The sequence below is a fragment of the Centruroides vittatus genome, unplaced genomic scaffold (assembly GCF_030686945.1).
Source record: "Centruroides vittatus isolate TY-2023 unplaced genomic scaffold, ASM3068694v2 contig_166, whole genome shotgun sequence".
In the NCBI taxonomy this organism is placed as follows: domain Eukaryota; kingdom Metazoa; phylum Arthropoda; class Arachnida; order Scorpiones; family Buthidae; genus Centruroides; species Centruroides vittatus.
The window spans coordinates 1354754-1473578 of NW_027121006.1; the positions used below are offsets into that span (position 1 = coordinate 1354754).

The following is a 118825-nucleotide window of genomic DNA, read 5'->3' on the forward strand; positions in this document are numbered from 1 at the left end:
AAAGAGAAGACCAAAAATTACAAATGGCAATACATTGCTTTTTTTTAAAAAAGACCTACAAATATACCTCTCTAATGACACATCTCAGCCCGTATTTAACTTTAGTAAGTGTACATTTTTGTTGATGTTCTCTCCAAGGTGACCAGTAATGTTGTGGTCTAAACTCTGTTAAATTTTATTTCATTGTAATCTTCAATTGTCTACCTGTTTCTCCTATAGAAATTCCTTTATTGATATTACAGTTACGCGTTCATTCATACAATACACCAGCTTAATTCATTTTTTCTTCTTTATTTTGTTAATCCCTTTTCCTAGTGTAAATTTTATTCGTTGGTTAATACGGGTAGTAGGGAAACACCTGTCAATTACATAAGATATTTCTATAACTTCCAAAATTAGAAAAAGTATTTTTCTATATTTTTATGCTGTTGGATGCACCTAGCATATGGCAAGGTTTTCATTTTACTTTTGTAAATTTCCTCCTTTTTTTTTTATCTCCAACGCAGTGGATGGAGAGTGAACCGTTTTATTGACTCTTTCCATTTTACAACCGCTTCATCGGTCTGCGCCATAATCGCTAATATTGTGTTCTTGTGTCCTCTGTCAACGTTGTATCTATGCCCTCGCAGACAGGTTTCTTCTAGTCACGCTCACATATTCTTTTTCGATTCCTAACTGTTGATTGTCAAATGGTATTTTATATATCCCAGCTGTCTCTTTTTTACGCTGTCTTTATCGCTTCTTAAGCTATAGATATTGGGTGTTCTTCTATAGGCCATTCTTCGAGTTTTTATAAGAAACTAACTCATTCCCTACACCTCTTAAATGCCTATTTTTTGTATGTATTTGTTAATTCTTTCTGAGTTAGTATATATATTTCTTTTCGTTTTTTCTGTAATCTTTGATCAACCCTTTATCAACCAAGATGATACGTAGAGATATGCATGCGTGGGTTTTAATATTTTCTTGTTTAAATCCGGTATCAATGCCCAAAAAATGGCAATGAGTATAGATTTTCTGTTCTAGTTTTAGTTTTAAACCATGACAATTATTATTGATTCTAAGTAAAATATCTTAAATTCGTCAGTTTTTTTTAAAATTATAAATACATCAACGACATATTGATTTTAGATTATAATGTCCTCGAAGAGAGGTTCGACTGAAATCGTCGTGTTGTTCAGGTCACGTAGCCCTACTTCGCCCAGGAGTCCTGCCTGACAGAGGTCTTTCCATTGGGACACATTTCTTTTTTATGTCACCTCGTTGACATCCTAAGACTTTCAAAATTTATTTTTGGCTATTTACATATATAAATCATTTCAATATTGTAATACTGAATATTTTAAAATAAACCTTATATAATTTTTATAATTTACTTGGCTATTTATTAATAGAATTTTCATGCAAAATAAATTAACATTATTAAACAGTTTTACTTACATTTAGCATTAGGACGTTATTCAAGAATGAAAAATTACAACACGACGATTCCAGTCGAACCTCTCTTTATCGAAACAGTTTTAACTGTTGACGTTCTGAGAAAATTCTTTCGCACTTACTGGCATTATTCCATTTACATCTGCATCTTCTATGTACTGGCCATCGTGATCCTTCAGCATCACATGAAAGATCGACCTCCTTATAATCTCAACCGCGCATTCACCATATGGAATAGCATTTTGGCTCTCTACAATATCTGCAGCTGCATAATTTTGTTGAAATAAAGATCAATGGTTTAAAAGCATTTCCGAACTTAAGCAACTCCGATTTTGTTCGAACAATATAAACACTTTACATTTTACGAAATAGTTTGTAAGAAGAGTATTGTTGAAAATTCACCGCCGATTCTGTTTTGGGGAACACTGTTTGTGTTTCGAAGGTTTGGGGATTGGGAGATACAATTATGATAATACTTCATAAAAGAAAATTGATGTTTCTTCACTGTTATCATCATCTCACTATGCTGATTATGTCGTGCTACGCTGCTTACAAAGAAGCGAGCTATACAGTGGTAGTTTTCTACAGTAGTATTTTCGTACATTCTTTGACGTATACCTATTTCACAGTAAACCGCATGGGGATTAAGATTTCTTCAATAATTGCCATGTGTATTACGGGGATTCAAGTTGCGCAAATGTTGTTTATGTTTTTGCTTTCGTGTTGGATTTATTGGTTGCTGGTAAATGAACATCCGTGCGACACTCCTTTTGAGATTTTAAAATACTGCTTTGTTGTAGCTGTGTCATACGTGTATCTGTTCACCCAATTGTTTTATAAATCCTATGTTTGCAGACCTAAGATATACGATAAAAGAGATTATAGAGAATAGTTCGTTGTTTTATGCTACAAAGTTCAATTATTATAAAAGTTATTAATATTATATGTTAATAAATAATAATTATACTTCTAAAGCATACGTCGTAATATCGTAAAAACTGAAAATTTAACAAACGAAGATTACAATCGTTTAAATCGAATATTTTGTAATTCTTAATGATTAATATTTACGTCTTATCAATTATTAAACTGTTTTTTATTCACTTTTTTTACACTTTAACTTTAATGTATTTAATTTCTATGTGTCTGAGTTATTTCACAAAAGGGAGTGGGAATATTACGGCATATAAATACATTTAGAATTGCAACAGTTAAATAAATAAAATTGTTTGTCTGTGTTTTCTATTCAAAGTTCGTTTGTTTACAGATAAATAAATTATAAGTTAAAATTTCAATTTTTTACATCAAACAGTTATTAGTAACATCGCAGGAGCGAATTGAAATGATTAGATAGAATTTTTTATTTAATAATTTCAATTCCTTTGTTATGTTATTTTTCTAACGTTTTATTTATAACTGTTTAGCCGATGCAATAGTAGACTTTCTCAGTTAATTGAAATAATCTAGAAAGAATAACAATACTGAGCGTTTCGGATCCAATTCTGGTCACAAAATACTTAAACACATATTAGAAAGTGTTCAAGCGTTAATAATCACGAACTTACATTTCGATAAAATCAAACAACGTTGCTTACATTTTTACAAGCCAAACAAAACAATAGCAGATGACTATCTTTTACAACACTACCGATTTACAGTTTACAACAATTCGCAGTTTTTCCATCAGTATTTTTTGTTCTTTGCAAAATTGCCACCTTCAGTAATTTGATTGAATAGAAGACGTCGCATTTTATTTCATGTATCAAAAATACATTGTATTTGCGACATTTTTCTATTAATTTGTAATAATCTTAATAAGTATATAGTTAAGTGGAAATCTCTGGAAGAGGCAGTTCTGTAAAGAATAAAAAATACTGATGGAAAATCTGTGAATTGGTTGAATATATTCTGGATAAGATCTTCAAAAAATGCGCTGTATAAATTGTTTTATTGAAAAAATCGATGAAAAAATATTTAAAACTACTGATTCATTACCAAAACGGAATGGCCCAAGTAGTTTCGGAAAAACAGTATTATCATCTTTAAATGCGAAAACTAGGCTTATTACTAACGAAAAATATAAAGATATGGTGGATTTATTAATCCATGTACCATTTATTCATCGTGAATACTTTAAGAATCTGCACCATCTAAACTAAGAAATATAATTATGTGCATGCGAATCATTACCGAATATTTCTCTTATGTTATTCAGTTTTTCCTATAAAATCGAATTTACTTTTTGTTTTATTGTAGCTTTTCGAAAGAAGTATGAAGTGTTGAAATAAAATAAATCAGTAAATAAAATATTCAATTTTTTGTTATTATAATTATATTCCTATTGAAAGAAAATCAACGGCTTATATATAGGCCAGGGGTGGGCCAGCAAAAGTTCAGTGGGAGACGAAATATAGGTTTGCAAAATGCATGGTAGCCGCAATTCTGTACTGTCGTGGCGGATAGTATAGAAAGGCGCGCGATTTTATTATATAATATAAAACAAATATTGTATTTTATTAATAAATATATTTTCACAAAGTTATGAAAGTAAAATTGAAAAAATAATAATAAAAACAGAAATTAACACTTTCAGCAAGAGTCACGTGTAACTCAAAAAGAGCCGCATTCGCTCATGTCTGATATATACAGTGAATGACGAAATATTATTACTTTATATCTGAAAATTTGCATTGATATATTTACCAAAATGATTTGTTTTCCTCTACTACCAACTGTATCATACAACACAGGATAACCGATAACAAGGATTGCTCCTAAGAGCGAAAGAATATTATTTGTATAGCATAACATACGTCTGTATGAAAATATACAACCATATAAAATAAAAAACAACTTACATTCTTTATAAATTATCAGTTTTCTAAATGTTTTATTTTCATCCACTTCTATCAGAGAATCTATTATTTAATTTTTCTACAGATTTTCAGTGTCTTTGTAGTCACTTGGAAAAATATACGCAAAGTTGTATTTATAAACAATCACAAAGAGTATTAAAAGAGAGATTATAGGCTAAAGTTGTTTTACGTGTATAATACAAACATGAATCGGGAAGGCGCACATACACTAATAACAACGTTTCCACCTATTTTTTTTATAGTATTTCTTCCTTCGGTCGGTCTATTATAATAATTAGATACCTGCAAACATTTGTATTTATAAAAAATTAACTCTTATAGGCGTTGTAGAAGCTAGCGTGCAACAATTTCTGCATGCAAAATTATGAAGAGTTTCGTATGACTTTTTACGGTTATTAGTTTCATATTAAATCTTTCAATAAACAACTCGTAAACAAATACAGTTTAAAGGCGTTCACAGTATTACATAAACATATGTATATGGTCCAGGTAAAACGGCTCCGACGAGTGGAAACCCGAATCACTTTGTCCCTACTTGTTAGGCCATTTCGATTATATGTAAGATTATATTATTTATGCCAAATGCAAATTCACATAAAAATTGTGTAAAATATAATGAAAATATCAACAAATAGTTGTAGAAAGTAGCAAATGATTATATAGAATAATTTAAGAAAACGTGCATCATAACGATCGTGACAAAATTGTCGCATGAACTCGATAAAAATACTCTTCGTGCTTTAGCACTGGCAAAATCATTTATTATTTTATTGTCATCAATTTGATCGCAATTATCACTCTGGATTGCGATCGAGGCAAGTCCGAAGAGACACTCCTGTGACAAGGTTGATCTGAGATACGTTTTTATTATTTTTAACCTCGGAAAAAAATCGCTTTTCGCTCGCAACTGTTACCGGTTGCGTTAATAGTTGTTGACCATCTTCTGTTCCAGGAGAAGGTCAACTATTACTTTTGCACCTTTTACTTTACTTGATACCCTTCCGCAAAAGTCTAATCTTTCTGTTTGATTCATCAGTATGGAGGCATTCGAGTAGGAAAATTACATAATACAATACCTGTGCGCTCAAAATATGTTTTGAGAGGTTTTTCAAGGATCCGAGTTTAAATATTTGGTCCATTCTTTGATTGGCAGATTACCGTCTGATACTTGGCTGTGAATGGTACAGTTTCTGAGAGATGACATTAGAAAGAAATATGAAATGAGATTTTGAATTGGTCAATCAAATTGTGTCATTTGTTACCATCCGATTATCGCGACAGACGCGACAATGGTCGATTCAAATAATCGAATTCTTTATATGGTTTTCGTTTTAATATTTGTTATATTATAGTATTTGATTTATATAACTACGAGGGTTATCTTACGCAAGGGATTATAACAGCGAGTGACCAATCTAACGCGTATTAAATTATTTTATTTTTCTACTGTTCATAAGTTAAAATATTAAAAAACTTCATAAAAATGTTCAGGGCAAAGTAAGAAATCTTTTCAAAAAATACTTTATTATTTAAAAGAAAGTAAAAGTTTTAAAGTAAAGGCTCAACTTAAATTAGATATTATTCTATTACCCTTGAGTTACATCTCTGTATAAACTTACAAAGAACCCGATACCGCGAACTGAGGTGGATGAAAGGGTTCGTGGATGACGATACATTCAGACAGAGACATCTTTCTATATTTTCTGTTTTATTCATACATAATTATGTCTAATCACACTTCTCCCACTTCAGATTGTCGTCAAAGAGAATGTTCGTCACGAGTTACATTAGTCATACCTTATCTTGTCAGTGTTTTTTTTGTTCTTTTTTTCACAAAATCTCCGAGTGAAAAACCTTCAAAAATGATACAGTAAGAGATTCAGACCTAGTGCTGAGCCTAAAAGTTATACTTTTTAATTTGTAATTTATTTGCCTAATCAATAATGATCTCTCTTTCGCAGAGAGTCTATTGTTTCAAGATCCAGCAGATTTTATTAACTAGCGAATTATCGTCATTAATAACGCTTTCGACTCGCATTTTATTTGGTGAGTTTTATAGAAATTAATTTTAACAATTATTTTTCATTTTTTAATACGTAATAAGTCTTTAACATCGATAATTATCTTTTTATTATTTAAAATTTCTTGGCATTATAAATACCAGAAGCGAAATTGAAGCACCAACGTCTAAAGTCGATATTTTACTACTCCACTACAAAAACAATGATGTTAGAATCTTTTACGTTGTAAAATAAAATGTTTTTATTTCTTCATATTGAATTTTCCAATATTGTGGTATTTAAAGTGTAACAAATTTGAGCGCACGAGGAAATTGTCCGCGATATTAACAATTATAAACAAAATGCTGCGACTAAAGCTACCCTGTTTCATATCAGTTGTCTTTATATCCATATGAGGTAACGTCTGAAGCTTATTCGCTTGTAAAGACATAGTATGCAGTGGCGTGCCGTCATTGGAAGCGATGGAAGCGCCGATTCCACCTTCCAATGACCTTCCCTTGTATTTTATAAAATATAAATTTTCATATTTTAACGTACTTTGAATTAATTAAAATGAATATTTTATTATAACTGCATTATGTATCTTTTACAAATTTCTATACTACATGTGAAAAAAAAAAACGATAAGATTGCTATTGTATATTCGAATAATTCGGTGGCGGAAGGAATGTCGAAACCGGGTCAGTTTCTAATCAGCCAGATTATTTAGGCATTAGCACATGCGGTTTACAGAGCACCAACCTCACCCGGTTTAGCTGGTAGAAGCGACACACGCGTACGGAGTCCAACTTTATAACCCGGACCGGTTCTGAGCTGTTAGCCGCCTGCCTGTCAACTTCCAAGCAGCCAGATTATAGGCATTGGCGCATGCGCTTTACAGAGCACCAACGTCACGGTTTAGCTGGTAGAAGCGACACACGCATAAAGCATCCAACTTTATATCCCGGAGCGGTTGTGGGCTGTTAGCCGCCCGCTAGATATTCGGCCACCCTCGCCCGATTATGTGAATCACGAGCAGACTAGATCAACGGCGGGACAACCCGCGGGCCAGCTACGGCTGGCGAAAAGTTTCTATCCGGCCCGCGAGATCTTTAATAGATTATTAAATTGGAAAAATAACTAATTAATAGTTATTTTTCCAATTCTTTGTAATTTTCGAAAACGATAAAAAAAATAAATGTAGTAATTAACTTTTTATTTATTTATTTCATATTTGCAGACTAAAAAAATTACGAGTCACAAGAAGGCGTCAATTAACTACTACGGCTCGCGGAAAAAACGTAAAATTTATTTTGGCCCACGTTATAAAAAAGGTTGCCCACCCTAGACTAGATTTATAACAACCCAACCGATAGGAGTTTACTGGCACGTTTTTATGATAGTTCTGTATAGTTGACAGGAGTTTAAAAAAACTCCATTAAAATATTTGATATATTTATTCTGCGTTTATTCCGCTCTCCCATCTTATATTACTTACGGATTTCAATGTTAAACCGATGATATTACGATTTAGTATGTCCCATCTGTAAGGGGATGCAGAAAAAACGTGTACAATTCTAGTACAGTGTTAAAAATTAACTGTTACTTTGGCAGCATCATTTACAACCAAATTTAATGAATGAGACGTACAGTACATACAATGGTACAAAAAAAAGCTCTAGAATTTATTTTCCTTAAATTTACGATTTATATATCCGTTGTCATAAAAATTTGTCTTTCCACTGTTTTCCCAAGACTACAGATATTCAGGTACAAAGTAACTGGTTTCGACTTATTTCTACTTAAGAAGTGACTAAATAATTAAGAAATTAGGGAATGGGGACATAAATAAAATCCTGTTGAAAGAGCCAGAATTTTACTTCAACAAAAGCTTAACAGAACCAATCACTCGCTCAGTACAGTGGGAAACTGATTTCCGTGTACACCTGGTATTAAAACGAATTAGTTAGAAAACGAATGACTATTAAGTTTAACATAGTTAGATTTTTACAGCTACGGTGAGAAACGTTTAAAATTTACAACAGCCCTGTGGCGTCCTTTGAGATATACTAGTGATGCGACAAAAGAGGCATTTGACATTGACCGGTATCGGCACCCTCGGGATTTGGCACGCACACACTCACTACACACTTACCTGGACCGTCACTAGTTCCATCCATTAGCTACTCGTATCAAGATATTTGACTAAGTGGATTGTTTTAAGATTTAAAAAGTAAAGAATATTTTATGTTATTTTTATGTACGTTTCTTTACAAAGCTATATTTTAATTATAATTTTCTTTAAAAGTATATTAATACAATCGAACAATACATTGTACCAGGTATGTATATCCATCGCACATTTTATTTCACCGAGTAAGTTTTTATAATTTATTTTTAATTTTAGCCCTTATATCGTGGCTAGCGATTCGGAATGTAATTGTGATATTAAAAATACATTTAGAGAAGTCTACAGTTTTTACTGGCTTATCGAACAAATGAATACGAATGGACCCTAGACCAGTGATTCTTAACAGGGGGCCGCGGCCCCTGGGGGTCCGTAAGAAGTTTGCCGGGGGCCGCCAAATTATGCAAAATTTCCTTCGGAATATAATAAAAAGAAAATTGATGTATAATCCGAATATCGTATTGAAAAGTGAAATAAGAAAGATAAAGTTTTCCTATTTAGTTTTTATTTATTTATTTTGTATTTCTTCCTACATACAACTTTGTTAGTACAGAAGAAATAAATGTAAATATGCTACTTACACCGCAGTATTTACTTCTTTTATTCCAAAGCAATTTTAAGAAACTATTAATGCTTGGAATTTTAAAAATAATTAGGAAAAATAGTAGGCTTTGAAAATTTAAATATTTTTGCAAAAGTTATGCAAAATCCTTACCACAAGTGGGCGTTTTAGTTTTAGTTTAGTTTTAGCATCGACATTGGATCGATTTATCGACATGTTTCTTATTTTATTTTCTGTTAAAAATTAATGAGTTTTCATGTTTAATTGTGAAGTTTGAATGTTATTTAAATAGATAATGAAATAATAAAATTATGATTTACATTTATTATATAAAAAATAAAGCAATAATAAAAAAATCAATTTATTATAGATAAATTATCAAATTATCAAATATAAATTATTATTAAAAAATGGGGGTCACAAAAAAATTATGAAATATTTGGTGGGCGGCGAGTATAAAAAGGTTAAGAACCACTGCCCTAGATCATCACTGACGCGCAATTAACTGATTGCCCCTGGAAGTCGGCTTCTTGCAGAAACACAGCTTCCGGGTCATCAAATGTCACGGCACGCCACTGATAGTATGTAATCACCAACGAAAATATGGGAAAATGAATGTGAAGAAATAAAAGTGTTATTTAACGACGTAAAAGAGGTAAATCTACAGAGGCTCGTTTTCGCTAAACAGGTTGGTTTGCTTTGATGGCTCGATAGGATAAGGCAACGCGACACATGAGCGATTTGCCAAGGGATGCATTTTATCATTCCCATTTTACAACCGCTTTTTCAGTCTGCGCCATAATCGCTAATATTGTGTTGTTGCTCCCTTTGTCAACGTTGTATCCATGTTCTCGCAGACGTACTGTACAGCCAGGTTTCTTCTAGTCACACTCACATAATCTTTTTCGATTCCTAACTGTTGATTTTCAAATGGTATTTTATATACCCTTGCTTTCACTTCCTTTTTACGCTGTCTTTATCGCTCCGTAGCAAATTATAGATATCGGATGCTCTTTTATAGACATTTCGAATTTTTATAAGAAAATTGGCACACAATATCTATACCTTGCTACGGAAAGATAAAGACCGTAAAAAAGGAAGAGAAAGTTGGAGTATATAAAATACCATATATTCCAGTCTGCAGGAACATAGATACAACGATGACAAAGGGCGCAACAACACAATATTAGCGATTACGGCGCAGACTGAAAAAGCGGTTGTAAAATGGGAAGAGGCGAAAGCCATTAAAACGGTGCTCACTACATCCATTGCGTTGGAGATGAAAAGGTGGAATCGTTTATTAAAAGTAAAATGAAGAACCCTTGTTCCTATAATGTACCGCTAAGCATTTTATATATTTCGGACTGAATAAAAAAAATGCGTATCATGAAAAAGTACAAATAAGAGTAATGTACAAATGCAGATTTCTGTATTAACAATATTTCGTCTAAACAACTTACTTAGTTTAATTGCATGCCCGACGTGTAGTACGATCACATTAGTAAAACGATCATAATAAAGTGATCGCAATTTATTAATGTAAATAAATGTCATATTATGTAAAAAATCAATAAATTATATTTTAAACAGAAAATAATCCAATTGTAGTATTAGGAAATAACACCCTAAAGGCACAGTCTATTTACTAGTCATAAATAATAATATGGCCAAATTGCGTGCTACCGAACCAAGTTGAAATATAAAATTCTCAGAAATGTGTTTAGCATTCGATATTTATCGCTTTGTGCGTGTCCAGATTTACAATTAGTAAATATAACGTTGGACGATTCCCAATAGCATTTTGTTTTTACATTAAGACTTGTTTGAAGTTTAAAATTTCCAGTGTTCGAAAAGACTCGTTTCTCGTTTAATTATTTACGGGGCTTATTTTTGAACGAAACCAAAATTCGTCGTCTTTCCGCTTGGCAGCTAATTTTGAACTTTACTCGTAATAAATATTAAAATTGACGGAATAACGCTGTTCCAGTTATAAAAAATAAATTCATTCCGAAAACCAGATGATAAATTCGAAAATGCTTTTAAACCATAATTCTTATTTTCAATAATTGACAAATGCTAAAATAAATGATTATATTAAATAGAGAATTTCCGAATTATATTACTAATTTTGCTATTCAGTACCTTAAAAACCCTTAAAACATTAAGTTCCTTATTACATTAGGATGAATTTATCAGGTGACCTCTTCTTATTGTTATTTTAAAAAATCAAGAAATTAGAAATTTATGTATATTGTTTGTACTATTAATATAATTATTTTCTACAAGAAATTTATAATAATAAACTTGATAGGAAACGTTGGGCTGTAATTAAATCATAGAAATATCCAACTTTTTTAATTAATGACTTTTAACTTGTTTGGCATTCTCTTTCGAAAATTAGAAAACCAGTTTCTGTTTACAATTACTTTTTATGCAGTATCTTTTTACTTTTACACTGTCTGATTTTTGAATCATTAATTATAATGATATTTAATTTTAATTTAATAGTAATAAGAATTTTTATTTCTAACAACGTTGGATATTATAGAATTAGTAAAATAAATAGTTTAAGTAAATATATTTAAATAAATACTTCACTTATTTTCCGGATCTCAATTGCCCTTTATTACACTACACCAACTTTTAATAATTATACGACAATTACCGATGACGTAATAAATGATAATATTACTTATTAGTATTTATCGTTGTGAATTATTTTTTGAATATATCGATTTATAACAGATAATTTCTTTTGTATATTTACAGTTAAATGAAATCAATTGCAATAAGCTAAAAGTCATGGTTTTCGATGAAATATTTTATTCTATTAATTCAAATTTATATATAATGAGAAACTATTAATTTGCGTGATGACAAGGACACGTTCTAATAACCGTTTTTGAAATATTCTCTCTTCAAATATGTCGACGTCTTTATATAAATGCGTTTAATCGGTGTGAACACTTGCGCGATCTTTTGAATAAATATTCATTTCAAAATTTAATCCTATCTTATTATGACGCAACAAATGGATTTTATGCATAAATATAAACTGGCCAGTGAAGTGGTGAGATCTTTATTTATTCCTTTTCTTCCATGATGAGAAAAAATATAATTTCGCATGAGGCAACGGAAAAATTTGATTCATCTTATTGTCTACAGATGTCATTAGAACAAAAATATGAAGAACTTTACTTTTTTAACGTAACATTTTTCCCTAAACAAAATACAAATGTATCGACACTTACAATGTACAGCATTCGTAGTGTTGGAATTACACCAATAACAGGATCTTGAGAAGTCGATAAATGTATTGTTTGCAATTAAGGAGTATTGGCTAAGTCTGAGTTGGAGTAAAGTACGTTTAATATTTAAAGTTGTATCAATTGTGATTATGTTCGATTGTGTAGGAAGACTTAGAATATGCAAATAATAGGGTTTGGGAAGTCTCGACATTCTCAAAGTCCCGGGACACGAGACAACTCACAATCAAAATCCCGGGGCGTCCCGGGACTTGGAGACTTCTCAGAATAAAATTAGAATCGAGTTCATTTTTGGCGAGATGTATCAATAAAAAAGCAATTTTAGTGAAAAATCAACATTTATTGAACATAAAATCAAATCCTAACATTTATAACGTTAATTAAAGTCTAAACAGTTCGTATGTTTAATTCTTATAATCATAGATTCATTTTTGACAGTAAAATCTTATAATTATAAAACCAACTTAGTAATCGTACTAATCATTAATAATCATCACCTAGTCTCTATTCATTAGTTATATAAATAATATAATAAATTAGCAATTAGACTTCTTTTGTGATTTAATGAAATAGGCATTTAAAAAAATCAGAGCATTTACAGCATTGTCTGACAATCTGTTTCTGATTTTTGTAATAATACCTCCGCACAAGGAGAACACTCGTTTTCAACAGATGTTGGTTTTATTGTGTTTAAAGCTTTATAAATTAGTTCCAAACTTTCAGTACGTTTTCCGGTTGCTTCAAATAACTGAAACTCCTTTTTTAATGTTGCTCTTGATCTTTTTGCAAGAATTTCGGGTACATTTTCTTCGATTTTTTTGATTGCCTGTTCCATTTGATATCGAAACGACTCATCGGGTTCGTTGTGTACTGTAGAGCTACTGGTATTGGGTTCGGCGTCCATTATTTCCAAATCTGGCGTTTGGATACGAGGGATATTTTCAAAAAGTTTGCAATACAGATCTTCCGCAAAAGCAATAAGTGCAGTTTTATTCAAATTCGAAGTAAAAAAAATCCGTATTTTGCGACTGACGCGATGCAACAGCGCACAGCACTTCACCTCATAAAGTGAAATTGACGACTGACTGACTGAGCTGACATTGCTGACACAGACAGTCACAAATGTCACGATCTCATAAACAAACGTCACAAAATAATAATATGGCGGCGAACGTATTTATTGTGTACTCACTCAGTACGTTACGTAGGAGTATCAAGTAATTACTCCTTAAGCTAACAGATGGCCTTACAATAACAGAGCGCGGAAAGCTAATAAACTTTATTATGACCTTTTAAAAATAAAATTATTACAATACAGTTTCGACAAGCGTGTCTCGAGTCTTAACCCGAAAGTCGCGGGACCCGAGACAATTAAATTTAGAAAAAGTCCCGGGACTTCGAGACACGAGACGTCCCGGGACCCAAACCCTAGCAAATACCAAGGGCGATATGTTGAATTAAGTATAGCATTTTGGTCACTAATCATCGAATGCGAAAACACTCAGTCCATCATCATAGTATAGGCATTTTTCCAACTGTCAATCGAGTTGTCAAATAAAGAAATAGATACTGTACTCCAAACGACTGTAAAACCTTATTAAATTTATAGCACCGTGTTGTTTTGTTGACATTATCGTTTTTCACTCGAGTATTCGTAATGCGAAATAAAAATGTAATATTATCATCTTTTGAGTTTAATAAACGGTAGTAAAATTTAATTAGTCTTTTCACAAAGAAGGGGAAAAGCTGACATCCGTTAGTTTCTCAGCGTATAGCATATCCTGCAACGTACTGTTCCAGGATATGCTATACGTTCGAGTTTAAATAGTTTACGTAAATATATAATATGGAATTTTTCGGAGTCTTAGAATAGATCAACGGCCGAAATCGGACCGGAATATCAAAATAGCTGGCATTACAGTATTATTAACTTAAACATTCTGATATAAAGTTCGTGATTTTTAAACTACCACTTAAACAGAGAGTATTGTTAATTAGTGGATTGATTCTTATATTCAGGTATTTCAAATGCATCTGGAATTTACCGTTCCAGTTGAAAATCGTACTTAAGTATTTTATATTACTGACCAATTCTAAAGGTTGATTATTTATGTAGAAAGGTTTTTTTGGTTTGACAGTTTAATGTTGTTTCTGAAAATAATTATTTTTGATTTAGCAATTTTAATCGATAATAATATGGAGTTCAAATGGTCGTTAATTTTATTAAGCTTAGGTTGTAGAGTAACTTTGGTTGGGGCCAACATAACCAGATTGTCGGCGTACAAGATGTAACGAAATGTTCTTCCGTATATATAAATGCCTTCAGAATCATATAAAAACAGCTTATCAATATCATTAATTTAAAAGTTAAACAAATAACGAGACAATGGCTCACCTTGTAAAATTCCTCGATTTATAGTAATTTCAAGAAATTGTTGATCACCGTATACAACATTGATTTTATACGAGGAAAAAAGATTCGTAATAGTAGTTGCAAATTTCTTACTAGCCACTAATACTTTTAATTTGTTAACCAAAGAGGGCGCGTGTACAGAATCAAAGGCCTTAGTAATATCGATGAATGCTGCAAAAATTTTTCTTCGTTTTTTTCTTAAGTATATTTGAATTGATGAAGTTAACAAGAATACAGCCGATTCGGTTCCTTTAGATTTGACAGAAGCAAATTGAAAATTCGAATTTAGTTTTCGGTTTATAGTCCATTTTTGAAAACCTGTCGCTAATGTGGACGTGAAACATTTTCTTATTGTTGATAAGAGTACGGCGGGTCGATAATTCTCTGGTGCTAATCTATTTCCGGTTTCTTTTTGTTTTTTTTTTTCTTTTTTTGTAAATCGTGAGTAGCTTGACGGAATTTCATGATGTTAGGTAATTTAAAGAGTCGTATTTATCATAGGCAAGGAGTGGATCAAAAAAATCATTTGTTAGTTCTTATTTGGTAATTATTTGATAGATTTTCAATGATGGGAAATGTATTGAAGTAGTGAGACCATATTGAGATGTCTAAATCTGTTTTTGAAGCAATTCGCAAGTTTTTGAATTGATGACCAGAAAAGTTGATTATTTTTGTTTGCCGGCATTCGCTGTTGTAGGCTTTTGAAATAATTTGACTTTTTTACTTTTAATGATTGAAATATGATGTTTTTAGTTGTTTATAATGGTTAAAAGATTCGTCTTAATAACTTATTTTAAATTGTTTTAGAGCTTTATTCTTCTGAGTTTTAAGTTTATAGCAATCCAAATAAAACCATGGCTTCTTAAATTTATGTGATATATTATACTTTGAATTACATGTTTGTATAAATTCTTTTATTACTAGTTCAAATCAAAAATATTTTTCTATTTCCTCCGGTGGACCGTAGTTTAATATATGTTTAATTCTTATACTAATCAAAAGTCGACATTGTTGATAGTTATAATTAATTATTGGATGCGATATTGATTCAATCTCATATAGTTGATTTTTTGCTATTTGAATAGACATTCTTATGGGAAAATGGTCAGAGAGATCGTTATTTAATATCTGAATATGCGTACATAGATCTATATTAGTTCTGAACATATTATTAAATCTGTTGTTGAACAACCAGAGTTGGTCAAACAAGTAAATTCAGACTGGCAATCATTTTTAATTCTACCATTCAGTATATATAGTTGTAGTTGATCCATATATTCAAGTAATTGAAGTCTTATTTTGTTATATTTTTTATCTTTTGATTTACGAGTGTTTTGAATCAATAGAGTCCTTTGTATTCCATATCCATTTTTTGAGCGCTTCTCGCATTTTAATCTCCCATAATTATAACATAAAAGGTAATGGTTTTCCATTTTTCTATCAGTTTAAAGACGACATTTAAAATCCGAAGCTGATCTGGAGGGATATAAACTAGTATAATGGCTATTAGTCTATTTACCAAAAACTATAAATCTGTATTGGTAATTTGAATTAAGACTGCTACACAATTATCGATTTTCTATAACGTCTTAAATACGCCTATATTTTTCTTGATGAATAAGCTTAACCACAATATGGACGACCGAGGCTGACAGGTTTATGCGGCACGGTTGATGTAACAATAAATTCCTTGTAATTTTTTTTAATCCTTTATTTGGCGAAGTCAACCATTGTATCGGTATTATTTAATAAATATTTAAATTCAATATTATCAATTTTTTTCAATAAACCATTACAGTTCCAATTGATTATGTTTAAGTAAGATTTTTCTTGATTTTGTTGTAATCGGCTTCATGATTAAGTTCGGAGATTGATAATTATCAGAATTGTTTAAGTCGTATATTATAAAAGATCGTCTGCATAAACCAATTGATTTATTAAGAAACTGTAAGTTACTTTTTTTCTGTTGGATTTTTTTTTAACTCCTTCCGCCCCGTGGGCACTAAGAGGGCCTCTTTTAGTAGGCCCATTATGGGTTCGGCCAGGCCCACAATGGGGCGACCGGGTGGTGAGGGACGGGGCCCGACATATCCGAACTGACCACCCCCCGAAAAATTCCTGGGGATTTTTCGACCCGTTCGGATTCGATCCCGGGTCCCCCAGAGCGGTAGGCTGCCACCTTGACCGCTCGGCCATCCGGCCGCTTTTCTGTTGGATTAGAAGTAAATCATCTCGTAGTTTAACCCGTATATTTCGTTTTTATTAGATCGATATATTAAGGTAATAAAGCTTTTCTTCTATTACGACAATTAACAACCAAATCTACTGACATGTTTAAATTTTGCCATGGTCCCAATGATTTATTTTGTTTTTGCTTACTGAAAGTTATCATGATTTTATTTTTTAATTAATCAGAATTTAAGGTTAATGTTATCTATGGTTCGAAAATGGCGGCTCGTCTCCGATTCCAGCAAATAGAAGAAACGAAACAGTGGGGACGCACGTTCTAACTTAACATATTCTAACAAATTACCATAATTATCGCCAACAAAATTATTACAATAGGTTAAATTAGGTTTAGAACGTGCGTCCCCACTGTTCCCTTTCTTCTATTTGCTGGAATCCGAGACGAGCCGCCATTTTGGAACCATAGGTAACATTAACCGATTTTAAAGTGAAATATTTGATATTAGTATCAGAAAGTACTCAGCAAACTAATAAACAGATAAAAAACACCTTTTCTGTTGCCGAGAAATACATTTAATTCAAAAAACAAACGTTTTCAGCCTAATTTATACGCCATTTTCAGGTCGAAAACGAAATTGAAACGAAAACAATCCATGAATAAAATACATAAAATTTAAATTTAAAAATTTTTTACATGGAAACAAAAAACGAACGGAACAATATATAAAAAATATGTACATATACAAATTAAGATTAAAATAAAAATAATAAAAATAACATAAAACTTCTAACAAAATTATTAATTATCTGTGGTTTGAGTTCCGAGCAAATTTTTTAACCATGTACTTCCACGCTGAGGGTAGACTTTCGGCATCCCTCGCATTCAAACAGCCTTCTTTCAGCCTACTCGTATATATCTCAATCTTCTCCGTGGTCATTGCCAATGTTAGAGAAGACAAAGGTTTGTTAATGGCTGCCTCGTCTTACTTCACTACAGAGCCTTGTGCCTTCGCCATTTGGGACAAAACCGTTGCATTAGACTCCTTTCTAATGTTATATCTATGTTCCTTGTGCCTTAGCCCAAAACTCCTGGTGGTGACGCCGATATAGTCTTTTTCGATATCCAGTTGCAAGTCTTCATAGGAAATTCTATACACTCCTGCTTTCTCTTCTCCATTTATACTATCCTTATCATTTCTCAAGATCTTGTACAAATTTGGGGCCCTTCTTCGAACCATTCTTGATTCCTTTTGGTCAGCAACCTCATTCGTAAGACTACTCATACTTTCATTGTAAGTAAACTTCATGATTCCAGTGGGAACACTCTTACAGGTTTTCTTTTTTTGATGCTAGGTTTATACTTCTTAACCATTCCTACAATTGTGTTTTTTCGGTAACCCAGTGTCTGGGCCACCTGCAATACTCTACCTATATCCTTAGCTCTGTCTTGGACTCTGTCACAATATAGATAGGCCCTTCTTATCAAAGCTCGGTATGCCGCCATCTTAAAGCGATACGGATCCTTGGACTAGGTGGGTATATACAATGGGCTGTGGGATGGTTTAACATAAACGCTGGTGGATAAATGTCCTTTTCTGAACCGGATACTAAAGTCCAAAAAATGTACATCCAAAGAACTCTTCTGCTCTAACCTCAATTTAAGACCATCGCCGTTGTCATTGAGCCTACCCATAAAATCATTTATCCTGCTATTATTTTTCCATTAAGATAAAGATATCATCTACATATCTGCTAAAATATACGACATCTTCCTTGAAACTATGAAGAACGCTTCTTTCTAACCTCCTAACCACCAACCCACACAGCATCCGAGTGCGGGCTTTTTGCAGGAACCCCTCTTTTCTGTCTGAATGTCTGTCCGCTAAAAATGAAGCAAGTCTCATTACATACTAGGTTAGCCAGTTCCTTCACATCGTTGGTGTAACGAACCAACTGCGAGTTCTTGATGTACATGTAACCTAAAAGCGCCTCCACTCACGATACAATCTTTACTGAAGGATACACGCTCTCGTAATCGAATACGGTTGCCACCTCATCTTCCATTAATAATATACTTTGTAATTCCTTGATTACACTCAGAGAATCCTGTGCCACTAGTATATCAGTATCTAGCTGTGAGGATAAACATTCGTGTAACCTAAATTTATCTTTGTATACTAAGTACATTTATCAATTAACAGGACTTAATATACTGGAAAATTATGAAAATATTTGGAAAATTATATGGAAATTATATGGAAAATTATTTGGAAAATTATACTGGAAATTTATATGAAAAATATTATTTCTGATCAGTAAGACTAAATATCTGCATCCATAATTTTCCAGTATAATAAGACCTGTTAATTGATAAATGTACTGTACTTAGTATACAAAGATAAATTTAAGCTATAATAAAGGACACAAAAGCATAATAATTCGTGTAACCTCTTTTCTAAAATAAATGTGGGTCCCCTGCATTTCTCCACTATTGATATTAATTTTTATTTCTTCACCGGTCTTGTGTATCTTGGCAAAAGCAAACAATCTTGGAGTTCCGGGCCTTGGTTCCGGCATTTCTTCAGAAAAGGCAAAACGGTAGAAAGCCTAGAGCCCTCCAGCTTCCTGACCCTTCTATCTAAACTTCCAATTATCTTGTTGTTGACCTCACATTTTGTTTATTTGATGTAACCATGCAATGCTTTGTTATAAGTATGCCTTTTCATGATCACTAACTGCTTACTTTTGTCCGATCTTGTCGTCACCAGATCATTTAGCCTTAACCACTCTTTAGTGAGCCGGATGTCTCTACTTCTAATATCTCCTATCCTGCATCTCGGCCGGTTGTTAATGATCGCTTTCCATCTAAAGTAATCTTTTTCAAAGGCATCCAGCCCAACAATCCCTCTCTCAATCTCCTGTATGAAGGTTTCCCAACTCCCTGCATCAGCGGGGACGAAGTTCGGGCCTTTCTCCAGAACCTCCCTGATCTTTGCCGCTAATTCTATTTGGTCCCATATGTGGAAAGCAATAAGGCTCGTCTTAATTTTTCTTCTTGTTTGTTTATGTATAATCCATTTCAATTTCTTCACATACTTTTTAGTTGAATTCGTATGAACCGCATCCATTAGTTCAACCAACGTTTTATTAATATCAATCAGCTTCTCGGGATCCTCACTGGTTAGAAAATTTCCTAGGAACTCAAACCACTGAGAATTACTAATTTTATTAGAAGTTTTATGTTATTTTAATTATTTTTATTTTAATCTTAAACTATATATGTATATATATTTTTATAGGCTGAAATAAATTAGGCATAAATTAGGCTGATAACGTTTGAATTAGGAATATTGTGAATTGATTTTCTGTCTTAATCCATTTTGCATGAAATATTTAGTGAATGATACAAAAAATGCAATATATCCTCTTTATTCCTGTTACTAAATATTTTAAATAATCGTATATTATTAAATTATTATTATTTAATTTATTATGCAGTGCATCAATCTTAAATTGAAGCAGCTCATTCTCATTTCTTAATTTTGTAAGTTCAGATTCGAGTTTATCATTTCTATTTCTAATAGTATGGATTTGACCAGTAAAGTCGCTAATTTCATTACGAATAGTAGTAATTTCTTTGCAGATTAGAAAAAATTGGCTTTCTATTTTATCATTACTAAAAGTAATAAGATCGACTATCTTCGTCCAGAGGAGTGTAGTTTTGGTGTCGGATAATTTCATATTTGAAGTTGCGGATGAAGGATTTAAAGTAGGGTTTTCACTTACCGAAGTAGCCGATTTCATTCTTCGTGGTTGAGTATATTCAATAAACAAGTTGTTTTAACCTTCAGCTGATTTTGTATTGACTGAAGATTGCGTAGTTCGGTTTATTGGAGGTCTATCTCTTTTCGTTAGAGTTTTTTGAAGAGGACCTCGGTTCGGCTCAAGTCCAGACGTTAGTAGTAATAATTGAAAGTAGCCGATTTCATTCTTCGCGGTTTTTGTGTTAAACACTGTAGAAACAAAAACAGGAAAAACGCGACGGGCAAAATAATTCTCCCACGAAACAAGATGTAATCGAAAACTCGCCAGACACCAAGACGAACGGAGCGCCCCCTTATAATTCTTTAAATAATTAATCATACATTGTTGTACCCAGCAATGCGAAGCAATAGATCGTCAGATGCTAAAACACTCCGAAATTTCCTTTTATTTTTCGATCTCATACAGCTAATCTCCGTAAAGTGACAATATTCATTATTAATAAAAAAAATACTGCATATTTTTTATCGATCACTGAATATATCCTCAATTTTTCTCCTCTTATTTTGCAAGTGAATTAATCTTTTTTAATCGTATTCTTTTAATACCAGATCTGTCTTTAATTTCTGCTCCAAAATCTCTAAAACGAGATTTTGTAGATTCTTTAATGATTTTCTAGCAATTTCAAGTGACTCGACATTTCTTGCAAAATTTAAACCTTAAGATCGAGATACTTTCCTACTTTACTAAGCATAGGAATAGATTTACGAAAACTTCGTGTCTTCTCTGTATTTGCAGTCCTGCAAAATAATTCCCTCTTTCAAATTGCAGTGCGAAATGTAAATCAGGACTCCGTATTATTCCACCCGCTTTGACTGTAATAATAACTTATACAATCTTTAAGAACGAGATTCATTCTGTACTTCTCAAAAGACAAACTATCAGTAATAAACAAAATATAGCAATATTTATATCTGTATAATTAATAAATCAAAATTACCGAAATATATTCTGTTCATAATGATAGATTTCTATTATTGCGAATGTGGTAAGCGCGTACATTTACGTGTACGCTATATGTTGATTATTTGTTTGTTTGGATTTTAAATTAATATATAATTAGTTAATATTTTAAAACATGTATTTTAATAAAAATAACATTTTAAATGTAGCATTTTATTTTTTAGTATACATTGCGAGTTGTTTATTGATATAATAAATAAGTACGCTCTTTAATTATGTCTACAGTCTGTTTTTCATAATCGTTGTTCATTGTCATAAATATACGGTACTAATTGATAACCACCATCTCTTTGTAGAAATCTCAAGTAAAAATGAGCATACTTCGGATTCAATCCTTCGCAATAACACGCAAAGGCAAAGCAATAACCGTAACCTGCAAAATGAAGTTTGCAAACATCTATACAATATTTGTTCACTCCAAGTATTGTGCATTTATAAGTGCTACAGTCTGCTTCTAGAGGGTATGCGCCTTTGACTTCAGCATTCGTGCATTTCGTCTCTATAAAATTTTAAAAGAACATATATATTATATTTCACGAACCTCAAAAGTCAAATTATTCATTCTTCTTGTCGAGAATAAACATTTCATAAAATAAATATAAATACATTAACCTTAATACAAAATTCTTTTGTAATGATAAGTTACAATACAACAATTAAAAAGTAATAATCACAATTAAGGACATACGAGGAATTACATACCTACCAAGTACTATGGTAAGTAAAGCCAATGTGATAACTGTCGATGTTTTCATTTTCAGTTTACGACAGCTAAAAAATAATTTATTTAATACATAATTATTTAAATTCACTTTTAAAAACATGATAGAAACGATAAAAGACCCACCTTCTCACAATGTTTTTAAAATGGTACTATATTACATTTGCATCCACGATTTAAATACATTTGCAAACAGTAGCAAAGTTCGTTAGAAAATACGATTTAGTAAATAAAAGAAAAACAAAATGATGTAAACATTTCTTTTTATCGAGAAATGAAATAAATAAATAAATATTATTAAATAATATTTTTGAAATATGAGTAAATGTGTTTTTCGTACGAATTGCGTATTTAAATAATACACAATTCGTACAATTTATATAATTGTATTTATTGAATTAAACATTCAATAAATACAATTATATAAATTTATATTCACGATTTACAGAAAATATATACATGTGTGGATAGAAGAAGTCATCTTTAGTTTTTACATGAATTTTTAGCTTTTTCAATTATGTATAACAGAGGTAAAGTATGACGATGGCTCAAAAATATCTCACTAAGTGTTTTACATTTTTAGACTTAGGGGACGTGGATACGTCGATAAACTTTGTGTGTATGTGAGGGGCACAGTTTTACTCACATTCTTTCAAGATTAAAAATTCCTGTGCTTTTTGTCGAAAATATCTGAAATTTTGCAGAAAGGTTGGAACCTTACAGGGATTGATGTTTTTAAATTTTGATAATTAAAGATCGAAGGAGGAAATAAGTGGAATCGCGTGCATCTCCGGTAGGATCAGATTTAATGATGATTTTATTCGTTAGTAGCATTTACAGTTTTAAAACTTATCCCCACCCCAAAATTAAACCTTTGCCGTTCTATCATAGTTAAAAATATAAAAATGTTTTCACCTTACATAGAAGATTTTCTATTTCAAATAGAGGAGAGAATATTATAATTTTATGAGTATTTTATATTAGACAAATATTTCTATCGAAAAACTTTGTGTGTTGAAGTTATGAATTTTTAATACGTCTTTATTGATTTAGAGTGAAAAAATTTTTCATATAACACTGTTATAGGAATGGTGAACAATTTATGATATTTCTTGTTTAGATTTTAAGGTGACTTTACAAAATACCTGTCTTGTGATTGCAGATTTTACGTTTAGCTCTCAGCAAAACAGCCATAAAAATTTAATTTTACGAATACCTTCGATTCTGGAATGTTGTGCTTTTGTTTTCGTCACAATGTTAGCGTGTGACGCATTCTATTTTTTTCATTATTTGGGTTTCGTTTCTATATACCGGACAGGTTCTTAAACTGTTTTGACTGTCGATTCTCGAAGAATTTTCCGATGGTTTATTGATCCCCCTGTTGTCACTCACAAACATAATATCAAATAGATAAATTTGCTGAGCCCGTTGTTTTCTCAAGAAATATCTTGTGTCTTCATACAACAATGCAAATATAAGAGACATTTAGGAAATGTCTACTTACGCTGTAAAATTTACAACAAATTCGAACTATTTACGCGTAACTGAAAAACCCCGGGCTTCAGTCCTTTTTAAAAACAGTGGTATTTTTATAATTTTGTAAAAATAAACTTTAGCACACTTGAAAATATTAGAAAGAAAGGAAGAAAATAACAGATCCTAATAAAGATGGCAGTTTTTAAAAAAATACTCCTTCAACGTAAGAAGAAGAGGAGGAAAATCCAGATTGGTTGTCAACAATCACATCATCTGATTTTCCCACTTTTGGGCATTAAGATTCAATGAAGAACAGACGAAAATATAGAAAAAGACCACCAAGAGGTCAATTAAGTCCACTAGTTCTGTTCAAAAAATAGAGTAACGGACCTTTTCATTTAGTTCGACTAGTTCCAATCCAGTCCCGTCCCTCCTCAATCATTCCACTTGGCATGGTACACACGAAACTTATCCACGTTTCCAGGTCCCCTGCGTCTAAAAATGTAAAAGCCTTAGTGGGATGTGAGATCGGGGGGTGCCGAATAAGTCGAAACCCCACTCGATTGACACCAATATGTGAAACGGGGAGGTAGGAGAAAGTCGTACTTTCCTTTCCGGTAACGCACTTGTCAAGGATGGCGGTTACGTGGCTAGCGTTACGCGTTACGCGAGTGAATAGGAGGTGAGATGGATGGGGTCGACGATAAGGCGAAAGCGATATTCGAGACAAAGAGGAGACCATCTATATATATAAAAATGAATGTATGTCTGTGTGTGTGTGTGTGTGTGTGTGTGTTTGTCCTTCATGCATTACCATACCATTTATCCGATTGCCATGAAACTTTGGGAAGTTGTTTAATACACTCCCACAAAGGTTTCTGGCATATGTGAAGACCACCATTTCCCCCCCTTCAAAAATATATTTATATATGGATTAAGGCTTTTATGTCCAACAGATGGCGCTAACTTCCGACGACCTAAGTTTGCTTCTCTGTGAGGCATTGTTTTTCTGTGAGAACGGACTAAACCAGATCATTTTCTATCTATCTATATAAATAAAATATAACGTTCGTTTGTTCCTACCGATTCCTTTGAAATTTTGACACTACGTTGCATTCGAATACGCACGTGTTTTTATATAATACACATGTCGAAATTCCCCCACTGGGGGGAGAGGGACAGGATTAACGCTTACTGTGAAGAACTCGGCTTCTATTTATACTATTTTGCATGCGTTTTTTGCGTTTTTAATTGCGTTTTAATAGGTTACGTCAACAGAATATATACTAAAAAGAGATTTTTCGATATTTCCTTGCGGGGGAGAGGGACAGGATTAAGGCTTACTGTGAAGAACTCAACTTTTATTATACTATTTTAGACGTGTGTTTGATTGCGTTTTAATAGGGTACGTCAACAGAATATACACTAAAAAGGTATTTTTCGATATTCCCTTGCGAAGGAGAGGGACAGAATTAAGGCTTACTGTGAAGAACTCGGCTTTTATTATACTATTTTACATGCGGTTTTTTGCGTTTTTAATTGCGTTTTAATAAGTGACGTCAACAGAATATACACTAAAAAAGGGATTTTTCGATATTCCCCAGCGGGGAAAGGGACAGAATTAAGGCTTACCGTGAAGAACTCGGCTTCTATTTATACTATTTTACATGCGGTTTTTTGCGTTTTTAATTGCGTTTTAATAGGTGACGTCAACAGAATATACACTAAAAAGGGATTTTTCGATATTCCCCAGCGGGGAAAGGGACAGGATTAAGGCTTACTGTGAAGAACTCGGCTTCTATTTATACTATTTTACATGCGGTTTTTTGCGTTTTTAATTGCGTTTTAATAGGTGACGTCAACAGAATATACACTAAAAAGGGATTTTTCGATATTCCCCAGCGGGGAGAGGGACAGGATTAAGGCTTACTGTGAAGAACTCGGCTTCTATTTATACTATTTTACATGCGGTTTTTTGCGTTTTTAATTGCGTTTTAATAGGTGACGTCAACAGAATATACACTAAAAAGGGATTTTTCGATATTCCCCAGCGGGGAGAGGGACAGGATTAAGGCTTACCGTGAAGAACTCGGCTTCTATTTATACTATTTTACATGCGGTTTTTTTGCGTTTTTAATTGCGTTTTAATAGGTGACGTCAACAGAATATACACTAAAAAGGGATTTTTCGATATTCCCCAGCGGGGAAAGGGACAGAATTAAGGCTTACTGTGAAGAACTCGGCTTCTATTTATACTATTTTACATGCGGTTTTTTGCGTTTTTAATTGCGTTTTAATAGGTGACGTCAACAGAATATACACTAAAAAGGGATTTTTCGATATTCCCCAGCGAGGAAAGAGGACAGGATTAAGGCTTACTGTGAAAAACTCGGCTTCTATTTATACTATTTTACATGCGGTTTTTTGCGTTTTTAATTGCGTTTTAATAGGTGACGTCAACAGAATATACACTAAAAAAGGATTTTTCGATATTCCCCAGCGGGGAAAGAGACGGATTAAGGCTTACTGTGAAGAACTCGGCTTCTATTTATACTATTTTACATGCGGTTTTTTGCGTTTTTATTTGCGTTTTAATAGGTGACGTCAACAGAATATACACTAAAAAGGGATTTTTCGATATTCCCCAGCGGGGAAAGGGACAGGATTAAGGCTTACTGTGAAGAACTCGGCTTCTATTTATACTATTTTACATGCGGTTTTTTGCGTTTTTAATTGCGTTTTAATAGGTGACGTCAACAGAATATACACTAAAAAGAGATTTTTCGATATTCCCCAGCGGGGAAAGAGACAGGATTAAGGCTTACTGTGAAGAACTCGGCTTCTATTTATACTATTTTACATGCGGTTTTTTGCGTTTTTAATTGCGTTTTAATAGGTGACGTCAACAGAATATACACTAAAAAGGGATTTTTCGATATTCCCCAGCGGGGAAAGAGACAGATTAAGGCTTACTGTGAAGAACTCGGCTTCTATTTATACTATTTTACATGCGGTTTTTTGCGTTTTTAATTGCGTTTTAATAGGTGACGTCAACAGAATATACACTAAAAAGAGATTTTTCGATATTCCCCAGCGGGGAAAGGGACAGCATTAAGGCTTACTGTGAAGAACTCGACTTTTATTATACTATTTTAGACGTGTGTTTTGATTGCGTTTTAATAGGGTACGTCAACAGAATATACACTAAAAAGGTATTTTTCGATATTCCCTTGCGAAGGAGAGGGACAGAATTAAGGCTTACTGTGAAGAACTCGGCTTTTATTATACTATTTTACATGCGGTTTTTTGCGTTTTTAATTGCGTTTTAATAAGTGACGTCAACAGAATATACACTAAAAAAGGGATTTTTCGATATTCCCCAGCGGGGAAAGGGACAGAATTAAGGCTTACTGTGAAGAACTCGGCTTCTATTTATACTATTTTACATGCGGTTTTTTGCGTTTTTAATTGCGTTTTAATAGGTGACGTCAACAGAATATACACTAAAAAGGGATTTTTCGATATTCCCCAGCGGGGAAAGGGACAGGATTAAGGCTTACTGTGAAGAACTCGGCTTCTATTTATACTATTTTACATGCGGTTTTTTGCGTTTTTAATTGCGTTTTAATAGGTGACGTCAACAGAATATACACTAAAAAGAGATTTTTCGATATTCCCCAGCGGGGAAAGAGACAGGATTAAGGCTTACTGTGAAGAACTCGGCTTCTATTTATACTATTTTACATGCGGTTTTTTGCGTTTTTAATTGCGTTTTAATAGGTGACGTCAACAGAATATACACTAAAAAGGGATTTTTCGATATTTCCCAGCGGGGAAAGAGACAGGATTAAGGCTTACTGTGAAGAACTCGGCTTCTATTTATACTATTTTACATGCGGTTTTTTGCGTTTTTAATTGCGTTTTAATAGGTGACGTCAACAGAATATACACTAAAAAGGGATTTTTCGATATTCCCCAGCGGGGAAAGAGACAGGATTAAGGCTTACTGTGAAGAACTCGGCTTCTATTTATACTATTTTACATGCGGTTTTTTGCGTTTTTAATTGCGTTTTAATAGGTGACGTCAACAGAATATACACTAAAAAGAGATTTTTCGATATTTTCCAGCGGGGAGAAGGACAGGATTAAGGCTTACCGTGAAGAACTCGGCTTCTATTTATACTATTTTACATGCGGTTTTTTGCGTTTTTAATTGCGTTTTAATAGGTGACGTCAACAGAATATACACTAAAAAGGGATTTTTCGATATTCGCCAGCGGGGAAAGGGACAGAATTAAGGCTTACCGTGAAGAACTCGGCTTCTATTTATACTATTTTACATGCGGTTTTTTGCGTTTTTAATTGCGTTTTAATAGGTGACGTCAACAGAATATACACTAAAAAGGGATTTTTCGATATTCGCCAGCGGGGAAAGGGACAGAATTAAGGCTTACCGTGAAGAACTCGGCTTCTATTTATACTATTTTACATGCGGTTTTTTGAGTTTTTAATTGCGTTTTAATAGGTGACGTCAACAGAATATACACTAAAAAGGGATTTTTCGATATTCGCCAGCGGGGAAAGGGACAGAATTAAGGCTTACCGTGAAGAACTCCGCTTCTATTTATACTATTTTACATGCGGTTTTTTGAGTTTTTAATTGCGTTTTAATAGGTGACGTCAACAGAATATACACTAAAAAGGGATTTTTCGATATTCGCCAGCGGGGAAAGGGACAGAATTAAGGCTTACCGTGAAGAACTCTGCTTCTATTTATACTATTTTACATGCGGTTTTTTGCGTTTTTAATTGCGTTTTAATAGGTGACGTCAACAGAATATACACTAAAAAGGGATTTTTCGATATTCGCCAGCGGGAAAAGGGACAGGATTAAGGCTTACCGTGAAGAACTCGGCTTCTATTTATACTATTTTACATGCGGTTTTTTGCGTTTTTAATTGCGTTTTAATAGGTGACGTCAACAGAATATACACTAAAAAGGGATTTTTTGAAATTTCCCCCATGGGGGAAGTGTTACACATTTATAATAGATACATTTTGAGCCACAACAACGCGTGGCCGGGTCAGCTAGTTTAACAATAAAACAAGATTTATTAAATTTAACAAAGGACACCAATACAAAGTCTGACTAACTTCCCTATGTCGCGTAGGGGTCGAGAGAGAGCTTACAGGTTCGGTTCATACCTCATTTTAGTTCCTGACGGTTAGCACTTGATATCCTCGATGTGGAGATTAGTATCCGAAATAGGCACAGTTTTATAATGTCGCGACTGAGCGCGGAGACGTTCGGACAGTAGGTCCGAGTCGGCGACGACGAGCGACGGTGTTTGTCCGGCAGATGATAAGAGACTCCCCCGAGGGGGTGGAAGAAGTGGCATTTATAGTTTTTGCCTCAGAAATTAGGTCAGGTGATCGTAGGTGGATGACGATTTGTGTCATAGGTGTTCCCGGGATTCAAAATATATGACGAGTTCGAACGTTAAGTATAAACTAAGGCTGCAAGATGATCTGGATCTAGTTAAGAACAAAGGATTGTTGACAGTTATACGGCCGGGGACGCATATTTGCTCGTCTGGGACCGTTTCTAGACAGGATGTGTATATTAGGGGAAAATTCCTAAAACGAATTATTACAAGTTAAATTCTGAAGGAAATCCAGATCTCACAGGGACATTTTTGACCGATCTCCATGCTTTTCCACTGTTATACGTAATAACCGGAAAAGTTAATAATTCATGTAAAATGTAAAGATAATTTCTTCCATTCACAGATGTATATATTTTTCTGTAAATCGTGAATATAAATTCACATAACTGTATTTGCTGAATTAAATAATACTTAATTCGTGCGAGAAACACATTTACTGATATTTCAAAAATATTATTTAATAATATTCACTTATTTCAGTTCTCGATAAACAGGAAATGCTTACATCATTTTGTTTTGTCTTTTATTAACTAAATCGTATTTTCTAACGAACTTTGCTACTGTTTGCAAATGTATTTAAATCGTGGATGCAAATGTAATATAGTACCATGTTAACAAACATTGTGAGAAGGTGGGTCTTTTATTGTTTCTATCATGTTTTTAAAAGTGAATTTAAATTATTATGTATTAAATAAATTATTTTTTAGCTATCGTAAACTGAAAATGAAAACATCGACAGTTATTACATTGGCTTTACTTTTCATAGTACTTGGTAGGTACTTAATTCTTCGTAGGTCGTTAATTGTGATTATTACTTTTTCATTGTTTATTGTAACTTATCATTAGGAATCAATTTTATATTAAGTTAAAAGTATTTAAGGTTTATATCACTAAACTAGAAAATTCACACCATGAAATTCATATAAACAACAATTTTATTACTCATAATACTGCTAATAAGTTATTTGAATTTTTTCCAGTAAGCGGTAATTAGAATTGTTTCTTTTTACATATGCAGTAGAGAGTCGAAAATCGGAATCAATTGGGGACTGGGGTTGTTCAGATTAGTGATTGTTCCGATTACCGATTATGTACAAAAAACATATTAACCTGTCCGATATTCAAATTTTTTCCGTTGCGTGTCGCTTCGTGTCGAATTTTCGTCGATTTTAAGCCTAACGAAAACTTTTATAATAATAATCGAGGTTATTGTATCGTTAAAAATTATTTCTTCATTTTGTACAAACAAAATAAATATATTGGAGAATATAAAAACATGAAAATTATACTTTAGAAGTAAATCTAGTATCAAAAACGTAACATTCGGCACGACACAGTCCGACTGAAAATCGTTCCGATTACCGGCCATTCCGATTAACGACTCTCTACTGTATAATAAAAACAAGAATAAAATTAAACTTGAAATAAATACTCAACTTAATCATATGTAATAAGTATAATCATAATTAGTTTTTTGGAACTTATTTGCAATCGTTTCTCTGATTTACAACGTTGGTATAACAATAGATGTTTTATATTCGAAACTCTTGCGTAGTAGCTGTTTATATATGTATATTGTCAAAGATATTTGATTTTGTCTGGTCAAATAAGTAAATGCGTAAATTTGCCTTTTATTTTTCCTGAAACATTCTACGTCTTATAAAATGCTACCCATGTAAATTATTTATATAGTAAACTGCAAAATTTTATTACTTCAAATATCTGGAAGTTTGCATTGATAGACATCCAATAATATATAGTAGTCATAATTTAGTAATTAAACATTTCTAAACAATAAAAATGAATAACTTGACCTTTCGACAGTTTACTTTTTATCGACCAAAGCAATTGGTTTTATCTATTATCCTTTATTATTTGTACAGAAGAATATAAGTCTATAAGATAAATTACGATAATCATTAGCTGTTTAACATATGAAATTATTTTTTTTTTTGGTTTTGTTCACACGTCATCAGTCTACCTTTTTTATTTTCACCAATATTTATCCGAATATGTAATTTTTTTCCTAGAACTTTTCAGTTTCTTCTTAGGATCTTCACTTTATAACTGAGAATCATTATATAGTCATTTCACATGTCTAAGGGAAACACGAACTTTCAAGATGCGTGGACATCGTTTCGCATGTTTATTTCTTTAATACGTCAGCTTTTGTATTTCACTATAGTAATTATGTATATAGATACCTGCAAGACATTTTAATACTACAAATTACTTCTCTACTGATTGCGTGTAAGAGATGTTAAAGACATAACTTTATATTATTTCATAGAGGAAAGCAGTTATACATACATGTGGATAGGTTCACATTTAGTGTATTTTATTACGTTTGTTAAATAGGTTCGTGATATAAATATGTATTTGTTTGTTTATTTTTATAGACACGAAATCTACAAATGCTGCAGTCAAAGGAGCATATCCTAAAAAAGAAGACTGTACGTTTTATCAATGCCCGAAACTTGGAGTTAACAAATATTGTATAGATGTTTGCAAACTTCATTATGCAGGTTACGGATATTGCTATAAATTTCTATGTTACTGCGAAGGATTGAATCCGAAGTATGCACATTTTGATATGAGATTTCAGCAAAAAGCTCACGGTTATCATTAGACCTGTGCATTTTGTAATATAAAACAATGGTTATAAAAAGTATACGTGACGTATAATTAAAAAATGAGTTATTTACGTCGATAAACAATACGCAATGTGTACTAAAAATAAAATGTAATATTTACAACGTTATGTGTATTAAAACAAATGTTTTAAAATTATAACTAATAATATATTAATGTAAATATACACTTTAGTTTTTTTATTGTGTTCTATTTGCGTTACACTTACTACATTTGCAATAATATAATATGTAATTATGGACAGGGTATATTCCGGTAATTTCGATTTATTGCTCGTAGTATAAGTTACATATTGGAAACATGTTACGGAATAAGTTTATGTAATAATATTTTGTACTGTTTTCGCAAGAATAAGATACGTGTTTTTCGTAAGTATTTTAAACATTTACAACAAAATATTAACATAATGAATAATATAGGTAGTCAAATAAAATATCATGTAGTAAATGAAGAACATAACAATTTACAGTATTTACATGGATTAATACACAGAAAAACAGCAGTATACGTATTAAGAAATAATAAATAGACACGGAAGGCGATTATAAATAAAAAATAGCAATGCAATCTTATACAATACATTTAATGTATTCATAAAAATATCACGGAAAGAACAACCCTTCCTAAAGATCAATAAATAAATAAATAACCTCATAAAAATGTATTTACTTGATGGGTATAGCAAAATGGCATTAATAGTTGGTTCAAAAACCATCCAAGAAATTAAATACGGAAAATATCAAGAATATGAAATCTGTAAAAACGATACATGTACCGGGTTTATTTGAAAAAGCGAGGAAAGTGGTATTTCATTAGTACCGAAACAAATTAATGTACTTTGGAAAAGACTTAAAACAAAGGAAAATAACCAAAAACAAAATATATGTAAACAAAGTAATGTTAAATATAAGTTGGAGTGCAGTTGCACTGATCTCCACATTTATATACGAGAAACAAAAAGATCTCGGATCGAGATTTACGAAGCGCATCCGTGCAATTAAAAGTAACGACGATAAATTTTCGGTTGCTAAACACTAACCAAAATGAATACAAAATAATAAAACAAATACAAAGTTGAAAAAAGCAAAATATCTGTAAAGGAAAATAATTTAAAATTATAAAATTAAGTAATAATAAAAGAATTATCGATAATATACGTTCACAAATACATACATTTTGGTGTTTTACTAATCGTTCGGAAAAGAATAAATAGATAAACTAACGTATATTTGTGACCCAAAGAGAAACACAACCAAAGGCAAAAAAAAATGCAGATGTGTAATTGAAATGTTGCTTGTAAATTTTTATATCCTTAATTCGTTGATATTCAGCGTCAACAGTCTTTTTTACGTTTTAATCGAATGTCCAATTCTTTCCATGATCTAAAAGCATTTCTGTGATTTACAGACTTTTCGTGCATTGTGGGGGCTCTTGGAAGATTTCCCCAGTCAGAATAGCCTTTTTTAGACCAGTCACTAATAGCGGACGAATTATAAAATAAAATACAACAATAGCGAAAAACAGCATCGTTTGTAACAGAATAAATCAACTCGACGACTTCACTATTGCTCAACACTTCCAAATAATGCGAGGGCGAAAAATATTAAATAAAAATTCACAGTCTTTCGCAAAGACCGGAAGTGGTCATTGAAAATGATTAAACATGATTATGCTCATCATGCTGTTAAAATAGGGTAGATAAAATAACGATAGAAATGAGTTGCAAAGCTGGTAAGATTTGTAGGTAACAGAACGTAATCTTGTAATACAGGGTGTCAGAGAAAGATCTTTTTCGTTCTAAACATTAATAATAAAAATACTAACAGATGAAATGAAATGCAGTTTGCTGCTAAAGAATAAAGACATCTAAGAGTTTTTTCTGGTATCAATTTTCTGAGGTAGATGGATTGATTGGTCGTGGAGGACCCATATCCCGGCCTCCGCGATCGCCCGACATAACTCCACTGGATTTCTTTTTTTTTTTTTTGGATTATGTTAAAGACAGGATTTATCAAACACCTGTTTCTGATATATCCGTTTTAAAGGAAAGGATACAATTCACGTATTGTACGTGAATTGTATCCGTTAGTACAGTAGCATGAACAATGGCGAGTCTGCGCGATTTCCCTCCCAATTTTCCGGTCACTTAGTGACCGGAAAATCTATAAGGTGTTTGCATATGCTTAATAGCTCCTTCTAGACATAATCACGTCTTTAGCGGTCCTTTTTAAGTTTTTATTAATAATATTGAGTACTCATTAAATTATCGCCCATGTTTTTAAATATTAAATATTGAAATTTATTAGGCCTATATTAAATTTAAATATTAACATTTTGTCGGTCGATTGCCTATCACGTATCGGGACGTTTTGCGATTACTTTTAATCTGTTAATTAATATTTTCACTGTGATTTCACTCTCTTGTCAATTCGTAAACTCTCTCACCGATCTGCACCAAATATTTCATACATAACTCTTCAACTCACTTCAATCAACTCTTTATATATTTTTTATCAAAGTTGGGTAGTAAATTATTAAAACTGTATTAAAAATATCTAAAATATAAAACGGTAATAATTTAAAAAAATACTTTAAAGGCATTACTGTTTGTTATTTCCTTTATTTTTCTCGTATGTGCATTTCGATCATTCGATCCTCATTACTATATTCACTTGACTAATTGTATCCTATAAACAAATAAATATCTAAAACAGCAATAAATTTCTTTATTGATATTACAATTATACTTTAATACATACACTACACCCGTCGAATTCATTTTTTTCTACTGTAAATTTTAGTTTGATTGTTAATATGGGTACTATTTCTAGTACTTTCGAACCTATTACACTGCCCATATTAATCTTATGTGTTTGTGTATAAACCTTTTCTTCGCCATCTTGAAAGTAGTTATTATCAAATACAAATTTCACTAATACTATTGTACATTCATTTATCTTTTAATGAATCTTAAATCATTTTTCTTGTTATTGATGGACACATTGAACTGATAAATTGTATAAACAACTTAATTTGCTATCTCTTAAAAGTCTGACTTTATCCCCTACTTCACGTGTTTTAGTTCTTAATTTTATAGATGGAATTCTAATATTCACTATTCTAAGATCTTACTTTTCTAATTTTCCAGTTAATTTCTTGTTTATAATCTGAATTTTAGGCAAATATAAAAGAACTGCTTTGCCTTGTAACAGAAATTAAGACACAATACGCGAGAAGTATGCAAGTTTGTCTCATATTTGAAAAGTAAATATTTTAAAATAGTTCTTGTCTTTATTATAAAGAAACCTTCGACGTAACATATTATAATGAAGGTGACACAACTTTTCCTTGTAAAAGTAATATTTGGGTAAGAAAAATTCTTACATGCAAATAGATTGTATTCGAGATAAAATACCTGAACACGTAGCAAATTAGGTCAAGACTAGTAACATCGATTCCAAATTTATTAATAACCTTTGTTATTCGAGAGATTACTTATTCCAACATCGACCTTTTGGTGAGTATAACGCATTTTATACTATGACTTGTATGTATTATAATAGCTCTTGTGTTCTGTCAGTAAAAAAATGGTGGGATTTTATTTAAAAAAGATCTCTTTATTACTTTCTTGGCTGTTATGTATACATAAGAAGGGAATATTGAAAGTATTGGAATTGTGTCAAATTTGACCCTTCGAGTTTTTTCAAATATTAAAAAAAACAACAAAATAATGCTGTGAATATGTGGGTTTATGTATGTGTGTTTGTGCGTGTGTTGGCGTCTATTTTGTTTAATATCTCAGGATGAGGTAAAGATCGAGAAACGAAATTTAGCATGGTGGCTTGTATATGAGGGGAATTGGTACTGTTTAGTTTCGGTGGCGAAAGGTCGAGACGGTGGACTGGGCACTTTATCTCGAGAGGGGTAGAACTTAATGAAGATTTTAACCTTTTGTTTATAAAACTCCCTTAAAATTGAGCTTTTTGCCACTTTATACTAATTAAAAATATAAAAAGTTTTTATAACAAAATCTGTTAATAAATAGTCCACAGAAAATTTTATTCTTTTGCTTAATACAGTAGAGAGTCTCAATCCGAATCAATTGGGAACTGGGGTTGTTGGTATAACTGATTTCTCGGATAACCGATTATGTACGAAAAAATATATTAACCTGTTCGATATTGAAATTTATCTCCGTTGCGTGTCGCCTAACGAAACTTTTTATAATAATAATCGAGGCTATCGTATTGATAAAAATTATTTCTTTATTTTGTACAAACAAAATAAATATATTGAAGAATATAAAAACAAAAAATTTATACTTTAGAAGTAAATCTAGTATCAAAAACGTTCGATTCGGCACGACACAGTCCGACTGGAAAGGGTTCGGATAACCGACGATTCGGATAAAGGGTGTTCGGATAAACGACTCTCTACTGTAATATAAAAGATTTTTTTAAATCTTATAACAGCAGGGGGCGTTACGCAATTTTCGTTGCTGGACTTTTTTCTATTTCCAAACACTTGCGTGCATGAAATCAAGTAAAAGTGAGTAGTTTATACTTATATTTATGTTAATTCAGTTTTCAATGTAATTAATTTAATATCAGTATTATAGTAGAAATAAAATCAAGACCACGTGATAAATGAGCTGTATTTTATCACATTTTCTTTTTTTAACGAAAATTAAGTTAATCACTTTCTACCATCCTAAACATCTTTCTGTCTTCTAATTTTAGTTTAGATAAACTTGTAGAAGTTCACTTAATATATAAGATGCAATTGGTAATTGGTATCACGAATCGTATTAAATTACAAGGTACATTATAACTTGTTATAGATAAATACTCTCTTAAACTGCATTCTGTATACATATCGAAATTAGCCTAATTAATGTGTACTTTTGTAACGTTTAATTGATACTATAAGATGTGCAATATCCTTGACAAGATACTTTTCACAATATTGACAAATAATAATTTGATGCTGTATACATTTATAGTAGATAAATTAACAGATAAGTCTAGGTTATCACTGGAATCGGACAGCAGATTCCGGGGTATGTACTGATACTGTATACTGATTTAGGGGTTGGTTCGAACCATTACCAACCAGAAAACGCGACAGAAAAACATGCTTTTAGTGATGGTGGAAAGACTCTCTGTGAACATCTCTGCATCTTTTTTGGAAAGTAACGGTACGTCCATATCTTTGATGGAGGTACCATTGCTTCTCGCAGATATTCTCTTGACTAATATTTTTATGAATTCGATGCTGACAATTTTAGAAATATTCAAGACAATTTTTATCTCTAAAATTATTCGAAATTCAGTCAAATCTTTGCAATAAACTGAATTTTAGGTAAATATAAAAACTGCTCTGCCTTAAAACAAAAATCAAGACAGAATCCGCGAGAAGCACGTAAGTTCTTTTCACTTCCGAAAAGGGCATTTTAATACCCTTATATTTATTATACAATAATCTTCGACATTATGATAAAGGTGTGACTACTTTTTCTTTTAAAAGTAATATTTCAGTGAAAAAAATTCTTACCTGCAAATAGATTGTACTCAAGGTAAAATACCTGAACATGTAGTAAATTAGGTCAAGAGTAGTAACGTCGATTTCAAATTTATTAATAACCTTTGTTATTCGAGAAATTATTTATTTCAACAGCATACTTTAGGCGCGTATAACGCATTTTATATTGTAACTTATATACATAGTAATAGTTTCTTGTGTTATGTCAGTGAATGGAGTTGAGTTTTTCCAATAAAGTGGCTTTTTCTCGTCTTTCCGAATGGTTTCGTGCACGAAATCGAGTAAAAAAGAATAGTTTGAGCTTGTCTTCGTACTAAATTAGTTTCCAATCTGCATAATAGAAATAAAACCAAGGCTCCGCAATACATGATCGGTTTTTTCTGACACGGTTTCAATTAAACAAGAAGTAAACTTTCTAATGTTATCTTTTTATTATGGTAAATAACGTTCCCTTTTAATTTTAGCCGAGATAAACTTGGCGAAGTTTAATGTGTTACTACTCTTTCTCTCCAAATTTGAAACCGTGTCTGCTTATTTATTTTACTTATTCAGCGCAATGGATTGCAATTGATAGGACACGAGGCGTTTACTCCATTCTTCGTTTATTCGCTGATACGCGTTTAGGGATTTTTTACCCCTCCAGTCGGCTGTTACAAAATATATTTAGTTACAATATGATGTTAAGTTTATATAATTATTTAACAAGAGACACGCCTTTTAATTCTTTTTATGGTTTTAAGTATATTATATAACTTGTATGCATAACATTTTAATATTATACATGCAACCAATTTTAACACTTTGTCCTTTAACCTCACTTTTTTCATCGTTTCTTAATATCTCGAATCAGTCTTTCCTTTTTCCTTAGAGGATTGGATATTCTCTAAACTTATACGATATTTAAGCAATCCGTATTTAAAAATTACGCAATATTAAAAAATATATATTCGTTTTCACAATATTTATCAGCCATTTTTTACGCAGATTTACAGACTTTTTTATCTAATTAATTATTATTGACTTCTAACTAGTTTAAATACTATTACAATTGATAGCGTATTTATATTTTTCTATATATTTTCGCAAATTTTCTTTTGATCTGTATAATTACTTGTAGTATTTTATAATATTTCAAGCCAATTTTCGTTTACCTTTATATTGAGGTTTCTGTTTATACCGTTTCTGTTCTTTAGAATTTCGATACTTTCTTTAAACTTTCTATTGTCCGAGTCCTTTTCTTTTTGCAGGATTTTTATATTTCCTCTATCTATATTACAGTTGTTTAATGTGCAATGTTCATAGAATACGGAATTATTTCTACGATATTTTAGGTCAGCTACACATTCTTTTAATCTAATATTCATTTTCTTTTTCGTTTCGTCTGTATAACCACACTGGCGTGCCGTGACATTTGATGATAGGGAAGCTGTGTTTTTGTAAGAAGCCGACTTCCAGGAACAATCAGTTATGGTCTAGGGTCCATTCGTACATGGGTGGTGGCTGTAGAGACAAAGACGACAAGTATCTGACAAAAACCGTTTATTTTAACATAAAATAAACATATACTATGTACAAAATAGTTTGCTTCAGGACAATCAGCCGTTCGGACGTCCCGAGCTTCCATGCGGTTCTTCGATGGTCGATCGAAGGTGGCCCCTGGACAGTGGCGTTGACGAGTCCGTAAGGCACGGGAGACTTCGTCCGATGGAGTCGGGAACACGGTCTAAGTCCGAAGTGGCACGGGTTACGGGTTGGCACAATAGACGAAAAACTGTTTTTTCCCCCTTTTTTGCGCGTTGACACACGGCGTTTTGGTTATTCGGAACTTTAAGCGAGTGCCAGGTGTCCCCGATTGTCGGAGAGATTATATCAATTTCCGTTCTTCCTTTCGTCCGTTTTGATTGGTAGTTCTTCCTCAATCACGTTTCCGGAGTGGTTTGTCTCTGGTTACTAAACGTAACGAGACTCTTACCCAAAGCGGGAGAAAAGTCAAAATCGAAGACGAATTCGATCTTCCATCGATCGTAGGACGACTTCCTTCCGCAATTTATGGTTTCTGCCCGGAGTTTGATATAAACAATGGGTGTCCGACTACAAACGACTTTTACCTGTGTTTTTTTAAAACTAATAAATTTTTCTCTAAATTAACCGTTTTTTCGCGTCTTTCGTGACGGGTCAGACCTGTCCGGTACATGACATTTCCATAAAAGTTTTAAACAAATAATGGAAATGACAAAAATAAACAATTTACGTATTTTAGTTGTAAAATACAAATAATACATACGTAATACGAATTGATACGATACAAACAATGATAGAAAAACTTGTTTTTTTAGTTTTTTATTAACTAATTCTATTCGGCGATTTTTCCGCCAAGTTGTTAATTACTTTATCGTAAAAGTCGCCGGTCGTCGACTCCGTCGACGTATTTAAAAGCACTTTTTCTATCGAAAGCGACGCTAGCGACGACAATTTTTCCTCCGACCGAGTGTTCTTGGCCAATGTACGAATTCGCTCCGTGGTCGAAAAACTGCGCTCGACAGACCCACCGGTAGGTAGTAACGTAAAAATTAACGATATTAAATCATATAATTTTTTTGGTACGTCTTTGTTCGGATCGTCATTAATTATAATACGTTTTATGTCTAAGAGTTACTCGTCAATATAGTCCGGACACGAATATAAGTATTGCGATTCGCTACGTAATTTAGATAAATCAAAAAATTTCCCATAAAATTTACTTAATTTAAACAATTAAAACACGCTTGGAAAAATTGTTAATAATTTTAATATTACGAAAAACATCTAAAAGTGATAAAAATTCTAAAGATTTTAGTCTGAAAATCTGTTAATATAATTATAATTTTCTTTTAATTATACTGTAATTAAATATAACTTTGCAAAAAAGGTACATAAAAATAACATTGAATAGTCTTTACTTTTTAAATCTTAAACAATACACTTAGTCAGACAGCTCCCTACCCAGTGGCTAAGGGTAGAATCGTTGGAAGCGTTTCGCGTGTGTAGCATCCACCAGCTAAACCGGCCGAGATTGGTGCTCTGTAAAGCGCGTGCGCCGATGCCCTCTGGCAGCGTTACACCATTCAGTTATTCTCGCCGCGAAAGCTGTCTCGGAAGCGCTTCCGTTTCGCCACTGATATTCGAATATACAATAGCAATCTTATCGTTTTTTTTCACAGCGTAGTATAGAAATTTGTAATAAAATACATAATGCGGTTATAATAAAATATTAATTTTAATTAATTCAAAGTACGTTAAAATATGAAAATTTATATTTTAGAAAATACAAGGGAAGGTCATTGGAAGGTGGATGCGGCCTTTCCACCGCTTCCAATGACGGCGCGCCACTGATATAGTATTTAGTATTTTTGTATTACTACACTGTTTTATATGTGGATACCGTGTTATGATTATAATAAATGATATCACGAATTACACAAAATTATAATATAACTTATATAAGTAACTGTCCTCTTAAATTGCACTCTTCCTTCTGTATACATGTCTAGATTGATTTATGTGTATTTTTGTAAGGTTTTCTTGTTTATACGTGTTGTATACATTCATGAATAACTGAATAAACTTTGTACTTTTGTATCGATAGCCTTTGGTTCTCTATTTAATTGTTATGAGAAGGCATAAAATTGCTTAAGAGAACGAATCGTACCAGAAACACAATTAAGATGGATTTATTGGTTTCTGATAATATGCATTTCAAACGTCCTCTTCCTCGTCGGTCCTCTTTTAAATTATACAACAATCACGATGACAGATTGCTGTAAAATTTAAATGAAGACCGATGAAGGAAACACAAATTCGTATAGATACACTCGAACAATGAGTCAAATACGTATACAGTCGCGCCTTATATACGGTACATTTGACAAATGATTTGTCATATTTACTACAGCGAATCGTTAAAAAATTGTTTATTAAAATAAATCTTTTTCAAAAACAATTTTTGCTACTTTTATAAACTTTGTTAATGTATTTTTTCTGCATGAATTAGTAACGTAATGCTAATTTCAATAATAACAAATTAATTTTGTAATTTATTTCAACTTTTTCAGAAACAAAAAATATTTCTCAACAATGAAAAACTACAATGAAACGATTCCAGTTGAACCGTTTTCTTTCGAAACAACATTCACTGCTGATGGCCTGAAAAATTTCTTTCGCGCTTACTGGCATTATTCCATTTACGTGTCCATCATCTACTTGACGACCATCAAGATCCTTCAGCATCACATGAAAGATCGACCTCCTTACAGCTTGAAACGGGCCTTTACCATTTGGAATGGACTTCTGGCGATTTACAGCGTCTGCAGCGCTTTAAGAGGGATTCCAGTTCTGTACGAAGCTTTTAAGCGATTAACGTTTTACGAAATGGTATGCGATAAGAGTTTGACAGAAAATACACCAGCGATCTTATTCTGGGCAACAATGTTCGTATTTTCTAAGGTTTGGGAGTTGGGAGATACCATTATGATAATATTAAATAAACGAAAATTGATCTTTCTTCATTGCTACCATCACGTAAGCGTGTTTATTTTTTCATGGTACGCTTCATATAAAGAGTCCAGTTATTCAATAGCATTTATGTACGTTAATACTTTTGTACATTCGCTGATGTACAGCTATTTTACTGTAAAATGCATGGAAATAAAGGTATTTCCAATAGTTGCCATGTTGATCACTGCCGTCCAAGTTATACAAATGGTATTCGCATTTCTGCTTACTTGTTGGATTTATTGGCTTCTCGTAAATGGACATCCGTGCGATACTCCGTTGGATATGTTACAATTCTGTTTTCTTTTGTATATGTCGTATGTTTATTTGTTTACTGAATTGTTTTATAAGTCTTACCTTTGTAGATCGAAGAAAGGTGAAAAGAAAGATTAAATTTTAATGTAATTTTATTTTAAAGAATACTAAAAATTTAGTAATTAAATTAGTTATCAATATTATGGATAAATGCTAATAAATCATGCGAAATGTATGAACTAAATAAATGTACTTAGGATAAGAATAAATAAACTTTTAGCCTTTTTCACGATCGACTTTTTTATTATTACACTGAATTTTAGTTGTCCCAAAATTTAAACAATAATATCAACCGTTTTATTGTATACTTGCAAGTAGGCCCGGCGTTGTTTGGGCAAAAGTAATGATAGCGAAGATTGAGATCATTACGTTATAGGCACAAAAGAAAAAGAGTAATTTCATGAACAAACTAAGTATTTCTAAAGAAAGGTCGAATTTAAAAATCGAATGTTCTAATATGTTCGATTTTCACGACGTGTTCTGATTATATCCTTCGATTTTCATCGAATGTTCTAAAGAAGAAAAATCGAGAAAAACCGAACTAATCTGTTTAAATTTGAAAATCGAATATGTTCTAACGTATTTCTCTATTTCCTTATTCTTTTTTTTTCCAGAGCCCGTAAATCTTGCCCGTCGCTTTCTCTTGTTCTCCATTGTTGACACATCTATTATTACTTAACACTATCATTGTTACTTAACGCTTTGGTACTTAAATTTGGTACCCTAACTGTGTACCAAATTTCAACTTTCAACTCCTAACCGTTTGGGCTCTGCACTGATTATTATTATTATTATTATCAACTCGTCTCGATTATATATATATATAAATTGGGCGTAATTTATATTTCGACTGGGTGTACGAGTTGTTATTTGTGACATTTTCATTGACTGTTAGAAATATATATTGGTAATGTTTTCGTTTTCTTCTCAGTCATCACTTTATTAACAACTGCTGCAATTGTCCCGCTTGTTTCTGCGAGTTTTACTACGTTGTACTGTACATTAAGTGACTTGCGTGTTTGATTATCGTAACTTACTCCTGAGCACAACGGACACAAATTAAATGCATAAAGCTTATAAAATAATTATACAAATGCGAATCATAAAAAAAGTAACATATACACGTAAAAATTATCTTATAACATAAGTAAAGAGTCTCATATTAGTAATATATATAAGTTACTAGCTGACCCGGCCACGCGTTGTTGTGGCTCAAAATGTATCTATTATAAATGTGTAACACTTCCCCCGTAGGGGGAATTTCAAAAAATCCCTTTGTAGTGTATTTTCTGTTGACGTCACCTATTAAAACGCAATAGTAATAGAGCAGACCTTCTACCTGGCAATAAATGTCAGGCTTCCGGTGCTCCACTTTATTTTCAGACGTTCTCTGTTTCGCTCAATACTTTACAGAGAGTTGGATACACTATTGCGGTCGTAGCCGCTACATTCTTTATACCGACATATATTCGTATATTGTTACATTCAGCATACTACATTTTATATATTTAAATTACATATTATTGAAACAATTACTATTATATGTAGATTTTTTATAGTTCCATGTTGGCTGTTTTGTACTTTCTGTACAAACATCTATATATATAAAAATGAATGTATGTCTGTGTGTGTGTGTGTGTGTTTTGTCCTTCATGCACTACCACACCATTTATCCGATTGCCATGAAACTTCGGGAAGTTGTTTAATACACTCCCACGAAAATTTCTGGCACATGTGAAGACCACCATTTCCGCCCTTTCAAAAATATATTTATATATAAATTAAGGCTTTTATGTCCAACAGATAGCGCTAACTTCCGACGACCTACGTTTGCTTTTCTGTGAGGCATTATGCTTTTCTGTGAGAATGGACTAAAGCAAATCATTTTCTATCTATCTATATAAATAAAATATAACGTTCGTTTGTTCCTACCAATTCCTTTGAAATTTAGAAACAACGTTGCATTCGAATACGCACGTGTTTTTATATAATATACATGTCGAAATTCTCCCCACTGGGAGAGGAGATAGACAGGATTAAGGCTTACTGTGAAGAACTCGGCTTCTATTATACTATTTTACATGCGGTTTTTTGCGTTTTTAATTGCGTTTTAATAGGTTACGTCAACAGAATATACACTAAAAAGGGATTTTTCGATATTTCCTTGAAAAGAGAGAGACAGGATTAAGGCTTACTGTAAAGAACTCGGCTTTTATTATACTATTTTACATGCGTTTTTGATTGCGTTTTAATAGGTTACGTCAACAGAATATACACTAAAAAGGGATTTCTCGATATTTCCTTGCAAGGAAAGGGACCGGATTAAGGCTTATTGTGAGTTTGCCGACAGGGTGTCGACTATGTCAAGAGGGTCGAGCGGTCGCGAAGGGTCGTATGTGGGCGATCGGCACTGAGACAGACTCTACGGTTTCAAGAAACCCTTTATTTGACACGAAAGAAGCTTACAAGATTTTTGCGATCTTGGAAGTTCTAGGTCGGCAGCAGCCTCTGGGTCTTCCTCTCCTTTCGAATATAGTCTCATTTTTAAAGAGTGTCTTTAGGTCGCGAATGGCCAGTTCCCTCGACGACTCCGCGACTCCAGGACGATGAGGTCGACTTCCGTTGATGGAAAGATGTCGATCCGAGGTCAGGGAGACGGAGACGAAGATGGGCACGAGACACACACACACAACAATAGATCCGTCACTTGGAACTTTCGGGAGAAGCCCTCGCGTCCTTTAATTCTCAGGTTTTATCTGTTTTCCTCCGATTCCGCTTTCCGATTGGTCTCTTCTCGTTACCTGGTGACAATTCGAAACCTTTCGGGGGCGCGGGAGAGGTCAAAATCGAAGTTTAATTCGATTTTCACTCGGAGATAGACGATCTACGTTTTTCCATTGTTCTATTGTTTAACAGTTCGCGTCGTTTTTTTTAAGAAAAACTATTTCTACCTTCTATTTTTTTTCCCTCGAAAAAAATAATCTTTTTCTAAAAAGAAATGATTTTAACGCGAATTTCAGTGAGGTTCGGACCTATCCAGAGCCTCACATTATTGTGAAGCACTCAGCTTCTATTTATACTATTTTACATGCGGTTTTTTGCGTTTTTAATTGCGTTTTAATAGGGTAAGTCAACAGAATATACACTAAAAAGGGATATTTCGATATTTTCTTGCGGGGAGAGGGACAAAATTAAGGCTTACTGTGAAGCACTCAGCTTCTATTTATACTATTTTACATGCGGTTTTTTGCGTTTTTAATTGCGTTTTAATAGGGTAAGTCAACAGAATATACACTAAGAAGGCATTTTTCGATATTTCCTTGCGAGGAGAGGACAGGATTAAGGCTTACGGCCCTGTGAAAAATTCGGCTTTTATTATACTATTTCACGTGTGGTTTTTTGCGTTTTTAATTGCGTTTTAATAGGTTACGTCAACAGAATATACACTAAAAAAAGATTTTTAGATATTTCCTTGCGGGGACAGGAACAGGATTAAGGCTTACTGTGAAGAACTCTGCTTTTACTATACTATTTTAAACGCATTTTTGATTGTGTTTTAATAGGGTACGTCAAGAGAATGTACTGTACACTAAGAAGGGATTTTTTGAAATTCCCCCACGGGAGAAGTGTTACACATTTATAATAGATACATTTTGAGCCACAACAACGCGTGGCCGGGTCAGCTAGTTATAAATAAAAATAAATACAAATACAAAATGTAAAATATATGTGTTTTTTTTTAAAGTTAATGATAGTATTAAAGAGTCTACATGTGTTTTATGTTTTATTTAAAACTAGTTGAGATATTTTAATTAAGATTTCAGAGATAACCGTCACGTTTGCTTGTCGTATATTGGCACTTCCTATTATCATCGTATTTTCATATTACCACTATAGTATCGAAACGTTTCTTTACCTGTTCTAGTGTCATTGTCACTGTCACTGAATAGGTACCTATTAAAACGCAATTAAAAACGCAAAAAACCGCATGTAAAATAGTATAAATAGAAGCCGAGTTCTTCACAGTAAGCCTTAATCCTGTCTTTTTATCCGCTGGGGAATATCGAAAAATCCCTTTTTAGTGTATATTCTGTTGACGTCACCTATTAAAACGCAATTAAAAACGCAAAAAAACCGCATGTAAAATAGTATAAATAGAAGCCGAGTTCTTCACGGTAAGCCTTAATCCTGTGTCTTTCCCCGCTGGAGAATACCGAAAAATTCCTTCTAAGTGTATATGTTGTTTACGTCACCTATTAAAACGCAATTAAAAACGCAAAAAACCGCATGTAAAATAGTATAAATAGAAGCCGAGTTCTTCACGGTAAGCCTTAATCCTGTGTCTTTCCCCGCTGGAGAATACCGAAAAATTCCTTTTAAGTGTATATTCTGTTGACGTCACCTATTAAAACGCAATTAAAAACGCAAAAAACCGCATGTAAAATAGTATAAATAGAAGCCGAGTTCTTCACAGTAAGCCTTAATCCTGTCTTTTTATCCGCTGGAGAATATCGAAAAATCCCTTTTAAGTGTATATTCTGTTGACGTCACCTATTAAAACGCAATTAAAAACGCAAAAAACCGCATGTAAAATAGTATAAATAGAAGCCGAGTTCTTCACGGTAAGCCTTAATCCTGTCTCTTTCCCCGCTGGGGAATATCGAAAAATCCCTTTTTAGTGTATATTCTGTTGACGTCACCTATTAAAACGCAATTAAAAACGCAAAAAACCGCATGTAAAATAGTATAAATAGAAGCCGAGTTCTTCACGGTAAGCCTTAATCTTGTCCATCTTTTTCCCGTATGGCGAATTTCGACATTTTTTTTTATATAAAAACACGTGCATATTCGAATGCAACGTTGCGTCAAAATTTCAAAGGAATCGGTAGGAACAAACGAACGTTATATTTTATTTATATAGATAGATAGAAAATGATTTGCTTTAGTCCATTCTCACAGAAAAGCATAATGCCTCACAGAAAAGCAAACTTAGGTCGTCTGAAGTTAGCGCCATCTGTTGGACATAAAAGCCTTAATCCATATATAAATATATTTTTGAAAGGGGGAAATGGTGATCTTCACATATGTTACAAACCTTCGCGGGAATGTATTAAACAACTTTCCAAAGTTTCACGGCAATCGGATAAATGGTGTGGTAATGCATGAAGGACAAACACACACACCCACACACACACACAGACATACATTCGTTTTTATATATATACATTAAAAAAAATTTCGCCTAAAATGCGCAGTTTTTGGGAGATCAAGTCGACACCAGAATTAGCCATACAATTACCATTAATCCACATAGTAGTCGAATATAATTTTGTGCGCAAATAGAAGATTACCTCCTCGAGATCCTCTTCCAATATGAAGAATTTGAAATCAGCTAGATCAACTACTAAGGTAGTATATTTAGAAAGTTCAATGTAACTCTCTCTCGCGCCTAGAAACTCTTTTACGATAGTTTACGGATAGTAGGGGAAATACATACAAAATGACATATGGTTTTATTTTAGGTTCATAACTCTTTATTGGTAAATCACAGCCCTGTTATATTCTACCCCAATCATCTTCGGTTTTTTACCTATGAAATATAATAAACATTTATAATATAAAAATAATAGAAAAAAAAATATTGTTAGTTTAATTGAGATCAGACAAAATTCATTTTGTCCATAGCGTATGGACAAAATGACATACACGTAAAAACTATAAAATTACTGACAAAGTTCACAGATGAAACGCTTGGTTCTTTTAGTAACGTCAGCGCAAGAAGCGTGAGCCTAACGCAAACAATTTAAGCACAGTAACCAGTCTTCTCCAGGCTTAGATCGGGAAAAATATCATTGCAATATATGCATGCTCTTCATTATCTCGAGAGTTTTCGGGAAAATTTTCTTTTTCACTGTCTTCTTCAAGTAACGTTTCGTCTCCTTTTCTCTGGCGGAGCTTTGGGCTCATTTTTTGATTTAATTGTTTTCGTATTAGGAGTAGAAGTTAAAACTAAAGAGGTTCCTCGAGTCTTTGGCTTACATTTTCCTTGACCACTTATAAAACGCCCTTCGGGACTGGAGAAATGTCCTCGATAGACACAGCGAGAGTAGAGGACGATGGATGTTCTTTAGTAGCAGCGGATGAATGATATTGAATTGAATGAGTTAAAAAAAGTTCTGTCTCAGTGTTTGCTAATGGAACCTGAGATGAATTATCGGCTTGTTGTTCGGTAGGTGCTATCATTTCGGCTGTGTTATTGTCGTTAGATGTGACGGCACGGGATCTCTATAGCTGATATTGAAGTTGTGTAGTTGCAGCAACCCGAAGAATGTTGGATACAGGAAGCGAAAATGAATCATCTTGCTGCTATGTAGATGGGCCATCTATGGAAACTGGACCAGGACTTGTTTGCTGATGACGTTGCTCATTGGAGGTGTCTTCCAGCAGCGGCATGTTTGTAGTCTCCGCAGGCTCTTACATATAGATTTCTGGCAAAACGACGAATAATACAGAGAAACCGAATTGCAGGGGGCCCCTGTAAAGGTGGCTATCTAAAGGGAAAAAAGCAATTTAGGAATCAAGTTCGACGCATTTGAAAATAATTAAAAAAACTTCTTTTTCAAATAAAACGAATGGTTTTCTTATTGTTACATAACTCTGGATATCTTCTATTTCGAAGTTAAGACAATGAAGAAAATATACACGTTTTTAAGTCTTTGTTTTATCCATTTTCACCATCCACAGAAGTAACAGTTAAAAACACATGAAAAAAAACTTCATATCAAAATATCGTTTTAACTATGTGAATTTTCTATTTATTGTTTGTCTTTTCGTGAAGTTTTTAATTGTTACTTCTGTGTCTGGTGAAAATGAATAAAACAAAGACTTGAAAATGTGCGTATTTTCTTCATTGTCTTAACTTCGAGATGGTTTTTTTTAAACAATAATGAAAGATTTGTTTGGAAGCCATTTTTTTATAATTAATAAAACGTAAAGAGGTTAATGTTATACAAGTTATATAATATACTTAAAACCATAAAAAGAATTAAGAGGTATGTCTCTTGTTAAATAATTATATAAACTTAACATCATATTGTAACTAAATATATTTTGTAATAGCCGACTGGAGGGGTAAAAAACCCCAAACGCGTATCAGCGAATAAACAAAGAATGTAACAAACACCTTGTGTCCTATCAATTGCAATCCAATGTGCTGAATAACTAAAATAAATAAGCAGACACGTTTCAAATTTAGAGAGAAAGAGTAGTAACACATTAAACTTCGCCAAGTAATAATTAAAAGATAACAATAAACAGTTTACTTAATAGAAACCATGTCAGAAAATACCGATCATGTATTGGTTTTATTTCTATTATTTAGATTGGAAATTAATTTAATACGAAGACAAGCTAAAGCTACTCTTTTTTTTTTTTACTCGATTTTGTACACCAAAGCATTTAGAAAGACGAGAAAAAGCGACTTTATTGGAAAAACTCAACTTCATTCACTGGCATAACACAAGAAACTATTACGATATATACAAGTCACAATATAAAATGCGTTATACTCACTACAGGTTTCTGTTGAAATAAGTAATTTCTTGAGTAACGGAGGTTATCTATTAATTTGGAATCGACGTTACTACTCTTGACCCAATTTGCAACCTGTTCAGGAATTTTATCAGGAACACATCTGTTTACATGTAAGAATTCTTCTAACTGAAATATTACTTTTACAAGAAAAAGTTGTATTACCTTCATTATAATATGTTACGTCGAAGGTTACTTGATAATAAATATAAGAATTATTTAAAAATATTCGCTTTTCAAATATGAGAAAAACTTGCATATTTCTGGCGGATTGGGTCTTAATCGATTAATGTGAGCCTTTTCCCTGTATTTCTTTGCTCGATTTCTCAATATCAGACGTATAATTTGTCACTTATAGCTTCACGCAGGCTTCCAAATGTTCGAGTGTTCTTTGTGAATCCAAAGTACTTTTCATATGTGAGAAATTTGTTCGTAGAGGTAAGTTGAAGCTGGCGGAGCACGTGCGATTTTCTTCGAACAATTAAATCTTTCAGGTAAAGATATCCAACAACGACACAAGACACTTTCGTAACATAAAGCGCAACCAACACGACCCTTTCTGTTGTAGAAATGGATTTAAAGTGTTTCAGACAGAACTTTACGACGGTTAGCCCAGTCCTGTTTTGGTATCAAGCCGAAACAGTAGAACCTATCCCGCGGAACTCGCTTATGTTTTCCTGAAAAATACCTAGTTTTCATTACCATCGCGCGCTGTTACTTTTATAAACTGAAATAAAGTTGCAATATTACAAGCGAAACTTTTTAAATGGTTTATTTTTCAAGTGTTTATATCATGTGTACTTCATCACCGAATGATGTGTAGTTCTCTGAACAACCAGTGTTGAATTAATCTTCTGAGTGCGTGTCAAAATTTATATTTTGAAATTTAATTTCGTTCTGTGTTAAAATCAATAGTATTATACATATACTTGCGTTGATAATTTTGTCTTGTGTTTTGGGTATTTCGTCAAAAAAAGACTATAATTTAATCGATTTTGTGAATTTATACAATGCTCTGTAAAATATTTTTGAAATTAAATTCGAGTTTGTTAGTTTCGATTCATTATTTATGTGAGAACCTGCGATTGGAAACAGTTTAAAAGTTAAAAAGAATTATAAAATTCTATAGAAAATCAAATGAATTTTAGGAATTAAAAGAAATACAAAGTTTTATATATTTTCAACATCTCTGCTTTGTTTCCTGTGATTCAGAGGATGTTGAACGTCCTGCTAAAAGGAAAGTTTAGCAGAGAATGACCGAATCAGGAACAAATCCGATTGTTCTCTGTCTTCTTATAAAAGGCGGAGATCACTCTTCACCCTGTCTTTTTGTCATCCTATCGGCCATCTAAGCTTTTAGTCATACTACTACTAGTACATCTTCGTTACTCGCCTTTTCTTTGGTGTCTCCATCGTAAGAATATGCAAGGTCTACATTAACAAGAAGAAAGGTTCTCACGACGTACAGTACCTAGTAGTATGATAATTTATAGGTTTCTCATTCGGTCATAAGACTCGAAATATTTAGGTAGTATTTAGCTTCATTATATTCGAGTCTTTCAATATCTTTAACTTATAAGCGCTTTATATATATTTGTATATATTTGTAGTTTAACCTTAATTTGATATCAATAAATAGTTGTTTTATTTATTCGATTTGGCCAACTTCCATTCTCCGAATCGACACGACCCATTTTCTATTCCACGTTATCACTCAATCCCTCCTACTCAGTATATGTATATTAATATAAATCTTTTTTTTTTTATCGGGAGTTAGAATACGATAAAAATATAACCATTCTAACTGGTGTCAGGTTCTGACTAATGGTGAGTGGCTTTACCGTTTCACTCGGCCTTTTAAAAGTCGAGGAAATGTATGCGAGCGAGATCCTGTCGACCCCGAACCTCACCTTCATTGTTGTATTTCCACTAACTCTGTCTATCCTGCAAAAAGACATTTTCTCGCAGGATAGACAGAGTTGGTGAAATGAAATTTGGGCACTAACATTCAGATCGTTAGTATAAATACCCTACACCAGCGGTTCCCAAAGTTCCTTCCTCACAGGGGCGCCACGAAATGTTATAATTTTATAACATTTATAACATGTTACAATGTTAGAATTTGCATACTGTACCAGTTGATTTTGACATAGGGCGCCTTGGGAAAATCTACATTTAGCAAAGGTGCCTCGAATCAAAAGAGTTTGGGAACCACTGCCCTATACAATAATTTGTTATAGATTTTAGTGTTCGTGACTCAATTAATTGTGTCAATGCCATCGTTTTATCATTTATACATCTTTTTCAATTTAAAATAGTCTTTAATTAAAATCGGATTAACACTTTTTCGCAGAAAACTAGTTATAACGGAAGGAATTTCGAAAACGTGTTTTTACAGCACGCAACTATCAACAAATACAATCAGAAAGTTTATCTAAGATAACGAAAATAACACTTTGAGCCATTCTCTGCGAACAATTCCAGTTTACAAATACTTTAACATTTGTGAAACTGAAAATTTATTCGTTCTGTTTATTGCTGTAATCACTAATTATTACACACGTCACATTTTGAGTAAGATTAAATAATGTAGTCGCACGAGTAATATTACCGTCTTCTAGGTCGTAGTTTTTTCAACGCGCCACATTTCCTCGAATAAACAAATAGCAAACAGGAAATGTTTGCTACTTGTTTTCGTTATCGATCGACTATAAATTTATACATATTAACCTTCGGGTGTTGGTGGGATCTCAGTAGCCCGAGTTATTTTTAAAAGTTCACAACTACAGTAGAGAGTCGTTTATCCGAACGCTTTCCAGTCGGACTGTGTCGTGCCGAATGGAACGTTCTTGATACTAGATTTACTTCTATAGTTTTTATGTTTTTATATTTTTCAATATATTTATTTTGTTTGTACAAAATAAAGAAATGATTTTTAACGGTACGATAGCCTCGATTATTATTATAAAAATTTTCGTCAGGCTTAAAATCGACGAAAATTCGACGCGAAGCGACACGCAACGGAGAAAAATTTCAACATCGGACAGGTTAATATATTTTTTCGTACATAATCGGTTATCCGAACAACCCCAGTCCCCAATTGATTCGGATTAACGACTCTCTACTGTATTTTTATATTTGGGTTAGCGACTTAAGGTTATTAGTAGCTTCAGTTGTCTTCGTGCGCTGGCGATCCCCACCAATTTTTAATGCATCGCGCAATATCGTGCGAACAAGACGTATTTGCGTGTGTGCCGGGCCTCAGACCCCACCAGGCTCGTTGCGTCGCAAAATTGCAAGTCATATTTCTTATGTAAAATTCCTATTTTTGTATTTGTTTGATTTTTAAATTATAAGAAATATCTTTAATTAAAGAATATTTAAATTTGATATCACTTATAACTGAAAATTATCCCATTAACTCCCAGGGTAATAAGTTGCCAAATGGTAATTTGGCTCGTATTTGCATACTTTCTTCCATGTCCTCTATGGATGTTGAGTGATAATACCATTGAGCACTGGTCGCCGACCATCACGGTTTTCCGGTTTCCTTCACGTCTAGCATGTAAATAGGGTCTAGTTTTCCGTAGTAAGTCCTTTCTTGGCAGAACGCCCGAGTGTTGCACTGCCTTACGTCATCAATCCAGTCTGAACAAAATGTTCCGAATTGATCAATTTTTCACAGTTGTAATAACTGTGACATTGCTTCTGAAGTCGAAATGACTCGGGCATTAAACAGAGATCAATGATATTCCAATTGACTTTTTTCATGATAGATATGTTTAAGGATTGGAAAACTGTTTAACGCGCGATTACTTTTCGTCTTTATCGAAGATAAAGAGCACAGACAGGGCGAGACAAGCCAGTCTCAGTATTGAATGCAAGTACCATTTTTAGATTTCTGAATATGAAATGTTGATTGGCTTTTAGTTTAGTAAAGACAATATTATTTTAAATACGGCTAAAGAACTAAGTTAAAAGTACCATCACTTGCCAACGACATTCCTTTGCATTAAAAAATGACAACGGTAGCAGACGAAGTGGACGTTGATTTATTATAAGGTTGTGTGTTCCCAAGTTGCAATGTCAACAATGTGATGGTGACGAGACGCATGCAACTCGTGTTGGTTGCCGTTGCAGTTGTCTGCACAGATGGAAATTGCTAGGTGTGACCATTGCTTAAGGCAGCCCAATTTCCAAAACATTTTGCCCACTTTTTCCCAATATAACTATTAATATGTAATGACTCGAATCCCTTTCTTTCCTCCAACCTCCCGTAGGGTGGAAGACACGGCCTTTCTCTTGTAAATAATACGTCGTTTTAAAGTGTCTGTGGACACAGAACTGAGACTTGTTCCTTGCGCACAGAATCAGTTTAGGCTGACATCTTACTTCAAAATGCTTTTCCTGACTCCAATCCTTTGCTTTTACCTGGATTTGAGTACTCTGACTGTTAACCTCATTGAATCCTTTCTCCTTTTGACCACAATACTGGCTGTTTAATTCCTGCAATGTAATGGAAATGGGTATGTTAGGCAAAGGCTAGCCATTACCCTGCATATTAACAAATAAAAAGCATTTATTTATTTCATTTTCTCAACAACTGTTTGATCTGAATATATGGAAAACATGAAATTGTACTGAAATTTCAAGATGGATAATACCATGTGACAGTTTATGTAACTAGTGTAGCATTTCCCCATTATTGGGCTTCGAGGGCAACGAATTTAGCTGTTAGGAGCAAGGAATGCAGAACAGAAATGCTCTCTAATGATTATCCATTCCGTTTCTATTTATTTCTTTTTCATAGAAGTAATTTGATGGATTGACATTTCTGTATTGGTGATAATTCTTATTTGAGTTTTAATTTTGTAGTATTTTTAACACCAAACTTAGATTACACCATGGAAAGGCTCAAAAACCAGACTGAGAACCTTAATCTAGATATTATACTAGTCTACTTATATCCATATTTGCTTTAATGCTTTACTATTTGTTTATTATAATTAGCCAACCTGCATGAGTTACGAAGTGATGTTGTGTCAACAACAGGCTCAAACCAACCTTACAGTAAAAATAATAATATATGTAAATTATTTCTTTTTTTATTAATTTACATCTGTATACTTTACATAATCACAATGTATAATTAAATATCAACTTGGAATTTGGAATGTTTCTTTTCACTTTCCCACAAACAAAATCCACTCTGTAGCAATTGCAAATTGCGGAACTCTTTCGAATTCTCCGTATATAACATTCTAAACAAGAAATTTCTCAAAATACTTAAAAATTTATCTTGTAAGTCAAGCAACTCGCATAGAATGGATCAAATATTTTAAAACGACAAATCGAACAATGGCATTGGAAAACTCCGACGATTGTGGCCTCGATCTGTATTGTAAATATATCGCTAAACAAATTTTAAAAATTCATTAATGGTCCGAATAGATGGATTTGTAGTATACTCTTATATACAGATTATTCTAAATATCGGGGCTTACGGGTGGACTAATATTAATATCTGGTAGTAAAGTACAACTTCGAATAGTCTGGACTTTGTCTTCCAACTGAAACAGATCGTTCGTCAATCTGCGAAGAGTTGAGGAGACTTCCTAGAAAAAAGAAAATAAAGGTTAAACTCTATATAATTTGAACAAACTTACATACATAATAAAGACAATAGTAGTAGGGTGTATTTAGGATGTTTCTATTTTCAATAATAAACAAATATATATGTTATCCTATGACACATGCACACATACCCCAGATTCCCAGATTAACTTCCAGGTCTTCTTCGAATCTCGGAACTTTTAACCCGAAGAAGACCGAAAAATACCGTCGAAAACATCTGTATTACAATTAAATGTTTTACCAGTCACTTAAAGGTTGTGAGTCTATTTTAATTAATGTTAATTATTCAATGATATGTCCCCTACCATTACAGAATTGGCAAGTCTAGATGAAGGGGAGAGGATTACTTTCCCAACATATGATATATAATGCAGATCTGGACTGGTTCTGACTCACATTCCCTCAACTATACATAACTTTGTAACAGTGTACTGGAATTTCTTCCAAAGTAATAACTAAATATTTTTACAAGAATAACAATTAGCTTATCATCAACAATACTAAAATTTGTGCTTTATCATCTATAATTTTTGGAAATGCAACTATTTTACATTTCTAAAAGTTGAATATAACATTAAGATTTTTATCAAATAACTCTGGGCATGTATTGCATGACTGTTTAATCCACTGTCTATAAAACATTGCTTTTTCTGGATTCAGTACAATTAAGTTTACTGGAAATTTTTTGGATAAAGCAATATTCCAAACCATTTTTTTGCTTGCTATTTTTGAGTTAAATTGTCATATACTCCGATTGCTTCAGAGGTGGTGTTGGCAATTTGTTCACCAAAGGGACCGTCGATTAACTCTTTATTTGTGTTTGCTAGAAATTCCTGGGATGCAGGAAACTAATGAAGTGGTAAGGAATTCTGTCTATGTGTGAAAGACACAGTTCACTCTCAGACTGTGTGGTAAAAAGATGTATGTACTACTAGTCTACTGCAACAGTTAATAAATCCATATTATTGTAATATTAAACTTTCATTATATTACGATATTGAAATACATGTAGGACTATATTTATTTTAAATCCAGAGTGTGGAGTATTAGTGTTAAAAATTACAGTAAAATATCATATACAGAGTCCATTGAAAATGCTTTCAAAAGCAGTAATCAAACCTTTTTTTATAACTATTTTACTCCACTTGACGCTAATAAAAAAAAACTTTCATAGAAAGCATTAAACTAAAACTTATTAAAATCATTTACCTGGACAAGAATTTGTGATTTTATTAATTGTTGAGAAATGCTTCCTATCTCTTTGGCAGCAGATTGATACGGTTGGCAGGCCATTTCAATTAAATTTTTATGTAAACTTTGATTTTTCTCCCCTGAAAAAAACATTTTTTAATAAGAATTTCCAACTGATCCCAATAAAATCCAAAAGTAATTAAATCTGTTATAAAAGTATATCATTATTTATATATAAAACATAATTTGATTATTATTGTTTGCTTCATATCTAGTAGAATTCATTGATGTCTTTATGAGGTATTCATCTACTTTTAGATCTGTCATAATGGTCAGCTTAACAGCTAATTTACACTTCTTAAAATATCTTTACATTTCAGACTTTTTAGTTCCTCTTCATTTGTTTTTTATAATTGTTCTTCTGATATTTGTTTATCTTATAATTAATAACATTCTCAATATATACTGTATAAGATTTTACGAGGTTTTAAAATAACATCATTACGAGGAAACATTTGAAAGCGTTATATGATTATATGATAAACAAATATTGGGAAAACAATTTTAAAAATCATTTGAAGAGTAACTGAAAAGTCCAAAATGTATTTTAGATTTGAAAATAAAAGGATATTACAAGAAGTCTGAATTGTCCATTAATCATTATGACAAATCTAGGAAAACGTGGATCAAGTAACCCCCTAAAGATATCAACAATTTGATTAATTATCAAAAATTAACCAAAAAGAAAGTCAAATTTCTATTCTCAAATTTTGGGAGTAGAATTTGAAATAAGACTCAAAACTGCCACTTCATTCCATGCAGATAAGTAACCGCTCAAATAACATAAATGAACGGATGAGAAATCCGAGTGTGTCATTGCACGCCTATTAGGAAGATCAAAGATGGTTCACAATTACTTAAATGTTGGACCGTGACAATTATGGCAGGTCAAGAAAACTCTGCCAGAGATGACAGGGAATATTGAGAACAGCTACATCCTCTGATATGTCATCTAGTCAGATTACAGTTTCACTGCAGCTATCTGTAACACCAAGAACAATGTGATATGTTCTGAAAAATTTTGCAAATCTGCATACATTAAAATGCAGGCATAGCCAAAATTGACAACCTCCCATATTGACAACCTCCCCTGGACATTGCAATGCATTATGTTGGCCATTCAGATTTATGAACTCACACAGCTTTTATCGATAAGAAGAAATTTAACCTGGATAGCCCCGATGGTGGGAGATACTATTTGCATGTTATACATCACCAATCTCCTATTTTATCAAGGTGGAAGATCTGTGATGGTATGGGCAGCTTTCACTTCACCTTGTTCAAAGGCAGTTGATTATCAAGATGCATTAGGAAATTATCTTTTACCATTAAGAGACAAAGCAATGGAGAAATATTTTATTTTCCAACAAGATAATGCTCCTATTCGTAATGCTGTCTATATAACGATATAGTTGTCTAGCAATAATATCAATGTTTTGCCATGTCCACAGTGTAGCCCAAATTTTAACCCAATAGTAAACCTTTGGAGTGATTTGGTAAGAGTAGTTTATGCCAATGGAAAACAATTTAATAATGTTTATGATCTTAAACTTTTTCCAGGACTCCATATATTATTCCAGACTTGCAATATAATTGTTATATTTAGCTATTTCTATATCAACATTAGCCTTAATGCAAGATTCCTGTATATCTTATTGATTTGATGTCTAAGGAAAGAAATAGATACAAGCCATTAACATTATTACACGTTCAATCAGTATATATTATTATCAGTACAAAAGAGGATGAAAAGAGAAGGGAGCCATGGTTCCTAAGCTTTTATATCAGGCAGCAAGCCCTTGAACACTGCACTTTGACACACCCTTTACAAGCCATGGTGAGACACAATATGACACTTAATTACTGTATATCTTCAGAATAATACAGCAATATCAGAGTGTCATCATCATTATTCAAATTGCAGACTACAAATTCATAGAAGTTTAAATTGGAATCAATCATAATTTAATAATCTGTTACTAATTTTCAGCTGCAACTTTCTAATTCATTACCTTAGAGATTCAAGCACTGCTTCAGAAATTGATGTTTGTGTTTGCCATATTTTAATAGAGAATATTCTGTAAGCAAGAAAATACTGCAGTCATACAGTATAATAATAATAAACTATGCTGTCAGATTCTTCAAATCATCATTAACACTTGTTAGTCGAAACAATTTATTCAAAAGTAAGAGCTTCAAAGATTTAGTGATAGCAGTAACGCTGGCAGTTTTCTGTAAAATCACTGTCAAAAAATGAGTTGAACATTGTTCAACTTTTCTGTCGCTGCCTGTTGTTACATAAAATATAAACCAATCAAGTTAACATTTTCAAATGTAATTATGACATATTAAAGCCAAATGATCAGCAGTCATTTGGCTTTAATATATAACTATGAAGTTTGGATGTTTATATTTGTAATTATGATATCATTCAAATTAAAATGATCTGTATGAAATGAGAAGATATTCAAAAAATACTCCAGATTTATATTTTAAGTTTTTTTAAATTTGTTTCTACATAGTACATAATGTGGTTAACATTAGAAAATTAATTGAAATTACGTTTAAATGATTAAATTCCATATTATTTAGTTTCAATCATCATTTTCATCCTCTACAGAATAGCAGATACATAAAGATGGTAAAAGAAATTGTAACTGAATGTGCGCTTGTGTGAACATAAGTGTACAGAGAACTGTCATTACATTAACAGACCCTTAATCAACATTTTCCTAATCTGTTTGTTGCACTGTTAACATATATAGAATATAATTAGATTTTTAATGGATTTTGTAATCCTAACAAATCACAAAAATAAAAAAGCCTCTAAAATACAAAAGTGTTTTGGATCAATAAAGCATTTCATACGAAGCATAAAATTTACACAAGAGCAAATGTTTTCGTTTAGTTTAATTAGCTGTCATCACCTTCCAATTGAAAACTATAAAATGCTAGAATTAGTTACGAGTCATCCATTCCCTATTCAAAAAATTATTTAAAGTTAAGAAAAGTCACCTCTAGAAAAATCACCTACACAAGTGCATTTAAAACTAATTACACATTTAGTTACAGAAATTTTCAAAAAATACAATAAGCCATAATTATATGAAACAAATCAAATAATTTTCTGGCCAAATGTGCACACAACTTGTAACTGTGGTGCTAGAATCTTACACTTTCTTTGTGAACCCAATGTAAATGAAGTCTTACATATAAAAAAATGTTAAACTTATTATTCCTATATTTATTTTAAAGTTTCTATTAAAAGAATGTTACTTACTTAGCTTTCGATGAAGTAATCTACAAAGAAACAGTAGAACATTTAAAATATAATAATTATTATAATGATTAATGAAAAGCATTAATATTCATAATTGTTTACGTGTTGTATCTAAGCCGCTCTTCAAATTTGGGTATGTCCATCTTTTCCACACACTCGGAGGAAGAACATCGCAAGTCAAAATTTTGTTCTCCTGAAACAAAATGATTTTGTACGACTATAAACATATAATTATTATATAATTATACAACAAAATGTATAAAAAGCCAATAAATCTGATAAGTTACCAAGATGGATCTTAAAAGCTATATCTTTGTTATTTGATAAATATAGCTGTAACTCTGTACCTTATCAAATAAGTTAGCAAGGTGGCAAAGGACTCTCTTTTGAGCCACTGTTCACCTGCAACAACCTACTTGCCTTTTGTTCAGGCTTTTAAAGAATGATTATGTTTCCACACTATTTTCAATATCAGGTGTTCTCAACTCCTCAGAGTTCAATCAGTTTCTTTAGAGATTCAATAAATTACTACAAATTGTTTAAGTGTTTAAATTCTTATTTTATATCAGTATAGAAAAGGACAAATGTATAAACACAAGGAGGGGAACTTGTTCTGTGCATGTGATTTTTGGATAATAACAAGATTGAAGTTTAATATCTTCTTGAAAGGATATCTGTAATTACTATAACACAACAAAATCCTTTAAAAAATTTTTACAGGTTTTTGCGGTATTATAGTGATTATGAAATTAAAGTTAAAAGATTAAAGATAACCGACGAACTTTTTACCTGTAGCATAAGAAGCACTGGTCGGACCTGAACATATCTCTTCGTCGGATTCGGACGCTTCGCCCGAAACTACAATTCCTTGTAAAAAGAGTGGCGTCTGAAAAATACAATAAAATCTTCTAAGATTAATTAGAATTAAGAATAAGTGGGAAATTTGAACAATTATTATATTTTCCCTATCAAGTTGTGCACGCTACACATGAGTGATAATCAACCCAGTTTCACTTCTTACCACTATGAGGGAGTACAAACTGCTGGATATAGAAGATGTGAAGATCAACCCATTTACTTTTGCCCCATTAAAGAATTTGGCAAATACAGCCAAAGAGTGGTAAGCTATATTAATTCAGCAGAGACTTCTACCAAAATAAGTTTTGGGTTAAGAACCTGCAGCAAGTAAACAAGAAAGTGCAGACAGAATATTTACAGAATTCACTTTCTTGTTGTACTAATTCGTGAAATATTTGATGTTTTTTCTCCATTCTTAACATGTGTACAAAGCATATATTTACAAAAAGTATAGGATATTACGACTATGTCTCATTTACAGTATGCAAAATTTGTGTTTCTACTTGTGCTTCAACAATGCTGAGCTGTAATTCATGATTTCTGCTGCTGTTTATGACACAGTTGCAAGTTAGTGAACACAAAACTGATTGCAAAAGTCTTGAAGATTGCATGATTGCAAGTTTCAACAAATTAGTGTTCCAGTTCACATGACAAAGTAGACATTTGAGTGATTCTAGCAAATGGTGTTCACTTTATTGACTGACCACTTTCCAGTCCCGATTCAAATCCCGCAGATAAACTACGAGGACCTCTCGCAGGAGCCGTATATCCAAGCGGAAAGCAATGAAAAACTGTTTGAAATGCAAGTTTTGTTTTGGATCTATCATTATGCAACACATTGTATGTTCATCCCCATATTTTCAGTCTTTTTAGACTTTGAAAATATGAAATGTTTTGCTCTATGAAAGAATTTGTCACAAATAAAACATACAAATCTGACCAGTTTTGGGTAAGTTTATTGCTCAAATCAGAATCCAAACAAACAGTTTTAAGTTATGTAATTACAAATTATAAATTTTCCTAAAATTTAAAGCAATTAGACTACATTAGATCAATGGTTTAAAGTAATGAAACACACGAATAATTGATTTGTTAAAGACAATGCCTCTTGAAAGGACTTGGTCTGTAATTAAATAGATAGATGAAGAAGAATTGTATAAAACTCCACACAGTCGGGGATGAGCCCATAATCAACTATTTGGCAGTTTCGTCCACTCGGCCAATGGTGAGCTAAAACAATTTGAACTTTTTAGTAATAATGTATATATTTTTTTATGTTAAGTACACTTGATGCACATTCAACTTCATCAATGAGCCCAAATGTTTAAAATCTACTATTTTATTACTGATAATTAAATCTGGATTGGTAGTTTTCATAGCAGGGGTGGGCAAGCAAGAGTTCGGTGGGAGCCACAATGAAGGTTTTGCAAAATGCACGGGAGCCGCAGTTCTGTACTGTTGTGGCGGATAGTATGGTAAGGCTCGCGATTTTATTATATAATATAAATAAATATAATATAAAACAAATATTGAATTTTTTTAATAAACATATTTTCACAAAATTATAAAAATAAAATTGTAAAAATATTAATGAAAAACAGAAATTAACACTTTCGGCAAGAGCCGCACGTAACTCAAAAAGAGCCGCATTGGCCCGTGCCCGTCGTATAGTTTTAGAGGGGACAGGATTTGCCCCACACACTCAAGGCATGCTTCAGACTCGGAGCACAGAGAATAGGCCGTACCGACCTTCAAAGGCAAAGGGTTGTTCTAGTAAAGGATCGTACATACAGATACGATTCCTTTGACATTTTTATTCATACAGAGGGGGTCTACAACTGTTGGGGGTGTAAACTCATCACGTGGAGTTGACATCTTATCCATTTTTTCTCTTTAACTTCAGTTCCATAAAGAAGTTAACAAACGACCAACTAATGCATTTCTTATAGTCATTGGCCACAATTATCTCGTGATGGAGACGTAATCATCCCGACCCACTTTCATAAATGATATTGCCTCGAATCAATCCCAAACAAGACATTTTTACGCCTTTACCGTCAATTTTCTTCTTTATTCCTTTATTACTTGTTACAGAAGCCTTTTAAGGCCATTATTTAACTGAACTGACCTTTCTCATGTCGGGAGGAGACATAAAATGCGATACTTCCACATCTTCGTCCGATTCGTACGCCTCTCCGGGAATTACCTGAGCATTTCCCTTGGCTTTTGCCATTTCTAATTGATGAGAATACTTGTTAAGTTCATTCCTCTCCACCATTTAATTAAAAATAAATCACACGATCGATTAAACACACGGCCGCCATCTTTTATTTTTCCTTACAGTGCCCTCTGATGATCGTATATGGCAATATCTTAATTTTTTTTTTTTTTAAATTTCGGAAAATATAAAATTCATTCGTGGGCTTGAAATATTTATCTGTCATTTTTCGGAAATTAAATATTTATTTCTCGTAATAATTCAATTAAAAATCGCCGATATTCCGATTAATTATTCGGCGACCATTTTTTATTTCTCGCAATCGAACTTCTTAGTAGAATAAGTTTTTTAAATTTCGAAACAAAAATATAAATGTCGTATGACATTAATATTCTAACCAGAGATATGTTTTCCGTGTAAAATAAGTAAAGTTCATTTATTCGTATGTGATCAATTTAATCGGGTGATTCGGCGCTCCGATATGAAGAAGAATTCGATTCGATAAATTAATTCAGTATGTGATTTCTTACAAATAAACGAAGTCGTATAGTCCGCTGTAACTATAAAAACGCGCTACGTCGACTTAATTTGTTTTAACGATAGTAAATTAACTTATTTTCGAGTAAAATAACAACGATTTGTCTATAAACATGGTCGACTTGCCTTTAAATATGGCGGCTGGTAATAATTTCTACACTTTGTTAATTATTGCTTCGATTAATTGACGCAAGTATTAGCGTTACGTTAACGTACGCATGTTCCTTTATTCTACCTTTATTAAAATCCATTTTTACTCCTATATTAATTGTTAAAATCATCTTCCTTTGCGAGACTGTCCGACCCGCAAAGGGGATGATCCCCTTGTCCCGACCCCCATTGCGGGTCGGGACAGTCGTAATGTCGTAATAGTTTGCGATTTTATAGCTATAATGGGCTAATGTTCGCGTAACTAGTAAATTACTTTTCCAGTAACGAATCTGTTGTGCTATTACACTCGGCTTATGGCTTATATTCTTTTGCATCCTTACTTAAGTCTCACTACTTTTTTCCGTGTCCATAATGGATTTGACCAAGCTCACGTGGGGCAGGCGAATGGGTCAAATCTTTCTATTGCTAAATTAAAAGTTTTCAATTTGTCCGTGCTACTGAATCTAAGAATTTGTTAAGATTATTTTTAGTTTCAATTCTGCACGACAGATGGCGCGAAAAATTGCCTTTGGCATCGCAATTTTCATAATTTTTTGCCTTTTATTAATTTTAATGTGTTAATAATAAGGTAATAAAATATCTTTTAATTTATAAAATAACTTTAAATTTTTTAAAATTTGTTTCTTTTTTTAAAACACCTGCCAACAGTGGCGTTTATAGCATTCCTTTAAACATGGAGTAAATTATACAGTATTACAAACTGTCACACTGATAGCTTGATCAAATTTTAATTACTGTTGCAGATACATGTAAATTTACACGTAAATAGGTATTAAACCGTTTAAGTATTAAATTTATTGATTTACTTTAAGATTATAGTACCTCGCGGGTGTTCCTGAACTGTATGTGGAGCAATAACAGTTTAACATTTTATTCTATAAGCAAACTTACCATAAAAATAAATAGAATAGACGTGGAAGGATAACCAGAACACCTCATAATCACACGTGATATTCTGTTAAATTTATTATTTTAAATCGTTAACTATGTTTAGTTTGTTTTATACAGTATAATATATCAGGTAAATTTATATAACAGCAGAAAAAATAACTTACATTTGAGTTCTTCGAGAGCGGCGACAGTTATCGATCATAAAATTGTTGTAAGGCTTGAAGCATGTTTGACGTTGTAAACGTTAAACACATCAAGAGTCCATTGAAAATTTAATATATTTAAAAGTCAATTTTTCGGTTTACTTAATTGATTTTTCTTATTTTTTAAAATAAACTGTCGAATGTTGTACATTAACCCCTGTATAGTGTTGTCGTTCACCTCGATTTAATAATTTTAAATTAAAGTATTTTGTGATATAGTTAAAAATAAAATACAGAATCACTGTCAAAGTTTGTGATGATTCAGAAGCCTTTATGCAGTGTTACATTATGCAATAAGTGAGAGTGATGGTTGAATTGTTAGTCTGTTGCCAATTTTCAAGCCTAAACATCCAGAACATGTGTGGACAAGTGTCTCGTAACATTAATTTAGTCACAGTCTCAAATATATTTATTTGAAAGTTTAAAAACTAGGCCAATTGGCAACTGCGACTGAAGAACGTGTAATTATCATAATTCGTACAGATGGAGGCCACATTGGACGACACCAGACATCAATAATTTATATTCTTAATTAACTACGTATAATATCGTGTGACACATTTTACTCGCGCTTGCAGAATTTTTTGTACTTCTAAATGATAAAATTGGAGGTCAAGATTAATTCCAAGGTATTGTCACGTGATTAAAGTGTAAAATCGGTCACGCGATCGATTACGACAGATACGAAATGATGTTTCTGTATACGTTTCTTTTTAATAAATAAATAATATTGATTTATTTATAGATAACCTCATTAAATCCGCATCAATAATTAAACGTCATTAACGCTTTCTCTCCGAAGTATTAATTAATTTAATTTCATCGACATCAAAGTAACAAAAAAAAAAAAAAAACGATGATTTCGATTGGACGACGATCGACGAAAGCCGTTTTTCTCAATTTCAAATCGACCAATCATTATCATTTCTTGTAATTGATTAAAAATTAACGTTTGTCGTTTGTAAACGAGATGTATTGTTAATTAAAGTGTAATTGATAAATTAGTTGATTTATAATTTAAATTTTGAAAGTGATTAACACGTAACTAACGAGTAAAACGTAATTAAATAAAATTGTTTGCCTTTCCAAAAGCTACAAAGTGAAAGTTATTGAGTGCAATAAAAGAACGGTTTTAGACACTTTTACCTCTTGGTTTACTCGATCCTCCTGTTTACAGAAATTGAATCCTCGGCTATTTTCCAAACACACGAGTGTTTAATGTCACTATTGTTAACTGAAGAATTTTTATAGTGATTTTTAGAATGAAAATAAACACTCTTTTTTTCTATTTTTCAAAAGTAAAAGTGGGAAATTAATTTTAAAACTCTCATTACTCTGAAGTTGTGCCAATAAAATAGCTAAGTTTAAGGGCAGGGGGATTTAAAATGTGCCAGGATGTTTGCTATTTTCAAATTTAAAAATTGCTCCTTAGTTTTGTTACGTTTCTTTTTTTCCTCTCTCGCTCCCGGAGATCCTGTTACGTTTCCTCATATTTTAAAGTGTTATTAAGTAACGAATTTTTTAAATAACTTCTAAAAATATATATTGGCTACGGAAGAACGTAATAAATTGTATAATTAAGATCAATTAGAGTAATTTTTAATTAATGTCAAAAATTTTGCAGGGCCTAAAAAATCAAATTATAAACTATCTGTGAATTAATAAGTAGGAGGAGTGTAACTGAATCACATTAACCATAAATATTCTTTAAGTTTAATTAGAATAATTTAATGAAGTTATAAAAAATTAAATTTAATATGAAACTCGTTTCAGAAACGATTTATTAATATTGAATTATGTTAAGAAATTATTTATAGTAATGGAGTAAGTATGTCGATCACTCTTTAAAATTACAAAGTTTAAATTTAGCCACAGACTATATTTTTTTGAAAAACTGCCAATAACAGGAGGTGTTACATTTTAACCTATCCCCAATTGAATGCTATTTAGTAAGTAAGCGTAGAACTTAATTTATTAATAAGGCTTTTATTTAACATTAGCGTCAGTATAGCCATAGGACTACACATGGTTACACACGTGTTACAGGTAGCACCGTTTTGACGTAATCGATTTTTCTTTACAATTAAAAGACTACACATACACTGTAAACTATACAGTACATAAAGAATAAAAAAGCACACATTTTCTGTTAGAAGTAAATATATATTTTTATACAGTTAGCAATAAACGCGTAAAATACCGATTGGAACATGTTAATTTCATTAGCCGCTCCGCCATTTTTTTTATTTGGCATGTTAGTCATGCATGGTATGTAATTGCACTTAACATCCTGCCATTGAATAACACTTCGAAGCAATTATTTGTCATAGTAGCGTTAGAAAGCAATATATATACATATATATTGTTTTCCTATATAGAGAAATGTTAATTTTTGTTGATTTAGCCCTGAGACTTGACTAGATTTTTTTGATTGTTCTAATTTAGGACGGGCAGACTTACAAATAAAACCACTTTTTATGTGTAAAAATTGAATTTTTTTCCTTTTTTTCCTTGTGATCTCTAAGAGATATACAATACGTGAACTACATAAATATTAATAGTTATGCAATTAAATGAAAAATAGTGATATGTATTAGCAAGGCGACAATATATATACATATATATAAATATATATATATATATGTATGAAAAGGATAGGCTCTATATTCTAGAAGGCATTAATTGCATTTCTTAGAATGGAATTATCAGAAAAACTGGAGTATTTTATCAATTTACGTGGATAGACATCCAGACATGTCTCACTCCATCTACTTTTAAGTATAATCCTGTAATTATAGCCCTAATATAGGTTATAATCGGATTTTTACAGATACCAGAGCTTAAATTAGACTCCTGGTCTTCTGGTTTTCAAGAAGCAATGCTCTTGAGATCTTCAGATTTTCCCACCCTTGAACTGTCCCACGAGATATCAACTATATAAAGCAGACATTATAAAAGTTGTTCCCAAAAATATGGCTTTTCAAATGTTTTTTCTCGAACAAATAATCATTTTTCCAAAGTACGAATATTTATTATTTCGTTACCTGTTTTACATTGTTTCGTCCGCACCAACAGACAGACATTAGAGCATGTTGACGCACTTAAACAGCATAAAATATTGGGAAATTATTGGGTAAAAAGATCGAGAAAGATCGACAGAAGGTAATTTGAATAAGTGGCTTAGAGATCATTCTGAAGCTATTCCGCCATAGATAATAAAGGAAGAGGAAGTGGAGGATGCCTGTCATAGAGTCGATTATCATAGCACCTTTCGAATTCAGTGAAAGACGAAAAATTAGGAAAAATTCCAGTAATATAAGTTAAATTTCATATTGGTACAGTTATCAAAGGCTACTAACTGACTCCTAGACTTGGCGCAGTTTTGGGCCCAAAAAGGATCCAGGATCCTTACATGAGTCTTTGTTTAGCGCATTCGGGACACAATATGTCTGATCCATCTGTGATAAAGCCTTTGCCAACCAGAGAAGAGTGGCACATAGCGCAGATGAAGCAATCGTTGTGCCAGTTTCGATCTTCAAACGAAATGAATCTAGTTCCTCCGATGCCTGTTCGGATAAATAGAGGTGTGAGGGTGCGATCCAAGTACTGCCGCTCTATAATACAAAAGGGGGACTTACCTGTGATTGGTTTACTACAAGAAGTGCATCTCTTGGCGAATAAGTCAGCAAAACAGTTGGCACAATAAGGCTTGTCCTCTCGAGATGTGAAACGCTGTCCTGCAAGTGAGGTAGAACAGTTAGCGCAACTGAAGCATTCACGATGCCACGGTTCGTTGCGGTAAGTCACACCTCCGCTGGTAATAATCTGGCAAAGAAAGTCAAATTTAAATTCGTTCCTAGACGTTACCCTGCTAAATACAAGAAATCTTCATACCTGGTTGCACTTAATGCATCGTGTAGCAAACTTCTCTTCGTAGCAGGTAGTACAGTATATATCAGTCTCTCGTGGGATAAAACTTCGTGTGCCAATTGGATTCTTGCAAACGCAGCAACAAAAACATTGGTCATGCCATTGACGGCCTTTGTATTCCATCTTTTTGGTTCCTGTCAAGAGGAATTCATTACGGTAAAGCACAATCATCGATTACACTTAAAACACAGTATATTTAACACCTACCTGCTCGAAAGACATCTCCACATCCATCACAGCGAGTGGCAAATGCTGCATCATAGCAATTAGCGCAATAAACTTTTTCAGTTTTTGATCCAAAGGGTTTGTCAACGAGTGAAACACGGCATTTATTGCACAGGAAGCATGATTCGTGCCAGTGTTTCTCCTTATATGATAAATCCTACACAGATTATAAAGATAGAAGCATTACTAAAAACCTCTTTGTCTTTAACACGAACTGGAGGGGTGAAGTATCAAATTTAATTCTTCGCCCCTCCCGTTGCCGAGCTCTTACACGCTAAATATAGTACAAATATATTAATTTCGAATCTACAGAGTTAAAATGTTAATTAACACGTTCATTAGCATACGTACAGTAACTTAAATAAATAAATAAATAAGCAAACTAAAATACTCTAAATTAAAGTTTTCTCGTATCCTCGGAAGGTATTTTTGAAAATAGAACACAATAAAATGATTGAAATCGCTTGATATCATTTCTATAAGTCTCCATAAATGGAAGCTATTTCCTGTCACGTCCGTATCATGACGTCATTAGATAGCTATCGTGACGTGGGAGTAAAGAAGGCTTCTATGTTTTCACTTATTAGAGTTCTGCTACTTCGGAACTCTGCAGGAATTTCAATTTTCTATTGTCTTACTTCGATCCAAAAGGCGGGGTGTGTTCGTATTCTATTAACAATTTGCACATTTTACGTTACTATTATTATTTTGAAGCCGTTTCAGAGGCATATTTGTGTCTAGTCGCGACACGTTCTATATATAGCCGGGATCGTTTACTATCCGTGCCAAATATAGTGATGTCGGCAGACCTCGTCACATTCCCAGTCATTGGTTAGGGACGTTACACGTGATTTAATCACACAATACGGTAATTACTCTAGAATTACAATAGAAAAACGATCGATACCTTGGAGTCGATTCCGATCACTTTGCTGCATTCTTCGCAAGTGTTGGAGAACACTTGTTCGTAACACCGCACGCAGTAGGGGTGTTCGTCTCTCAGCACGTAGCGTTGTCCTGTCAACGTGTCGTCGCATTGCCAGCAACAGAAGTGACCGGTGTGCCAATCCTTGGACATGGCTTTCGTATATTCGCCAGAGAATATGAGCTAAAAAAAACAATTAGAAAAAATCAGTTACGACAGTTCATTCATTTACTGATATGTAAATGGAACGTCTAGCTCAGCAACCTTGAATGATAGAAAAGGAAGATCAGCATTTCTGACACCCATGTATTCATTGTGTTGAATGAATCAAAGGCGTTCGGCGCTATCTAATTAATTAAAAGATCACAGCCCGATTGTTCCCTTTGAGATTAAAGCCCTCTAAGAAATGCGGCTGGTTAGCAGCACTTCACACTACCGGGGTATAGAATAAAAGGTAATTTCTACGGAAGAATCATTTTACCTCGTTTCTTTCTTCTGCATTTTGCAGTTGTGAATCTCTTCTGGATTCGTCGACATCGACTTCGACTTGAACTTTAGTCTTCTTCTTCACTTTCTTAACCTTCTTAACCTCAGTCGTGGTTACCTCTTCAGACATGTCGATACCGAACCGTTCCCAAACACAGACTGTCTCAAACCATGAGAAAATGAGGTAGGGGTGGAAAGGTAGATTTTTATTTTCCCGTCGTTCCTTGCAGTTCCCACCCTATTACTCCTCCTTATCCCTACGACAGGAATAACAATTTAGTAACGGGTGCAAAACACCCATGGACGTGACTACACGTGCCCTGTCTAAGTTTTCAAATAGCGGGCAACCCGGCACCAACCATAAATGGAAAGTATGAGGAAGGATAGCGCAGAAGCTGAAATAAAAGTGAAACGTCACAAAAAGGGAAGATTCCAGACAGAAACCGAGAGAGATTTCCAATCTGCTAGAGTGCGTAATCCACCATACGTCGGCAGTTTTACGAGCGAATCGTTATTACCCTCATCTCGCCGCTAATAGAGAAACACGTCTAACTTGTGACGTTTACGATACGTCAGAGCTTTCGATAGTGCAACTTGCCAAATTAGCCATTTGTTTCATCGATCCCGTAAATATGTATAAATCCCGCTGATTTCATTCTTATTTATATCTTTCAATCGCTACTTCGGGTGATTCATTACTACTATAAATATTTATTTAAGCGGAAGATGGGCGATACAGACAGGTGAGTCCAAAAATAAAACACTGGATGAAAAATGCCAGGGGGCGAGACAGTTATGAAGCATAATGTGCAATTTTCTGCAGGAATTTTTGGACAGATCTAAGAGTAAGTCAGATAATTCGTCATAGAGCACGAAGGCACGCGTGCCAACGATTAACAATTCTGCGACGAAAGAATGCCGAGAAGGGAATGACCTCTTGGATAGGTGCAGCATCCAGTCCCTTCGGAAGTGACCTGTTATTGTCTGTGTTTAGAGCGTGATGCGCGAATGAAAGGATGTGACCTGGATTCGGTGTCTGCTAACTCGACAGTATTACAAAACACACATAATAGCATCATTAGACGCTCCCGAGTGACGAATCGCACGCGACTTTTTTTTAGTACCTTCGACTTGCCCTTTTGATCAAATATTGTACCCTTTGATCGGCGTGCATCTTTCTTATCGCTCTGCGGAGCTGTCATTCTTCCAAATTCATTTCTAATTAAAGATATGTCCTAGTTTTGTTTACGAGAATAATTTTTCTTACGACCCCTTTCTAAACACGAAAGAGTTAGAATAGGTTTTGGTAAAATAATCCCTTTTTTCCCACACTTTTTCACGGATATCCGATCTGTCGTCTCTAACGTCGCGACAAGGTTGCTGAGTCAGTACTTCCTCTAGCGTAGGAAGGAAGAATAGCGCTGACGACGCGCCTCACCCTCCCCAAATACACCGCACGCTTACACACACACACACACAAGCGCGCTCGATAACCGACGATAGAGGGCCGAAACTCGATAACACGCATGTACGTAACACACCGCATTACTACACTAAACTGAACACTTACCTGCAAGCGACAAACCTGTGCAACATGTGTGTAAGTGGACACACGCGCTCCACCTTAGACAGACAGATAGCCAACGGCGACGTCACTAAACAACTAGCCAATCGCCGGCAGGACGATCAAGGCCAATTGTTGGACGTGAGGCGATGTCCTACATCGCCCGCCCCCACGTGATTTATCTGGCAATTTATATCCATTTGCATCGAGAAAAAAAGGGTGTTTGATGCGTTCTGAATAAAAAAACCACTCCTAAATTCATTTATCATCAGAAATCGTCATAAAATACGCTTTGGAATATAATAAACCGATAATTTTCTAATTCATTTCAACTCGATCAATTAAAACACAAGGATCATTAATGGATATTTGTCTCTTCCCGAAAACAATTTCGAAATTTATACACCAGATGTCATCATAAATCGCCTCGATAGTTAGGCTGCCAGATATTTTCAAGAATGGGGTTTTTACGGTACGAGGTTAACCATATCTTGCTCATTTTTTATGCTAATTATGGAAACGTTCCAACAGAAATAGAAATAAATAAATAAATAAATAATATTCAAATTGATTGGTCCCAATTTGTTACAATGACGTCAAAAATAGCTCTAAGACGGTCCATTCACGTTCGCCAAACTAACAGCCAATTTGTTCAGTTTCCTAATTGAGAGGTGTTTGAAGTGTCGACGTCATTAATAATCTACCCTGTTGCCGCCATCTACCGGATGAAAATGTAACTGATAAAATTTAATGCCAGCAATTATTGTATCTTGTAATATTTCTCTTCACACGAGATTATTTCGTTATTAAATTTGTTTATTCGGCAGTGTAAGGTATTAAATATGGAAAATATTCAAAGGTTCCTCTTTGATGCTTCTCCAGTTCTATTGTTTGTTAAATTATGACAAAGTTTATTTCTAGATAATTGATTTTTTAATGTCTTCCAGAGGAAGAGTGCCACTCTAGCAAATTACTTCCCAACCTTTCAGAGTATTAAAAGAATGTGATATTCTTAGAATCCCCGTCAGAGATCACGATCTACCGGTTGAGAAGATTACTTCTATACTATTTTTCTAAAACTGGGACACGCCTTAACGGAAATACTTTCGAAAATATTTACATTTAACACTTACGAGGCTGAGGATGATTAATTAAGTTATAAAAGCATCACTTTTCTTTGTTTATTTTTTTGCTTTCGAGTGTCGTAAAGTAAACTCTTTATAGTGTTTACTCAGGAGAATTTTACTTACTTCATCGCAGGCGGAACATCTAGGCTTTAGTTGTTCGGCATAATGCCTCTCACAGAACAATTTCCCGTCCTTGACGCAATAAGTAAGGTCCACTAACAATTCATCGCACGTGGTACATACGAAACAGGCCGGGTGCCACGCGATCCTTTCGCCAAATTTCGGTGCAATGACGGCTACTTCACCAACTGGCATAACTCCTCGGCACTTATGGCATTCCTGAAAGATATCAGCCCTCGTTGGTCAGTTGTCACTTGATTACGTAATCCAAAACCCAATCCAAATGGGTTTTACTTACTAACGTGTAATCCAAAGCTTCTCTGACGTAGCCGATATCGAGTGCTATTTCGTTTCTGGCATTGACAAAATCCTCGAAATTCCTGTGATACTCAGTTTCAAGAAATTTGCAATAAGCTAGAGCCAAGTCCTGCTTGGGTAGCTGAATGATTAATTGCTTTTCGCGATATTTTTCACCAGGCGTACCTAACCGGGGTACTTTGTGGTTGGGCAACTGGGCAAAGTACTCTTCTATCTGCAAATGAAAAGAAAAACAATTTCATAGCTCCACTTCATTATAATTAAATTATGCATTTAAAATTCAATCGATTTATATAATTAACTAATCATAATTATCCCCTGATACACCCTTGCAAACTGTCAACTAGTTTATTTGCATTTTGGAGCACCTAGGGATATTCTTGACGACTCTTTCCGTTGAACCGTTAAAAACCTACGTAATAATAAAATGAGGGTGCCAAATTTCTAATTCTACTTCCTGGTTAAAAGTATAAAACTCATTTAGAATAAATGACCAGTAGACTCCCCAACCTCCAAGCACACCGTATTAAAATGATATTATCTCGGAGCTCTTTATCTACAGGTTGAGAAGTCGTTTGAGGAAAGTTGATACTAATGAATACGTAAACCGATACTTTAATTTTAGTACTCAATTGTGAATTTTGAAAATTATGTTCATAAACTTTCACATTATTGCCTATATAGGCCTATATCGCATTTCACAGCATGTATAACCTCAGGTGACCTCTAAAAAATTAAAATAGAAGTAAAAGGATCAAAATGACTTTAAATTTTGAATTTAGATATTCATGCTTATAAATATATAAAAATACTGTATAAAAGTACTTTACAGCCAACTTCAATTTTTATGAGTCTATAGAAATTTATGTTTTCCCTCCGGTTCAGTATTTAAATATGCAAAAAAAAGGTAGTAATACATATAGAAGTTTATTCGATAAAACCATTAAAATCTTGATTTATATTAATCCAACATTAAACTTTCACATATGAAACCTTAACTTTATTTCGATAACCTTATATAATGCGGACCCTTCATTTAATGAAGTTAATATCCTAACGATTGCAGTTCTATAAATATTAATAAATGACAGGTTATAAGTTTTAACATCTAGAATTAAACAGATTAAATTGGTGTAGATGGGAATAACCTAAGAATGACCCTCCCCAACTCGAAGTCAACTTATTACTGTCAGAAGCATCTTATAAACGATCACTTACATCTGCCTCACTTCTTCACTTTCACTAATGACGTAGCTAGTCAAAGTTATGTCCTACCTTGTCAGTAGACAAACCAGGTGGTACCCACGAGTGCCCATTTTCGGTGTTCTCCTTAGGGGGCGACTTTAGAACGTCGACTGCCGTTTTCAAACCGATCCTATCGCGAACGTTGATCAGGTCTTCGCTATATACATCGTGACATTCGCGTGGACATTTGCAGTGGTTGCACACCTTCCTGAAAGGCGAACACAAGTAGAAATCTAATTAATAAATAATCAATAGGGAGAGTAAGCAGCAAGTAACGCTTTTTTTACCGTTTAACAGCCATTTGGGGTGGATATACTGTACTTTATCTTTCTACAACTAACGACGTCATTAACATCCATCCGGGTTTTATCAATGTGGGGCTGTTTATTCTTTACTGAATTTAGATACTAAAGAGGAGGAGAAGCTTTTCTAAAGCTCGGTTCACACTGCAACTGACGCGTGGGTAATTTACGATCATATTTTTCACCTTCGAATTTCCCCAATTACTGTCGTTTATTGTCAGAAAGACGAAGCGAAATAATAATAAATTTTACTCATAAGATTTTCCACATATAAGATTTTTATTACTAAAAAATACTAATAATAATAAAAAAGTAAACTCGTAGCTGTAAGGCTTTTAGTTCCGAAACCACCCGCTAAGTGTCGCTCGGTGGTTCCGCCAGATCCTGTCAATTAGCTTTTACCTCCGAGCGCCCCGCCAAGAGGAGAAGCGCTCTTCTGCCGCTGACGTCTGACCTTGACCTTTTATGACCTTACGGGTCACTACGTAGAACGAATATAGGTCAATCAACGTTGATGGCCGTTGCGTGCGACAGCGCTGACGTTATAACGTGCCACGTCCCATAGAGCGGAAATGACTAGCGACTGCAGAATGTTAACCGAAATGACAATTTCCGCACGGACCGATGAGTATGGATGTCGTCCGAAATGAAGATGGCGAATAATAACTCGTGACCTTCAGAATCCATCTCATTAGCACCTGATTATCTTCCTGCTGCTCCACCCTTTTAGATAAAGGATTGGTCATTAAGAACATCGCTTCCGTTTCAATAAAGGCTGGCAGCTCTTCGGGGGTCCTAAATTTTCTAAACGCCATCTACGGGGCAAAACGGAAACCAACGGAAGGGGATTGCGCGCAGTCTTCAGGAAGCGACCTCGTTTTCCGGAATGACACATAAGAGAAAGTTTGAAAGGAGGATGTTTGTCTTTAGCCCCTTAAACATATTAACTTTTTAAGAGTTGGATGGGCACGGGTTCACACCCTGCCATATTTCTTTGCAGAGTCAACGAGCCAGAACGTTTTACCTTTCTGAATGTAAGTTGCCCAAAATTTTCTGCAACACGTGGGGACCCATAAGACAACTGACTTATAAAAAGGTACTTACGGGTTGGATTTACGTATTCGCCCGCTTGTTGACTTGACGGCCATGTTAATGATACGACGCACCCACCTGGACAAGTAGATGGAGATGCTGGCAGGCGAATCAACTACTTAAAATAAACATTCGGCATGCCACAGAGTGCCATGACATGGGTACGTCGTTTCTTCAACGGCGCCCTATTAACTTGTCACCTGGCGGCAGAACAACTAGACGCTTTTTTCGCACCAACAAAAGTTGTGACGTCAGTACGCCTAACCAATCGGCGAATGTGTTGATGTGTGAAAGTTCAAACGCTTTGTACGCCACACTTTATGCTATTTTTCTGCTGCGTTTTGAGATTTTTACGATTCCAAATATTATTCTTACCTCCATAAATGAGGGCTGAAACCCGGGCATTTTTCTTTGCAATTTCCGCACGGTTGTCCCTCTTCCACTTCTTGCACCAAAACCCCCTGAAAGTAAAGAGAGCAACACGCGTCAACCTTCTCAAACTTTTAAAATTACGTAAATTGCAAATTCATGCCTCTTCTATAACACTCTAAAAGGATTTAATCCCTAATTCCATATAGTTAAAAACTAATTTGTGCTTTTAAAATATAAAAATCATATTTTCGGAGGTAAATTAACTTAAAAAAACAATTTCTAAACTTAATTTATCAACTAGGAACAAAATGAAAGTTAAAATTCATTAAGCTTTATTAGCTTTCTATTTTTAATACTACCAACCAGGATTTTAATGAATATCGATTTTGCCAAGTAGCTTCTTAGTTCAGGCAAACTTTATGCACTTATAAATGTAAGGAATTAGCATGAAAGGTAAAGATAATATATAGACTTTCACATAAATTGCGGTAGTAACTTCGCTTCTACTTCACTAGTAAACTAGAAAACTCTGTTTTACTAAATAACAGAAGGTTAACTACTGTTATTACTGTATACTAAGTAAACTATACTCAGTAACTACTGTACTAAACCTTAAGGGAGTAATTGCTATAAATGATAATTACTCGACAACAGCTTAGGTACAGTTTGCTCATGGAGATCGGTAATGTAAAGAATTGCACTCTGATTATTCCCCGCACAATCATGCTAGTTTACTGAACAACATAATTAGCATGTCAACTTCCTCGAATTGTAACTTCCAAAACAACCAATTAGGTGCCAGAAATATTCAAATTTCAAAAATAACACTGAGATATAACGTTAGTTAAATTTTAAATATAACCAATGATGTGTCAGGAAATTTAATTTAAAATTTAAAAAATTGCTAGAAAGCAAAACAACAATACAACGTACGAATAACTGCAAATTTGAATTAAAAAAATACTTTCAAAGAGTTTTTAAAGTAGCATGTAATTAGTCAATTAAATTAATTAATTATGTTATAAAATACGCATAAAAATTCAAATTTAAATTAACCAATGATGTGTCGACAAATTTGCAATCCCGGGACAACAATAGCGTTTACAAATTCAAATTTTAAATTAACGAATAAGCGTGACGTAGTTCGAAATTCAAATTTTAAACTGATCAATCGTTATGGATCTTTTAAAAGTCGGTATATTAAATTCGAGTATCGCCATCTAGTGACTCGATTTTAAATCATAAGTATAAATTATAAATTAAGCATTCTTCAAGAACCTATTTTAAAAAATATATTTATTTATATGTTTATATAATCCACAGCACGTGTAACAAGTCATCAGATAGTGTATTCCACGCACGGGTGATATATGAGTTGGCATGAGCTACTATGGGATAAGATCACAGCGTGTAGCACAGCAGAATTTTCATTATTTCTGCAATAGATGGCAGCATGCGTAATTAAGAGGGAGATCTTCGACTTGGATCCAATCCAAAGATAACCAGGAAGGTAGGACGGGGAGAGACATATTTTTTGCCTTTTTAACAGATTAAAAAAATCGAGTAATTTCGAGAGAAAATAAACACTCAAGTTCTATAATTTGAATTGTTAAAGAGGAGTGAATAAGCTAAGAGTCTCTACACACATTGTCACGCGGTCATTCTTTGATCGTCCATCAGCCATGCATCGGCGATCAAAGATTTGGAATCATACAAAAGGCTGAATAATCATTCTGTTCGGGTTGGAAGGAAGGAGTAAAGAATTTGCTGAAACCGCAACCGAGCGTTACATACCATACAATAAACAAAACTAAACTAAAATAGATTTGACACTAATGAACACTGTTTCAAACCCCCACCTCAAGAAAAGCAAAATCTCTTAAAGGAAAATGAAATTTTCTTACCTTTCGGCTCCTTCCCCAACATAGAAAAAGCATATCTAGGCTCTTTGGATCAATGAAAAACTCACCAGTCTATGAAGGGCCGGCCTTAGACAACACATGATGTGGAGTCCCAGCTCTCCATAACTTCACTTTAACATCCCGCAGTAACCATGGCGATGAGGTGCTTACACATGCTTTGGTAAAACAGATGTGAGAGCAGCGCAACGTCAGATAAGGGGGATGCTTCTTAACAGTTTCACTTCAGTTTACATTTCACGGTCGGAGCAGAGCCACATCAGAAATTTGGTAAATCATTGACCCACTGCTGAAATCTCTTCAATTCGTTCTAGCGTATTATGATTGAAATTAAATACCGCGCGGGATGGAATATTTTGGAAGCTGTACGTGACGTTTGCTTATGTTTCCAAAATATCTACTGTTTTTGCGCCTTACGAACATCTGGCTGAAGATCTGGAAATTTAACAACTGAGAACAGTTTTTAACTCGTTGTAACTTCACGGGAAACTAGAATAATGCCCTTTGCAACTAGAACCAAAGGAGTCTCTCGAAAGCTCTGATTCAGATCGTACGAGGCTCCGTATATAGATCCATATAAGATTAATTGAATACCTATAGTATATTCCTTGTTGCTGTATAATAAATACAAAAGTTTTATATATTTAGGCAATTATTAGCTTATCAGCATACGCAGAGGAATATATTTAGCTATTGTACTTTAGCCAAGTTTAAATAAAGTTGTTTTCACAAGATTTAAAAACGTCTGACGTTTCTTGTAGCAAGTCAAAACACGAGGGATCTTTGTACTTATTGTTGTATTCTGTTTACGAACCAGTTAAGTTTGTTTTTAAAAGAATAATCGCTTTTTAACTGATACAAAAGTCATTAGAACCAGCTCTAACTACAGATCTACTCTAATGTCCATCACGTGTTCTATTTGCATACAAGTATTGATTTCCCCCCTTCTTGGGGTTCAGGCTTCAGTTTTAAGATAAAATGTAAAATCAATAGTGCAATAAACATTCATAAATCGCTTGGGAAAATTTCATGTTTCCAATTATGCCCATAACAATATTTTCGAAATTTTTCGATCAGTGCCCATTGCTGCCAATTCAAGTTAAAGGGGATTTTAGTGTTATACATAAGTAAAAACTGGCAATTTTATATAACCTTAATCTTAATGAAACATCCTGCTTGAAACAGGATTTTACAATCTTTTAACGCAAGCTCTTAAACGACGATTATGAAATAATAACAGGAAAAATGGCGCCATGATGCCCAGATCAAGTTACAAATTTAAGAGTTAAGTATCAAAACTTTTCAAATTAAACCCTTTATGACTCGAAAATATGACAGTTTCAAAGATAATTATCTCGAAATAGAAGGTGGCGCTCTTAATATGTTACAAATAAAGCCGGTGGCTAATGCTCACGTGCGAAGAGGACCCCCCGTAACGAAAAAATACTTGGAGAGTTGGACAAAAATAAGTAGTTTTGTTCCAAAACATGAGTCAAGGGATTTGGGAAGATTTGACATCACCAGTTAAACAAACTTAAATTCATCTGTCACCAGCTAAATCAGGTGAAGTTATCTAGAAAATGAAACTTGCTCTGGCAATTGCAGGTGCACAAAGCCAAAGCTTCCTCCCCTCTTTGGATATCTGCCAATATTTCCTGGTTAGATAAACGCGCGCGTGTATATCCTTTCACTATATTAAATGCCATCTTGTAACATATGGAATCCTTAAATTTAAACTTTCAACCAGTTTTAGATCATTCGGCATGTTCCACATTCACACTGAAGTGTAACCAAGTCCCCATTCTAATGACTGATCTGTTCTGTTGAATGTAGGTCTACAGTACGTTTGTTCACGTGATCTTTACGACTTTTCTGGTGACAAAATATTTAAAGTTCTTAAAAATAATCTTTTGCTTGACGAAAAGAAAAAAAAATCATTATTAAGCGAAAAAATTAAAATAATCGATTACAACAATGAAAATATTTTTAAATTTTTCAATTGTTACGAAACGTGACGTAATAACGCGTTTTTAAAACAGTAACGGTTAAACATCATCAATTACAAAAACACAACGGTCTTTTTTTAACGTTTTCAATTGTTACGAAACGTGACGTAATAATACAATTTTGAAAAAAATCCGTTAAAAATAACATTTTCAATTACGAAAACGTAACGTAACAATACAAATTTGAATTAATTTATATAATATGTTAAAAATAACGTTTATTTTTAATTTTTAAATTATTATGAAACGTGATGTAATAATTCAAATTTAAATTAATTAATAATCGTTAAAAAATAACGTTTTTTTCCTTTTCTGTTACGAAACATTTATGAAGCAACAATATAATGAATATTTATTGTGACGTTTAAATAAAAATTTAACGTAAATTTCTGTGTGATGTCACAATTGGGAAACATTAAAATGAAAGTTTTAGAGATAAATCGGTAACGAGTTTTGGCAAAGTGTACACGAAAAAAGAAATGTTAGGATCGTAACAATGATTCATCCTTAACTACATTTTCTTAGGCAAATTAAGTAAAGTTTGTAGATAAGTAAAACAGAAATTGAACATTGCCAAGTGTGTTTTGTAATCGTCAAAAATATATATGATAGGCAAGAACAGGTGAAAATCAATCCGGACTTAAATTTGGTATAAGGAACACCCACTTGAATTCATGCGTTATGTTCTACTTGTCTCTAATGCTAATATTAGTCGACTCGCTATGCTTTCAATCTGTGTCAGCGCTAATTTATTCGCAATTAGTACCTAATTTACAAGTCTTTAGAAGTGTCTGAACGGTGTGACGTTAGAATAACCCACTCGTGACGTCAGTTCTTTCTTCTTTGCCTTCCGGTTGACTCGGCACCCCGCTTAGCTTCGAATTACTTGCAGAAAGTAACGAGTGGTCAAGTAGTGGTGTAAAATATGCACAGCTGAGTTAAATCTGTGACGTCAGCGTCTACACGAGTTGAACGAGAAAAGCCGACGTCATTCTCTGTTTTTAAAATGCGACAAGATACTTACTTTGATATAATATTGTGATTAGCAGCTAATACACACTTGTGCTGAGGAGGTGTAGACGTGTGACGTATTAGTACGCTTCCGACTTGACGTCAGCTTTTTATTCCCCTTCCGGTTGATATGATTCTCACTCCTCTTTACCCCAAACACGAGTAGTAGCTTATCAAAAGACACGAGTTGCAAACATCTTTTAATGACGTCAGGGTTTACGCTCCCCCTATCAAAACCGATTTGTAACGTCACGCGTTAACTATTTTTCATGTGTTACGTGGAAGGCGTGTTGATTGTTTTGTTCGGCATTACTTCATGTTGTTATCATCGTAAACAATTTTACAATTTTAGCGTAACAACGATTTTACAATCACATTATTTACGTTTGAATAAGTACACAATAGAAGCATTGTGTAGTGTGATGTCATAATTCTCTTAACACATACGTGTTATCGTATAAACGAAATTCTCTACTAATCGATTAGTGTGACATCAGCAACTTCCGCAATTTGTATGACATCAGAACAGTCACGATTTCCGGTATCCAAAACGTTTGATTGTTACCGACTTTTGTTACGTCACAATAGTTAGTTGATTATAAGTGAAACTTACAGGAAAAAAATATACGTTACAAAAACAAAATTAATCTATTCGCACGTGCCCTGCCATTACACGACGTCACAGATGCTAATCGCAATGTCACGTGACACGGGTTAGCACAAAAAGCGCTTAATTATCGTATTTCGGTTACTTTATTTTTAGATTTTCTCATTTTTTATGGAAAAAAAAGAAATAAACACACATTTTTTTGGAAAGAAAATGGAGTTTCAAAAAATAGTACAACGATGAGTTCCTAATGTGAAGCTATCACGTAACTCAGTATTCCGGATGGTATGTGGAATCGTGCTGTTTTGGCCAATTAAACAGCAGTTAAGGGGGATGACATTTTTAAACCCCTTAAGTGCCGTTTAATTGACCACATTTGCATTAATTTTTAATTTCGGACCAAGTTTACATCATTAAAATTCATTTACTACTGAATCCAAAATAATTCCCGTAAGATTTATCCTCTAAATCCTCTAGATTTAAAGAGAATTCCTTTGAAACTCAACCCTATATAATGTACAAATTAAAAATATTCTAAATCCTTTAGATTCGGAGAATTTTCTCATTAGATTCAGAAGATTTAGTGTTAAAATCTTCTGAATCTAATGTCAAAATCCTTTGAATATAAAGGATTTTTAGATATTTTTAAAATTTTAATATTAGATGGGGTTACTTCAAAGAGTTTCTCTTTGTACCTAGAAGATTTTAAGATATCTGACGATCCTCTGAATCTGTTGTTTAAGATATCGAAATTCTCTGAATATGTCGTTAAAATCTAGTGAGAAAATCCTCTGAATTTAAAGGATTTTAAAGAATTCTTATATTAGATGAAGTTTAGGGACTTCTCTGTGAATCTAGAGGATCATCACGTCCCTAAAATTTTCTAGATTTAGAAAGAATTCCTCTGAAACTCGATCCTATCTAATATATAAATTTTTAAAAACTAAATCCTTTAGATTCAGAGGATTTTCTCACAAGATTCAGAAGATTTTGACCGTATATTCAAAGGATTTCGATACTAGATTCAGCGTATTGTCAGATGTGCCTAACATCCTCTAAATTCAGAGGAAATCCTCTAAAACTCATCTATTCACTACAATTAATTTTTTAAGCCGTTTGTAATTAATCCTCACTAAATTTATACTATTATATGAACAATAATTTGTAAATTATACAGAAAAAATTTGAATTTAAACCGACCTCACCTCTGTGTGGCTGTCTGTAGAGGAAGACATTTTGTCTACCGGTAACACATGACAGGATGTGTAAATGATAACCACTTTTCGGTTACTCAATGTCTATAACTTTAAATCTTTTTAAAAATATTATTTACTCAAAAAAGCTGCAAAAACAAAATTATATTTCGTGCTGCAAACACCCTTTTAAGCGTTAAACAAATAAAATTAAATCAAGTTCCCATTAAGTAAATAAATTACCTAATCGCTTATCTGACATTTTATGGATCAATTAAAGGACAATTTGCTTGTTTTCTTTATTGTAAACATGAATTTGCCTGTTTATTTTTAATTTTCTTGCCTGTTTTATAGAGTGTAGTGCATATTTCGTGTATGCATACAAGTCACGTGTTCCATACTTGGCATAAAATGAAAATAAAGCCTCCGCGTGATAAAAAAATCACAATTATTTATGTTTAATATTGTTCTGCCCCATTTATACAATGTAGAAGAGCGTCATATTAACAGTCTATAGACTTATTTAGCTTGCACATAATTAAGCTATGCATAAGTAAGGCTCTCCTATGAAGTGTATCTTATAAAGGCTGTTCTGCGTTAATTTATACATCATGCAAGATTATGCGAGGTATGTTTCAGAGAAAAACGCTTATACACGGTTTCACTCTATATATATAAGCCTTACAAATGAATAATATGCAGTGTTTTACCCTGTATTATGTTTAAAATGCTGAATAATTAGATTTGAAGGTCTGAATACATAATACAAAGAAGAAGGTTCGGTCCGAGCCATAAGCACACTAAACAGTCACCTAGTTCGCAAACATTTAGAAAGCACCACAACCAGCATCAGTCTGTGGCAGCAAAAATCTGCCTAGGGTGCCAAAAACTCAACTATCGATTATCAATTACTCATACACTGTGTGCGCCTGGTAGCGGGTTTTGGATTGTGCAAGGCCCTAGGTAAGCTGGCGAGGCCCTGCAATATAATACAATAATTGATATTGTGTAAAATCTAGTTGTCCTACGTACAGTACGCCAACCCCTAAATATAAACTTTAATCCCCTATACCTGTAAGGGGTTAAAGTTTAGATCGTAGATTTTCAGGAGTATAGTACTAGTCCCTTGTTAATTTAACGATATCCTAATAATATCCTTCTATAAATTAATATTAATTAAAATGGTCTTAAAACACGAAAATTTTTCTAATTATGCACTAAAATTGCAATTAACAGTTTATTTTTAAAAGTGCCAATTAAGTGTTAACGTGCCACACGACGAGTGTCAATTAAGTGTTAAAAAGTAGTCATTAAAGTATCAAAAAACATCATAAAAATTCTAATTAATTTTTTAATAGTTAAATAAAAATAAAAATTATTATCTAGTAATTAATTTCTAGAAAAATTACAAAAAAAATATTTATATAAAACAAGGGGTGGCCTTGCTGAAGCATTTATGGCTTACCAAACACCTGTTAAAGTCCATGTTAAATATTATTCTCTGTCACGTTATTTTCGAATTATTGATCGTAAAAATGAGTTCATGTGACTACTTCAATTGAAAATAATTTTAAAACAGCCATTCAAAGTCATTTAATAATAAAAAAAAATTGTTTAAAATTACAAAAGACGTGACGTTGACGATACGTAACCCCATTTAGGTAACAATGAAAACAAATTAAAAATATTTATTTTTGGGTGGTTTCTGGACTTTTAAATACACAAGACAATAAAGAATGAGTCTGCGGATCATTTTCAACTAAAAATAACGATTTAAAGTCATGTAATATGTTTAAAATTACAAAAGACGTGACCTTGACGATGCGCAACCCAATTCAGGTACCGCACAAAAAATCTTTTTTAAAATAATTTTTTTTTCATTTTGCATATTCAAAACAATAAAAAACGAGCCCCCCCCGTACTATTTTCAACTAAAAATAACTCTTAAAAATAATTTAATAAATTTAAAATTACAAAAGAAGTGGCATTATGATGCGCAACCCCATTTAGTGGTATTACTAAAAGTAGTTTAGGGTTTTTACTTCTATATATTTAAATTAATAATCAAAATAAAAATAAGTACACTCACCCTATTTTTGAATATCTTTTTGGGTATTTTACCTTTTGTTGTTATAAAATCGAGAAATTTGATGTTATGTTTAGTACTTTCATCCATAGCGATACCTGTAACCATCTGTCAAATCTTATGTTTTTTTCCCGTGTTTATCTCGATAGGTTTTATCACTGTATACTTAATTTGTCCACTGACGTGATTTAATACGTGTTGTTAGTGTACACGTGACCGCTGTCTGACTTGTCGACTAAGTGCAAAGAGTCATTTTGCAATCCAGATGGAGAAACGTGAATGCTAAATGCTATACCCTTTAAGTAGTTTAAAGTACGAAATTTATAGGCGCCATTAATAAAAAAGATTGCTGTAACTTTGCTCCATTGTAAAAGGTTTCAAGGATTGAATTTGTCATTTATTTTGTGCTTAAAATTTCGAAATTTTAAAACTTTTTGCGTGGTTTAAAGGTAAAATATAGGTGCCAGAAATTTATATTGATTATAAAGTAATTAATTTTTGGCCATTATTTTGTGTTTCTCAGCCACCAAAATAGGCCAAAATATTGACTCTAAGAAGCCAAGATGTTCAATAACTTTTACTCATTGTTTTCACTTAATAAATGGCCAAAATATTGACAGTAAGGAGCCAAGAAATAGATCATTTTGGAGCCAATATTTTAATTTTTTAAACTGCCAGAAAAGACTAAGATTTTGGAATTTAAGAAGCCAAAGTATAGATTACTCTGTAAGCAATGCGGTGGTTTCTCAAGTGTCCAGAGAAGCTTAAAATATTGATTCTAAGGAATCGAGATGTATATATTTTTAAGTGTCCAAAAAAGTGTATAATATTAGATATTAGAAATTAAAAAAATACAGAAATTTGGCCTACTAACACGTTAAAAGAGTATAATTATACGCAAATAAAAGGGTATATCACTAAAATTAATGTCAGCTTTGGGTCAAAACCTTAATACGAGATATCTAACCTACTTATAACTCGAATACATCATTATTCTAGTACATAAATTAAATATATAATTTTAAAATTTATCATTTTACTGCTGAAAATTTGTTAAAAACGCTTATGTGAACTGTTTATCAAAGATTACCCATTTTAATGCCTTAAATTTATTAAAATTCAACTAATTAAGCATTAAAATTAACGCTTCTTACACGCAAAACTGAGATTTTTCTGAATATTTTGTATAATTTATTTTAAAATATACGAGAAAAACTAATGGTCGTAAATTTTATTTGGTCATAAATTTAATATTTGGTCGTAAATTTTATAATTTAAAGTTAAAATTATTTAAATATTTAAGTCTATTTTAAATTTTAGCACTTTATACGACTCACAAGAAGGCAGAAACTGTGAAAAATCACACTTACAGACACACAGACATACTCCCACATGACAACATCTGGAAGTGTGAAGTTATAAATCATACATCATAATGGAATTTTTTAAATGTACTGTACACATACAGATAACGCGTTTTTAAGATAAAATTACGTTTTTATCGCTAATTTTACATTAAAAAAATACATAAAATAAGGCCCATTTTAAAATATATAAGCTAATTTTTTACTTATTTTTAAGTTAAAATCGATATAGCAGCCATTTTGTTTTGAAAAATATCAATTTTAAACGTAAAAGTAGCGAATGAAATGGAAAATCCAAGTCACGTGACGAATTTATCAATTTTACTAGGAAAAATTTTTAAATAGCGCCATCTACTGGTAAAAATATCTCACCGAAAAAAATTAATTTAAATTTTTAAATCGCCGAGTTAATTTCACCATTAAATAATATCTCAAATATTTTTTGGCGTCGAGTCACGAAAGCAAAAGTCATAAAATGGATAAAATAAACTTTTATTTAATGTCTGCTTATCTTCAAAAGTCTACAGAAATTTATTTAAATTTTTTAAATAAAGAACGTTTATAACGGTTGATTAATATTTCTCGAACCGAATAATTGAGTTCTGGATATTTTTAGTTTGTTTTAATGTATATTTTATGGTCAAATTGCCTTATTTTCTTTGGCTCATTTTCGATTGATTTTTCGGAATAAAATTGTCTCAAGATGGCGTCGAAGGGTTCGTCGCTGATCGACACACGTGCAGAATTAGCGGAATTAGTGAAAAGGAGAGCGGAAATTGCGGTAAGTTCGTCTTTATTCGTGTATTTATAACAAAATAGTCCCATTTTCGCTTCCGTTTTTGACAATAAACCTCATTTTAATTATCGGAAACGTCACTTTACTTTTGGTTTAGCCTAATCCAAGATGGCGGACAACTACGTCTCTAACATAGCGTGCTGACGTCATCGATCAGCTATTGGGCGTTACTCTTAATTCGTTTTACAGAATTTCATTCCGATTGGTAGGATTTTTGTAATAGTTTCGAATTGTTCAATAGTGTCGCCTGTTACGTAGCTGTAGGGTGCTAATTGAGTAGTGGTGTGAATGACGTAATAGGCGCGTGATATAAAGTTTGGCGCCAGATTGTGTTTTTTAAAGGGTTCTCGTCACGTGTTTCTGTTTTGTGTTGCTGTAAATCGCGTATTGACCCGTTTTTATGTTCAATTTTGGGCTAATTTATATCTTTGATCTTCATTAAAGCTTCAATTATTGGTTTAATTAGTTTAAATATGAATCAATGTAGCTTTTACATATTAAATTTGTTTTTACCTGTTTTATAATCATTCGAGTTATTACTATGCTATAATGCATAATTTTTCAAGTTATTTTTATGTTATGGGTCCTTAAAGTTACATAATAAGTAAGTAAGAGCTCACGTTATTAAGAAGTAATGCCTATTGATTAATAAATATGATTTTTACACACTGATATGCAGTTAAAATCCGTTATGCTCATTAACATCCCATCCCTCCTCACCTATCAGTCTTTCTTGTTGACCTGATTGAACATTTGATGGATACGGAGCTAGGATCTTAGTGCCGCAGACCCTGAGATGCTTTAGAGTTTGAGTTATGTAACATTATAAATTTACATGACAACCACAATTCCTTTGGCACATTTTATGGACTTATGAAGCATTGTTTCCCCAGAATAGAGTGTATAATTGTCACAATTTGCACCACTTTGCAGAGCATGCTTCACAATGCATGTGACTTATATGACAGCAAGTGTGTTTTACTTTAAATGTCTGGTGTGGAATTGGGGTGAGAAGCTTTATTGTTCCTGTACGCATTGACTGTGGAACTTTTTGTTACTGAGTAAACATTTTTTATTGTTTATTGAAATTTTTAAGAAATTAAAATATAAGGTCCTGTTATTTAAAATTTTAAAGAAATTTGTAAATAATTATTAATTTAAAATGTTAGTGTTGTGCAGATTGACTTTGTATAAGTGTCCAATTATCGTTTCAACTGTAAAATAATAATATATTTTCATAAATGTAATCTCTGTTTGACACTTAAGTGAATCTTTGCATTTCTTCTAAGTCATTTAATTAAATCATTTCAAGTAGAATTTCTGAATTAAAGTAAATGTATGTTAAATTATAGTAGATTGTTTCATGTAATGAAAGATCTGTTTATGTATAAATATAAACATCCACATCAAACCTGATACATAGTTATTGATCTGTTTGACTTAACTTATTGTTATTCAAATTTGATAAAGATTGGTGCCACGTACAATTATTGTTATGGTCCTAATGTTTTTTCTTTGTGTACAAGTATTCTCATATGCACGTGAGTTTTAATGGATGCTTTGCATTTCTGATTAAATGAAGAAAAATTAAATTCTTATCTCAAACTGTAATAGATACACAAGATCTTTCACTCTGTGGTATAAGAAAGCTGATCTGAAAGTCAAGAATGTTGAGGTTTTTTTATTTTTTAACACTACTGCATGGATAATAGTACAGTAATATTTCCACTTATGCTACCCCGACTTATGCGATTTTTAAATCTCTTCGATTCGTCTTTTGTTTCAGCGCCATGCAACTCTTGATTACTCACCCCCCCACACTATTGTTCAGCTTACCTGTTTGGACGTGTCGTGCGGAGTTGATGCATAGCTACAATTTATTTTGTGTTATTTATTTCTGTTTGTTATATCTATGGAGACTTGAGAGACTCTACTATGTCATCCAAACGAAATAGAACTGATTCTTCTGCATCAAACAAGAAAAGAAAAACTTTATATTCGGAATGTAAAGTTAACATTATTAAAGACTTCGATACAGAAATGAAAAGGGGATACAAATTTTAGAAAATGTAGACTTGAACGAAGAGTGCATTTCTTCTACAAAACGAGAAATAAAAAAAAGTTATTAGCATGCTACGAGAAAATTTTGCAGGAGAAAAAAATCTTTGAGCCGTCAGACGGATTTTTTAGATTTTATAAAGTCTTCTACATCAAAATAACTTTGGTTTACGATTTTAATAATATAATTTGTTATACGTATGTATTATCTAAGATTTTATTAAACAAATTTTTCTAAATTATTGTTTTTTTTTAGTCTCCGGCCCCAATTAAAAATAATTTGTATGTATTTATATGCGAAATTATACCCCGACTTATGCGAATTCGACTTACGCGGTTATCGCTCGGTCCCACCTATCGCGTAAGTTCGGGGTATTACTGTATTACCAGTGTTGATGACGACCAGAGGCCAAGTGGTTAAATTTCGATATAACCTTCCACAGTTACTAACGGCACTAGCTGGAGGCGATTTCTACGTCCATGGCCAATAAGCATCTCCTGTACAGCATTCGGCCAGCTATCGCTACCCCGACGAGGATATATATATGTATATAAATATAATATATCTCAAAGCCCGATGATGTATTAATAAACCAACAAATGTTTAAATAATCGGGCTATTATATTTAGGCATTTGTTGGTTTATTAATGTACACAATAATTGACTAGTAAATGAGCCCAGCATTGCTCGGGCAAACAATTTGGATGATTTTGAAATTAAGTTATTACTGTCAGAAACAAAAAATTGCATCTAAAATAGAACAATAGAAGTTGTTCAGGTTAAGCCTTAATGCTCTCTCTCTCTCTCTCTCCTCCACGGGGGATTTCTAAAAAGCCCTTCTTAGTGTACATTTTCATGATGTACCCTAACTGTGTACCAAATTTCACCAGGTTTGCTCTGGGCAATGATGAATTAATCAGTCAGTCAGGACATGTAACTTTGAATATTGCTCTATCTAAATATATAATCATCCAAATATTTAGAAAGTTCAGTTGAACAGTAGTCGTGTACAAAACATGCTTTAAAATGCTGTAAAATATATTTTTTGTAAGTATTCATTTTTTACATATTTTTCATTATACCATATATAATTGTGGAATTGTAAATAACTTTATGACAGAATGCATCCACGATCATACGTTAAAAGATGATTATCAAACACATAAACATCAAAATAATGTACTATAAATGATAAAATTTTAAAAATTCTTAATTGAAAGTGTCGTTATTTAACTTTATAAAATTGACCTTGAAGTGAAGTCGATACTCGACCTTTATGGGGTGTAACTTAGTCATTAGCTAAATTATTCAGGTTAACTGCCTTATTACAAAAGAGTGTGTTAAGGTTAGCTTTTTATATGCAGCAAAATAATTTGATTTTCTTTTAGGAAGAATTTCTTTCATGTATATGAAAAATACATTCCTATACACATTATACTTTTCTATTGGAATGTATTGAATGGAAATGTCATAGGTTAAGCTAGAAAATACTCTATGAAAACCTTAAATTATATTGTTTATAGAGTATTTTATTTGTTTGTAATGTACTTGACTATAAAGTAGCAAAGCATCTTGCTCGCTGCTCATTCTCTTCGATTCGTTTGCAGTATTGGAAGTGACTGAATGATCTTAAAATATGTCCTAGATACCATAATTGAATCTTGTGCCACCCCAAATTTTATAAATCAAAAGATTAAAGTAGGCTTCAGGTAGACTTTATGACGGTTTTTATAATTGTCCAAGACAAAAATAAATGCGAAATTACCAATAGGGTTTTGGCTATATGACCTTTGCCATATTATACGAATTGGCTTGTAGTAATAGTTTGATAGTTTGTTGTTTAGAAGATCTGTGCATCACATTTTAAGAAAATACAGTTTCATATTTGATTTTTGACAGAATTTATCATATTTCTATAGAACTTTACAAGTTATAGGATCAATAAACCTTCTAAAGCATATTATTGCTTGATTTACACATCCTTGTTGATTTCAGAAATGATAAAATTAAGCTTCCAGAGAACTTTCGGCTTTACTAATTTTTAAATTAAGATTTTAAACAAATGCCATTGGCCCAAGAGAGCACTAATTTGAACTTCTATTGAGCAAGTTTTATATTGAAAATGGAGGGATACAAACTGCACTTTAAATAAGTTAGATAAATTATCTCAAATAGCTGACAAATTCATGTTCTTGAACTTATTTATTTTATTTAGGAAACGTTAGCCAACTTAGAAAGACAGATCTATGCTTTCGAAGGAAGTTATCTAGAAGATACGCAGCTCTACGGAAACATCATCAGAGGATGGGACAGATACCTAACTGCAAATAAGTAAGTTGTGTATTTATTTACTCTAATGATAGCTGTATAAAATATAGTTAATAAGTGTGAGTCAATTGAAATATATCGGATACTGCTTTTGGTGATCTGGATGGCCAATGTGAGAAAGACATTGACTCATCACCAGGAAGATATTGCTGAGACAAGGACCTGACTTTTAGGAGGGTTCAAGAGGCTATATTTAAGTAAATTTCTTTGTTCCTTTGAAAGGACATATTGCTTTGAGATGAAGGAATTTGAAAAAATCTCACCTAAATAAAAAATTTGCAGGTCAGATGCAGTTGAATCATTGGGATGGGGTCGCTACAGAAGTATGGTTAGAGCAGGCCTGGCCAACCCAAATTGTTTCACGGGTTACTTTGGTCACGTGTGGGCCACAATTTAGGCAAACATGCTTTTAAAAAAGTAAAACAAATACAAAATTAGTAAGATTTTATTGTTATACCAAGAGTTTGTACTCGCACTTGCGCATTATAACAATGACACAGGCAAATTTTCATTTATTTAATTGTTTTGGTATACACGTAACGGCAAACAAAAGTTTTAATAAATATATAATATCGCTTAGCGGGCCACACAATTTAACGTGACGGGCTGCTGGTTGGCCATACCTTGGTTAGAGGGATGAGAGGTCTGGAGGTTTTATTGGGGTCTGTTCAGACTCTCCATGGGTATGCTGTCATTCTTATGGGTATCTGGCTTCATATCTAATTTGGATATTCAAAAATTTTGATATTTGACCTGGATATGTCCTCTCTTCGTTTGTATTTGGCCAAATGCTTGTGTATTTGGGAAATCCTTCATATAGATGGATGTGAAATATACTGTAAAAATGTCTTTTAAGATCTTTAATGTACAAAATATTCCAGAAAAATTAGTATTAAAATACTCAGTGGAATGTGTATGGCTAGTCAGTTTGTGCACCTTCTTGCTATATAACATCTTCAAGACACTTACATTTCTGACAACTTTAAGACACAAATCCTCTGTTAATTCTCAGGCAAAAGACACTATGGCTCTTGCAGTTGTACTACATTCACTGGTTTCTCAAGATTAGACCTTTGCCTTTTTATACCACCAAAAGAAAAAGTCACAGGAATTAATGTAAGGGCTGTGTATTGGCCATATTAAACTGCCCTGAAAATATTCTGGGTATTGATCGTGCACAAAATCCAGAATAGAGTTTGCTGTATGAGAACGAGCTTCGTATTGCATGAACCCATATGTTTCTATTGATACTCCTGTTGCCAACAGTTGTAGAAGGAAACTGTTTTGCAATATGTTAATGTAGCTCACACTGTTAACTTGTTGTTGAAAAAGAGTGGGCCAATGATCCAATGCAAATTCTAGCCCCACACACACTTTTTTCACTGTAACTTTCAATCTTAACCACATTATAATAAGGTTCTTCTGCCCAAAATTTGACATTCTGTTTGTTCATAAAACTGTTCAGGTAAACATATACCTCATCAGAGAACCGCATGTTTTATGTTATTTACTTACTGTTTTTTGTTATTTGCTATTAGTTTGTGAAGCACTAACTTTATATGGGAACAAGTGCATATCTGAATGGAGTATATTCTGTGAAGAGAATGGGAAATGCCCAGCTTGACAGATGCAGTTCTGATGGATTTAGGTGGAACTTTGAAACAAAGTCACTCTCATAGCCTTGATATTCTCTAGTGTATGGATTGTGGCAGCTTATGATTGTTTTCTGTCCAAAATACTGTCATTGGTTTCAGATTTTCTGGTCAGTTTAAAAACTGTGTCTGCAGAAAACCTGCTGTGCAAAAAAATAAACAGAAAAATGTTTTTAAGTCTCGGCTACATTTTTTGTTTCCATGTAAAAATAACGCTGTTTTTACCTTTATTTTCAAGCGTAGACAACTCTTCATGTTTCACAAACAGAACTCTGTTGTGTTGCTTACGAACAATATCAATGAGTGTTGCCATCTATCACACATGAAGTAAAGCTGCTTTTTGAAAAATTTTAAAATTTAGAACCAAAAAGTAAAAATTTTATAAATTATTTTCAATGTTTGAGTATCATAAACCACCCTGTATGAGTCAGTTAATGAGGAATAGAAATGAAAAAGTAGAAGAGATGGACAGGATACATCCTTGGAAATTCCCATATTGTGGGTTTGGCCAGGCCCATAAGGAAGAATTTCATAGAATATAATGATTTTATAATTCTGATTATACGGAAAACATGATTATTAGTATAACAGGTGTAAAACACTTCTGCAACCAAACCAAAGTGTCAGTGGTTTCCATTTTTTGCTGTTGTACTGCACGCATGTGTCGTTTCTTATTCGTTAAAATATTACAGGACTATATAAAGGATTATAAAAAAGAATAGATAAGCCTCCAGAAGAGGCTTTCCAAATCCTTTGAATAACTGTTTAAATAAATAAGAATGCAAATGAAGATTGTCATTATACGGGGTCTTTGAAAACGAATACTACCATTTTAAATTATGTTAATTATTATCGGAGAAGTATGTAACGTACGTCAAAACTCCGACACTTATTCTATTTATTGTCTCCCATCTGCATTCAAACATATCATCTGTTACCTCTAGGAAGTGTCATAAACAAAAATGGCCACTTGCGATAGAGAAGACATTTTGTGTTCTGCTCTTCACAAAGTCAGAATCACCTTGTCATTGTGCAACAGGTGTTATCTGCAGAAGTTGTATAATTGTGGCTGCCATTGGAGGAGTGAGTGGATTTACTGAAGTGAGTGTAGAAAGAATTCTAGCATCAGCTGGATACATGCCATGCAATATGAGTTATACTGAGAAATTGTAATGAGCAAATGTAAAACTTGGACAATTTTCTAATGTTTTAATGTATATTACAACATTCTTGGATAATAATTAACAAAATTACAATAATTCAAAATGGTAGCATTCTTTTCAGAAGACACTGTACAATTCAGCACAGAAGCAACTGTTTCTTCCATCACCAAATATCATTCACCAAATTAGTAATCATAAGAAACTTTGATGCAGATTTATTTGATCATCGTGGTTACGGTTAATTATCTGTAATTAGCCGTAACCATTATGATCAAATTTTCCTAAATAGAAAATAGAAAATTATTGCTCTTTTAAATGTGTTAAATGCAACATTCTGTTAGAATTAAGAATGTAAAAGTGATTAATAAATGTTTCTTTTCAGGAGTACAAACAGCAAAGCGGACAAAAGGAATCGGAAATTCAAAGAAGCCGAACGCCTATTCTCTAAGTCTTCTATCACCTCTATGGCAGTAAGTTAACGGCGATGTTAACGTTAAACACGTGTAATTTTTAAGAAATATCCATCGTCGTTTGTTTCGAATGTATGTAAATTGTAAGGCGAGAAATAAAATGAAATTTCACATGCTTAAAACGTTGTTTAGGATTATTGAGTAGCATTTAAAACTTTAGTTTTAATGTGTTTGTAGCATAGCTTTCATTAATTTGAGTTTATTTATGTATTTTGGGCCTCTAAAAATCTGTTCAAGGTTTCTAAAAATTGTTTATAATCTATTTTTGTCATCTAATGAACGTTAGTTTCAGAGAGATTGTTTTTATTATATTACTGTATAGTAACATGCTCTATATTGCTTTGGCTTGTTACTACATAACTCATCAAAATATATGCAGTTCTTAGAATAATGTAATGCATGGAGCAAAGTAATTATGTTTTAATACATGATTTAAAAGCATGTTTTTGGGAGACACAAAGTTACGATAGCACATTAGATAGATAGATGATAATTAAAAACAAACAAACAGGAAAGTTTATTGATCAAATTTCAAATCTCTCTCTCTCAAATACTAGGTTCTTTTTACAATGTTAGCTTCTCTCCCTTGACGTCATTTCCAACTTACTTTAAAGTTCCTTTTAAGAACTTTCATTTGAAAATTCTCCATCAAGCAACCTAACATCTAAAGAAGATGCATTTCAAAGTCTTTTTGCACTTTTGTCATCCAAATTTGGATTTCTCATTTAGTTGTAAATACAATTTTATGTTCCATTCATATACTATTCAAGAAGAATTCCCAAAATTTGAGAGGATTTGTGTCAAAATTAATCTTAAACTGAAAGAATATACAGGATATACCTGTAAGTCACATATCATAGGCAAAGTCGGGGTGTTCGGATAATGGCCCGTACGAATAATGAAGGAAATGCTAAGCATAAGGTAGAAGCAAAAGTATTTTTTCTGTTTGGTACAAATAATGATTACCTTATACCTTCAAGTAAATGGTTCTTGATGTAAAGGTTATGATGCATTTAATCTCATCCCTATATTCTATTTTATTAGCTATATTCAATTCATAGTAATCGTACGCATGTTGGTCTTTCATATTTAGTGTAGATATCCAAATTTTGCAATTTATTAAATGAGAAAAAATGGAAAAGGATGATATGGAACTTGAAGTTTGCAGTGGGAGGTGAACTAAAGTTCACCATAGACAAGTTGGCCTCATATTTGGGAGTTTTATCCAAATCTAAAACACCTGACATAAAAAAGAGGAAAGATAAAACCATCAAAAAATGTTAATCAAATATGAAGCAATACTTGGAAAACAAATTGATGGAAAAACTTAATAATATGAAACTACCCAGTTCTCCTACGCCTTTTTGGAATCCAGGATCAGTTAAATATAAACATATTTTCATTTTTTGTAATGAAGTTAGGGCATGTGATTGTCATCACTCCTAAAAAAATTGTGCGCCAACATTCAACACTTTCTTTTTCAAATCTAAATAACTCCTTCAAATCACTGAGTTGTGGAGAAGATGAAGCTTATAATGTTTAACCTTCTTTAGATTAACTACTTCAGCCATGGTTAAACATTAACAGAAAATAAATTTAGATAAAAGCAACGACAAACTACACTTCTTGCAGTTGAGTCTACATCTGACTAGATTTGTGTATTTGAAGGATATGCTTATAATTCAAAGTAAATGCTTGCTTTTATTCATATGGTTCACTATATTTGTTATGATTTTCCACACACACATCCATGTGGGTAGATCCAATTGTCTTTTTTTTTGTTGTTCTGACCCAAATGCACTTAATCAAGCATGGATGCAATCCTCTTAAATTTTGAGACTGGTCATCCAGTAATGTTATGCAGAATTGGTGCATGGTCTGGGGATGTTTGCAGTCAAATTTCTCTGCCACTTCCCTGTTATTGTGCTGTTTAACTATTTGGATGATGTGAGTGCATTCTTCTCACAGTAACATGACTTGAAATGTAAAACATCCATTATATTTCAGTTTGCATATTGTGTGTGGCTAACAGAATACCCTGTTGTATTACGAATAAGAAATTGTTATAAGTATCGTCCATATATTAATTTAGCTATTACCTCACATTTTTGAAGAGTTTACGTGTGTTGTTCTACACTGTGTCATCTACAATAAGAGCTGCATATTATCAAGGGTGCATTTATTAATAGTGGCTTTACAGGTTCCAAATTTCATTATCTAGAGAACAAAATTAGAAATGCATTCCTGCAAATTAAGCTTCTCTCTTTGCATTCACAGGTAAAGTAAAACTTGCTTGTGAATGCATATGGTGCCTGTATTTCATGTATTGTTTAGCTGGAATGTTACTTTCTCATAAGTTAAAACTAGCTGTTTCTCCATCTCCATTATTACAAATGGTCCTTTCTAATGATACAGATACATGGGCAGCAACAGAAACATCTGGTATGTACGGTGTACTGGCAAAAGTCACAATACCATAGTTTACATCAGAACAAAACACACATTCTATAACCAATAACTGGCGTGAAATATCCAAAACTAGCAAATGTTTTCGACGCCCTTCCTGGGCTCTTTCTCGGGCTAAATTTGTTTTTCGTTGGAACTGGATTCTTTCATTCAAATGTTTTTAAATAGGAACGTGCTCTGCTTCCTAAAGCTCGGATATGGAAGGAATCCACGTGCCGCTTCAAAATTAAATTTTCTTTTGACCAATGGGGATACGATATGTGCACCTTATAGTAATTACATGTATTAGGTGCACGTATCAAACCCCTTTGGCTTGGCTTTTTCTACACTTGTATCTGATTCTTAAATGAAATTTTCAAAAAATAATAAGTGAAATCATTCCCAAAGTAGTCAAATATCCCTTCACATTTCAGTATTTTTACATTGTACAATAAATAATTGTAGAGTAAATTGAGATAATGCCCATAAATACTGAACTTAGCTGTTGTTTTGTTTTTTGAAAAACATAACAATGGCTAATCACAGATGTAAGCAACACACTACGACAAGGAATAAATTCAGTATTTTATGCACGTCGTACAGTAAATAATTGTAGAATAGACATAGATAATGTACGAATACTGGACTTCGACAAAGATATTTATTTATCGTTATTTTTAATTGTCTACACGGACTTTATTCATTATTAGGACTTTACACTAGTGTTAAGACTTGACATAAGAATGAGAATTAGTTCAAAAAAAACAAATTTTCTTTATTATATCACCTGTAGTAATTTTCTCTGATTATTAGATATTTATTCCATAATAACAAAAGGAATAAATAGTTGTAGAAGATTAGAATTAAGTGAGTAATATTCTATTTTAACTTAAAAATATTATGAAACTATGGGAATATTTAATGGTTTTTAGAAATTGTCACTTAAAAATCGGATAAAAGTGGTTTGTCAATAAGTCGGATGTTTATTATTATTTTATTGTAAAGGTATTTTCTGAAAAATTAATAAGTTATACAGGAAAAGGTTAAATACTCTTCTAATACTGTTAATTTAGATTAGATTCATTTTATATAAATTGAATTATGATTTTCTAACAGTTAATAATAATAATTTTGTTAATTTAGGCCGTGAGTGGAATCATAGAGAAGGAAGAACGTGGTAAGTGTAAGTTTTTTTTTTTGAAGTTTTATAAACAAATCAGAAATTAAACTGTAAAATAATTTTTTTAAATCTATATATATGTAAATGGACATGTTTGTGTTCTATATTTCACTCTGCAGCCAAACTACACATCGCACATGAATGGTGTTTGTGTGTGGTAGTAGCCCCAAGTCTCCCGTCATGCACTATGTTGGTTGTCTTGATAGCTATAAGGTTGTGGGAGATATGGGGGTTGAAAGTGGTTGACTTGGAAAATGTGTGACGCTTCAATGAGAATGTTCCAGTTTTTTCTAGAAAGTTCCAGATACTAGAGGTGAAATTTGGTACAGTTAGGGTACGTGATGAAAACACACGCTAAGAAGGGATTTTTCGAAATTCCCCATGGGGGAGAGGGAGAGCATTAACCTGAAGAACAGCTTCTACTGTACTATTTTAGATGGGATTTTTTTCTGTTTTTAATTACATTTAGTCTTCATTGAGTACTTAGGAGTATTAAATTGATAACATTTCAGACATTGTTATAAATATTTTTTTATATATTTTGATTTTCTAACCAAATGTTTGAACCGTTTTAAATTCGAATTTCTTTTTGCATATTGGTTCGATTATAGAACGAAGCGGGTACTTACAGCTAGAAGTCAAATTAAAAACAGTTCGTTTGATTCTCGGCAATTCTCGTCATTCTCGGCGGTAGGTGTTAAATAACAATTACTATGGTCGTTGAAATAGCGAACGTAAATAGGGTTTGCTTGGAAAATCCGTGCGGGCGAAGCCGCAGGTAACAGCTAGTATTTATATAAAAAGTGTGGCTACGTTTTTTCTACTGTATTTGGTGACTAATTCAGTATAGTTTGTGGTCTTGAGTATGTGAGCTACTGGTTGCCACACATTTGCAGATTGAATAAGCACTGCAATTGATTTAATATACTTACCTAGCTGTAGGATCTAACTAATCATTAACTTGGAACTAAAAAATCTCTCTGTTCATCAGTAGGTATGCATGCTTGCACTCATATAGTTTAGACACGTGTGATTCTGTGAAAATAACTAAAGTAAGGGAATAACGAGGAATCTGAATAGAGGGCACAGAATCTGTAGAAAGTGTAAGAATAGATACATTACAAATTTAATGCACAGAAGTATCACAAAAGTGTTGCATCACTTAATTTCTAGCATCCTTTATAAGCATCTCGGGAATGAAGAGTCCTTATGGCAGAGTCAACCTTCCTTTATAAGCTTCTTTCCTCGCCTCATTATGTAAAACCAGTAAAAATATTCCCTGACTTTGGTACAATCATAAAAATTAATTAAAAAATTGAATTAATGACTAAGAGAAGAGGGTCGACTTTGCCGTAAGAACTGTTTGTTCCCAAGATGTTTAAAGGACACTAGATGTTAAGAAGACACTTTGTGATACTTCTGTGCATTAAATTTGTAATGTATTAATTTCATCCTGACGTGTTTAATTAAAGCTTTTAATTAATGTTATAATTGGAGCAATAAATGTCGAGTGCAAAGGAAGGGAAGGGAGATTGCAGGCTGTAGGAATGACAATGCAAAGTTTTCAAAATGTAATTAGTTTAAGTTAGTAAAAGACATTGAACAATTTTGTTTTTTTCATTCTTTACATTCACTAAGAGAAATTCCTGAATTTTTGCTTTCTATTATACTACTATATTCAGAAAATTCAGTTTCTTTGTCACATTTTGTATCAGCATTAGAACTAAATAATATTTATGCTACCCATATGACTTTTAAGCTTTGCCCGTTCTGTGACTTAAGAAATAATATATATGTTACTGTGAAAGGATGCTCTTTTTCCCTGACTAATGTGGATGGCTCAATTCCTCCTTGTTCTCTTTGCTCCCTCAGCCTATGGCTTTTATCCTTTCATTATGATGCTAATTTGTATTTAGAAACATTGTTATGTTTACAAAAATATTATATGCTTGATAAAGATGAACTAGCTGCTGTAATTACTCATTTGGATTAAGGTCTCTATCACTGTTAAAGGTGCATTGATTAATTCATCATTATATTTGTTTTATATTCAGAAATTGTATGCTTGGCTTAGTTCCGTTGATAAATTAACATGTATCTGAATATTTTCAATCAAATTTATTTATAACTAATATATGAGAGTTCTGTTGAAGTATCTTTTCCATTCAGTACCTCTGCTGAATGGAAAAGATGTGTAAGAGTGTGCTTTATCATACCCTCCATGGTTAGGCCTGGTCAAAAATGGGCATTACAAAATGGTGATTGGATTAGAATCTAATGTAAAAGTTTTGAAAGGGCTAGTTATAAATTCCAGTACTTAATTGTGAAATTTTAATGTATCTGAATTGACCAACTTGTGACAGTTTGAGCTATTTATACTTGAGCATGATTCAAGCTGTATGCTTCATAGCAAAAAACTGTACCTTTATTGTCTCAACATCAGCCATCAACAACTTGATAATATATCCTTTGTTGTTGGGATCATTGGCTATATTTCAATTAGGTAATTCTTGATAATTCCATAATACTGGCAGAAGGTATAAAATGTATCTTCCAATATGCCTATGGAAGATTACATCACACAACTACCTATGACTGTTTGAAGATAAAAGGAACATATTAACCAAGGCCAAAATAGGCATAACATCCTGGAATTGACAAATAGACCCCAAGAAAATGAAGGCATCATCTCAAACCTGCAAAAGAGGATAAAGCCAGAAGGAAATCTTAGGGCAAAACCTGGACTGGAACTTTTTATGGTTACCTACAACTGTCACTTTACAAGGAGAAGATGAAATAATAGAAATAGAAAATGAATTAAAATGGGACATTATAGGACTCTCTGAGACAAACAGGATGAATTAATACAATTTGAGAGTAGCCATGATTTATACAATTATGAAGAATGTGATGATCAGAAAAGCATAGGTATAGGACTCCTAATCAATAAAATGATAGAAAAAGAATCAATCAATAGAAGAATAAGCGGATTTTACTTTTAAAGTCTATTACAATAGCAAAAACGTCTATAATCTAAAGTACCAGTTTTTATTCTCTTATGATAGTAAATAGCGAGATTGAGGCTGAAGTTTTAAACACAAAAATGTGTACGTCGGACATTCGGTGTCGCTTTCCTGTAAGCCTAGAAGTTTGACAATGGCATTTAGAATGTTGAGCATGATTCCATTGACTTTCCAAAAGCCATTGTCAAACTTCTAGGCTTACAGGAAAGCTGCGCCAAACGCGCGACGTACACATTTTTGCGTTTAAAACTTTGGCCTCATCCTCGCTAATATCCAGCCACATTTCTTTCAGAATGTTATATCCCATCCTCACTCACTATGGGTAATATTTGCATATGTTAGGAATAATTGAGATCCATAGTGTATCATATTTCATGTTATCAATTAGTCAATACAATTCTCTACTGCATTTTATGCTCTTTATCTCACTTGTAAGTCAGTTCTCTGCGAATAACCTATTCGTTCTTATTGTAGATCATACGAGCGAAGTCGAATCTCAGAATGCCAACAGTGAAAGCGAAGACAACACTTCCAGTCAAGGCAGTTCGACGCCGGTCACGGCAGTCACGTCAAACGGTAATACAAATGCGACAACTCAAAACGGTAACCAGTTGCATCCAGTCGGTTCTAATAGTCAGCCTCCTTCAAAAATACCCAAAACAGGTCAAAGATAAAGAAGACGGCAAAGAAGGCAAGACACAGGTAACTAGCGATACGAGCTACGAAGGTCATATCCGTAGTATATTTAATTACATATTAATTCTCTTTTGAATGTAGGCAGAATGAAGACTGAATAAGAGATTATCCAGATACAAGTCATTAATTAATCACTGAAACATTCATTTTATCATTAAATATCTTGTATATATCAGAAAACTTTGTACAGTTCATCACCCCAACAGTTTTTTACTGTTTTTAGTAGCATTTTTTCATGTACGTAAGCAAAAGTTTCCCATTCCGAAAGTTAGAACGACAATTTTCGGTCGCATTCGGGTCATTCAATGGCCGACACACCCCAGTTATTTAATGAAACGCTTACCAAATAAGCATTTTATTAAATAAGTAAAAACGGAATGTTAAAAATTCTTTTGCCAGTGACATCTCCATATTTCACAATTGATTTGGGATTGCATTTATTAAAATAAATGCAAAGATATCGAATTTAATCTGAAAATAAAGAATCGAGTGTCAAGCAAAGGCTGCTTACGAGGAAGAAAATGTTTGTAGCTATATTACACAAAGCTTGAAATCTTTTAAGAATCGCACAAGCAGTGTCAAAATTTTATTGAAAACAAAAAGATTTTTAGAAAATTTTTTTTATTTAATTCATTGATGCAACATTTCTTGTTATCATTGTATCTAGTCATGTGCATGTTCATCATGGAAAAAGAATAAAATATTAATGTGATGTATTGAAGTTTTTATTTTTATTTTTTTTCTACCCAAAATTTAATTTTTTCACATTTGCTCTTAATACTTTAATCCAGTTTTGTGCAACCTTAATCTCATTTGGTTTGGGTAATGCCAAGTTTACAAGAAGAGAAAAGAGAAGATACGACGAATTTCTTTTGGAATTTCAAGAAAAAGTTTTCCTACGAGACCAAAGGGTTTGTTACGTAAAGCAACGTCACGTGTTGCACCGTGTTTCTCGTTCATTTTTCCCATTAGAAGTGGGCTAATTCTCGGCAAGGTTTATTTGTATGGCGGAAAGCCGGACAAAACCGATCCGATCCCGTCGTAAACGGCCAACCGGAGGCAGAGGGGATAAAACCATCAAACACCAGGTTTACACTTCATCAATAGACTGGCTGCATGGAATTTTCTAGGTTTTCTTCACATGTAGCACATATATAGGAACCTATTTTCTACAGAAATTTATTTCAGAAGGCACCCACCCCTCCTGGCATTTCATCCAAGTGTTGCATTACCTTATTCCACGAATTCAATCTAAAAATTATGAAAATACGAATCAGATTTGAATCACGATTCCGCAATGTTATTAGAATCCGAAATCACATTGTTTCAGGAGTATCAAACACGAATAGAGTGGGTCTGAAATCTATGGTTGCATTTGTTTAAATTAATATGACTATACACACGGAAAACTAGTATATCTCTATTGCTATTTCTCCCAATGCTCCAGTGGTATTGCATCTAGCTTTATAAGAGTGTATACTCAGAACATGAATTGTTTGTGTAACTTTGTGTACAATCTTCACATTTATATAGACAAAAGGAGATATATCTTCCTTTATTTTTTATTTAGATATATATTTTTTCATAAGTTTCAACTCCATGGTACTATAGATTTAGTGATATAAATATTTCTTAATTATAAAAATCTTAATCTTTCATATGTTACATTGCATTGATATAATTACGTGAACTGAAAAATTAGCAGAAGAATAAACGTGTTGAATAATTTTGATTGAACAAGTAAAAAATTTTGTAAAATCTTTTATTTTTTCAGAATATCAATCTTTAAAGCCAGATTTTCTAAATATCAATTATTCTTACCAATTAATTTTTATAAAAATAGCCATTAAAATGCCCAAATATGTTTAGAAAATGATTTTCTAATTGGATTTTTACACTTCAATTTTAGTGAAAATGTCATCAAACAAATATTCACCCCATAGAAAATGTCAAAAACTTGAACTTTCATCTTTTACTTAAATTAGCAAATCGGTGTTACATAAAGTCATTTACATATTCAAATTCCTGATTGGATAAAACGAATGCATACGTAATTTAAATCTGCCTTGGGAATGATGATAATGCCAGGAATATTCAAAGAGAAAGCAATCTAAGAGTAGGGAGCAATCAAAATTCTAACGTTAAGGAACTTTCTCATACAAAATACATATTTCTGGCCAAACGAAAAGTGATTTCAATATAAAATTTTCATTCATTTATATATAAATTGCTTATTTGTTAAGTTAATTTGGAAAAGAAATTGCACAGCAACACGTAATTGCTCAGGAGAAATGCAATTATCTTAATTTATTAGGTTCTAAACAAAAAAATTGGTCAGGTACAGAGTTACAACGATTCATTTGGGATGGAAAAAACAGAATTCAATAAAACGAGATTATGCAAATTAGTTTATTGGGAGAGAATGAAAGACAATCAACGTTTATTTTACTTACTTATTCAATAATACCTTAAATCTATAAGGGATTAAACTTCTCACAGTAAATCTCAGGTTGTTAGTTAATAACATTTTTTATCTTTTAAACAAAAAATACACAGCAGAAAAGAGTTATAACTAGAGAATTGATTGGTGGAGAAAACTTGGTCAATGGTAAATAGGAAGACCTGAAAAAATAGAGGAATTACAGAACGTGAGAATCTATAAAATTGGGGAATAAAGGGTGAATTGGTCATTACATTGTGAGAAAATCTGGAAAGTGGAGAATTGAAAAAATTGGCCGAGGAGAACACGAAAAAGAAAATAGCAATGGAGAATGTCTGCTTTTAAAATGGGAATAGAAGAAAACTAACGAGTAGATTAAAAAACAGCTGGAAAATAGGAAAAGGTAGTCACAGAAAAATAAAACCAATTGGAAAAGTTGGTCAGTGTAGAGCACAAAGAAAAAGAAAAAGGAAGAAAGATGGCTGAATACAAAACCGAAACAGGAAAGCTGACCGTCTTTCCTGTTTCTTACTCTGATGGTCATCAGAGAAAGCTGGCTACCGGAAAATAGATGATAAAAAAAATAAGGAAGAACAGTTCCCTAATTGTTGTTTTCGCTGTAAAATAAAAAACAGAAAGGTTGGTGTTCGGCATATGATACGAATTGGGGGACTGGACAATTGCCCTCCCAGATTTTGGAGAAAGCAGGAAAAAAAAACAAAGCAAACTGGTTAACAGATTTTAAAAAATTGCTACTTGTGTTTTTATTTGTGAAAAATTTCGGGAAAATCAAACCCCTCTGCCCGTTAACAAAAGTGTCGTGGCACGACCATGGGTTTTGGAATATGAAACGGTAAAGGGAAAATAGAATAAATAGACATGAAACTGTTTACTTCTCCATACTTATCTACGTGGAGGGAAGGATGCCCAGTATGAACGGAACGAAATGAAAAAGTCACCAGCAGAACACAAAGAAAAGGAAAAGTATTCACCGGAGAATATGAAAAATTAGAATAGGTCTTCGAACAGAATATGAAAAAGAAAGCAATAGAGAAAAACCAATCACTAGAGAACATAAAAAGGTAGAGACAGTGAGTCACTGGAGAATAGAAACTAAAAACAATAGATAGCCACTGGAGAATAAGTAAAAGAAAACAGGACCAAGAAAATTGACAATTGGGGAATATAGAAGAAGAAAAAAGGACAGAGAGAGTTGGACTCGGAATACCAAGAGAAATTCGAGGAACTTGGAAAGATGAAGGATACGAAAATACAGAATATCAACAGAGGAAATGTGGATAATGAAAACGGGAAAAATTAACGTTTCTATGAAACATAGAAACATAAATTTTTATAACTACGATCATAAGAGACTTTAAATTCCATTTCACAAAAGTAACTAGCGATTAACTTCAGGTAAAATGTTTTAAAAGTAGTAATTAATTCCATCAAATATGTGCATAAAATTGAATTACAGTAGCAACGAACTGATAAGCGACTAAAACCATTTTAAGATTTTTATTTTAGGAGCGAGTATCACCTTTTAACCTGGGCTCTTTAACTTAATGCACTTGAACTTATCTAATTTCGTTATCGTTGCTCTTAAATAATATATTTATCGGTGGTGTGGCTTACATTAAAGCTGCACATTAGTAAAGTTGCAATAATGGACCATAAGAAGCAAAAATTTAATAGTTTACTGCGCTGTGAAACGGGAGATTACGCGATGAAATTAGTGTTTATAATGAAGCTCTTAATTTTTAATTTTATGACTATTATATATCACACACAGTATGGGAATGGATCAAAAATTCACCCCTCAAGATTTTTACATTTTTGGACTAGGACCTTAAAACGTGAGAAAATGCAAAATTTGGGGATTTTTCTGTATGCAGGGTGCATTATTCTGTTTACCCACTTTGAAGCTACTGTGCATTTGTAAAATTTTTGAAATTTTCGACGACAGCGGTTTAGGTATTATGGGTATTGATGGTATTAAATTTTGGTGGTTAAGAGTCCAGGGGTCTTATGTCGTATCTCCAGTCTTAATTAAGTTACAAATTTTTATAAAACTCATCTCCACCCTCAAAATTAACCTTTCTGCCATCTTATAATAATAATGTCACGAGAGTAAAAAGCTACCGTTTTTCATTGTCGTGATAATATTCATGTGACAGAAGAAAGAGATGCCCCTGGCTACGAAACAGATCGTCTTCGAGTCTCGTGAATTTAGTGAAAAAACATGGCTGCCTCCATAAATATCCAAAATAGTCAGGAAGTAATGATATGGAGGCCATCTAACACATCGCTCCGGAGCTATGTGTTAGATGACCTGTGGTATGGCAGTTTTTTAAAAATTTGTTAAAGGTTTTTTATACCACTCCATCTCGTAACGCTGTCACACATACTCACCCCAAAATTACTTGATGTGTATCTTCGATCAATCTTAATTGTACAGAGGAATAATAAAGCACCTAACATATTATTTGCGCTTTAAAAAAATCAGTAACGATTTGCTTAACTTTCCCGGTAAAAAACTTAAAATTGTGTGTGGCGCCATCTGTTATGAGATTTTATTCAAAAGTTTATGTAATATCCATTATTATAAAAAATAAACCCCTCTAAAGTTTTCATTTCCCGACGTTTCAATGTCCCTTGAGCCCAAAAAAGTAAAAAATCTTTGGAGTGGTCATTTTTTTGACCGAATGCCATACTGTCCCTTTGTTTATATAGTAAAACAACCGAGTAAATAACTACTGGTAATTTAATCTCCACGTAATTGACAAACATTACCAGTCGATTTAGAAATACGTAACGTTTTTATAAAACTCACTCCGCGTAACGCCTGGTGACAATTATTTTACCCACTCGTCTATGTCTACGTTAAGTAATTTTTGGGCAGTCCCTTACCTCTTTCGTATATTAACTGATAAGTGTTAAAAATAAAAATTAAAAAATAAAATATAAAAAAACAGCAAACTACAGCTTACTACAAAGGGGCAAATTTGTTTTAGGAAGTAAAATCACCTTTAGTAACTATAGCGCTCAACAGATGGCATTAAGATACATTTTAGTTTTGTTAAAAGTTAGCAAATATCTATATAGAAAATTGCTGCTAGTTTCTAAAAAAGGAAAATTGATTTTAATTACAAACACTGTCATGTGTTGAGCGTTAATTTTATTTAAATTATGTTAATATTTTCAAATTTATTTAAAATATTTTGATACATAACTTTTATTAAAAGACGTTTCCTGACGCATTCAGACCACTCTGGAGGATAATACATATTTCTAAACACGAACACTTCATGAATAAAAGTATTACCCCGTAGAATTGCACGCGTTTCTATTATTATCGTTTTGTACCTTTAAATTTTCACGAAATTCGTTGATTAAATTTGTCAAATTTACATTCGAATCACTAAAAATATTTGGTTTCAGCCTTTAATTACCGTTTCAGATATAAAAACTGTAAATTTTATTTATCTAATTCAAATGTAATGAACATTAAACACGTGTTTGAAACAGATTAAATTTTTAATAATAAAATGCCACGTGTTTGAAATTGAGACGTTTGTGTTAGTTTGCAACACGTGCAAATGTCTTGAAATTGATATAATGAAACGTGTCAATTTCATACACGTGGTATTTGAAATTGAAATAAATGCTTGTTCCAAATGCGTGTCAATTTCGAACACGTGTAACTTCACAAAAATAAGAAACTGAAACATTTATAATAAAAAGTTTCATTTTCAAACACGTGACATTTTTAGATGTGATTTAAGAAAACACGTGTTTTGAAATTAGCATTAATTGTTCAGTTTCAAATATACGGCATTGTAAATTTGTCAGTTTCAACCACGTGAGGTTTTAATTAATTCACATAAATTATCTGTAACTAAAATATTATATTAAAACGAAAAATATTTAAATTTTGTTTTAATAAATTATTTTCAAGAAATATTGTTTACGTAATTATTGTTAAACAATATGAAAATTTTTAAAATTCACGCTATTTATTAAACGAGCCTTATTAATTAGTGTTACATCGAATTAATTTAATTAATTTGCCGCAATTTCTCCACGTATTAACGCTTAAAGCTTAGCAGAATAATGCATTTACAATATAATACAACAATAAAATCATCAAGGGAGTACTTTTATTGTCTATGAAACACAACAATTCATTTCAAGTCTATTGTATTATTAAATTTTATGTTAATGAAACGACTTGATAATTCTGTTTAAATTATACTGTTACTTAGAAAATTTGTATGTTAAAATTATTTTATTTTTATACTATTTACTTTATCTTGCACTCTTTCACAGGGCATATTTAATATCTAAATTATTTTATGAAAAAATTTGTTATTAAATCCATAAAAATGTTTTAAAAAATTACAAACGTTCCCCATTTTGTTTCATCGGAACAAAACAAAATTACGTATAAAATTAATCGAAAATAAACCATTATCATGAAAACAACATTGAAACTGCAAATATTTGAAGCTCAAAACCTCAATAAATTTAAACAGAAAATACGCTTATGGACGAGCAGACACACAAACGGACAGTTGAATATTATAAATCTTATATAACTGTATTAAGAACGAATAAAGCTTAATATTATTGTATTTAGGAGAAAAATTGTAATAAAATAGGACTTAACAGACTTTAATATAAGAATTTTTTATGTCAGAACTGTAAAATAATGATGAAAATTGTAATTACAAAATTTGAGTGATGAATTTTTAAAAATTTTTAATCCTTTATCTTAAAAGAGAAAAAATAAAAATTTATAATCTGTCAAAGCTGAAAAATGCTTGGGATTTCTTATTAAAAAAAAGTACGTCGTGTTGCTTCAAAGTCCACTTTTTTTTCATTTTAATAGTCATTAATCGTGAATAAATGTTGCAAATTTTCAAATTAAAGCCGAACTTGTTTAATTTTTTTAAACAAATTAAATTGTTTATTATTTGTCATTAATTATAATAATTTCTTACTCCGCTTTACGTTATTTGTGGCAGCGATGCGCGGCGTGGCCCAAAATTCGGTTAATTATTGAGGTTAATTTTAAAATACATTTTGGTGAAATTCTTCCATAAATTTTCAAGTAGATTGTGAAAGTCTCATTTAACTTTCTTTTGAATGAGACTTTCACAACCTGGAAGACCGTCGTAAAGCGAGCCATCCAAATTCCTAATTCAAATTTTGTTAGCCTCTTAGAGTTTCATTTTAAAATATTTTTGAAAACCAAAAATACAGCGTTGCCATAATTAAAGTTCTCGTATTCAGAGCACCCTGTACCTAACCCATAAGTAGAATGACACCAAAATTTGTATACAAACTATGCAAAGGGTGCGGTAAATGATTTTACAAAAGAAAAAAAAACGAATTTAGTTCATAAATCTCCACTAGGAGGAGCTTGACAGGCAAAATACACGATACAAAACAATAAAAACGCCTAACTTTGTTCCGCAAGAGACATGCCTTCTGCAGAGGATGCTTAGTGATGTAAGGAATTTGGTTCAATGGGTAGCCCATTGTTTAGATGTAAAATTTGACAGCGATGAACAGATGAATTTACTCGTATTTTCCAGTAAAGCGCCCCTAACGGAAGTTTTTGAAGTAAATTTCTTTGGCAAAATCCTTTTCCGCATCCATTGCAGTTTGCATACAAATTTTGGTGTCAATTCGCTCATTGATTACAGTTCTGAATACAGAAAGTTTAATTACAGCCAACATGTATATAAAAATGGGGAGAATTTCACCTTTATACAAATAAACTTTATAATATTGTAAATTATTTTGTTTTTTGTATTATCATCCGTCACGAAGACACTAAATGATATCATAAATGGAAGTATATAATTTAAATCTCATTTCCGAAGGTTTAGAATATGCATAATTTGCATATTCGATTTACATCTGGCAACGTGATCTATTATTTAATGCGATGGTGGCGCTATCTGGTTAAAAATTCATACTCTAATTAAATTTTAATCACTATTAATTTTCATATTTTTATTTTATCATTTCATTCACTTAAAAGAATATTTTAAATGTATATTTACAACTTTAAAAAATGGACATTCATTAATTTTTAATACTAATTTTTAATAATAATTAATTTTTAGAAATTGAAACACGCATTGCATGCCTGGAAATATCGTGTTGCAGCAAGGTACTGTACTTGGCGTAATTTTGAGATTTTAGTATCGAATGCCATTCAAAACGTCTTAAATTCTAGAATAAATAGAATTTCTAGATTTTTATACTTTTATCCGATAGAATTCATCATTCTGTTTTCATATTTCAATTATTTTTGCACATTTTAACGCCCAAAATATTACTTTTAAGCAAAGTTGTTTAATGGTTAGATAATGTTAATCTTTGTCATGCGACAAATACATATTACATTATACTAAACTCAATTGTTACTACTGAATTGGTTCCTTGAAGATCGTCGTAAAACGAGACTCCGATTTTCATTATGTTCAATGCCTTGAATTGATATTACGTTCCTAGAAATACACAGTTTAAACTATACAATACCACAAAGCGATGGTCAAGAAAAAACAGAGTAATTAATACAAATCTAAAAGAAATTTTATTCAGTCGTAAAGTGAGAGTCTAATGTTTACTTTTAATTAAATATCTTTATCTTAATGTCAGTGGAAAACAATGTAGTTACTAGAGACACCCGTACATTGAGGCACGTATCCTTCCCTTGCCGTCTGTGTTGCCCTTTTCTCTAACTCCCCAAGGGCCCCAAATTCCACTATCAACAAAGAATAAAAAATTCATGACTTCTAGTCTATTTTGTAAATATTAAAGACAATAATGAACGATATTTCTTCATTGTCCCATGCAATTTCGTCGTACGTTGACCAAAAGTTGGCCTCAAAAACTTGTTTTCATGGCCAAATTGGCCCCATTTGCAACCAATGCTACTTTGTGGGAGCACTGATCCCACGTTGAATCATAGTTTGAAGCTTCTTGCATTATGTATGACGCCTATAACTTGTGTCCCCCCTTTTGTATAGGTGCTATTGGTATTGACTATCACTTTCTTCACACAAATATATTCATACATTACTATTATTACTTATTTTGTCCATTTAAGATTTTAATTTTCACTAATTTCTACATAAACTGTTTATAATTAAAATAATTTTTCATTATTTTATTGTTATTATTAACCCGTTTAAACCTAACTTGCATAAAAACTATACAACGATAGACCATTCTAGAAATCTTCGAGCCCGGGTCTCAGCTTCGGAAATTTTCACCTGCCCAATATGGTCCATTGAGATCTGTTCTAAGTATGTTATGCGCCTGAACGAACTAACAATGAAGAAAGTCTCTTGCATGCCAGTAGGCACTTTAGTCCTATGGCATGCAAGAGAATTTTGCATTTTGCTGCAGTTGGCATACAAAATTTTCTATCGGTGGTAGCATCTAGATTGTTTATAAGGATTTTGTTTATGGTTAAAAATGTAACTAAAAGATACAAAGCTTTTGTAGGTAATTTGAGACCCATTGAAGAAGATAAGTGGACTTTAATGCTGGTCACGTACATTATGTAAAATAACAATACAAAATGTAAACGAAATTACAATTGTTTGACGATGTTTACAGGCAAATTATATAACAACCCCTCTAAAGTTTTACTGAAATTATCAGATGTGCCTGAGTGAGTAGCAAAATGTAGCTGCGAAGCTGGTCAAAGCGAAAAATGTAAACATATTGTTGCAATTTTAATATATGTATACAGGTTTGTGTTTGTTTATAGACACAATTTTGTTTGATTAAAGTAACTTACATGTAATTTGTTAATTATTTTATAGAAAGATATTTCAAAAAATTTATATTAATTAAAATAATATGAAACGTTTTTAAAATAAAATCTGATAACAGATGGCTCTACACGCAATTTTAATTTAATCCGGGAAAGTTGCGCAACTTGTTGCTGGATATTATTTGTGTTGAAAATATATGCGCAGATTCGAATCCAAATCCCCTCAAAGGGTTAGTCTGACTCTTAATTACAGTGGAGAATTTCCCATTAGGCCCACTAAACTTGGACATATGGGCGCTGTTTGGTGGTGCATTGATTTAAGTTATTAAAGCTTTCAGCTCTTGTATCGTGGATACTCAAATCAATAGGGTAAGAATAACATTTTATGCAGTACACAATTTTGAGAAAATGAATTAAATTTGAAGAGCATAACATTCTATAAGTTCTGTATAACGTAAGAATTATCGCAATGTCGAATCCGAACTCTTATGTAATTCAATCTTACTGCTCATGAAACTAAGTACAGAATTAAAATATATATATGAATTTATTTTAAGGGTAAAATTACTTTTCTGGTCTATAAAAAAATAATAATAATAATAAAGTTGAAGAAATTTTGAATATATATATATATATTTATTTATTTTTTTTGGAAAATTGGCGTATTGGTGCACTTGAAGGGCTTCAATAACGGATGCAAGAGAAATTCCGAAATTGGTATCAAGTGCTGTCGATATCGATCGCTAGATATATAAAATTAAACATTTGGATCAATATCCAGATATCAATACCTAGATATTTGTGACATACTACTTGATATTCGATAAAATCCCACATGGTTTTTGCAGTGTATACGTTCTTTGGAATGTTCTTTGTGGGACATCGATAATTTAAGATACGTGAAATATAATTTGTAATTTTTCTTAAAAATTTGGTATTTATTTGAAAAATTTCTGCTAAAAATATATTATATTATATTATAAGAATTTTTAGTCTCGTGCATTAATTTAGATAGTATTTTTTATAAATGTAAACATGAAAAACGTCAGTGTGTATAACCTATAGTTTACACGTTAAGTTTCATTTGGTTTGATGGGGGTACTTCAACATGTGGGTGATCTACCAAGGGGAATACATCCCGGGTGAAAGTTCTAGGGGAAACTGGCCCCTACCTAGGTATTAGACACGCGAAAACTAGAAAACTCCACGTGACACACTCCTTGGTCATGTGCCACGACCACCAGTATTCAGTGGTTTCATGGCCAATAGTATGCCACGTACAGATTTGACCAATAGTTATTGGGCTTATTGAGCAATTAGTATGTAGTTTCAATTTTTGGAGAAAATTGTTAGTGTAAAATTAAGCCTCTAGGCCGAAATTTGGCGTTGGTATCCTTTTAATTAATGTGTATATTGTCTACGTTTTCTAACGAATTTCGAATATGAAAAGAGGCCCAAAACATTCTTCACAATCTCTTGACAGCTGAATAATCATGGTGATCAGTTTGCCTGATAGCGCGTGACTTGTTAAATTCTCCTATCAACAAAGCAGCAATGTCAGCTCGATACTTAGCATATTCCGTCTCTTACAGGCCCGAAATTCCTTAGAAAATGTAAGTAATGTGCATATTTAGGTAGGGTAGTGCCAAATTTTTCCCTAGCGACTGAATTTTAAAGTAATATTTTTCGCTAAATCAAAATGCACACTCGGAGCAATACGTATACTAAATTTGAGATTTGCCCAATAGTTTATTTTACAGAGCACTTTACCTACTCTTTAATTATAATTCAATGTTTTGTGAAGCAAACTTCGTACACACGGCCAGACAACAAATTTAAACGATCATTTTTATAGAAGGAAAAAAATATTTTAAAAATTTTAAATAAAATACTCTGTAAGACAAAAACAGCGAAATTTTTAATTGGTACAATTGAATGTTATTTTGTAGGTATTCATGGCTTTACTATTTAAATGTGAATTGATGATGACGTAAGAAATTTCACCCACACAACATACAAAATTTGTATTAGTTCATAATTTATTCTATTTTTTAAAAAAGAACATTACGTACTTAATGAATAAACTTACACGTAGATATTTATTAAACAAGAAAGGAAGTAAGTAATTATGTTTTGTTATAAAATCACAAAGGGAGGATTTATATTACAAAGACAATAACACAGCAGATAGGTCTTACTCTGTCCCTTTTTTTTATAAACCTTTTAAACTTAGATTTAGTTAAGAATTTAAGTGAAATTCTCTCAGCACGAACTTCTATATTAAATTCTTAAGAATCATTCGTCAAAGTGAAACAATTGTTTTCATTTCTTAACATTGTCAGGTGGCCTTTTACTGTTTAAACACAGCTTAACAGGTTTATATCAAGGTCGAATTACATACTGAAACTTTGATTGAATTTAGATGATGTTATCTAGGAAAACTAACTTATGATTTATTTAAGTCACTTCTTCGTTAAATCTAAGTGAATTTCAGACAAAAAACAATATATTTTATTTGTAAAATTAAATTTAAAATTAGTTCTATACTGAACAGGGCATGAGTAACGTTACTAGCCTTAAGCTAGTTTCATTCAAGGCCAAGTGGTGTGGAGTAGATCGAATTACAAAATTCTCAGTTACTTGTAAAATAAATTTAAAGAAAATTGGTGTAATTTAAAGTTCAACTTCGTTAAATTTTGAGTTAAACAGATAAACAGGAGATAAACATGGTCAAAATGTCAAAAATGTTTGACTTATATTGAATAATTACATTTAATTATATTTAGATCATTATAGCGTAACTTTTAACAATTAATTCATTTGAAAGCGAAAATGGAATTACTACTCGAATTAGAGTAACAATTACATAAAACTGTCAGTTAAACATCTTTAAAATTGTTTATTTCAACTATTTAAAATGTTAAATTTGCATTAAATACACTAAATTCAAAATTTAAATTATAAAAGTAATGAAACAATCAGTTTCAATTATTTATTTACAATCAATTTCAGTGAGAACAATAGCTGAGTGTAAAATATTAGTTACAATAATTACAAAATCGTCAGTTTCAACAATTAATCGTAACAATTAAAAAATGGCCAGTTTATTGATTGTTTCATCGCTAAAACAATCAATTACAATAATTACAAAAGTTGCAATAAATGAAACGAGTTATTTTATATTTGTAGTAATTGGTGTAACTAATATTTTGATTATAGTAACTGATTTGTTTATTAAAAATTATGAAACAATCCATTAAAACGATTATAAAGTAACGTTATCGGCAATTATAGTTATCAGTTACGATTGCAGAATAATCATTTACAACATTTATCAATTAGTTTAAAATCTTTTCACTTACAAGAATTGTAACTTTGTAGAATAATTAGTTTCCGCCATTTTAAAACAGTTACGATATTACTAATAATTTTGTAATTAAAGTATCAAAAACCGTAACTGATAATTTTGTAATTGTTGAGACATCATATTGCAATTCATGTAATTGATATTTAAATACTTACAACATATTATTTTATAATTATTATAAAATATTCATTGATTGGTTAAAAATTTGAAAAACGTCATCGGCTCGCGCCACAATCCAGTAAATCGACGATAAACGACCAGCGCCGCGACGTTATTTTCATTCTGTTAAGTAATTAAAATTTAAAAAATTATGTATAATTGTATTCAGTATCAAATTTTAAGGTGGTTTAATTTTTTATTAATTTATTTTATAATTATTATAAAAAAATAATAATCAGTTACAAGTGTTATAAAATCAGTTACAAGCTTACACGAATTGTAATCTACAAAGTAATTACCTTTGGCAATTATTGTAACTGATAGAATAATTATAATCATTATAATAATTACAACAATTATTGTAGTTAACTATCAGTTGTAACAATCGATGAAGCTAATCAGTTACAATAATTACGAAATAAACGTAAAAAAACTTGTAACAAATGTAACTGATTACTTCGTAATTGTTATAACACATTTAATTACTGCAACTGACTGGTTTATATCAGTTACAATAATTAGAAAACAGATTATTTTCAAGAATTGATCATTTCGATTTTTAAATTGTGGTACCTGATTATTTTATTTATAATCGTTGTAACTAATATCATTAAATTAGAATTAAAACAATGGAATAATTGCTGATTAATTAGTTACAGAACCTGTATCAGAGTAACATAAATTATAATTTATGGGTTAATAAAAGTTCTCAGACAGATTTAGCTGACGTTATAACGCTTTCAGGGCTTATGTCATGAATTATGCAACTGTGTAACATCTTAGCTTTCATATTAAGTGCTCCAAAGAGGGATTCTAAATGCGGGTATTGAGCAAATTACGTATTTAAGCCGTCATTCGCACGTCATCATTTTCAAATTTGATCACATGATTACTTTTCAAATTTGTCGTTTAAATGACGTGTCATGTCGTAATTTAAACTTGGCCACAATCTTTCTATCCGCGAAATTATGGATAATGATAATTTAGCGAACTTTACAAAAAAATTTGCTTAATTCCCCGCTATATTCAAGTGTTTATCGTGTAAACAAGGTGGCCATATTTGTGTTATATGCGGAAGTAAGATAATTTTGAATTATATTTAAAGTAAATAAATATATATATCACCGGTTAAAGCTATAAATATTTTTATTTTTTAAATATTAACAGTGTCGCTTTCAAGGGACACCATATTTAATTCTAATTCAGGTTAAGACGTCATCAACGCGTCGGATTAGTTCATTGCTTAGCGAATGTGACGTATTACTCAATAAACAAGCGTCATAAGTCACGTGAACTATTTTACCGATTTAAATCATGTAGATAACGTCACGTGACGTGTCGTTAAATTCAAATTTAATTTTCGTAAATTAATTGATTAAATAAATTTGTTCGCCGTATTTATTAAATTTTTTTATAATTAAATTTTGTGAAAAACCTTATTATAAACAAAAATTAAATTAGTTGATCAACATAATTAATTTTTTAGAATTTATTTATTTATTTCATACGGGACATTATTTATTTCATATAGGACACTTGATCACGTGATTGTCAGCCTTATTTAAGTTTTTCCATCGAAAACCTTTAATTCAAATTTATTTATTTATTTATTTTTTTGAAGAAATTCATTGATTGGTTAAAAATTTAACAAACGTCATCCGCTCGTGCCACAATCCAGTAAATCGACAATAGACGACCAGCCCCGCGACGCCATTTTGATTCTGTTAAGTAATTAAAATTTTAAAAATTATGCATAATTGTATTCAGTGTCAAATTTAAAGGCGGTTTTTATACTTTTTATTAATTTAAATACGTGTTTAACCTGTAAATCATTGTGCTAGAGGCATTCCATTTGTTTGCTGATGATGGATCTTAATACGCTAATTACCACATTTACATGCCTGATGAATCATGAATCAAGATTCTATTGATTAACTACACTCATTTTTAATGCAAGAACAGATTACATGTTAACTGATTAGATAAGAATTTATGTATAGTTCAAAAGTCTAATCATGTATCTGAATTGATTAGGATAAGTATAGTGGGGTGTAAACCACCCCATGCAAAGTATTGTTTTTAATTTATTTATTTCTGTTTTCCTGGCATTGTTTTTCAGCAACAATAAATAAGTAGCAAACGTTACATGCACGTGATATAGTGTTTGGGCGTATCACACCCACAATACTCGCATCTAGTTGGTACCCAAAGCTACACAGGCAAGAAAAGATCGTAAACTTTACTCCATACTTACATTTTCAGATAGAGAAATTCAATGTCACTATCATAAACAGTCTTTTTACATTTTTTCAAATTATGTGCGTG

General features: G+C 32.6%; 4 protein-coding genes across 10 annotated transcripts; 2 read left to right on the forward strand and 2 right to left on the reverse strand.

Moving 5' to 3' along the window:
• Positions 1-41664: 41664 nt before the first annotated feature.
• Positions 41665-42474, forward strand: LOC136968960 (very long chain fatty acid elongase 6-like). Its single transcript, XM_067263036.1, has one exon. The coding sequence runs from the start codon at positions 41665-41667 to the stop codon at positions 42472-42474; it is 810 nt and encodes a 269-aa protein (XP_067119137.1).
• Positions 42475-55075: 12601 nt separating this feature from the next.
• On the reverse strand, positions 55076-63335 carry Blos3 (Biogenesis of lysosome-related organelles complex 1, subunit 3). Its single transcript, XM_067263044.1, has 6 exons — positions 63138-63335; positions 60941-61037; positions 60254-60344; positions 60152-60171; positions 56830-56951; positions 55076-55601 (listed from the first exon to the last, which is right to left on the reverse strand). Exons 1-6 carry the CDS (start codon positions 63285-63287, stop codon positions 55473-55475), a joined length of 609 nt encoding a protein of 202 aa, XP_067119145.1. The 5' UTR covers positions 63288-63335; the 3' UTR covers positions 55076-55472.
• Positions 63336-66999: 3664 nt separating this feature from the next.
• Positions 67000-85662, reverse strand: LOC136968943 (four and a half LIM domains protein 2-like). 6 transcript variants are annotated; one of them, XM_067263014.1, is made up of 10 exons: positions 85561-85662; positions 76739-76824; positions 75000-75177; positions 73705-73938; positions 73410-73625; positions 70092-70292; positions 69167-69341; positions 68924-69093; positions 68668-68854; positions 67000-68595 (listed from the first exon to the last, which is right to left on the reverse strand). In XM_067263014.1, exons 1-10 carry the CDS (start codon positions 85645-85647, stop codon positions 68438-68440), a joined length of 1692 nt encoding a protein of 563 aa, XP_067119115.1. In that variant the 5' UTR covers positions 85648-85662; the 3' UTR covers positions 67000-68437. The 6 variants fall into 6 exon arrangements, with proteins under 6 accessions (XP_067119115.1, XP_067119119.1, XP_067119118.1 ...); XM_067263018.1 differs by lacking the exon at positions 85561-85662 and adding an exon at positions 83484-83528; XM_067263017.1 differs by lacking the exon at positions 85561-85662 and adding an exon at positions 78705-78752.
• A 1769-nt stretch (positions 85663-87431) lies between these two features.
• On the forward strand, positions 87432-103445 carry LOC136968973 (chromatin modification-related protein MEAF6-like). Of its 2 annotated transcripts, none has more exons than XM_067263045.1 (6): positions 87432-87702; positions 91992-92107; positions 95302-95389; positions 98978-99017; positions 102512-102739; positions 102815-103445. In XM_067263045.1, exons 1-5 carry the CDS (start codon positions 87625-87627, stop codon positions 102709-102711), a joined length of 522 nt encoding a protein of 173 aa, XP_067119146.1. In that variant the 5' UTR covers positions 87432-87624; the 3' UTR covers positions 102712-102739; positions 102815-103445. The 2 variants fall into 2 exon arrangements, with proteins under 2 accessions (XP_067119146.1, XP_067119148.1); XM_067263047.1 differs by having other exon boundaries at positions 87617-87702; positions 98978-99011.
• Positions 103446-118825: the final 15380 nt, after the last annotated feature.

Bases quoted from the DNA above. Each gene is read 5' to 3' on its own strand.
- LOC136968973 (XM_067263045.1), top strand. From the start codon at position 87,625: ATGGCGTCGAAGGGTTCGTCGCTGATCGACACACGTGCAGAATTAGCG. The intron at 92,108-95,301 runs GTAAGTTGTGTA...GTTTCTTTTCAG, and splicing joins AGATACCTAACTGCAAATAA to GAGTACAAACAGCAAAGCGG. The intron at 99,018-102,511 runs GTAAGTTTTTTT...TTCTTATTGTAG, and splicing joins GAAGGAAGAACGTGGTAAGT to ATCATACGAGCGAAGTCGAA.
- LOC136968943 (XM_067263014.1), bottom strand. From the start codon at position 85,647: ATGGATGAAAGTACTAAACATAACATCAAATTTCTCGATTTTATAACA. The intron at 69,342-70,091 runs GTATCGATCGTT...TAATCTGTGTAG, and splicing joins TGATCGGAATCGACTCCAAG to GATTTATCATATAAGGAGAA. The intron at 69,094-69,166 runs GTAGGTGTTAAA...TCCTCTTGACAG, and splicing joins TGGAGATGTCTTTCGAGCAG to GAACCAAAAAGATGGAATAC.
- Blos3 (XM_067263044.1), bottom strand. From the start codon at position 63,287: ATGGTGGAGAGGAATGAACTTAACAAGTATTCTCATCAATTAGAAATG. The intron at 61,038-63,137 runs GTCAGTTCAGTT...TGTATTTTTCAG, and splicing joins CTCCTCCCGACATGAGAAAG to ACGCCACTCTTTTTACAAGG. The intron at 55,602-56,829 runs GTAAATGATTTT...TCTTTTTTCTAG, and splicing joins AATCACAAATTCTTGTCCAG to GAAGTCTCCTCAACTCTTCG.
- LOC136968960 (XM_067263036.1), top strand. From the start codon at position 41,665: ATGAAAAACTACAATGAAACGATTCCAGTTGAACCGTTTTCTTTCGAA.